This window comes from Poecile atricapillus, chromosome 24 (genome assembly GCF_030490865.1).
Source record: "Poecile atricapillus isolate bPoeAtr1 chromosome 24, bPoeAtr1.hap1, whole genome shotgun sequence".
NCBI lineage: Eukaryota > Metazoa > Chordata > Aves > Passeriformes > Paridae > Poecile > Poecile atricapillus.
This window is the reverse complement of record NC_081272.1, coordinates 37885-174526: the sequence shown is the minus strand read 5'-3', so window position 1 is coordinate 174526 and position 136642 is coordinate 37885. Positions and strand designations below refer to the sequence as shown.

Genomic DNA, 136642 nt, shown 5'->3' with positions numbered 1-136642 from the left:
ACTCTGGGATCTTGCACTGCTATGATCAGGGTGGAGAGGGAAGCATCCAATGGGGCAGACCCCTCACAGCTCTGCTATCACCCCAAGAGGGCAGCAGCCGAGTTGGAAATAGCCTTGAGGGCAGCAGGGAGGGGGACACACACCTGGAACAGGTCACAAAATGTATCATGTTATGGCTCTGTTTGCACTTGTCAGATCCCATCCAGCCCTCACTTGTGAAACAGCTTCCTTGGATATTGTGTCTGTTAGCAATCACAGTAGGAAAACTTCTCCAGCTGTTCTGACTGTTGCTCTGATTTTAGGTCATGTGGGGTCAGAAGGTGCCGACTTCTTTGTACAGCTGTGTCACCAACACAGCGCTTGTGGGACTGGGATTGGGCTAAACATTTCCTCAAAGTCATGGAATATCCCAAGTCAGGAGGGATCCACAAGGATCATGGAGTCCAGCCCCCAACCCTGCACAGACCCCCCAACAATCCCACCCTGTGCCTGAGAGCTGTCCAAACACTCCTGGAGCTCTGGCAGCCTCGGGGCCGTGCCCATTCCCTGGGGAGCCTGGGCAGTGCCAGCACCTCTGGGGGAAGAACCTTTTCTTAATATCCATCTAAACCACTCCCGAAACAGCTCCAGCCATTGCCTCAGGTCGTCCCAAGGGGTGAGTCCTTCCAGAGTCTCCCTGCTCAGCAGGAATCAGCATCATTCTCCTGGATAACTCCTAGCACAAAGTATTTTGGAAACGCCTCTCCAGCCTGCAGCCCAGCTGCGCCCAGCCGACTGTCCTGGAGCCACTCACCAGGACCTGGCATGTCCCAGGAATCAATTCCCAATTGCTGAAGTGCATTAAAAGAACTAAAAATACAGAAATCTTCCACACTTTTTTCCATGTAGGCAGCTGCTGGAACTGCCAAGGAATGTGTTACTCAGCCCCAGATGAGTTGAGGGGGGTATGTGAGATCACACAAGAGACAAAGCATTCCTAACATGGGATCTATATTAAGATGTAATCCTTGCACTTAAGAAAAAATAATGGTAACAAGCATTTTCCAATGCAGTGTCAGCCACAGGCCATAGAAAGAAACACTCCCAAAATAGCTCTCCCCTTGAAATCCAAACCAAAACAAGCTCTTCTGGGATAAGAGAATGCAACAGCTTTAAACCCAACAGAGTTGTCTCATCCCTGGCAGTGTCCAAGACCAGGTTAGACAGGGCTTGGAGCAACCTGGTCTAGTGGAGGGTGTCCCTGCCCATGACAGGGGGATGGAATTGGATGGTGTTCAAGATCCCTTCCAACCCTGACCATTCCATGATTCTACAATTCTGTGTGATTTCTTTTCCACCCTCATTAATCATTGCTGTCACTAGTTATTTCCTTAATAACTTATTTCCTTATTTCCTTAATAACTCACACACATAAACCAGCCCACCTGGTTTTACCTTCTGTTCACAGCAGCTTCATTTCCTAACTGTATCACAGCTGCTTTTCAGCAGGAGAGCATCTGGGTTCAGATCTGCTAGATCTGGGTGACCCTGCACCCACCTATGCTGTACCTCAGCTCCCCCAGCCATCAGCTCAAAAGCCCAGTTTATCATGATTTTCAGGACCCTTCTAAATACTCCCAGATGCTCCCAGCAGTCAGCTCAAATGTGTCTCACTCCATTGCCCAGGCGGTGCTGGGGCTCCTGTTTGCTGGTTTTATTGCCAAGCAAAGTCAGCCCAAGCTATTTATAATTCCTGTTGCTCTCCTAGGCCTGGTAGAGGAGGGAATGAGCTGGAATAGTGTTTGGTTCACACACAGCCAACAGCCAGAGCACTGAAAAGATGGCTGGCCAGGGAGGCTCTCAGGTTGGGAATAGCTGGGGAAAAGTCAATCTTGAACTGACTTCCTTGAGCCCTTTATTACTGAATTTTCTTTCAGAGAGGCTGAATAGTGGATTAAATTGCTTTTGCATATAATCCACTTTGCACCTTTCACTCTGCATTCTTTCCGAGGGCTGCTTCTTGTTCTTCTGCCCAAAGAACTGTCCTAAAACTGCCTCAAAGAACTCCACAAACTGTTCCCAAGAACGGGCAGGATTGGAATTCAGGGTTGCAGACTCAAAGGTACACAAAACCCAACACTTCCACATAACATGCCACTGACCTGGGTCTAGAGGGATTCAACTCAGAGAACATTTCATTTTCTTCCCTCTGCAGAAAGGGCTGCACCAAAACAGACTTCTACCTTCACTGGGCATGCTTCTGACTTCAAGTTCACTACAACCTTGACCTGCCTTCTGTTGAGGTTTGCAGAGCATTTCTGTGAACTCTGAGAGCAGCAGAACAGAACCAGTGTCAGAGATCAAGGCCATGGATTTAAGAAGGTTCTAAAGCCTGGAAGGCTGGCTCACCCTGCTCCTGGCTTTGCTGACAGCTCTTGCATCCATCACAAACACTGTGTGTGAAGCTGTGGGACTCCCAGGAACCCTGAGTGATGGCCAAGTCATCCCAGAAGTGCCAACACTCTGACCAGAGGATTCCCCTTCTCTGCCCCATTGTGTTCTCTGCCTCTGACTCCCCAAAATCGTCTGCTCAGCTGACAAGCCAGAACAGGCTGCCTCCCAACTGCCAGCACCAAACCCAGTCACCTGCAAGTAAGAAAAACTGAGAATGTTCCTCCTGTTTCATATTTACAGAAAACCTCTTCCCCTGCACCCTCAGGAGGGTATAAGGACTGCAACATGAGCTCCCACCACTGCAGCAGGTCCGTAGCACTGTCTGGATTTCTCATTCCTAACCAATGTCCACAGGAACCCAGGGAACCAGCTAAGGGAGCCAAACCAAAGAGGCTGCTTTAAAATGCGTTTGGGCTCATGACTGCACTCAGAGGACAGGGAAAGATGAGTTTTGAGCTCAGCTGGGTGTTTGCAAAGAGCTTTGGGACCCAGGGGTTAATGCTGCAAGGTAGAGGTGATACAATAAACACCCAGCTGGTCTTTTTTAGTGCTTCAAGACTAAGCAGCCAAAACAGAGCTATTAATCCTTCCAACTCCAAATGACTGTGGATAACCTCTGCTCTCTCTCCATCCAGGCTCTCAAGGGGCCTTCCTACGGCTGCTGCAGCACATTGCACAACAGCTCCTTTGGAGAGACAAGAACCAGTGACCCCCTTTGTCACCCTGAAAACTCAGCTTCTGAGCTTGCTGACATGGTTTTCTAAAGACTTTCCCAGGACAGTAACTATAAACATAGATATGTGTACATTCTTTCTGTTACACGTCTTGTGATGGACATCTCTCATGGCCAGTGCAGTGAGAAAGTGTTATCCTGACCATCCAACCCCTGGCCGTGGTCAGAAACCTATAAATCCTGGGAGGAAAAATAAACTCTGCTTTTCACCACACCTTGACCTGTGTCCGTGTGATCTATTCATCTTCAGCGGTAACACCCCTTCACAGACAGAACATGGGAATACGGAGACCTGCCCAGGATGAGCCTAAACATAACTCCCAGTAATCGTGGAGCTACTCCCACCTCTGAACAACACAGGAGAGAGATTCAGGAGTAACAGCTCTCTTTCCTGCCTCAATCCACAAAGCATCACAGAGTCATAAAGGTCACTGAATCCAACCTAATGCTTAAAGAAAGTCAAAAGTCACATTTCTAAGGCATTTGGCATGTTTAGGGAAATCACCGGTCTCAGAGTGGTAGCCAAGGGTCGCAGTGGTGGGATTGCTTGTTATTGTTTATATGAGCCACACGGTGCTGCCAAAGCTGAACCAGAGCAAGAATCAAGACACCCACCCCAAATGGCAGCAGATTCCCTTAGACTGCAGCCCAGTTCATGTTCTTGGCATGAAAGGGGCTGGCACACACTACGTACTGCCAGGAGCAATCCAACAAACCTCACCAACCAGGAGCTGATTGCCTTGCTCACCAGAACAAGCCCTGCAAGGGACTCCATGAACCCAATTTCACTGAGCCAAAAAGCACTTACAGCAATTTAATGATGGCAGTGATGTGCCTGATACTGCTGGCATAAGAACAGCACACAAATGTCCGAAGAAGAATCAGCTGCTCTCTCAAGAACTTGTATTAACAGGAAAACAGGCACAAATCCTGCTCTGGAAAGGCTGCAGTCTAATTTCCCCCTCAGGATCGCTGCTTTTGGGAGCACACGGGTGGATTCAGTGACAGCTGGGGAAGGATGGTGATGGTAAAGAATTGGGATATGAGACTGTTACTCTTTGCAATGACATAATGACATAAATAAATGACTGACTTCCCCTCTCTCTGCTCTCTTCTCCCGCCTCTAGACCAGGGCCGATTTCTGGCTTCCAGGAGAGGGAGGAAACAAAATCCATTCCCACGTGCCAGGAGCTGAGACCCGAGTATGACACAAGTTACAGACCCCAGCACGCTTTACTTACCCAGCACATTCGCATCACTCTGCTCCCAGCCCAACCTCCCCCGCACGCTCGGGAGCAGGCGGCGGCAGGGAAGAGTCTCTTAGCCCAAAACCTTCGCATGCATCGAAGCAAGAAGCTGCAGCGGCAGGCGGAGCTGCTGCAGGGCCGTACGTACCCAGCCAGGGGCGAGGAGGAGCAGGAGCAGGGTCCGGGTCACTGTCCCTGACTCGCCAGGCATCCCGAGCACTGGCAAGAGCGAGGACCCAGGCTGCCAGCGACTCTCCGCCACTCCCTCCGAGTCTCCCGTCTCTTTGGAACAAGTTGTACATCAGCTTCTCTCTAAATATCCTCTGGAAGAGGCGGGCCCCGCGCTGAGTGACAGCCTGGAACCGAGCCCAAAAGGGTGCAACAAAAAATGCCCAAATTCCAGGGAACACGAGTGGATTCCTGCGGCTCTGGCGGTACGGGGCTGCCACCGCTCCCTGCAGCTTCGTTACTTTCCAGGTGGGAAAATCAAACCCCGGTAAAAGCAGGATTATTATTTTTTAAATGTTCCTCCTTCTATCTCCAGATATGAAGTCTGGCACAGCTTTCCTGACACAGACCTTTCTCTACCTTTCCCTACCTACAACAGGTCCTCTTTGGCTGCAAGAGCTGAGAAGTGATTAAACAGACATTTGTGGTGTTCAGAGTCTGAGGAGGAGGGAGGGATGGATAGTTCGGTGCTGTCAGGTACCACGTCTGGCTGTGCATAATCTGTCAGCTCTGGGGAATGAAAGTTTCATTACTAGAACTCCTGCATAAGGAGCTGCGTATTTTACAAGGCAATGAAAAGCTCCTGGATGAAGGTTTTTCATAAAGGACATCAGTTCCCCAAAGTGCTTTCGGATGGATGCAGGATCTCACATATCTTTATCTCAGGTTATGATCCTTTCCATTTGCTGCTGAAATACAGCACCAGGCTTGTGCACAGCCAGCATGTCAGACCTTTAGAACATGAAAGAGTTGTTTTGTGTGTTAAAGAGTCGTTTTGTTTATTCCCGAGGAGCAAGTGAAGCGCTGCCGTGGAAGGAGGAGGAGTGCAGCAGAGGGCACTCTTAGTCCTCGCTGGCCAGGGTGGGACAGAGCGGTTGGGTTCTGGACAGGAGCCTCTGTACGGACAGAATGACTTGAGAAAGATCGAGCTGTTCCTGAGGGTCAGGGAGCTTTCCCGGGGAGAAGTGGTGCAAGGGATGGTACCTTCTTTGGGCCAATACAAAGCAATGCAATACAGGCGCTGTGCAATGCAGCCCCAGCATGTCCTCGTCCCAGCTGAGTGCTGGGAAACAAGACAGAAGATGAAAAAACACACAGGAGTTGTGTAGTGGGATATTTAAATTCAGTCTCCTTCCTTCCTGCCTCCAAGGTAGGGAAGTTTAGCTGGGAATCAATCAATTCATATCAGAATTGATATCAGGCCGTATCAGATTTCCAAACTCAACCAGCCTAGGAGTAAAACAAGTGTCTGTATGGGGCAGGGATGAGTTGGATTCAGACCCAAGCAGGGACCTCAGCCAGTCATGTTCAATCTAGAAAGCAGACATATCAGTGGTCAAGGAGCTGGGCAGTGCTGAAACCTCAGCCAATGAATTCTCTAGACCCAAGAGTTTTGAATGGACTATATAAGTGTTTTCTGAACCATAAACGAGGTTGTTTGTCTGATGAGCAAGAGGACTCGAGTTGTGGATTTCTGTCTCCCCACCCACGACTGGCACATAACATCAGGGCAGTAAAGCATACCAAGTTCAGTCCTATTCATCCTTCAAGTCACCTCTTAGATTATAGGAGCAGGATGTGAAGAAGCTGGATATCCCTTGATTTTGGGAGCTCACTCTATCCATGGTCCAAGATTTCCATAGAGCAACCAAAACTGGGACAACCAAAACTACCCCTCATGCTAGAACTGAGCTGCTAACCCTATTGGACATGCCAAGAGATAAAAGAACATGATGGTTGAGTGACTCAGAATGATCAAAGGCAAGAAACACCCAAGTTAGCACCAATTTTTATCTCTTCCTTTTACCTGAGCTTCCTCAAGTGAAGGGATAAGGATGTCAACCCTGCTTAAAATCTCCCCCAAGCAAAGAATAGTGTGTGTTTAATACACCTTGTTATATTCTTCACCATGCCCAACCAGCAGCTTCTCTGGATTTATAGTTACTTGAAAAGCAGACATTTAAATAATTGCTAAAAATCATATCAGGCGAAAGAATAAAATGAAGGCAAGCACACACACAGTTTTTTGGCTCAGTAGGGTCTCTCCCCATGGCCCTCTGCCTGTAGAAGCCAAATTAAAAGCTGCTACAAGCAGCATAGTGCAGAGAATTGTGCTCACCCAGTCCTCAGTGGCTTCAGAATTGTCCCATCTCAAACCTGCTTGGTCCCTCCCAGAACACGCTGGTGGCCTCTGGAGTGTTGCAGCAGGTTTGTGTTCTCACAGCTTGTCAGTCCTGGAAAAAGTTACCTCTGGAGTGGATGACAGGCCCTCATTCCCATTTGGGACTCCTTCAACCTGATGATATCAAACTCTTTTAATTTGATGACACCAAACATGAACTTGGCCCAGCAGAGATGGTGAGATCCATCCAGCTCAATGGTTGGAAGCACAGTGGTTCCATTTCCTTGGTCATTACCCAACCACTGCTTGATGCATCCTACTCCCACACTCAGGCTAGTCACAAATGCCAGATTCAGGGCCATGGAGGAGTCCTTTCCCTGCTTTTTGTTCCAGTCTGAGGATACAATGCAATTCTTAAGTGGGCTGGGTCCTTTCACTTCTCCCCTGCTGGTACACGGCTTCAGGACTCAAGTGTCACCGGTGGTTTCTCCATCTATGGAGAAACCTTACTACTCATAAGTAAGAAACTCGTAAGAAACCTTATTACTCGTAACAGATCCAAACCCACCAATGTCTCTCAAGGCTCTGTGTTTGCTGCAAGGCTGGAAAGGAGTTCAGCTGGTCCATGTGCCTCAGGGTAAGACAAATAAACAGCCCTGGATATTTTGGGGGCTCAATATGGTTCTCAGAGAATTAACAGCCGAGAAGGGCTCTTCCAGACCTGAGTTTGAGTTCAAGCTCAGCGCTAATTCAGTGTGTCTAGAGGGACATTTAGGGTCAGATTCACGCTGTCTAATTGATGGACAATTAATTAAGGCATCTCCATTTGTAGCCTAATCTCTCTAGGCTCCCTTTAATAGGTGGAGAAGAGCTGGAGCTCCTGAACAGCCTTCTGAGGTTGCTGGCTCTGTTGTCCAAGTGCTTCAGCTGTTGCACTATGTTAGTGGCTGTAAATTGTCAAAAGAATGTGTTACAGAAATGCATCACCAGAGCTCAGCAAAGGCTCAATGCTTCACCTGGTCTAACTCCAGGAGTCTAACTGGGTGCAAAGGCTTCCCTTCCCTAAGGATGGAAAGGGCAGGAAAACAACCCCCTCTTCACTCCAGCACAGCCCTGGGATAAGATGCTGACTGCAGGGAAACACATGCTGGCTCCAGCAGAGCTGGGATTCCCTCTGCCTGGCTTGCCAGATACTCAGTCTGAGACCACACTGCTGTGCCCACAGCATAGGGGATGTCTGACGGGGCAAATTTTGTCCGTGATTGCGGAGTTGACTTGTGAAATCCACAGTTATGTTAGTTCTGGGAGGAACAGTTGTATTTAAGGATTTATTGTGACATTGAAGTTTATCAAGGGATATGACATTTGGGATGGTGAGGTGGCTGCTGATGTCATTGTAAATATAATGTATATATACAAAAACAATCTTAACATGGTAACTTCAGAAAGAAATGATGCTCTGAGAGAGCTGGCCAGCAAAAGCACATGTTCTCTTCTAGGAAAAAAATAAATGCCACCCTGAAGCCTGATCTTGGCAGGATGCAAATCTCAGGTCTGCAGTACCAGAGTTACAGCCCAGAGCACCCAGGGGAAAGACACCAAACCCTAGCTATCAAAGCATGGGAACCTTGTTTCAGAACAGGTGAACAATGAGAAACTCAGCACTTCCGAGGATACCCGTGCAACAAGACTGCAGTATGAGAGCAGGTGATCCCCTGAGACCCTTAACAACTGCAAAATTTGGATGTTTAGATACAAGTGTGAGTCACCATCATGGAGAAGCCTTTGTGCCAAGGCACGGGCTTGCACAGAACTGCAGAACAAGCCCTGGGAGGAAACAACTGTGCCCACCTGTGAAACATATGCTTCCTCAAGTTTTTCCACTTCTTAACTTACTGAGTGCTTAATTATCCCGAAGGAAAACTGCAGGGAGGGAGGGCATATTTAAGGTGGACTTGGACAGGATTATTTAAGGAGGCTGTCAGTGACAGGACTCCTGTGGAGCACAGCTCTGGTGTCTGTGACCACTCTGTACCTTGAGGGGGGTTTGGACCTCAACACCTGCACAGGCAAGGCACAGCAGGATGTGCTGGAGGTAATGTGGCTTGGAAAAGAGAAGGAAAAAAGGGACATCTCTCTAGTTATGGGCTATGAAATAACATTACTAATTCTGCCTACAGATTTTCTCATCCCATTTTATGGACACTGGGATCTGCCACCTCCTGAAGAAGCTGCAGCTCTGCCACAAGGACCAGGAGCCTCCTCTAGTGCCTGTGTCTACACAGCTCAATCCAAAAGGGTGCAAAGGGGAATTCTCTGGATCCCATCCCTCCAAGGACCTCTAGCCTCATCTAAGATCTCAGCCCTAAAATCCAGGACTCAGACAAAACAGCTCTAACATAGTTCCATAATTCACACCAGCTGCACATCTCAGGAGCCTCAACAGGCAGCAACAGGTCCCTGAGCTCTGGCAGTCTAGGAGGACCTGGAGGGGTGGGTGGCTTCCCAGGACTTCTGTGTAGCTTTCATTAGGGGTTTGAGATTCCAACAGAAGCCTGCCCACACCTTTCCCATTCAGGTTTTGGAAGGATTCCAGCTCATTACATGGAATCAGTGAATAATGTAAGTTGGAAGGACCCTCAGGTCATCTGGTCCTCCTGCAGCCCAACCCAGCCCTGCAGACAGAGAATAAGGGTAGATTTCTGAGACCAGTAGAGATGAGCAGGTCAGTGGTGTCCCCAGCTCAGCCAGCTGCTGCTCTGTCAGCCTTTCCTGCACACAGGAATCTCAGAACAGGAATCCTTGATTAGCTTCCAGCCCACCTGAATCAAAGGGATGGAACCTTTGGAGTGGCAGGGACTTCTCCTAGCTGAAAGGATTGTTAACCTTGGAATGTAAAACAGACACCTCCAAAATCAGCTGCAAAACTGCTGATTAAAGAGCAGCATCTTCCTCCAAGAGTGTACAAACTGAGTTACAAACCTTAAAAATTGTTTGGGAAATGTTAAGTGTGAGACTTTCACTTGCCTGTTCTTGACTCTTTTTGTTGTTGTGGTTACAGACATCTATGAGGTTAGTCTTTTTTATTTTTTTTTATTTGTTTCCTTATTAATAGGTATTTAGATATTTTGAAGTCTCAAATCACACATGTTTAAGAAAATACAAGTCCCAAGCTCCATAAAGAGCCTTGTTATAGCAATGATTGAATTTTACACACATTGATAAGGAGCTTATCTGTGGCTGGAGCCATCACTGCCTTCAGACAGACCAAACTCACACAAGCTGAGTTTGGCTCTTCTCCAGAGAGGACTCTCCCTACACAATTCCCCTGGGTCACTTCCCCAGAACCATGTGTGGTGGTAGAAACCCCCTTGATATATTTAGAGATGACAATTTTATTAGTAATTGTGGAAAGTTATTACAAATGCTGCGTTTTTTTCATATCATTTTATGTAAAACAGTGTTACTGTTACAAACCTGCTTAAAACACTTCAAGTTCAGAACGTCTGTTTTACAGTTTGGGCCATTTGACTTCAGATATGAAATAATAGACATTTTCAAATCAGCTTTCCAAAGCTTTAGTCTGTTATTTTTGCCATTTTAAGGAAGTTATTTGAACCAATAATTTGCATCTCTGTATTTTAAATTGTTTCCCCCCCTCAGAAACATGATGTCATCTTGCAACAGAGGTACATGAGATGGGTTTGAAGGCAGACTTTAGGTGAATAACAGTCACTTGGGTTTTTTCCAACCTAATCCCTGCAAAATGGCCATGAGTCATGTAAAAGAAAAGCTGTAGCTCATTCCATTTCTTGGCCAAGCAAATAATTCCAAATCACCTTTACTGCAAAGCATCTTCATGCACAGTCATTTCACAATGTTCTCTCTGGTGTATTAGAGTGGAAGTTGATGACCTGCTTGGCAGAGAGAGACCAGTCTGCAAGGTCAAGATGCTTTCTTTAAAAAGGAAGTTTTGGGGGATTTTCAGATTTTTACAAAGCTGAGCCCGAGATGACCAAACCTCACAAAATGGGATGGGGGAGATGAAAACTGTGGGGCCAGGCTCTGTTTCAAGGACATTAGGCAAACAGGGTTTTCCTGCCAGGGCAGCTGTTGGTCACTTGGTGCTCAGCACCTTCAGAACCCACAGAAATGTTCCTGGCTCTGACATTAATTTCTAGGGCTCTGTGTGTGTTCCCTGAAACATTTCTGCCTGGACAGCAAAGCTACTGTTTAAGCTGTAGTGGAAAAGCTGGTAATCTCCTGGCAGGATCTGGGCTTTCCCCAGGTCATGGGAGGGAGGGTGAACACTTTTCTCTTGCCCTTTCCTTGAAGAATGAAGAGGCAGTCAGGATCTGCCCCTGCTATTTCAGTCCCAAGTAAGTGAAATAATCTTAAAAATGTGTGTATGAGACATGAGTGGATGTGAAGGAGAGTTAGGGCTCTACAGTGGTTGCATCATCCTTCCACATCCTTTTCAGGAAGACGTTCACTCCATAAATACCCTGCATTGTGACTGAGCCTGGAGTTCATGCGGAGTTTAAGACTGTGCTCAGTGAGCAGTATGTATGGGGATGTGCCCTTTCCTCTCCCTTCCCAGAGGGAAGATGCTCTTCATTCTCCAGAGTCAGGGAGCTCCATGGCTCTCCAGGGGCTAAATCACCATTTTAAAACAGTGCTGGTGTGTTTCAGGAGGAAGAGAAGACAAAATCATCCATTATCAGGGCATCTGAAGTTTCTTTGTGGTCTCTACAGGAGCCTGAGGTCAGGAGAGAGCTAAAAAACCTGGATCAGAGGTAGGTCCCAGGAGGGCCACACCAGTTTATAGCAGTTGAACATCTGACCTCGATTCCCTTTTGGCACTCAGAGTGATTTTGGAAAGAATTCTTGGCATATGTCTGCACTGCAGATCCCCAGCTACCTCCAGCTCAGCACTGGATCTAGATTCCTTCTGGCAGTTGAGCTTGTTTTGATCAAGGTCCTGCTCTGCCTGAGGGCTCTGAGCCAGCATTCCCAAAGCTCAGCCCTCTCATATTAGAGCATCCATGTCCCCGTGAGATGCACATGGAGATGCTGTGCCTGTGGCAGGATGAATCCTCAGTTACACCACAACAGGAACTGTCCCTCAGCCATCCTTGTGGTATTAATCCACACACTCCCTCCAAGGGTTTCTTCTTTGTTTGCAAACTAAAGAAAAACAAATTCTTGCATTACTGAGAATTTCTGCTCAGCTCTGGGTCAAATTTTAAGAATCCTATGTTTTTCTTTCCAAGAAACAAATGTTTGTTTTGCTGAAGAAAAGGGGAGTGAACCTGTTCCACTCAAATGTGTATAAATTTGGAGTAATTCCACTGAATCCCAAAGGCCAGGAGTAGGGAAAATCCAGCATGAAGAGTATCTTGTCCATTTCCATGTGCATATGAAATTCACATTTATCATTGCTTCTTTTACCCCCCCATTGCTTTTGTTCTTTTCCCACCCTTGCCCAGTCTCCCAACTAGAAGGAATGTCATGACCAGGATGTCAGAGCAGTTATTATTGGATATTTGGGTGTTTTAGTAAATTATGTTCTCCAGATGCTAAAGATCTGAGAAGGCTTCAAATGCTTGCCTCTGCTCTCATTCACACAACTATAAATTCCTAGTCACTCCACTTCCTTCACCAGACTCATGCCAGATGCAAGCAGAGGAACCAGATGAGAATCCAGCCTGGAGCTACTAAAAGCAAACTGGCCAATGGCATTTCTTAGGGGAAGACTCTTCCAGTGATTAATGATAGACAAACAAAAAATAGGGGGGCCTTGAGACACATTTCTCAAAGTCACTGCATTTTTCACTTAATCAACTGTGAAGTTTTTAGCCCAAAACAAGAGAAAATATTATTTACTGTGTTCAGCTTCTCCAGTTTATTTGTTTTTCTCTTTAAGAAGCCGCCTTACTGGGAATATGAATGGAAAGATCCTTTTCACAACTTGGGTTTGACTTTGTGTGAACTAAGTCACTTGGGTTTAAGTCAACATGAGTCAGGAGAAAAGAATGGTTCCCACAGTCCCAGATTAGGAATTTAAGGATTCAGGATGTCCTTTAATACAACTGCTGCTGCTCTTGGGGGTTCCAGAAGCGTAGGGAGAGTCAGAGGGGCTTTTCTAAACCAGGATCAGGTGTGGCTTTGAGATCCACCTGATGACATGAGAGTTTTTGTTGTTGTGTACAGTGAGGTGCAACTGCATTTTACTTCAGTTTCAGTGGGCCATTTGTAACCCTGGTGGGAGTCTGGGGTCTGATGAGCATCAATGGGAAAATGTCTTGCAGGAAAGGCCTTGTGTGAGAAACGACATTCACTTTTAAAATTTCAAAGATTTATTAAACCTTAACAAAATACAACAAAAGACTGAATAAGGAAAAATTACAGTGCTGGGAGCGTGAGACTAAACTGCCATGTGCTAACTCACAAAATGGTTGCTCCACCTTTTATACCTTCTGTGTTGCATCGGGTAACCCTAGTCCCTCCCAAAGTCTGCCAGTTCTTCACCATCCCTTGGTGGAGACTGCTGTCTTGCAGTGTGGTTGGCGGACAGGTGTTGGATGCTGTGCTCCCTAGTAACAGGCCTGCCTTCCCCCCAGATGCCCTGTCGAGGCCATCCAGTGGCAACAATACAAGGAGGAGGGGAAAGAGGACTATAGGGAGCACATATCACAATAACATAATTATACATCAATAAAACTTCTCTTAACCTACACATAATATTCATCCCTTAATTGTGAGAGCCAACCATCACATTACCCATCTGTAACACTTGTGATCCTCCCAAAGGAGAGCTGAGAAGCAGATTTCCATGAAGAATGTTTGTCTTTGCACACTGTCCCAGGTTCTCACAATTGAGAAATGGCTGCCCAACGCTCTCAGGCACATGGTGGTGTTGTTGCAGTTGTCCTGTGGAGAGCCAGGAGTTAGATCCATCCAACTCAGGACGTTCTATGATTCCATGAACTGCAAGATTGCTTGCACATTTATCATGACTAACTTAGGTTTGACACACAGTTCAGTCTTCTGTTTATGTCACTTCTGAAGTGAATTATAGATACTTGTGTTGATCCAAATTTACGGACAAAGTTATTTGATTCCTCAAATAGTTTTTTAGATCCTGTTTATAAATGCTTGGATACTTTAGATCAGATGTGTCAGCAGGAGCCAGGACACATTTCCTTTTTCTGGTAGTGCAAAGCAGCCATAAACCCAGTTTAGCTGGCCAGTTAAAGTGGATTTACTGGTGCTTTGGACTTGAAGCTGCCCAGAGAGGCAGAAGGTATCAGTGAATACTTGTCTGCATGTGGTACATTTCAGATGGCTCCTTACAAAAATGCATACTTTCCTCAGAGAGAGGTTTTTGACACTGTATGGTCTCTTCATTCCATAAACATAGCTCATTTTATTGAAAACAGCTGCATTTGCACCAATATCACAGAGATGATGGTCTGTGCTGGTCTTAAAAGACTGTTTCATTGGAAGGTATAGATTAGATGTGGGAAAGCCCCGGCATTTTAGACGCACATTCAGTCTCTTATATCAGAGTGTCTGGGCATGTTAAAATCTTTTTCACATGGCTTAGTGTTTCCTGGTGGACAGCCCCAGTGCAGCTGTTGGGCTCGTTAGCTCTCACACATGGAGAATATTTGTGCTGGGAACAGTACTTATAACCTTCAGAGGCAGACCAGAGACAAGAGATTCCAAAACAATTTGTACTGGACTGATAACTCTACTCCCAGATATCCCACTGCAATCTAACCAGTTACTGGGATTACCAAGACAGCAAGGAATGCAAAGAAGCAAGTGTATTCTAGACTTTGTAGGCCAATCTTGCTTTTGGTAAGAGTAAAGAAAGAGTTACTTCTTTGAAGTGACAGATCTGTGGTGTTTCCTGGCCAAAGCAAGATAAAAGAGTTCCCATTCCTTTTCAATGAGGAGGAAGTTTGTGCAGAGAGAGAGTGAGGATGAGCTGTTTCTAGTGCACTCTTTTATGGAAAAAGTTTAGGGAAGGTCCATGTGTGGGTTTCTAAAATGTTTAAATGCTACAGGGTTTCAGAGAATCATAGAATGTCCCAACTTGGAAGGGACCCCCAGGGATCATTGAGTCCAACACCTGACCCTGCACAGCTGCCCCAACAATCCCACCCTGTGCCTGAGAGCATTGTCCAAACACTCCTGGACCTCTGGCAGCCTCACGTCAGCAGCAATATCAGCGGTCAAGGAAACCTTGTTAGGGGCTGAGTTTGGTCCCAAGAGGGAGGTGGAATAATTTTTACTCTCTCAGGCAAAAAGAGGGATCCAGCCTGATCACAAGGAAAGAATGTCTCTGATGTCCCCTTCCCAAGTGCTATGATCCCACACAAAGAGAGGGAGGGTGAGCAAAGCCAGAGCACAGCCCAGGCACCCCATCGAGGGCACTGGGGGTTCCAGACCAAGAGAGCAGCCCCAAGTTTATTCACATCCTTCAGGGATACCCTGACTCTGCAGTGAAAATCAGAGGACTTTATTTTCAGAGCGGCCATTCCGAGCTTGTGCTCTGCTGTGGCTGTTGTTCTGCACGACAAACACAAAGCCCACAGTAAGTGAAATTACATGTTGGGCTTGTTTTTTAAAGCATTAATGTTTATGGGAAACTAGGAACTCATACCAGTTTGGGCTAAATCTGAACAACAGAGAGAATAAATCAGACCGGGCTTTGTGCACACACTTTTCTATGAAGAATGTTGTCTACAGTACATATTACACTCCAGAATAAATCTAGGATAAACAAAGTTGAACTTTTAATCATCTCAGTCCCTCTTCCTGTGAAAAGAAACCTTTTCAAGAGAGAACCAGCCCACCATCTATTCACTCCTCCTTGCTTAACTCCTGGTGAGGATCAGTGCAGATATCATGGAGGACAGAATGCTCCCCATCCTGCGTGTTACTTGGCTGCATGAATGTTTCTCAACACCCCTTCCCTTGCTTTGCTAGGCAAAATAACACCTTTCTCCAAAGGAGAAAACAGCTTGCCTGTGTGCCAGCTCCAGATCCCTTCTGTCAGGCACCAAGCACCAGCAACTCCAGCAGGAAGAAGGAGAAGATGGAATCATTAGTTTGCAGGAAGGACTTAGCACTTTTAAAACCAGAACTTCTCTTCCCTGTGTCTGAATCCTTGTACTGCAGAGGTTTTATGAGAGCACCTTTTTAAGGTCCCCAGTAGCCACCAAAATGTCACTTGTTGGACCATCAGATATATCTGATATTCCACCCTGAATAATGACCAGTTCCTTTCCTAAATTAGCACACAGAGAGGTGCCATTTAAAGAAAGGTCACACACCAATTTTTGAACTTGCAGGACTTAGAAAGTCATGCTCCTGAAATGTAGGGAAACCAGTGTTTTCCAATCCCTACATCACCATTTTTTTTACCTGCAAACCCAGAGCCAGCCTGGGAGCTTGCTGGCCATGGCAGAGCTTTTATACCAAACAAACATCAGCACTTTCTGGTTTCAGTGACCAAACACCAAAGACACAAACTGTTTCCCTTGACACAAACACCAAAGCACACACATGTACCTTGCAGCCAAGACTCACTTTGAGGTCCTTGTGACTCAAAGAGGAGCACAAAGGAGCTCCATTTGGTCTGGCTCAGCCTCCAGTCACAGAAACTCCTGTATTTCCACTCCTTGTCACCTTTTCACTGTCTCCACAACTTTTTTTCTGCAGCTGAAATATGGATTAGGGAACTGCCCTGAAATAAAAATAACCTAACAGGATGAAAAAAACAAAAACAAAGGGAATTTTGTCCTGGTTTTCTTTTGGAATTGAGGTAATTCCAAAAGCTAGGCCATCACATAGCCATGCAAATGGTACAACAAGATGAGAGAGGGGAACAGTGGTGATGCAGAAGGGATCAGTCACAGAAAGGAGAACATGACTGGGGTTCTGGAAATGCACTGCTGCTGTAAAGAAATATTTGTGAAACCCAATCCTGCCCAGAATTGGAACTATTTGTTTTTGACCGGAGACTTGAGAGCCTGTCCACTACTGACTGAGAGCTTGCCACACAGACAAATCCCTCTTGGCTGCCCATTAGCGACAAGGGATCATTATCCTGCAGGACCACAACATTCTTGGGTCTGTCTCTGGTACTTTGAATAAAAACAACCTGAAAATCTCAATTGAATAACTTGGTTGACAGAAGAAGAAAAACACAAACCTGTTAATGCAACCAGTGCTATAAATAACCTTTAAAGACCCAGGCTGAAAGCTGGGTAAGGCCCACAGGAAGGAGAGAGATGAGCTCCAGGTCTTTGTGGTTCAGGAGAATTTCCTGTCTTGTCAGCGCATGTTTCCTCTGATCCAGGGAGGGAGGGATGGTGTCCAAGGCCATTCCTTTCACTCACCAACCATGACATCGGCTGGAGGAAGGGGTGGCTGAGCAGTTTTAATGCTGACGGATGGTGACTTAGGAATTGAATGGCAGAGAGAGATAATCCAAGTTGGTTTCAGAGCCTCAGGGATACTGGGGTAACTCCAGTGAGGATGTGCAGATTAACTCTGCTCCTTTCCTGAGGGAGCTGTTCCAGCAGGACCTGTCTGCACCCACCCACCATTCATTGCATGAACGGCCTGGGCTGACCATTCCCCACCTGTCCCCGGAGAGCTGCAGTGGAGACTGCAAGGGTCACACCTCACTGCTGGAAGTGGGGAAATCCTGTGGAATGGGCTAAGGCAAATGGCAGGATCCCAGTGGGAGGGAGCCCTGTGATTCTTCTGTTTTCGTAGTCCAGGGAGAAAACACTCCCCATCATGTTCTTTTCACCAGCAGGCAGACTTCTGGAAATTAGACCCTTTCCAATCAGATGACCACACATGGATTTAGGAATCTGGGCAATCAGGTTGGTAAATGTTTAGTGCAGGGTTTTTCAAAAACAGTTCACGTATGTCCTTGTTGAAAATCCCTCCTCCAGAAGTAACAAATTCAAGGTGCTGTGGCAGTGTTCTTTAATTAGTGTGTGCACTTTGTGAGGTGGGATTCTTTTCTTAGCTCCATTTTATGGCTGGGAAAGCCAAGGTACAAATGAGGCAGCATTTCCCAAGGCTCCATTGCGTGCTAGTGCCCAAGCCAGAAACAGACCCTACTGCTTCTGACTCCCAGTTCCTGCTCTAATTACCAGAAAATTTCTCTCCTCTATGGCACAGCCAACTGGTTCCAATAATAAATCCAAGCTGTTGCAAAGATCAAGTCCATTTTTTGGCTGCTTAACCCAAAAAAACATTTAATTTTCAAAACACAGGTTTGGCTTTTCACCAGAGAAAAGATTTGGTTTTCATTATTCATCTGTTCTATGATTTTTTTTTTTCTTTCTCTCTTTTTAAAAGCCAAACATTCAATCACTCTGTTCAATATAGGGTTCCTAGGGCAGGAGCACTGCAACTATCATTACCATAGAAATCATTATTCTTACTATAAATACACCTCTGTATTTTTCATTTTGTTATTTTTGTGACTAAAAATGGAACCTTTAGCAAACCTCAAAATGCTGTCCAGAATTAAGAACTCTGAATCAAATCCTGTAGTCCTGACTTCTGAAAATAAACTTTTTTTAAAAAATTGTAGCATTCCTTGGTTTATGTCCAAAGCAATAACACTGACCTATAGCTTTCCAACACTGCTTTAGTTATGCCAGTCTGTGGTGGTAAAGATAATACTGTTTTACTTAGACACAATCAGATTGTCATAACGGTATCTTATGTTACCTATTCTGTATGGGAATATGCCAAATCAGGATAAATATATATATATATTTAAAATGTGCCCACTCAAGCTATGTCAGAACAAAAGATTTGTGAAGGAACTTTAATGTATTGCTTTTTACTGTATTTAATGCTTTAATGTATTACTATTTACTGTATTCTAACACATACAGTAATCACTGCTGGGCTAAAAATTAATACAAATGCACACAGAAATTACATTTGTCCTTCTATAAAAGTAGCAGAATATTATTTCTAGCTTTTCTTTTTATAAATTTGTTTTCCTAACCTGGAAATTCAGATTCTGTGGAGGCTGGAAGATTCTCAGACAAATAGAAAACAGTTGAAAATAGTTTTATCAGCAAGTTTATGAGTGTAAAGACTGATCTGTTGAAAGGAGAAGCAAATGCTAATTAGATCCTTGAATTCTGTTTTTCATTCCTCAATCAGCACAAATGAGTAACTAACTTGGTGGAGAAAGGATGCTTTTGTTGAAGAACTGAATCACACCAGATTCTCATTAAATCCCACCTTGTCCAAGAACCAGTAACTCATTATAAACAGGAGAAATGGGGATTAAAGTGACTGAATCCATCTGGGATCTTTTATCTCTGCTCCCCTCTTGAACTTCATCCCATCAGACGGGATTGGACACAAGTAATTTTTTCAGTACAACAGGCAACAAGGGAAGCAGGAACATTAAACTAGGTGTTTTTATGCGTGTTTCTGTTGTGTTTCCTCATGTCCAGAGCCCTGTGCTGAGCAGGCAGGTGTAATTCTGAAAGCAACACCACTACATGGAACATCCAGGACCTTTGGGGCTTCCAAACAATCAAAAGCAGTCAGGGAGATCAAAGTTCTTCACCCTGGGCCAGCTGCAGCACTGGTGGCCCCATTAACCTCCCTGCCACACAAAAGAAGCATTATTCTTTTTTCTGGATGCCTTTGATATGGACACTAACTCTCTTCCATCAAAGCCAAAGAATACCTGGAAAACCACTTCAGAGGATTTGAAATTACCTCAATACATCTTCAATACAAAGAACACTGAAATAGGGGGAAATAGGTAGAAATTTAAAAATCAAAAAACCCACAAAACCTCTGTTGAAAAGCCCAAGCCTCTGAAAACCTGAGCTTTTAGCCTGAAAAAAAGAGAATGAGCCACAGCTTTGTGGGCTCTGCGAAGAGCTTCATGTTAACCAGTGGATAAATTGCCATGTTGAGAAAACAAAACCATTCTGGAAGCTGACATCTGAAAGGCAGACACAGCGGGGGCTTCAAAGGGGGTGAAGAGATAAGATTGCCAGTGAAACCAAGGCACAAAAATTGCAACTTCACAACCCAAGGTCTTCATTCAGCTGAGTTATCAGCTGTAGGTCTTGCTGCCTTTCTGATTTCATGCTAGATTTTACATTTTAGTGAGGAACTTGGACAAAAATGACCTGAGAGTGCTCTAGGGATTCAGAAGTCAGTAAACACACAAAATATGTTAATCTCATGTCTTGCATCCCCCAAGACTTGATATTCTAGAGCAGCCTATACTTCAGCATGATGAGAGATGTAGATCCTGCTCAGAATGAGGACGAAGGGTTCTCACAGCATCCTGCAGGAATATAGGAAGGATCAAACGTTCCCTGCTTTGTCCGCCGGGAAAAATAGAGCAAAGAATTCTCCATTCTCCTCCCGGTGGGTTCCAGGCACTAATTATGGAAGAGGGATATTGCGGGGCAAGATTTGAGTGGACGCTGACACGTCCCTTCGGAAGGAGATCCAGAATTGGCACCATCACGCGAAGCTGCCGAATGCCAGTACCGGAAAACCTCCACCCGAAACCGGCGGGCTCTTGCTGCCCTCTCCCGGGATAGGACGGGCCCGCCTCGTCCGGAGCCCGAATCACCTCGGCGAGAATACCGCGGAGGCTCTGGGGTGTCCCTGTCTCCGGGAGCTGATTTATGGCGTGCGGCAGCGCCTGCACAGCACAGCCAGGGATTCAGCCCGTGCTTGGCGTTCCGTAACAGGGCACAGGGCTCGCCCGTGACGAAAGATGCCGAAATTCCAGCCGGCTCTCAGGATGCCGAAAATACCAACCAGCTCTCGGGCGCGCTCGTCTCTGCTCCGTCCGTACGAGGGGGCTCGTCTTCTCCAGGAATTGCCACCCTCGCTCTCGAAGGCCTGCGGAAGTAAACGAGAGAAGAGGATCACACCGTACCCAATCCAACCCCACGTTCGGGGCTGATGACCCCGAACATGGGTCTCCTATCTGTATGAAGAGGCAGGGGTCTAAGCTCAGAGACCCAGTTTGGCTGGGATTCGAAGCTTCTGATGCAGCTGCTGCCCTGGTGGGTGGAGCGGAGCCGGGTTCATGGCCTCTCAAAAACCTCTCTACCACAAAAAAACCCCACATCAAGTCTTTGGCCTTTCAACATTGTCAAAAACTGTCCAACTTTGTGCCAGCTCTGACAGCAGCGGTGCCTTGAAGAGATGACCAAAGTGCTTGTCACAGCATGGAGTGGTGTCGTGGGAGGGTTAGGTTGGATATCGGGAAAAGGTTCTTCCTCCAGAAGGGGGAAAAGGTCTCCCCCCGGCTCCCCAGGGAATGGTCATAACCTCAAGGCTGCCAGAGCTCCAGGAGCATTTGGACAATACTCTCAGGCACAGGGTGGGATTGTTCGAATGTCCTGTGCAGGACTAAGAGCTGGTCTCGATGACTCCTGTGGGTCCTTCCCAACTCAGCATATTCTATGGTTTTTTTCCTAATATCTGTATCTTCTGTCTCAGCTAAAGGCCATTTCCTCTTGCCCTCTCACTGCAGGCACTGTAGAAGAGACCGGTCCCCAGCTCACTACAGTCCGCTCCCAGGCAGTTGTAGCTGTCCCAAAGCCTCCCCAAGCTGCCCCCAACCCGCGCCCTCTCCCCCCGGCTCCCTCCCGCGGCTATCGCTCCTCCTACCGCCAGGGGGCGCTGCGGCGGCGGGGGCGCCGCTCTCTCCGCCCGCCGGGGCCCCGGAGGAGGCGGCGGGGCCGGCCCGGGTGGCAACGGGAGGGACCGGGGGAGGGACCGTGGGACCGGGGCACCGGGGGAGGGACGGAGGGAGGGGCGGCGGCGGCGGGGCGCGGCGGGGCCGGGCCGGGCCGGGCCGGGCCGGGAGGTGGAGCGCGCGGCCCCGCTGAACCCGCCGCGGGGCCTGCGGGAGCAGTATGGCCGCCAGCCTGTGGATGGGGGACGTGAGTGTCCGGCCGGGACCGCGCGGTTTTGTGACGGGGGCGGGGGGCGGCGGGGGGAAGCGGCCGGGCCGGGGGGAATGGGGGGGCGGGACGAGGCGCGGACCGGCTGATACCGTCACTGACCGGCACCCTCCCACGGACCGGCACCCTCACACTGACTGACTGACACTCTCTCTGGCACCCACACAACAACCGACAGGCTGACGTCTCCACAGTTCTGACACCCTCACTCTAATTGACGCCTGACACCAGCTGACCGTCTCCCTCAATGACTGACCCCCTCGCACCACTAACACCCCAACACTGACACAGCCTTACGGCCCCTCACATATTCAGACGCACCTAAACTCCCCAAGTGACACTCACCTCATATACTCCTGTGCATGCTGACATTCTCACACAAGGCAACATACACACTCAGACATAAACCCCAGCCTGACAGACATGTTTGTGAGCAATTACACTCACGCACACATACATACACACCCACCCCAGAGTGACCCTCGTTGTCTGCCTGCAGCCAGGTCACAGCCACACTTACACCAGTGTCCTGGTGGGCAGATACATGCATGGGCACCAACAAGTCTCCCATACTCACAGTGTGCACACTTGCATGCTTCAAGGATTTATCTGCTGTTTTACCTGCTCAGCTGCTATAGGCATTTACACACTCATACTGTGCAAGGCTCAATACACTCATGGTTGTGCTACTAATTGTGCTCACACTTGTAGGCACTCACATTTGTATGTACCTCTTCAAGATTATTCTCACAACCTGCCCCCTACATGCACACCTGTGGATGCACCTTCATAGGGATTTTGACTCTCCTACATGCATGCACATTCATAAGCACTTACACACCCTGCTAGGTCCCTCATTCTTGCCTGTGTGTCTACCTGGCAGGAAGAGCACCTGTGAGAAACACACTCAGCGGTGCTTCTACACCCAAGAGTGTCTTGCTGCCTGCTGGGTGCACTCACAGTGATGCACAGCCTACAGCATCCCTTGTGTGCCCCTCACACGCCCTTACCCTTGTGCCCCTGTGTCCTTCACCACTCACTGCTGAGTACACACATGTGTGTACTCACCCCAGTGTGTTGTGATCTGCCACCCAGCCACACAGCATGTGTGTGTGTGTGCTCAGTGTATCGTGGTGCCTGCATTGCTTCCACTGTGGTACACTGTGACATGCACATGCGGTCCCACTGCTGTGTGTAATGTCTTTGCTGTCTGTCACGTATTTGTACACACCTGTGTGCACTCCACTATGTGTGTACAGTCACACTAGCATCTCACAACTTCCCTGCCACCCGTTTCTTGGATGCGCATCTTCCTTCGGCCCCTTTCTTGCAGCTCACAGCAGCACAGTCCTGCTTGCACATAGTGTTCCTCATCTCTCGTGTGTGTGTGTGTACACAGAGCCCAACACATCCCTGAGAATCGCACTGGGTACTTCTCTCCCACACACACACTCAGCACACCCAGTTTGCCACGGTATCAGGGAGTCCTCTACTGCCTCTGCTCATGCACAGAGGCTCTGTGGAGTCTCTTCACCCTTTTCCTCACACAGAGGGTTATCTGCTGCCTCTGTACCATGAAGTCCATCTTCTTTTTCATCACTACTCTCACAAGCAGGCCACACAGACTGCTCTCCATCACCACTCTCTTTGAGCCACACAGACATATCCAAGCAACCAGTTGTCTTTACAAATCCAGCTTTCCTGTACACACACCCCCACAGGATCACCCTGCGTGGCACATCTGTGCAGAGTGGTGCTGCCTCTGTTTCTGGGACAAGTCAGTTCTGCTTCACATTCACTTCCACAGGGCATCTGCTGCCTTTTACACATGCAAATGCAGTATGGTCACCTTCTTTCACGTTCTGTCACATACACTAGTGGTGAAGCCACCTGGTACCTGACAGACACGCAAGCACTTCAGGGCTATAGGTTATCATGGGCCACCTGTCTTACACAGGTAAATACATGAAGCTGTATATATTTTGTACATATATTTTTCAGCTCCATGTTACCTGTCACACACACTGCTCCCCATTTTTTAATTTTGGTTAGTTTCCTCCTCTAGTTTCTGTTGTACACAGAAGTGCCCTGTTCATTCAGGCTCTTCATAGTATATTTGATTCAAATTCCAGCACCATTTCCTACTTGTTAGTTCCTTACACCACACAGACACCTGCTCTCCAGCATGTTCACATACACTCTTACCTGCACAGTACCATCCTCCCCTGTGACATGAACATGGTCAGTGGTCCCATGGGCAGGACAGAGCCTAGAGCCACTGTTGGACACGATTCCAGGTCTTCCTCTGAGTGCTGCCCTGGTATCTCCAGGGTTGTGCAAGGCAGATGCAGCTCTGCAGACCCCTACTGCAGCACCACAGGGCATTGTCACCTGCCACATGCCACCCGGGGTTGTGCCACGCCTATGTACCCACAGCGCTGGCCCAGCCTTCGCTTGCACCTGGAGAAGGAGCCTGCCACCTTCTCCCCTGCTCCCTATAGCAAATGCTCAGTTTGTTGCTGTATGTTTCTGAGTGGCTTTTGTCCTTCTGTGAAGCTCCCTGTTCTCTGAAATTCATGCTGTCTCTTGGGTTCCACTTTGCAGACTGTTGAGCCTGGTTCATGCATGCCTGCTGGTTTTGAGTGGCATCGACCTCTTAAATGCATCTTCTTTTTGAAGTGTAAGGGTAAAATCCTTCTCAATAATGTTTTAACTGCTTAGGGGGACATTGAGACGTGTATTCTCCTTTTTGTAGATGCCCTGATCTAACTTTCTTTTTTTCTTTTTTTTTTTTTTGCTTTTTTTTTTTTTTTTTTTTTTTTTTGCTTTTATAGCTGGAGCCCTATATGGATGAAACCTTTGTTTCAAGAGCCTTTGCCACCATGGGAGAGCTTGTACTGAGTGTAAAAATCATTCGAAACAGGTTGACAGGGTAACTGTTTCCATTTGTTCTCCGAGTGCATTTGGACTGAAGTGTCGCTGTGGTCCTTCCCTGTCAGAGTGAATTTTCCCCTTGAGTTTCTCACCATTGCTGCCACCAATATGGGAATATTTATGAGTGCAATGGAGAGGGCACTGCTGGCTCTTCAGCCTCCCCTCAACAAACAAGGTTTGGCCCTCATCCTGCAGTGCTCCAGCACTCAGTCAGAGAAGTGTATGTATCTCATTCCATCTCTCTGGGAATTATACCTCCCCAGGCTTTGGTCACTAGTCTGTAGTGCAGCTATGTGATGCTGACAGAGGTGGGAAGTCTGACTCAGAGCAATAAGAGAATGTCTAGAGTTCATTTGAAATAAAGTGAGTGATTAATGCAGAATAAAGTAGTGTCATTCTTATTCATTATTCTTTTAAGCTTTGTAATTTTGGTTTTTAGTAGTTCAAACTTGAGTGGGCAAATTGATGGTCAATGAAAGTAGGAAGTAAACTGTAAACTAAACAGTTTTCTATCTGCTCATGTTGACTTGACTTATGGTAAGTAGGGGCTATCCCTTGAGATCCAGCTTCTCTTTGGTAGCTAATCTTTATACTTTAAAAATAAATCGTTTTATGTGTTGCAAGTAATTCCTACTAATTAAGATAAGTTATCTAAAATACAACTTTCCTCCTCAAATGTGTTTTTAATTTATAACCTTTGTCTCTTCTGTGTTGTATGTTCAGAATTCCAGCAGGCTATTGCTTTGTGGAATTTGCAGATCTCGCTACTGCAGAGAAATGTTTACACAAAATCAATGGAAAACCACTTCCTGGTGCTACACCGGTAAGCAAATGGGATCAGCCAGTTGCGAAGCAAAACTTGGAAGGAGAAAAAACACTGATTTCTTTGTGACTGTCTAGATAAAATCCAGGTGTAGAAGTGTTGCGGGGTGTGAGGTTTTTTATATCTGAACATTTCTGCTGTTACCAAAGTTGGACTAATCAGAAACCTGAGAAGACCGAGGAAGAAATTAGACTGAGTATAGTGTATGTCTGCCACAATTCTTCCATCTCTCTCCTTTTGTATAATCATGGAGTCACAGAGGGGTTTGGGTTGGAAGGGACCTTAAAGCTAATCATATTTAATTCCCTACCGTGGGCAGGGATGCTTTCCACTAGACCAAGTTGCTCCAAGCCCCATCCAGCCAGGCTTTGAACACTTTCAGGGATGAGGCAAACTGAGAATTTAGCTGTGTGTGTTGTTACATGTGTACAGGATCAACTTGCAAGTTCACACTGTCTTTTGAGTAACATTGATTTGCAAGAGAAACATGCATGACATTTAATCTGGCATTGTTCTTGGCCCTTAGCAAACAGAAGTTACTTGAACCTCTTTATAGTGGAGAAGGAGCCAGACTACTGAATAATTGCAGTGCATAACTAATGTCTCCTCTACATAAAAGCTGGGTAGTTAGGAAGAAGAGGAGGAATAGTCAGAGAAGTTAATTTTAGGATGTTGACTCGAATATGTGGTAGATTAAAATGGGACAGCTGACACAGGGGTGACTGATTCATAATGCAGCTCTAGAATCACCTCAGTTATGGTGTGATATACAAAGTAAATGGATTCCTATTTCAGAGTAGTTAATACCCAGAGTAGGAAACCGGGAAGTTCAGATTGAGCTATTTAGTCAACATTCCTGAGAGAGTGACGTGCCCCGTTAAAAGGAGTCGATGAGAGGCCTGGAGATATCTGTTTCACGTGTTTGCTCATGATTAAGGCAAGCTGATCGTCCTGGATGCCTTCTGTAGTCACTGGAGAGACCAAGAGAGCAGCTCTTGCAAGGAGTAAGATAATAATGGAAGTTTGGTTTTGGGAATACCCATCTTACTTCACAGTTTTGTTCAAAACACAGTGCTGTGTGGAAGGATGATTTGCATAACACATGGAGAGAATTACAGATGTCAAGCAGAGATCCAAAGCAGCCCAAATCAGTGCACTCAGCAGGCAACTGCCCAGCTCATCCTTTGCATTTAGAAACTTTTGCTTACAGAAGTGAATACTTTTATTTATTTTTAAGTACTGATTAAGCCTAAGGAATAACAGAGAGCCGTGGTGCTGGTGCTGTCTCTCTTCCAAGCACTGGTGTTCCCAGTTCCCATCTGAGTGAAATTATTCTCAGGTGTCTCATTGATTTTAAACCCAGAATATTGCAGTGAAGAGCAAGATCTAAGAAAAAAATTCAAAATGGAATCTGAATTTTGTGTTAGCTTGTAAATGATCCACAGAACGTTGTGTAGTACTGTGCTCCAGAGAATGCAAACATGCAAGGAACAGGATTAGAGCCTAGAGTTAAGTCTGTGCTCTTTTTCCCAAGAATTATTTACCTGTCTTTGTGGTAAGCACATCCATCATACAAGGTCTGGGAACACACTGGGCTCTTCACTGTACTGAACAAGTACCCTGATCTCTAGGTCATTTCTGATTGTGATGTGAAATTCTCATTTCTGATCCTGAGATTACTCCCTGATCTCTCAGAGCTGATCCGAAGATCTTGGTCTCCTTAGATCTTGGTCTAAACTTACATGTAAGTTGTTGCTTGGGTACAAGTTGCTGGAGTCTGGTAGGTTGGGGACAAAGAGTTCCAGATGGGCACAAATCTGGGCTGCTGTGAAACTTCTTTCAAAAATAAATTCAGATGCAAAATTTAAAGAGGCCTTCAGTGGCCAGTGTAGTTCTTTCAGAACCCTTTCATTTTGGATCTTATTAATGTCCAGAGCCAAGTATTTAGCCACGCTTCCAGACTCAGGTTGAATCCATTTTCCAGTGTGGTGGATTCTGGTCTGCTAGTGTTTGTGTTAAATCACAGAAGTCCAGTAGTAGTGTTGTCATTTCATTTTAAGACCTTTAAATTGGAAGAAATTTAACATTTGTTATTACTATCTCTGTTCAGGTTTTTATTTTCATTATTATATCTATATTGACACTAAATAAAAATGTGCTTGTTACCTTAACTGTCTGGCCTGAAGGCATTGAACATGTGTCAGCATTAAGAAAGTTGTATTAAATCAGCTTATTGTATTTTTCCCTAATTGCTTAAATCACATGACAACATTTGAATGTATGGATTAATTTTTGCCTTGTTTCAGGCGAAGCGATTTAAATTGAATTATGCAACATATGGAAAACAGCCTGATAGCAGGTAAGAGCTCAATATTTAAATACTAATTTTACCGACTTAATGTCTCTTTATTAATTGCCTTGCAAAAAGTATTCAAAATATGCAAACCCAAAGTTCATCACTGCCAGTCTTCAGTAGGGTGAGGAGATCTTAGACTGACAGTTTTGTGCTTTGTCCTTTGTGTGGCACAGCAGATTTATCCAGTGTCCTTTTCAAGTATTTAAACTTTGTAGCATCAAAGCATCTAATTCACATATTATAATTTAAGATCTAGGTATTGGAAGTAGCATATCTATAAATGAGATATTGTTTTCTTGCTGTTTTAGGTGTCGGAGATACCCTGTGAGTAATAAGCAGTGAAATAATCTTTAAATAAAAAGCAGCATTAAGTTGGTTGGTTGTGCTGCTTGAATTAACTTGAAAAAGCAGTGTCAATGAAAATTTTAGTTAAGCAGCTTAACTGGTGACACTTTAAAGTCTCCACTAAATGGTCTTTTAATATCACTCTTCTCTGAATTAAAATATTTAGGCTAAATGGTAACTGTCACTCAGCATGTCCCTTCCTTTTTTTTTTTTTTTTTTAATTATTGTATTTAAGAAGTTTTCTTCTGATTTTTTTTAGTCCAGAATATTCCCTTTTTGTGGGAGATCTGACTCCCGATGTGGATGATGGGATGTTATATGAATTTTTTGTTAAAGTTTATCCATCGTGTAGAGGTGGAAAAGTTGTTTTGGACCAGGCAGGAGTATCCAAGTAAGTTGTCTTTTATTCACCTTTTTTTCACTTCACATGTGGCAACAGGAAAGATAGAAAGCAGCAAGGGGAAAAAAAAAATATTTTTGCTTAGATTTTATTAATCTTATAATATAGTGTTCTTGGCCATTCATTCTGAAGTTTGCTTGAGTTTTGATAGTCACCATGGGTATTCTGACTTCTCTGTCAGTGTGAGGCCCTTTGTGTATTATTGCACTTCTTAAAATGCTGAAAAATGTCTTAAGTAATCTTGAAACACTTTCTTCCTGGACTCTCGGGTGTAATTGTGCTTTACAAACTTCAGGCTATTGAGTGTATATTCCTGTGAGAGCTGTACAGTTTTTTTTTTCAGACAGGGTAGGGCACACAGAGGTATGATTCACTGTCAGGTTCTCAGTAGCTGCCTTGTTTGTATTTCCTGAAAATGTCTTGCCAAAAACAGGTATCAAAAAGTTGAATTTCTTAACATAATTAAAACATTTTCTAAGTAGCACAAAATTAAACTGTATTTTCAGAGGAAGGAGGAGTTGGAGAACACCCTTGTTTTCAAAGCAGAGCGTGGCTTCATTGAAGCACAATTTTCTGATATTTTTTGAAAATTGAAAATTGAAGCACAATTTTTCTGACCTGTGAGAATGTTGGGATAAGATGTAGGCTTATGGCTGTAGGTCCCCCCACTTTCTCATATGCGGTTTCTCAGTCTTAGACAGGCTGGTTTGAAGGAATCTCTGGAGGCCACTGGTCCAACTCCTAACAGGACTGCAAACAGCACTAGATCATACCATCCATAAACTGTGTGGCCTGGAAAACCTCCCAGGTTGGAGATAATTCAATCTGTCTGGACAGCCTGTTCCAGAGCTGCACTCCTCCCCGGTCATGAAGGTCCTATTCAAGTGCAACCTGAACCCGTTGCAGAGCTACTTAGTCTGTCTGACCGTTGGGTCCTCGTGCTGTCATTGCCATCTCACCTGGGACTGACACTGCTGGGTTGGGTTCTGTGTGCTTTCTGCTCCTCAGTTCCTGTTGTGCTGCACCTGCTTCAGTCTCTGTCTATAGAACAGGTGTTGATGCTGCAGGTTGGGTATTGGGAACTGTACATAGGTGCAGACCTCAAGGAAAGGGAATCCGTGGTAGCTTGGGAAGTGGGAAAGGAGCAGGGACTTAGAGTCCTGTTTCTGGGAAGAGCAAAGCTGTCTGTCTCCCCTGGCAGTGCCAGAGTGTTGGTGCCAGGGGCTTTGTTGGGACTTGTGCAATTGCTGAAAGCTGAGGCAACTGCAGGTGTCAGTATGATGTGAGAGAGGAGCTTAGGGCTTGTGGACATGCCCAGTGAAGCCCTGGCCCTTCCAGCCAGGGCTGGTGGATCAGGAAGGCCTCCTTCCAGCACCTCTTATCCAGACAGGAGAGGAACTTGGAGCATGGTGCTGTGCTTGCTTCTTTCTGCTGAGGGTGCAGGTGCTGGGATTTTCCAAACTTCTGGGTCAGGACAGAAGGTCTGCAGGGAGGTCCTGGCCAAGAAGAAAGTATTTCTTTCCATACCAATGGTTTAGCCATTGGTGTGGAAAAGCAAAATATCTGGAAGAGTTGGAAGAATCACTGTCCTGTTTCACTTGCGGCATCCATCATCTTCTCCTGTACACTGCATCTGTCTCTATCTGTCTCTGTTTTGGAACTGCCAATCTTCCCAGTTTATCTTATGCACTCCTGGTCCCATCTGAAAATCTTCTGAGTCTTTCGGCAGCTTAGAAACTTAGTTGGGTTTGTGTGTGAACACCTTAAACTGACTTATAAGTTGACTTGCACTGTATTAATTTACCATAGTTCTTTGGCAGAGGGCAAGTTAGGGTCTGTGTAGAGTTTTGCTTGTGCTTAATAATCTAGTTTGTATGTAGATAAGTCTAAGTTTTGATCTGGTCTTTTTGTGGGGAGGATACATCCATACTTGTGTGTATACATATATATAAATAAGATATTTGGACTTGTGTGTGGAGCTTGCTGTGCAAGGTACTGAATTTTCTGGGCATGAGTAGCTCTGAAATAGGTGTGGGGACTTCCCAGGAGTAGTAGGTGATGCTGCTTTCAAAATAGCACATTATTTGGTGTTTAGCAGTTCCCACAGAATAGATAATGCACTGTAAATTTACACCCTTGCTTACGGCTTGTTCTTTTCCCCAGGTAGACAAGCCCTTCCCTCCCAAACTTCTTCCTTTGGTTAGATGGATTTCTCTTTCCCTCCCACACCTAAGTCTTTGATCTTTCTGCTGTGTGAGGCAGCCCATCCCATGATGGGATCCTGGCACTGCCCTCTTGGATGCTGTTGCATTTCTTCTGACTCACTTCAGCATCAAAATCCCACGCAAAGGACTGTTGGGGTTGGAGGGAGTCAAAGTTTTCTGTCTGGCTGACGTGCAGTGCTGCCACACCACAGTGAAGGGTTGTTGCAGAGTCCTGGGGTTCTGGATGTGCTGTCCCAGTTCCAGTTGTGCTCTCAGAGCAGGTTTTACCTACTTGATGTCGAGAGCTCATTTTCAGGTCCACTGTTGGAAATGCTGTTTTTGGGAATGGCAGAAAGCTGATTTGTACATATTCCTGTTGAAAAGCAAACTTGATTGGAAAGCATATCCTAGGAAAAAGTAGTATTTTCCATCACAGTGGGGCAGTTTTGGATAAAAGCAGGGTCTGTCTTGTCAATCCTGTGCTGACTTGCAACTCTTGAGATTATCAGTATCCTCCCAGCAGAGATTTGAGGTTTTACCATGTGTCAGTTCACGCATTTCAATATGGCTTGTGTCAGCTCACTTCCAGTTCCCTGGAATCCACTGGCACAAGAACTACTTTACATTGACAAGCCCTTGAAAGTGCTGCCAGAGGTTGGACGTGTGGCTTCAGGCATTCTGGAAAAGCAACTGGAAGGCAGAATAATTTCATGTCTCCCAAAAGCAGGGACAACAACCCTAATGAACATTTTCATTCACTGTCTTTCCCAAACCAATTCAAATTTCACTGTAACTAATTTTTATAACGGGGCATGGCTCTTTGGGGTTGGTTTTATCTGAGTTATTCTATGTCTTTGCAGAGGTTACGGGTTTGTGAAATTCACGGATGAGCTGGAACAGAAAAGAGCACTGACAGAGTGTCAGGGAGCTGTGGGGTTGGGCTCTAAACCTGTACGCTTGAGTGTGGCTATACCAAAAGCGTGAGTAGAACAGCCAGACATTTATATGAAAAATCACATCTGGTTTTAAATGCCTTTTAGTGCTTTGGGTACATGTCCTAGATGTCTCCATCACAAAATGAAGGCATACCCATGAATATGGGGAGTATCAGAATGCCCAGAAGTTCAAAGAAATTATAACATTAGCTCAAGATTGAGAATTTTACACTGTTTTGAATTGTATACATAATTAAATCCATACACATGCGCACACACTGTAGTTAAATATGATTGTTTTAAAAGTATATGTTCCTTTGCATTAAATTGAAATAGTTTAAATCAGCTTAATGATGTCTGGATAGCAAAGCTCTACTACCTTGCTAATTATATTATGATGTCTACTACATATAAGAATTTTGGGGCAGGGATTAACTTTTTTTTCTGTGTTTGTTCAGAACCTGATACAATGAGATCCTGGTCTGACTTGGTGCTCGTAGCACTAGGGTAATACAAATCATAGTAATTGCTCCCTATTTGAATAATATTTAGATTTGCAGTGACCTCATAAGTCTTGGGGGAAAAAAGGAAGAGAAAAACAGAAAAAAGGGGTGTATCATGGTGAGAAGTTTGATGTTTCCTTCTTCCTACTTCTCACTAATTTCGTCATTGGTAGAAATAGCCATTTCCAAACAGTATTTGTCATCTCATTATTTCAAATCTTGATAGTTAGAATCCTATTTCCTTGGGAATGGTGACACTTTATGGCAAGGAATAGGAATTTTAGTCGGTTCTCAGGGTATTTTTTTTTTTTCATTACTAGTAGTTCTTATTTCATGAACTTTTTCAAGTCTGTGCATTGAATATCACCCAGTTCAGAGAGAAAGGGGATGAGTCCTTGCTTAGGTTTCTGTATGACCATGGCATACAGAAGAAGAGAGTTTTTTCCATTCTTACAAAAGAAAACTTGAGGTTTTTTTGCAAGGCTTTAAGTCTGTAACTCTTCATGTAAAGCAAGACTCAGTACCTTCTCTCAGAAAGCTGCAGATCACTTAACTTCATAGTCTTTATCAGAAGGAAAAAGGGACTCCTGTATCTGGATTGTGGTTCAGGATTGTTCTAAACTGAAGCTCATAGTCCTGAACTCTTCCCTTCCCAAAGCCAGGAAATAACACCCAATTAGCTCATAAAGAATGAAAGCAATGTTTATTAATAAGAGGAGTATGAATACAGGAAAGGGTATTAAATTTAAACTGCTTCTTTCTTTATGTAAATATATGGAAATAATAAAGATTGCTGCAGTAAATAGTGAATATATTTTAAAGTTTGAAATTTGCATGTTAGACTAAGCCTTGTCTCTTTACCACATTGTATCTTAAGCTATTTCACTGCTTTTTTCATACTTGTTCTGCACTATTCTATTGCAACTTACTCCTGCTTTATTTTTTTAAGTAATCGTGTGAAACCAATGGAATACAATCAGATGTACAACTATAATTACAGCCAGTATTACCAACAGTATCACAACTACTACGCTCAGTGGGGGTACGACCAGAACACGGGCAGTTACAGCTACAGCTATCCCCAGTATGGCTACACGCAGAGCACCATGCAGGTAGGGCAGCACAGAAAGACCACAGAGCTTGAAAGGTGGGATGGGAGCATCTTATCTTCAGCTCTGAGAATCACAGAATGTCCTGAGCTGGAAGGGACTCACAGGAATCGTTGAGTCCAGCTTCTGGCCCTTCCCAGGACACCCCAACAATCCCACCCTGTGCCTGAGAGCATTGTTCAAATGCTCCTGGAGCTGGGGCAGCCTTGGGGCCGTGACCATTCCCTAGGGAGCCTGTTCAGTGCCCAAGCACCCGCTGGGGGAATAATCTTTTCCTGATATCCAGCCTGACAGAGCTTCAGCCATTCCTTCAGGTCCTGGACCTGGTCATGCAGAGCAGAGATCAGAGCTGTCCCTCGGGAGGAGCTGCAGACCCTAATGAGCTCTGCCCTCAGTCTGCTCTGCACCAGACTGAACACACCAAGAGATCTTAGTACAAACCTCTTAATAATGAAGTCTTAATATAGCTACTATATAGTGTTTAGCCCCTGGTGTGTCCTGTTGCCTTATGGAGAGTATATTGCTGAGGTAAAAAAAGGTCTGGAGGACACAAAGGGTCTCTTAATACAGTTGTCATGGTAGTAGAGTTCTCTTGGTACAGGCAATGCTCAGAGTGCCTTTGGGATCCTTCATAAACTTTCTTATAAAGGATAGAACACATCAGAACAGTCACCCCACTTCAACCCTGAAATTTCAAGAACTGCCTCTGTTAGAGGTTTAGTGTAGGATCTTGCCCACGGTCTGTTGGGAATAGAACACAGGCTTATGTGTGAAGAATTCTGTTGTAATAACTCTAGTATAAAAGTCAGTCTCTCACAGCACTAATCAACAAGTGATGCTTGCAAAAGAAAAGATAATTATTCACTGTCCTAAGGGGTTTGTTTTTCCTTGCAGACATATGAAGAAGTTGGTGAGGATGCATTGGAAGGTATGTTTCTCAAATTCTGTATTGAAGTTATCTGTATGTTCTGCACTGCTTAGAAATAGAGTTTCTCAATTTGGCCCTAATTTCAATTCATAATATATCTTTATCTTTGAGTAAATCTGGGAACATCTGTGCATTGCTATCACCTAGAACAGTTACATCCTGGTTTTACGGTTGACGAGGACTGAAACTGTTTGACTTCCCCAGCACTGAGATTTCAATCTTCTGCAGTACTGAAATTTTTATCCTTTTTTTACTAGGGTGGGTTTTTTTTTCTGATATGCTACCAAGAAAAAAGTAGATATTCTGTTTTTCTATAAAATCTTGACATTTAGAGCCCAGAATACTTCATTGTGCTTTTAGTTTAAAAGTAAAAGGGAATAATATTAGTCACCACACTGACAATATATTTCAAGCAGTCATTGCTTGAAATGGGTCACTAAACCAGATTGGGGTTTTAGATACCTGTACAAGTAGCTTTCATTTATTGATGCAAGAAACTATCATTTCATGTCAGCCATTCCAGATTTCTGTCTTGAGTGGAATATGCACTATGCAGTATATGTTACTTTTCTCTTAAAAAAAAAATAAATACACGGTAACAGATTTACACAGTCCACTGGTATGAGTGATGATGTGTGTGGAAGCTCTCAATGGCTCGTAAAAGCGTTCCAGGAGAGCTTTCCTTTTGCTGAACCAAACATCCCAGGACTATAGTTGGGATATCCCTGGATATCTCTTTTTATGGTTGATTAAATGCAAGATTCCTACATTTGTAGGAAACTGAATCCACATATTGCCACTGAATCATTCCTTTTCCTTAAATCTCTTCTCCTGTAATGATGTAGCTAAAACCAAACATAGAATCCTAGAATGGTTTGGGTGGGAAGGAACTTCAAAAGCCATCTTTATCCACCCGCTGCTATGGGCAGGAACACCTTCCGCTATCCCAGGTTGCTCCAAACCCTGTCCAGCCTGGCCTTGGATACTTCCAGAAATGGGGCAGCCACAGCTTCCCTGGGTAACCTGTGCCAGGGCCTCACCTCCCTCACATGGAAGTCACATGTTTATAAACATTTTATTCCTGATGTGTTTTAGAATATTTCCATTCATTCAGCTTTATACTGAGAGTTATTCACTGACCTGTGTGATTGTGCTACTCTGATAAACTGAGATTTGGGTTGCCGCTGTTGTCAGGTGACCTTTATACCTTACAAGAGTTTGGAGAGTCCATCACTGTGCAGTGGAAGCAGCAGGATTGGACCTGCTGGCTTGTTGTCCAGCTCCATCCAAAATGCTGTCCAAACATTTCTTCCACATGTGAAATAGGGCTATGCTCATACGTAATGCTGTAGTGCCACTAGCACTGCGTTCATTCCTAACTGTGGCTCCCACTTTGAGCTGCTGGAGGCTTTGGTAGACAGGCTCTGGTGACTGCTTGCAGCAGCACAGGGTACTCCCATCCATCTGTCTGTCCATCATTTGTGAGCTCACAGTGGAGGGAGCAGAGGGGAATGGGTGCCTCTGCCTCTGCTCCTGCCCTTTCCATCAGGCCAAACTCCTTCTGGCAGTGCAGGTGGCTGTGCTGGGCTGTGAGGTGCAGGTGTGCGTTCCCTCCACTGGCTCTACTGTGGGGCAATCACCACTGTAAAAAGGGATGTGCTTGAATGTAGTTATTCCTTAACACATAGCAGAGAGATTGAGTAGGGCTGATCTGGTTAGGTTTGTGATTGGGCAAGTGCTGGGAATGTTTGGTGAATCACAGAATACTTGGGGTTGGAAGGACCTCTGGAAATCATCCAGTCCAATCCCCTGCTAATGCAGCCTTACCTATAGTATGGGACACAGGAACACATACAGGTGGGTTTGGAATGTCTCCAGAGAGGGAGACTTCACATCCTCCCTGGGGCAGCTCTTCCAGTGCTCCATGAAAACAACTTCTTGTTCATGTTGAGGTGGTTGCTTCTTGTAATGTCAGTGGACACCACTGAACAGTCTGGCACTATCCTCTGACATCTGCCCTGGAGATATTGAGACTCCCCCCCGTGTTTGTTTTTATATACCAACTTGTTTACAGGGAGGGTTTTTCCTGAGCACCTTTGATGTGCGACCTATTTGTCTGTCTTTCCTCCTGTAGATCCTACGCCTCAGTTAGATGTCCATGAAGCAAACAAGCAGTTTATGGAACAGAGCGAAGAGCTCTACGATGCCTTGATGGACTGTCATTGGCAGCCTTTGGACACTGTCTCATCAGAGATCCCAGCCGTGTTATAGCCTCGTTGCTGAGGCATTGTGTCTGAGACATCCTGCCAGTGTGCTCTGGACTGTTACACTGCCCCTGGATCCTGCAATAGTGAGGGGTGGCCCTTTCCCCACCCAGGTCTGGTACTCGGAGTACAGGAGGACTGTGGCCTTTCCTGTAGAGAATAAGTATTGTAGGAACATCACGGTAACCTTTATTCATGGTGAAAATTAGAGCTGCGACAGTTTTATTCCCTTTGTCTTGAAATGAACTCTTAATACTTACTGGAAATTGTAATTTATAAACTTTCAACAAGATGACACAGGGGAGAGACTCCATCAAACAATAAAAGAGTTGGTCTTTTAAGTAAAATTACACTTTGCATTTTGGTTCCTGCCCATCTTTCTGTTTTGCTGCCTATTCAACTGTCTTAAGTCATTTAACCCAACGCTCATGAATGTGTTATTTCAAAAAAGATCCATGTTGGACACCACTAAAATGTCTCAAAATCTTTCCAGTGACTGAGTAGAGTTGCTGTAACTTGAGCATGGGATGAAATCTTATGTTGTGGTTAACTTTAGCTGTGATCTTGAGCTTGCAAGTTTGATGTTCTTAAGCAGTCAACCCAAAGAGCACTTTGGAGAGCAAAGACAGAAAGGAGTGTTACAAAGCTACAGATTGATGCCTTTTACCTGGTGATCTCTTGCACACCTGGCCTGCTTCTCCACCGTGTATGAGGAAATGATTCCCCATCAACCAGCAGCTTAAAACACTTTTTCCAGCAGCCATATTTAAATGCTATTTTGTGTATCATGCCTTTATTTCTTTTTTATTGTGGACACACCTTGATGATCTCATTGAGATGTTGAGATTTTGTAGTGTCTTCCACTGTCCAGTCAGAGTGAAACTGAAGCTCTTGCAGCAAAAACGGGTCAGAGAAATTGCACTGCTGTATTGTGCAACAAATGGTTGTTAACTTGGAAAGTGGTTTTCTACTGGATGTTGTATAAGCTGGATGGACAAGCAATATATTTAAGCTGATATGTTGCATTAGAGGTGAAAGCGAAAATAATAGCACTTACATACATGTTATAAGCCCTTATTCAGGCTTTTGTGCCTTAAACTTTTGGGGAAATAGGAACAGAGAAACTACCTGTAATAAATGTCTATCCAAGGAATAGTTTGGTAACTGAAATTGCTACTGCAGAGCATTTCGTTGCCTCCCTGCCCATGTTGATGCAGAGATTTGCCACAAAATTTAAATACTTCGATAAAGCTACTTCTATTACACCTTTGTTTGTGTCCATAATTATGACCTATTTGTCTGTCTGTGGTCTTTTTTATCGACTGGAAGTGGTATATGAGGGGAATGGTGATGTGACTGGAGTTATGTTATTCCTAACAAACGGAGCTAGAGGACTGCTGGACTCCTGCGTTCTTATCTACTGTGTATTTTCCTTGTGCTGTGCCCCTGAGTGTGCTGCTGTCTCACCTTCAGCTGCTCTGAATGTAAGGAAGGGAATGTTCCCTGTGCATGCCAGGAGTTTCAGAAGCAGCAGAAGTGGAAGAGAGCAGAGCTTTATATCCTCTGTTGTGGCCTCTCAGCTCAGCCCACCCCCTCTCCTTGGGAAGTTCAGCAGAGTGGCATTGCAGAAGTGATGTAAAGAAGGGCATTTAAAACACTTTCTAGATCATTCTGTTACTATGTTACCCCGTGTGCCTGCCCTTCTCTTTTGGAGCTGCCTTTTCCTACCCCCTAGTAAAAATTTTAGTTTTTACAATGTGGCCATCCCAGTTTGCTCCCGGGGGTAAAGCCACGCTTATTCATCAATATGAATTTATTCTGCTGTTCTCATCTGCCCAGCGTTGTTGTCTGTGGAGTATTCCCTAAGGCCTGGATAAACTATCTCCATACAGGTCTGTCTCTAGAGGAGCGAAGAGCAGTTTATTAGGGATCAGACAGCAACCCTGCGGGAAAATCCTTTTTTTTTGCTCTCTGCTTTTGTTTTGTGCTGGAAAGAAAAATGGTAAATACTAATCCAACCCATCCTAACCCCTAATTTCTGGGAGAGCTGAGCACATACAGACCCTTGTGAGGAATAATTTGGAATTGCAGAGGCCAGCAGAGATGACCTGCTGACTCCTGTTTACTGGTGCTCCAGAGCTTAAAATAGCTCCACTTTTGTTTCAGGAGAGAGGCTGATGCGAGGCTCTGGACCTCATTCCCTGGAGGTATGAGCCAGGCTTTTGGGGTTGTTTGGGAGAACCTCAACCAAGAGTCCGTGGAGCTGTTAAATCTCTGCATTGTTTTTTGGGTTTTTTTTTTTATAATACTTACTCATCTTAATGTTCATTTTCAGCTCCCAGCCATTACTGCAGTGTGTGAAGCACAGGAGAGACTTTTATATGAAGCTACAAGACAGCCACCTCCTGGGATTTGTAGGGTTTGCCTTTTGGAATCCCAGTTAAACAGAGTGTGGGATTTTGTTTCTCCTGGGTGGCTATAGGAAAGTCCCAGATTAATTACCATTTAGTGTCACAGAGGATGAAAGACAAGGAGTCCACGTAGTAAGGTAAGTTCTGCTTTTATGTCTACATGCTAAAGGCAAGAAGTCCAAGGCAGATGATATCACAGCTCCCTGGGATTGTGTAATTCCTGAAAATTGTATTTATATCAGCAACAGAGATCATGAAGCACTCTGCCTTTAAGCAGGCAGGGTTTATAGCAATTCCAAAAACAACTCAAACGCTCTTATTGTCTTCTTTATTGAATATGCGGTCATCCAATTTAGATGAAATTGTAGGGACTCCGATTCCCATTTTGAGTTACACTGACTGGGTATGTTCAGCAGAGGTGGAGGTACATGGGCGTTCTCAGGCACATAGTGGTGATTTCCGAAGGCTGAGCTCCCAGGCTGCGGGGTGGTCCCTTGCCATTAGCCTGTGTTTAATTAAAAGCTTGACAATGCACATTGGGGTGGCCTGGGGGCAATCCTGACCCGCTTCCAAATAGATGAGGAGTCTGGAAGCATTTCTTCAGCAAATGTATGGATAAGAGGGCTGAAAGGGGCTGAAGGTAATTTTTTTTTTTTTTCCCGTGTGAGTCTGACTAGAGAAAATTCCAGTTACTTGGATCAGTTTCTGGAGACGGATTCATATCCCACACACTGAGACATACACAACACCCTTGGGAATTTCTCTGAATCCCTTTTGAGAACAGAGATAAATATTTGACTCTAATCTTCCTGTACTTGGTTTCTCATTACTGGCTTGTTAATCTTCAGCTTTTGCTAAACAAGATCTGAGAAGAATTTTTACCTTCCAGCCTTCTCCCAGTGATCTTGTGAACATACTGGATAAACCCATTTCTGGATTTAACCTGGGATTTGCTTAACCATGAAACTAATTCTGTGGCAGGATGGTATGAATTTAAAATGCAGTAGCAGAAACTGACAGAGCTGCTTCAGGAAATGTCAATTACAGAGCTCACTTTCCCTCTTCTCCTGGTTAGAGCATTTCTTCAGAAAATATCTCCTTTTTTTCTTCCTTAGAAGTTATTCCAAGTCAAAATGGCTTTGCCAAGTACATTTTTTTAGGAAGCAGCTTGGGGTCCTGCTCGGCACATACTCATTTTTCCCAGGCATGTGGTGGGATTCTTGGGGTGTTCTGTGCAGGACTGTTGGACTTTATGATCCTTGTGGGCCCCTTCCAAATCAGGATGTCCCATGATTCTATAATTCAAAGATCATACTGCTCTGCTGTAAAATTTCCAGGGAAAAAGCAATGTTGGATAACACAGTTGACAGAGATTGAGAGCTGATGATGGCTAGGACTTGCCTTGTCCCCTTGAGGTGTCCCAGGGAGCCACAGGCACAACACCTGGATCAGTAATGCACACCTGCTTTTCCTTACTGATAGTTTTCAGATCCCTGTACTGTCTTGTCTGTACAAGACAGGTGTATTTTCTGCTCCCATTGTCAGGTGCTGGGAACTGCAGCCTCTTCCAGCATATGCTCCCTGTCTTGTGCTGTGGAAGAGGCTGGTGAAAGATTCCCAGGGGGTTTGATCCGGGCTTCACTGACCATGGACATGCAGTGGGGTTTTCTCTGCCCCTCTTGGATCTGCATCCGTCTTGTCATGTCAGTCTGAGGTCTGCTGGGCATGCAGTGCTTTTCATTGCTGCTCCCAGTTTCATGGATTCTCCCAGTTCAGCATTTGGAAGAATCTGTTTCCAAGCAATGTTCACCAAGGTTTGAATTTTTGGGGAAGGTTGTTGGCTTTTTTTCCTACAGTAATCTCCCAGATTCTGCCCTGCCCTAAGATTTTACATGATTTCTAGGCTCATGTTGTATGTGCCAAGGAGACTCCAGGGATTGCCTCGTGACTTGGCAGAGCTGCTGTGAGATCCACAGAGGAGGAAAATGGGAGTAGTTGCTTGTACCTGGTACCTGACAGCTTTGGCAAGAGTTGTCTTGGGGAGGGTTTGGCCACACAAAGTTTGAGGCTTATTCCCAGACTTGGCCTTAAACGGCTGAGGGTTTATTTTATTGCTGATCTACCATGTTTGGAGGAATTTACCAGCTCAAAAGACCATTACTGAACGCTGGGAATTTTCTCATCTGTTCACTTGCTCAGAACAGATTAAAACATGACCATCCTTTTTGCCCTTTCTCCAGGGCTTGGGCAGGAAGCAGTCTCAGGCTTTTCCGGCTGATTTCCCACGATGGGTGTGCCTTCAGAATCAGCACCAGCAGCTGTTCCAGCACTCCTTTCCAGCCCGTTGGCAGGTGCACCCATTTTAAATCCTTTCCACGGATTATAAATCATGACCCAGGAGCCTTACAGAGGTACTGTGTTGGCAAACAGACTTCTGTTTCCAAGATCCTTTCCTTCTATTCCCCGAGGGTGGAGTGCTCCCCCCCGTTCCAAAAGGGAGGAAGGAATAGGGGAAACATAGCTACTGGCTTCAGTTTTTCAGAGAGTAACCCCTGGTGTGGACCTTGCATGCGGAAGGAGAGAGAAACTGTATTTGTCCCACCTGAACTGGAGAGTCATTTAGATGGGGTGGGGGTGTGCAGCTGCTCCCAGTGCTAGTAGGGGTTGTGAATCATGGGATCATGAAATAGTTGGGCTTGGCAGGGGACTCAAAGCTCATCTCATTCTACCTGCTGCCATGGGCAAGAACACTTGCTACTAGAGCAGGTTGTTCGGGGGCCTCCTTTATCCTTTGGGACGGGGGGGAGTGGGCGGCTGGAAGGGGGAAGGCAGGAAGGACGGGGAGGGCTGTGGGCAGTGCGAACTACAACTCCCAGAACCCTCCGCGGGAGGGCCCGGCACCAGCAGCCAATCGGAGCCCACACTGCCGCGGTATAAAAAATGGCCACGGAGGAACTTCCTCCTCTTTCGGCTATGGCGGCGAGTGGGGTGGTCTGCGCGGCCTTCATCAGGGGCCATCATCAGGGGCCATCCACTGCCATCCACTGCCATCCTCCTTCGCTGGGGCTCTCCCGCCGCATCGAAGCCTCGTGGGCATCGCTCCCGGCGGCAGCGCTTCGGTGCGCTCCGAAGGCTGCGAAGGGCAGCGCGACCTTACCCCCGCCTTCCTCTTCAGGCTGGGGCCGGCCCCAGGTGAGTGGGGGACCCCCGAGGCTGAACTAATCCCCTGTCCCAGGACAGGCAGCTGCGGGAAGAAGAGCCCCCCGGACCCGCCCGGCCCTATCGAAGCTGTGTCTGTCGGTGCTATGGTAGATGCAGTCAAAAAGGAGCCGAGAGCAAAGGGACTTTCCTCGACGGTCGCCGCTCAGTTGGAGCTTTTGTAACTGTTCGGCAACATTTCGGGAAAGTACACGGCCCGACATGGGTTAGGGGGTTACTGGTGCTGGAAGTAGGCAGCTGCCGCAAATCCGTGCCCCTGGGGTCTAAATTGATGCACCGGTTGGAGGGAGGGGTGTATCCCGTCTTTCTGTAGTTTTGTTTTAACTTATTATTCTTGTAATTTACTTAAACCTCAAGACTCTTCTTTCCCAGCAGCATCCTGGCATGGAAGGTGATCCCAGGGCATGGGATGGCTCGTGATGGCCTCAGCTTTGGTCAGGTAAGATGGGTGGTCCGGGTTCTGGAGTCCTCCATTGTGCTGAGCATTTGGTTGATTTTGTGGCTTCCCTGGGCCACAGTAAGAACCAGCAGCATTTCCTGCCCCTCTGCTATCAGACAGTGCCAGCATGTGCTGTCCCAAGGCTGTGCATCCTCAGGGCTTGTTCTTGGGGCTGGGCCCTGCAGACTCCCTTCGTTCTTGCTCCGTCTGGAACACGTATGGGTGAGATAAGGGCAATTCCTCTCTCAGGGGCTCCCTAGAGGCAGAACTGGGAATCATCCCTGATCCAGAGCCAGTTGACTGCTCTGTTATAGACTTCACCGTTTAAGCTCCATGTTTACCTGCATGTTTATCCAAGAGCTGTGGCTCCACGCAGTAGCTGCAGGTCTCCAGCAACATGCCAGAGCAATGGGAAGGTCTTTGACTGCTGGGCCTCTTTTGTCCATGACTGTCACTCACCCCTCCAATACATTTTTGGGAATTGGGCTGTTCTTTGCATGTGGTTTTGGGGTAGAATGAGTCTACAAGAGTCTGCAGCCCACTGCTGATGTTGGGGGTATGTTACAATGTCTTCCAGGGCTCCTGGGTGTTCCAGAGCTCACCCATCTGATGGATAAACCCAGGTGAGAAGGTAGTACCCTTGTTGGATCTCCACAGCACATCCCTCCAAATCCCTTTCCCATTAGATCTGAATACCGATCTTGTGGTCGAAAAAGGAGGAAGAGTAAAATTCATGCTGGTCTTGGGCTCTCTGCAGGTGTGTCATATGCTGAGAGGGGCCACTGGGAAGACAGATTGTGTCGGCCTTACTGTTTTGGGAAGTCTGGTTGGGAAGGAAAGTCCTGGTCAGGAGAAGGGATAAACACTGGGCACAGGGGGCAGAGGTGCTGTGAGAATCCGAGGGTTGGGATTTGTTGGGAGTATCTGAGCCATGGATTTACAGTGACCCGTCAGCTTCAGGCACTAAACTCTCTCTCTCTGTTTTTTTAGCAGTTAATCTGTGGAAAAGGGTGAGAACTTGTTAGCCCTGTCCCAAGGGCTTCAGCTTGCTTCCCACAGGACCTGAGTTGCTGTGTGGAGCATGTGAGTGTCCCATAGGGAACAGTAAGTTTAAACTAGATACTGGGAGGAAACTCTTGGCTGTGAGGATGAGGAAGCCCTGGTTACCCAGAGAAGCTGTGGCTGCCTCATCCCTGAAGTATCCAGGGCCAGGCTGGATGTGGCTTAGGCCATCCTGGTCTGGTGGAAGGTGTCCCTGCCCATGGCATGAACAGGGTGGAGCTTTTAAGGTGCCTTCTAACCCAAACCATTCTGGGATTTCATGATCTGGAATGGGGTCTGAAGGACAGGGTCCAGTTCAAGCTGACTGCCTGTGCTGGATGTGGCCAGTTTTTCACCTGGAACTGTGCAGGTGGGAATTATCAACCTCGTTTCAGAGGCTTTTAATTAACCAGAGTTGTGATCTGTGATGCAAGGTGTGAGTGAAATCAGTGGCAGTGCAGCCTGGTCCATGATGATTCCTGAGTCTGGAGACTGTTGAATGAGTCCTGCGGATATGGGGCTGAGGCCAGGCACGAGTGGGTAGGGAAAAACCAGAAATTCTGGAATGTGAATGGAATCTTGACACAGCGCTGAGCCCAACTGCTTATCACTCAGCTGGATTATGTTTTATCCCTTTTTTCAGGCCTAAGCACAGGGTGAGCCATCCTTGAGGGACTTGGTGCTGCAGTGTCAGACTGTTTTTTCCCAGCTCTCTCCTCCAGAAGTGGGAGCTCTGCAGAGCCAGATCCTGGCTCCTTCCCAAGCATTGAGCTCCACCGAGTGGGATCACCCCAATTTCTGGGCTCCACTCACCCGCCGTGGAGGGAGATGGAATTGGTTTGGCTTCAAGTGTTGCCCAAGCTCCAGATCAGATGCTCCACATGGAAGAACAGTCTGTTCCATGGAGTTTTCTCAGGAGGGGGTCTGCATGTCAAACACTTGGTTAGAGCAGGGAGCCAGTAATGCCAAGGTGGTGGGTTTGATTCCTGTACAGGCCATTCACTTAAAAGCTGGACTTGGGGATCCCTGTGAGTTCCTTCCAGCTTAGCATATTCTCTGTGTGTGATACAAGTTGGAATAAATGCAATTACTTCAAATCCTTGTGGTGTCTCCTGTGTTTTGAGTTGCATTGGGATGGGGTGAGGCTGGGTTGGCTCTGAGCCAGGGAGCCTGAGCATCCCCTTGTAAGGTGCAGGTCGTGGGTGGGGAGACAGAAACCCACGACTCATGCTCCAGGTGCTCATGAGACAAACAATTTATTATTCAGAACTCACTTAAATACTCAATTAAAATTTCCTGGGCTAGATGGCCTTGGCTGATACGTCTCTCCCTGCCCAGCTTCCTGGCCATTTGTGTGCTCTCTTCTCAGCTTGGATGGGGCTGGCTGAGGGTCCCCTATAATTTATCCCAGGACATGTTCAGACATGAACTAGGCTAGCTGAATTGGATTTGTGTTATGGTCAGATTTACCTTGGCCAGCCCAAGCCAGCTGTACTGTGACAACACTGACATCCCCTTCCAGTGGAGCTCACCTGTGCTCAGAGGTGAGTCTCTGCTTGCTGCACGGTGGGGTGTGACTCCCCCCAGCACTCAGCAGAGGTCTGTGGAGTGCAGAAGCACCTGGCCCTTCATGGTGGTGCTAGAGCAGCTCCTGCAACCTTGGGGTGCTCCAACACCCTCAGCTGAAGCCTTGGTGATTCCGGTTGCCTGTTTTCCCACCATAGAGAAAAATGGGTGGTGGGGGGCCACAGTCTCTCAGTTGGAGCTGCTCTCTTACTTCTGTCTCTGGGTGGCTGGACAGTGGCGAAGTCCCTGCACCTGAGGTAATGTGGGTGCCAAGAGTGCTTTGTCCTGGAATATTGAGCTGGTGCCTCTGACCCCTCTGGTCTCTTACTGGCAGGTCTTGAGAGCCCCTTCCCTGTGGAGTGTCTCCCAGCTCTTCCAGAATCCTGTCTTCTGGGGAACACCAGTGAGTGTGCACTCACTGCCTGGCTGTCCCTGTTGTCACCAAAGCTAGGCAGCAGAGAGAGCTGGTGTGTGGCAACACTAAACAGCATCCTGGCAGCAACAAAGACTAAATGCTAGAATGTGCAAGGAAATGATTAGTGTGAACTTGTGTTGCTGCTGAAGTTTGAAATGTTGGGCTGTTACTAGGGTGTGTGTTTTGGAGTTTGGTGGTTGGGAAGCAGGCAAATGGGAAAAAAATAGTTTTAAAAACAGGGGAATTTAAAAAATCACTTATTTCAGTGCTTTTCCTAGGTGGTTATAACCATGCAGCAGCTCGAAACTTTTTTTTTTTTTTTTTGGTATGTAAACCTGGGAAGACGTAACCCTCTTTCCTCAGTGTTACCGGGAAGGATGAGGACTGAGCTGGCAGCTGAGACAGTTCTCCCTGGGACAGTTTGTTTGCCTGCCCAGGTGACTTCGGGGCCAGAGCCATCCCTGTCCCCAGGTGGGGTGGGGACAAGGGTGGAGACCTGTCCTGTTGCTGCTAGCTCAGCAGGAATGCAGTGGGTCAGGATCCAGCCAGCTCAGCCATGGAGACAGTGACAGATCCCCACCAGGATCTCGACCCTGAGGGACACTTCCAGTTCCGCATCATCGTGCTAGGGGACGCGGCCGTGGGCAAGTCCTCGCTGCTGCGCTGCTTCGCTGACAGGCCGAGTGGGGGCCCTGGTGGGGTAGCCGCCCCTGGCCCAACCATCGGGGTCGAGTTCTACAGCCGGACTATCCTGATGTCGCCCACCGTCAAGGCCAAGCTGCAGCTCTGGGATACGGCTGGCCAGGAGAGGTTCAGGTGAGGTGGGTATGTGGACCCCAGCACCCCACTGAGTCATCCTCCCAGCCTGGGGTGTTTGTAAATCCCCGGCCAGGTGTGCACAGACAGGCAGCGATAGCTCTCGGGGATGGTGATGCTTTAGGGGCCAGTGACACCTTGTGTTGAGCTTGCAGTGACACTGGAGCTGTTCAGGGGCCGGGTGCTGGTTGAGGTGTGCTGGTGGGTTGGGGCAGGGTGGTTTCTTTCCTGATTACATCAGGCCAATCAACTCCCAGGAGCACCTGGGAGTGTAAGAGAGGCTCAAATGGGGCACGAAGAGCTGAAGAGCAAAGTGATGTGGCTGGAGCTGGGCTCCCAGGCCCTCCCCATCCCTGGGAACCTTTTGGGAACCCCAAGGTTCGTCCTGGTGGTGCCCTGTTTCTGTCCAGTGCTGCCCTATCCCCACTACACCCGGGGGCTGTTGGGGGGATAATGGTACCACAGAGTCCCTGAAAACCCTACAGGTCTCCTCTGGAGCCCCCTCAGTCTCAGGGGAGGGATGCTGAACAGAAAAAAGGGCTGTAAATGGCCAAGACAGGTCTCCTGTTCCCACTCCCGAGGTCTGATCTATCACCCAAAAATCTCCCAAGCCCCGTCCTAGGGTTGTCAGTGTGAGAGCTTCCCAGTACCCATTGAAACCCTGCTGGGTATACCCAGATCCATCACCAGGTCCTTCTACCGGAGTGCAGTAGGGGTGCTGCTAGTCTTCGACCTCACCAATCGAGCATCTTTCGAGCATGTCTCTGAGTGGTATCGTGAGGCTGCAGGGGACCAGCTGCCTGTCTTTGTCCTGGTGGGACACAAGTGTGACCTGGTGGCCGAGCGAGCCGTGTCAGCAGAGGAAGCCGGACACCTCGCCACCACCCTGGGCATGGCCTTTGTGGAGACCTCGGCCTGCAGCAACATCAACGTGGAGTTGGCCTTCCAGACACTGGCTGGGGGTATCCAGCAGGTACTGGGCCAGGGGATCCTTGCCCCACACCAGGAATGTGATGGCATCAGGCTCATCCCCAGTCAGAGTCGCCACCAGCCCCCAGCAGGGAGAGAGCCCCAGGAGCACTGCCAGTGCTGATGGGGACAGGGGGATGTGGGACCCCAACTCGTGAGGATGCTTCTCTCTCCACGCAGCACCTGCAGCCCCAGATTATGAGGTTGGGTCTTCCACCTGAGCTTGGGATTATTTCAAACCTTAATTTGGGGGCTCTGAAAAAATAATACTCTGCTGTAGGAGTGTTTTTAATAAACCTGAGGCTTTTCCACACTAAATAAAGGCTGTGCCAAGCTCTGCATCCCAGACAGAGGCACAGCACTCATACCATGGCATGGGGGATCCTCTGCTTTGGGGGGCATTGCTGGTGGGACAACAGCTCCCCTTGTCTGAGACACTTTTCAGGGTGTCCTGTCCATGGGAAAATGGAAGCAAGCACCCCTGAGTTCTTCCAGCTGGATGGAGCCAAAATAAAGGGGACAAAGGGACTCCAAAGGGGCCATGCAGCACCAGTGGTGCTGGGAACGCCTCCTGGGTGGAGGAGCTCTCTGCCTGCCTGAACACGCTCCCGGTGCGGGGGTGGCAGGTCCTGGCAGCCAGCAGAGGCACAGATGGAGCCACGGTGGCAGTACCAGTTCCGGGTGATCATGCTGGGGGACTCAACAGTGGGGAAATCTTCCCTGCTGCAGTGCTACACCGAAGGTGTCTTCCTAGACACTGTCAACCAGACAGTGGGGGTGGACTTCTACGTCCAATTCGTGGAGCTGGAGCCAGGGCTGCAAGTGAAGCTGCAGTTCTGGGACACAGCCGGGCAGGAGAGATTCAGGTGGGTCCATGGGGTGGTGAAGGTGGATGTCCCCCTCCAGATTTGGGGTGGAGTGTGATTACAAGCCCAAGGAGGTCCTTGGTGTGGCTGTGTTCCCACTTGTCCCTTTGTGTGAGGAAACACCATGCCAAAAGCCAAAGCTAAGGGAAAGGAGCCCTTGGGACTGCCTTGTAAGTCCTTGCTCCAGCTTGGGGATACAGTACTGCCCCAAGAACCCCCCTGCCACACTAGGTGCAGAGGGGCTGGGGAACAGCTGGGAGCCTACTGGGTGCTGGGTGAAACATCTTCCTCAGCTCAGCTGCTAGGAACCTTCACACCTCACTGTGGGGCTGTCTCCACCAGCCAGGCAGCTCCTGGGGACAAGAAAGCTTGGGAGATGTGGCTACAGGGGATGGGAGAGTGGAAAATCTGGGTTTGCAGGAATGGGAGGGTTGTTTGCAGGAATGAGAGAGGACGGTTGCAGCAGAGATGGGAAAGTACTGGGGACATGGCAGCAGGGACAGAAGAGTTCCAGGACCGCGACAGCAGGGATGGTGGAGCCCTGTGGACATGGCTGCAGACACAGGGGCACTTGGGGGCTGTGACTGCAGGAGACAGATGAGCTTTGGTGGTTGAGCAGAAACTCTGGAACTCTTACACAGCAAAAGGCTGATTCTCATTCATGGTGGTTTGAACACAAGGTGCTGCTTGCAGGAGCAGGTCCTAGCCAGGACCACTCTGCAGGCAGGGAACATGCTGTCTGAGGTGGCACAGGGTTGGCCACTCACACTCCCTGCTCTTGGCACCCCAGGTCCGTGACTCGCTCCTACTACCGCAACTCGGCTGGGGGGATGCTGCTTTTCGACCTCACTAACCGCGCGTCCTTTGAGAGCATCCGGCGATGGCACCGGGAGGTGACTGACACAATCCAGCCTTTCCGTATGGTCTTCCTGCTGGTGGGACACAAGAGTGACCTGTCTGGGCAGCGCCGGGTGGGCCAGAGAGAGGCGGAAAAGTTGGCGGCCTCACTGGGTGTCCAGTACGTGGAGACCTCAGCCAAAGATGCTTCCAATGTGGTCCAGGCTTTCCAGATGCTGACAGTGGCCATTTATCAAGCACTGCAGACGGGGCAGTTGGTGGCCACCGAGGCATGGAACGGGGTGAAGAGCAGCGTCCCACTGCCAGTGCTGCCCAAGGCTCAGGCACTGGAGAAGGAGAAGCAGAAGAAATGCTCGTGCTAGAGCTGGGGACACTGGCAAGGCAGGCACACGCTGGGCTCAAGAGGGGAAGTGGATATGGAGCAGCCAGGCACAGGCAGGAGTGGCATGGCCACATTAAATACCTCTGGTCACCCTCTGCCTGCCTGTGTTTTCCTGGGAAAGAGGAAGCGTGTTGGAAGGGTGAAGTCCTCCAGTGAGACTTCACAGGCCTGCAGAAGTCAATGTCACCCTTTCTCCTATTCTCTCTTGTACTGACTGAGATCCTAATCATAAAGCCCTGAATTCTTTAAGTCTTCCCAAATAGAATTAAAAGTGACAAATTTATCATGGAACTCAGATAATGTATCTGCCATTCTGGCTGAGTACATGCCTAGTTGAGCCCAAACGAAAAAGAATGACATACCAGTCTGAAGAAATGCCTGCTTTCCCTTTTAGATTGATCTTCATACAGTGTAATTTGCAAAAAAACCCCCCATACAAGGCTGCAGAAAGGAGCTCACCAGGCTCCTCATCCCACAGTGACATGAGGAGTGAGCCTGGGATGGTCCTAGAATCACTTCACGCACCCTCGTTTCCCCTACAGGTACCAGGAGCCTCCAGAAAGCTGGACAGGGAGGATAAGCCCAGCTCTGCCTAGGGCTGCAGGAGCCTTCCTGTCATGGAGGGGCATTTGCAGTGCTGTCAACTCCCTCATCCCCATAACAGCCCCTGGAGCTTCCCTGAGCAGAACAGCAGGAACAGGCAGGGGCATGTGGCCTTTTTAATGTCCAGGCACAGACAGAACCAGGGGACCTTGACTTCAGGAACATCATGTCACAACATCCCCCTCCCAACAGTCCAAATATCCCAACAATTGGGAAGGGACTCACTCTGAGCTGGAGGTCAGGAGGGAAGTGACCTGGCCATCCTTGAGTGGCAAGTGAGGGACTGGCCAAATCCTTGTGATCTAGAAGGGTCTGGAGGGGAAACCTCTGGAAGAGCAGCTGAAGGCACTTGGTTTGCTCACCCTGGAGGAAACATGAGACTCACCAGTGTCTGCGGCTCCTCCCAAGGGACACCTCTGATCTCTGCTTCCAGTGACTAGGGACAGGACCCAGGAAACAGCTGAAGCTGTGTAATTTGATAACTGCAATTGCAATTGAAATAATTGCATATTAGGAAACAGTTCTTACCCCAGAGGGTGCTTGGCAATGCACAGCTGCCACAGCTCCAGAGAGCATTGGACAATGCTCTCAGGCATAGGGTGGGATTCGTGAGGTGTCCTGGGCAGGCCAGGAGCTGGACTCAATAATCCTTGGGGATCTTTTCCAGCTCAGAATATTCCATATTTCTGCTCTCAGATCTCTCACAGAGCAGCACCACACACAGAGCTGAGGTGACAGGGCCCCTGCCATCCCTGTGCAACGCTGCCTAAAGAGCACAAGCCTATGCCAGCAGCTTAGAATAATTTCTTTATTCATGAAAAACAAACGCAAGTATTTATATAAACACTGACATTACAAAGTACTGGACCAGATACGGGCAGGAAGGAGGAAACAAAAACCTCTACAGATGCTTCTAATACTGTCCCACACATGATCAAATGCTCTGTCCCTTGGATAATCACTTGTACGATAAACCACTTTCAAGTCACAAATAAAAGTCTCTGTTTGAGATATGTCGCACTCTGAGGAGGATCGAAGAACAGGGCATAGAATGTTTTTGGCAGGTCTCCTCATCAAGTCAAGATATTGCTGCACCATTAATAAAAAATAGATGCTTTTCTGTAAAGCATTAAAAAAGTATCCTACAGGTGACATCATGGAGGCTTCAGTGGAGAGACAGGTGTCCTGGTGTCTCTGCCTCTGCTCAGGAGCTATTTCTTGGTAGTTTTGCGGATCAGTGCCATTCTCTGCAACAAGAGAGGGTTTTCCATGAGAAGCAGCTCAGAGCAGGTGACTGCACAACCACCCACAGCAGGAACAAGGCATCCCAGGTGCTCCAGGACGCTGCCTGACTTGTTTCCCACACAGGTCTTTCAGGTCTATTTGAATCTTAATAGGGTCCCAGGCTGAAGTCAGAGAAGGGAGTGTGTGTGCTACTCCACTTGGCACCCTGGGGCTGTGAAATCAAAGCCCACCTCAAGGTCCTTCTCTCTGCCCAGTGGGAGCTGCAGCATCACTCGTGAACCCACTGCAGGGCAGCTCCTTCTAGGCTCTGACGATGGCTTAAAAAGCAATGGCCCAATGCAGTTTTAAAGCAAAATTAAGGGTGTTTTCAGTCCCTTTGCATAGAGATGGAGTTGCCAGGGGCAGTTGAGAAGTGCTTGTGTGCAGCTCAGGGTTTTAACCCTCCCAAACACCAAGAGCTGCTGCTTCTCTCTGAGCAAAGGCAACATAGCTGAGAAGACACAACAACCTCAACCCCCCGCACAAACAGGTCAGGAGACTCTGGAAGTCATTTCCAGTCTGAAACACTTGGAAGAGGACACAAATTCACAGTGCCAGGAGGCCATGACCACCATCCCCATATCAGCCTTCCTTGTGATTCCTGGTCTTGTGAGGGCTTCTTACCTGTTTGTGAGCTTCTGTAGTGCAGGCTTTTTTGTAGGGCCTGATTTCTTCAGAACCAAAGCCTGGGATCCACATGTTCCACTGGCGCTCTGCAATTCACAGAATGGTTTCAGTTGGAAGAGACATTAAAGCTCATCCAGTTCCAGCCCTTTGCCATGGGCAGGGATGCATTATCTACTCACAGGTTTCCACCACAGCACTGCAGCTGTGCCCTGACTCCAGGAGGAGCTGAGATCTGGGGCTAGAGGGGAAAGAAACAGATAAAAGTCACTCACCGAGGTGCAACTGGACATCTTTCACTTCCAGGGTGTTGGACTTGCGATGCCGCGCAAGCTGGCAGGCAGCTGTCACCACACTCTCAATGAAGTCATCAGCAATCTGTAGCAGCATCTGTGGTGGAACAAGGGCAACAACCAGTCTGGTCAGCACTGAGCAGTTGAAATTACGTGAGAAGATGAAAACAAGCTCTCAGAAGCTGGTATTTAGAATTACAGAATGTCCTGAATTTGAAGGATCATCCAGACCAACTCTGGGCCCTACACAGGACACCCCAGCAATCCTCACCCCGTGCCTGAGAGTGTTCTCCAAATGCTCCGTGAGTCTGGATGCCTGGGGAGCTGGCATTGCCTGGGGAGCCTGTTCACCGCCCAATCACCCTCCGGGAGAAGAACCTTACCCTGATCTCCAGCCATTCCCTGGGTCTTGTTCTTGGTCACAGAGAACAGAGATCGGTGCTACCTCTCAGGAGAAGCTGCAGCCCCCACTGAGCTCTGCCCTCAGTCTACTCTGCTCCAGCTGAACACATGAAGTGCCCTCAGCCACTCCTCTTGTTGTCCCTCCTGATCCTTCCCCACCTTCAGCCTCCTTTGAGTGCCCTGTAATAGTTCTAGATCTTTCTTATATTGTGGTGTCCAAAATTCCACTCAAAGGAGTGGATTTCATAGGTGTTTTAAAACAGCAATTGCTGTTTTAAAAGCCTTTTTGGGACTGGGATGCACAAAAACAGGGATGGCTGAAGGCTGCACGGGAAAACAAGTGTTAAACGAACCAATGCTCTCTCCTTGGACAAAGGGCCACTGATCTGTGACAAATCCCAAATTAACTCTTTCTGCAGTCCCTTCCACGGGTTGGAACCTACTTCTTCCACATCTTCATCCAGCTGCTCGTTCGGATCCACCTCACGCACTAGGTCCTGCAATTTCTTCTTGGTTAAAACCTGAGCGTGTGGGAGGAGAGAAGGATTTACTGCCCTGCTCCAGCTAAGAGGCTGCCCATGGAGTGCAGCTACAACCACCTCCTCCCCCCTGCCCCCAGGGCCGAGTCACGCTGTTGACAGTCTATCAGCTCAGGAATGGCAGAGATAAGAAATATCAGGCGTTAAGGACTAATTTTCAATCACCAGTGGTTGCTCTGGTCAACAACTGGAGTGCAGCTGCAAGGATAAATGTTTCCAGCACTAAAATACTGTTGGCAAGGAGTGGAAAGGCAAAACTACAACTGTTAAGATGCAGACAGCAAGTGCAATCAGCACTTGATTTGAACAGTGATTAAAGTTGTGCTCAGGGCACAAGGGAAGTATTTCCATGGCTCTAGCACTTATCAGCTTTAGTGCTTCACATGGAAAACAGAGTTATGGGAGTGCTGGGTCATTCCAGGGCAATCAGACGTGGCAGGAGCAGAAACCACACATCTGTGTCACACATCCTGAAGAACAGGATGCTGAGTCTTAAAAGATACGGATGGAAGTTGTCAGCCTGGTCAGGTCAACCAGACATGGATGGGAAATTCCTGCCCTTCCTCATTCCTTCACTGCTGTGGCTGTTTTGTGCTGGGGTCTAGCACACTTCCAAAGAGTCCTGGTGCCAGCAAAGCCACTGGGAAGCAATGCCAGGGCATTCCCTGGGCAGCAGTTTGTTTTATGTGCATCAAAGGCTCCATGACAGGTTGAGTTAGAAGGGACCTTAAAGTCTGTGTCATCCCACCCCCTGCCATGGGCAGGGACACCTTCCACTATCTCAGGCTGCTCCAAACCCCATCCAACCTGGCCTTGGACACTCTCAGGGATGGGGCAGCCACAGCTTCTCTGGGCAACCTGCATCTTCATCACCCATTTCTCCCCATATTTCTCCCATCTAAACCCCATTTAAAAGTAACTTCCCCTGTCACACCCCAATATACACTTTCCTAAGACTGGAAAAATCTCTACACCTCCCGCATCCAAACCCCATCCAGCCAGGAAGCACCTGGGAGAGCAGAACTCTGTGAGGAAGTTTTGCTCACTCAGTAACTGACAACTTAATAAACATTATATTTCTGCTGGTGATATATGGTGAAGGCGAATGAAGCCACAGGCAAGTCTGTGATGCTTGTGATGTCTGAGCATCATCTCTGTTGTCCCAAAGTCAGGGATGGAATTACCTGGTTGCTTTCAGGACTGAGCCGCCCTCCTCCACAGGGTGTTCCTGGCATCTTTGCCACAGTGGTGCTGTTGGCCATGGAGCTCTGGGGGGGGGTGCTGGCTGGTTCTGGCTTAATTGAGGAGAAGTTGGAGAGGTTGATCAAGGTAGAAGTGCCAAACTGGTTCATAATCTGTTGGGCTTTAGCTTTTAGATCATAAAGTTTGTCTAGGTCCTGCTTCTTCTTGGGGTTGTGGGGATCCAAAGCAGTCAACTGGAAAGGGAGAGGAAAGCCATGGCTAGCAAATAGAATTCAGCAGGGTGAACAAGTGTTTGTCCAGGGAAAAGTGCAGTGCTCTGACAGCAATCTCTGCTCATAGCATGAGGGGAGAAGTGATGATTAGTAGCAGAGAAAACCTTCCCTGGTGTACAGAAAATTAAGTTTTCCAGCAGCACTGACCCACCACCCATTCACCTCTTGAGCTGAACACTCCCACATCCACCCCAACACAGTCTTCCTGAAGCCATTTCCCACAAAGAACAGACCATTCAAAGCAGATTTAACTGCAGGACATGGCTTGTTCCTGCTGCAGCAGCATGGAATTCCCCATGCCCACAATCCGGAGTCCCAGAGAGAAGGCAGGACCCTGCCTCCCTGGGGTCTCCACGGAGCGGGGGGGGTCTTGCTTTTGGCAGCATCACACTCACAGCCCAGCGTTCAGTGACCCCTCCATGTGGGATTGAGAACATTGGTTCATTTTGGGTTCTGAGAGCACAATCTGGTGCTCAGAGGGGGAGGAACACGTGTGTGCCCACACCTGCCCCTGTTCTTCCCTCACTGGGCAACTGACAGCCACAGGAAATAGAGTGGGATTTATGGAGCTCCCAGTGGTGAACCACAAGTGGATTGTGTGGTTACACAGATCCTCCAGGTGCTGAAGTTACTTAGATTGTTGGTCATGAGGAAAACACTGACTGGCACCTCCTCTGTTTCTGCTCGCTCTAAGCCCCAGGCTCAATGAAGTTTTGCTCTGTCTTCACTGCTCTGTGACAGGAAATTCACCCAAACCCTGCACCCTCCACTGTCACAAGCACAGCAACTGCTGTGAGCCCAGTGAGCGGAGAAGCCACAGCCCACACCCCTCCCAGAACATCACCAGTCAGCATTACCTACTCTGGCATCCTCCTCTTCCACACAACTCTCATTCCTACAAAAACATTCGATATTTTTTGTATCACCTATTCTGTGTAAGATGGTTACAGGAAACACTTTCACAAGTTGTCCTCACTACAGTGCCACAGATTTCTTTGTCAAGAAAGATTACACAGTCGCTGCTGCAGAGGACAAGCATCCAGCAGGATTCTGAAGAAAAATATGACCAATTTGCCTTTTTCTGCCAGGAAACAGAGCATTCTAGTACCCGCTGATGTGCAGGCAAGCCCAGACCTTCACAGCAGCAGCTCCCTCCAGGGCAGGAGGAGGTTTGGGTGCTGCGATCAGCACAGCTTGTTCAGCTCTGCGACAGCACAGCAATAGAGCCATAACTAAATTCCATATTCATGACAAACAGCACATTCCCTGGAGTGCTCAGGGGGATCCCACTTCCATTAACCACAACCAAGTATCTAAATACAATCATAGAATCTCAGTATGGTTTGGGTGGGAAGAAACCTTAAGGTCATCTCATTCCAACCCCTGCCATGGGCAGGAACACTTTCCACTGTCCCACTTGGCTACAAGCCCCTCAAACCTGGCCTTGGGCATTTCCAGGTATGAAGGAGCATCATGCCCAGCTTCTCTGGGCAACCTGTGCCAGGGCCCCGCCAGCCTCAGGGGGAGGAACTCCTGCCCAGTATCCCATCCATCCCTGCCCTCTGGCAGTGGGAAGCCATTCCCTGTGTCCTGGTCCTCCGTGCCTTGTCCCCAGTCCCTCTCCAGCTCCCCTGGAGGCCCTCTAGGCACTGAAAGGGGCTCTGAGCGCTCCCTGGAGCCTTCTCTGCTCCAGGCTGAACATTCCCAGCTTAACGGGCTCACCAGCACCACGGAGACGGCCGGGATGGGAACGAATCCCTCTCCCAGTGCAGAACGTCTCCGCTGGGAGTCGTGGGGCAAAGCGAAGGTCACCGACCGCCACCGGGACCAACTCGGCGCCCACTCTTGTGCTCCCTCCCGGATTTGGTGTGGAATCCCCAGGTGCTCCGCGCAGCTCCCTCGAGCTCCCCGTACCTCCCCATGACCCGCGGGAACACCGAAGCCCCGCCGCCACTGCCGCGCTCCCTCCGCCGCCCGCCGACACACAGCAGCGCTTCCGCTTCCGCCCGTGGCCGCCGCCAATCAGAAGCGAGTCTGCCTGCGCGCGCGTGCGTGCCGTGGCCCTCTCGCCAAAGGCGCTCCTCCTCTCCGCGCTGCCTCAGGGAAGAAGCATGCCCAGCATGCCCCGCGCGATTTGCATAACCCCGGCCGGCTAAAAAGCGGGGAAAACGGCAATTTTGAGGGAAAATCAGCAGAAATGGCCAGGAGAAATAATCTGGATGAGAAAGGATAAAACAACAGACGCACCGGACAGGGTGTATGGCAGCCTCAGCGTTCCTCGCCCTGTCCTAGCCAGTCCGCCGGCGCTTTCCCAAGGTGGGTAGGGCCGGGGAAGAGCTCTAAAAAGGGCTTCTGCCGTGCGTGGCACGGGGGGGCCGCGCGCCACCCCCGCGGAATCGACATCAAGAGATTTCGGAAGCACAATTTTTGTGGGAGAGGGCTGCCGGTAACCGCTCGTTCCGGCACCCCGGCATCGGTGAAAGGCAGAAAGCGGCCGAGTGAGTTAAGGGTGCGTTTGTTTTTGCAGGGGGGGGTTTGAATCTACAGCGGCGGGAAAGGTGGGGGGCGCTGCGTTCCACAGTTGTCTTTCTATATGTAATATATTTACAGGATTATTTTAACAAAGCCCCGTGCTACCGCGGGGAAAGTCCTCCTTTACATGCCTTCCCCCACACCCAATATCATGCTGCTGTGCTCCCCTTCTCAGAAGGCTTCATGGTACACGTGTGCGAGGGGACAGCGCCCAGGCCACGCACAGGACCCCTCAGAACAGGGGCTGCCAGTCTCCTCCACCCCAGCTGGCAGCTCTCCGGGCCGCAGGGCAGGTGTCTGGTACTGCACCAGGGAGCACCCGGCAGGCCCTGCGATGCTGCAGGTGCTGCGGTGCATCCCAATGGGCTCCGGCTCACTAAACGGCATGGCGTACTCAGGCTCTGGTGGCAGCGGCTCCGCGTACTCATGGTGCTTTCCTGGGATGTCATAGTGGCTCAGGACCAGCGGCAGAGTGTAGCCTTCTTCTAGGAGTGGCTTGAAGGTGCAGGGACCTGTCTGACTGCTGAGGCTCACCTGCACCAGGTCTGGCTCAGCATACTCTGAAACAGGGAGGTTGCTGTGTCAGGAGGGTCATGGTGCTGTGGCAGAGGTGGGTGAGGTGGGTTGAAAAACTGAGCGTGTTTGGACTTTCAGGGATAGGAAAACTGCCAAAACCCACCCAGGGCAGGGCACCTACCCATGGAGACCACACATTCCTCTGCCACACCACAGAGAGGAGCCCTTGCTGTCCCCAGCAATTTTCCAGTGGCAACAACTGTCATCAAGGTGGACTTCTACTACTAAATAATGTGTGGTGTTTTTACAAGAAATTATAATAATTAATAATAATAATTAAATGGGCACGTCTAATTTATCAGGGCCTCCCTGTTGCACAGGACCACGATGCAGGGGAGGGGTCAGACCAGAATAGGGAGGGAGGTGCAAACAGGAAGATTTGGCCCCAGCTCTGGGATGAGGGACCAGTTCATACCCTGATGTCCCTGTTACCTGGTAAATGGGTCTGGCTGAGGTCCCCTGGTGTGGGGGCCATGGGGAAGGAGGACAGGCTAGGGGCTGGCAGGCTCTGCAGGGAGCAAACCTGGCTCGACTCCAGCTTGGGGTACCCTGCGGGGGGAGAGGAAACCCTCGGTTGTCACAGGCTGTCACCTGGACGTGCACGTGCCCCTGGGGGGTGGGACAATTCTGAGCTTGGCAGCAGCACCAGATAAACCAGCTGCACCCCACGGCACACAGATCCCCGATTTTGGGGAGGAGTTGTGGACCCTTTTACCTTTTGTGATCTCACAGTTCAGCTCCGCTGCTGACTTCCTGCCAAGGGGAGAGGCAAGATGGGGCAAGAAGTCCCAGCTACCCTGTGCCCACCATCCCCCATCTCCTCACACCCGTTACATAAGCGGCTGCTCCCCTTGGGATCTGGTGAGCAGCTGGATGAAGCTGCTGCAATTCGGGGAGGTGATGCTGAGTCCCCCAGGGCAAAGTAGGGGACAAGACAGGACCAACCTCTTCTTGTAGCAGAGGAAAGCCAGGAGCAGGAGGCAGGAGCAGAGGAGCACAAAGCCACCAATGAGCAGCATTGCCAACAATGTGGAGCCTGGGGAGGGAGGGCGGTGTCAGCCCCCTGGGTCCCCATCCCACCTCTTTGCACCCATGCATGCCAGGAGCCCACTTGGGGTCACTAGAGGAAAATCAATGTGTTCCCACAGGGGGATGAAGCCCCAGTGGCACCTGAAACACCAAAAGACAATGCTGCACCCCAAGGACAGCCCCCCATGGCACCCACCTGCCTTCTCTGGGTCCAGAGCGATGCCAGAGATGGGGGTGCAGCTGGCTGGGTGGCTGGTGGGTTCAAGGACCTCCTTGGAGACACTGGGCACTATGGGGCAGAGTAGCAATGGAGACTGTGATTGTGGGACCACCACTGTGTGCACAGGGAGGTGAAGGTCCCAGGAGGATGTTCTGGACATGGGAGTTTGAGCTCCTGTGGAGGGGCTTACCATTGGGACGGGGTGCACGGACCCGTGCCAGCTGGCAGCCCACCAGGGCCACCTTCAGGGCCACACTCTGGTGCCAGCTCTGTGGTGTGACACGGATGTAGCGGGCGACAATGGGGGGGATAAAGGCATTGGAGACCTCCCCCTGGCTGTCAGCATTTCCTTCAAACACCTACCGGAGCGGGTGAAGAGACACCAATGGCCATATATCCATGGGCAGGGAGTCTCAGCCCTGTGATGTTCTCCCCATGCCCACCTTGTCCTCCTGGCCACTACTGCCTCTGTAGGGTCTCCAATTCTTCCTGTCGCGGCTAGAGGAGACATGGTAGGATGTCACGTAGTAGTTGTGCTGCTCGGAGGAGCCCTTTGTGATGATGCCTATGAATGCAGGAGGGGGGTCCCTGCTGTCAGTCAGGGGTTGTGGGGCTGGGGAAGGGCAGCCCTCTACCCCACTGGCTTCTTCTCCCAGCTGGAATAATCCCCATCTCTGGGATACTCAAGACCCAGCCGGGAAAGGACTAGGAGGGCAGGACGTGTCAACTGGCAGAGGGGGTTTCTGACCCTGGGAGGAGTTTTGGGTGGCAGATTCCAGTGTAGGACACTCTGGCCTGCCCCCAGGAACCAATAACCTCCAGCCCTGGCTGCCAGCCCTGCATTTCTCCCTCCTCCAGCCTCCAGCCAGACAATGTCCCTATTTTCATCGCTGTGGTTGCCAGCTGCTGGTGCACAAAGCCCCTGCTTTTAGCAGGCTCAGGCCAGACAAAAGATGCTTACTGGCACCAGATACAAGAGCATATTAACTTGTTCATCCCAGAAGTGACTGCAGATGAGGGGGGCAAAGGGACAACAGGAGGACAGGAGCAGCTGTGGGGGGCTCATGCACTCTGCATCCCAGTTTGTACCGGTAAAACCACAGCACAATGAACTACAGTGCATCCTGGGAGTTATGGGGGTGCAACTGCCCTGGCCAGTTTTGTGGGGATCAGTGACACTGGCACAGTGGGAGGACAGTGGTCAGGGTGGCATGGGGGGACACAGGCAGCTGTTGTCCCCCTCCGATGGCCAACTCTCACCTGTGACATTCTTTCGGGTGCCCAGATCCAGCTCCAGCCAGGCAGCCTTGGTGCCAGGTTCGGCTGCCCAGGAGTGGCCAGTGGTGCTGAGTGCTGCCCGTTCAGCCACCCAGGCTCGGTCCTGGCCCAGCATGTCCACCTCGTGCCACCAGGATGAGGCATTGAAGGCAACTATCTCCAGGACATCATCACAGGCTGGGGACAGGAGACAGCAGACTGGGAACCCAAAAACTCCAACTGGGCACATGGGGGCGGCACCAGGTCTGTCAGCTAAAATCATGCCTTAATTTCAGGGGAAATAGGAAAAAAATACCTTTGTGGAATACGAGTCGCTTCTCGGAGAGAGATCCCCTGTGTGGAAGAATGCAGGGGGAGCATCAGATGTGGTGAACAAACCCTGGGGTCTCTGAAACTGAGGGGTGGCAGTTTCCCAGTGTCAGCACAGGTGAGTCCTGCAGCTCCATGTGGGGTGCAGCCCCAGCCACTCCTCACCCACCTTTTGGAGCGGAGCCCGTTGGCAAAGGCTGACTCATAGAGCGTGATCCCCTTCTCCCGGGACAGGGTGACCTGCCCGCCCAGCTCATCTGCAATCACCCCAGCGTGCACGGCTGCCTTGCACAGCACCGATGTCTGCAGGGAGTGGGGAGTAAGGGCAGCCCCCCAGAGTTGGCCCAAGCACCCCGTGGGGCACCCCAAGGCCATACTCATCACCTCTGGGTTGCTGGGGGTGACAAGCAGTGGCCACACGTGCTGTGGGGACCATCCCTGGCAGGTGCACCATGGTGCCCACACTTACGTCCCGGTAGCCCTGGCTCGGGTTGCCCCAGATGTCCCCATGGATGTCCTTGCAGCCTGCAGGGCAGTACACACTGAAACACATGGTAAGGGGTAGGTGAGGGCTCCCTTCCATCCAAACCCCCTTTGCATACCCACTCTGCTCCCCATCCTACCAGAGGTGTACTTCAGGAGAGGGACAGGGATGAAACCAGGGCTGATTGGGACCACTGTGGCAGGAGCCACCAAAATGGGACCATTCCCCACTCACCTGATGTGCTCCTGGGTGTAGTGGGTGCCTCGAACCAGGCAGGAGACCAAGTCTGCAAGGAAGGGACACCCCAGGGTGAGGGACTCCCACCTGCCCCACAGCACACACCCACTTATGCCCCAGGGCATCCCATTCCCCTTCCCAACCGAATTCTGCTCCTCATCTGGATTCTGCCCTTCATGCTCCCATGTCTGGAGGGGCAGGAAGGGATGGCTCCCTGCAGCCATTGGCCCCATAATCTATGGTGCCTCTGGCACTGTCTGATATTGGGGTGCCACCTGACTTGAGGGTTCAAGGTTCTCAAAGGGGTCCCAGCTGGCTGTATGGCCTGGGGGCTCCCATGGAGAACATGGATGTTCAGGGAGCTCAGGGCAATGGGAGCTCATCCTGGGGTCAGCAAGGAGTTCCCTTCACGCCCCTGCATGGGCCAGGACACATCCCAGGGGTGTCTCTGTGTCCCAGAGGATGCTGCTCCCATACCTGGGTGCTGCGAGGTGGCATAGGACAGGAGGATGCCTCGTCCCGAGCGGTGGCTGGTGGTGTTGAACAGGACGGTCACAGTGCTGGAGTTTGTCACCAGGAGTGGAGCAGAAGGGATGGAGTTCCTACAGTAGGGCCCTGCCAGCAGGGATGGCACCATGGAGAGGATTTGGCATCCCTGGGGATGCACTTGGGCACCTGGACTCCAGGACTTCACCTCCCCTAGCTTAGTCCTTGCCAAGGCCAGGGGGCTCAGGCATTTGGACTCTGCTCAGGGTGGTCCCAGAGTTGTTTCACATCCAGGGTGGCCCATCCTCAAGGTAGTCTGAGCACCAGGGTGCTGAAGGGTGGTCCCATGCAGCGAGGCCCCATGCCAGGCTGGTCCCATCCTGAGAATGGTCCCATGTTCCAGGATGGTCCTATATCCAGGGTGGTCCCATGCCAGGGCAACCTCATGACAGGGTGGTCCCAGCCCCACGGTGGCACCATTGCCCTCACTAGGCACCTGCCACCACATACCCCACTGCAGAAACTGGTATATGCAGCATTACCCCACAGGACCCCAAAATGGGAGCTGTGTCCTTGTCTCCTCCCATGTCCCCTTTCACAGGTGCTGCTGAAGCTGCTTCCTAAACTGCCTCCTCCCCCCATTTAACCCACATTAATTTGCAATTCCATCTCCCTGATTAAAACTTCAGCTTAGCAGGCAGGCAGATTCCTTAGGGACATCTCTTCTGTCCCAGCTAGGGACAGAAGGTGGATCCAATCCCTGAACTGCCACCACCCCCTGTCCCCCACATTGCTCTGCTCTGTATCATGCCCACCACTGGGACCTCTGGGTACCCAGAAATGTATTGAGAAAATGCCCCTGTTGTCCTGGGGACAGGGAACTGTGTCCCTGTGTTCCCCTGGGGCTACCAGTGACACCTCCCCCTGTGCCTCAGTTTCCCTACCCTGACCCACACCCTCATCCTGCCTTGGTCATATTGAACCAGGAGGTCGAGCCCAGGAAACATGGGACACGTGCACGCGGAGATGTCACATAAGTGACAGAACTGAAGTTTGCACAATATGCAGATGAGATGCAGAGGACCCACATGAAGATTTCCCTTCCACCTGTTGCCAGATGCCAGCACTGCCCTGGGTCAGTGGTGCCACCTCTGTATGGATCTCAGTGATACCCTGGGAGCTGGGAATCCCTTGGCTGCCACCCCCATGGGGACCCTGCCTGCCACACCCCAACAGAGTCAGGCCAGGGGCCAGACACCGGCTCTGAGTCAGCAGGACGGAACCCACAGCCTCCGCCTGCTCCAGCCGCTTCCTGAAAAACATCTGGGACTTCTCAAGGACCGGCGTCAGCCACAGGAGAGGGAGTGTAACCCAAGCTCTGTGTCATGCTGGCATAGCCCTGAGGCACCCAAAGGGGCTGCAGGTGCCCAGCCACCTCCCCCAGGCCCTCAAGAGCATAATCTGGGGGTCCCCCCCCTTCCCACATTGCTGTGTCTCAGCCTGGATGAGATGGATGTCTCTTAGCTTTGGGGACAATGACATCCCTGAGGCCACAGAGGAGGGGATGGGACCTTGCATGATGTCATTCTTCTGGGGACCAGCCCAGGAAGGGTGAAAGCCCTGAAGAACAGGGAAAACTCCCAGTCTCATGATCCAAGATGGCTCCTTTCCATCCCACATTTCCCATTGCATCTCCTGTCCAGTCTCTGCCCCTCACCAGGACTGCTCCTCCATCCCACCCCATCACTTGATGCTTTTCCCCACGCCTAGATGTTTTCCTCAGCGTTTGTCATGTTCCCAGTGCTGCCAAATCCCTCCAAGACCATTAAATCTGTCTGGGAAATTACTGGAAGCGTTTGGGCAGCAGCTGGACCGACACATTAATTATTCAGTGGCTGCATCTGGTCCCAGCTGGGCAGTTCCCCACCCAAGCTTGGCAATAATCATCTCCTTGGGTACCCACCTCCTCAGATATATCCCCATTTGCAAATATTACTCTCCTTTGACATCCTCCATCCATCCCCTCCATTTGGGTACCTCCACTCCTCAGGTATCCCCACCCTTCGATGTTTCTCTTCTTTGGATAACCCACTCATCAGATACTGGGTACCCCTCATCCTCCAATATTCCCCTCCTTGGATATCCCCTCCTCAAATACCCCCTTCCTTGGATACTACCCCAGTTGGATACCCCACTCCTTAGATATCCTCCCTCCCCATGATGAAATCAGCTAAAACCCCAGATTTTCCTGCTATTCTCCCTATACACAAAATTGTATCACCCCTGCCTCAGTTCTTCCAGGACCCCCCTTACCATAGGCAGTGCCAGTCTGGGTGTCAGTGAGCAGCAAGGAGCTGTGGGCACAGTGCTCCGAGGGCTCCAGATCCACATCCCCGAATGCCAGGAGTAGGGAGGTGCCCACAGGGGCTTGGAGCCGCCAGCAGCACATGGTATGGTTGGGATATGTGCCCGGGTAGTTCTTGGAGCTCAGGGTGCCACTGTGGGGTGTCAGCAGCGTGTGGCCACAGCCATTTCCTGCAGAGACACCGGGGAGAGGGCTCAGACAGGCTGTTCCCTGCCTCAGTTTTCCCCCTAGTAAGACCCCCCCCCCCCAGAACAACCCCATGGCACCTGCAGCCTCTTCAAATGTTTTCCTCATCCAAAGCATCATTTTCTGGTGGCTTTTCTGGATGCCATTGGTACTGGGAACTGTCCACAGCAGGATCCAGGGATGAAGCTACCATAGTCTCCCCCACAGCCACCCAGCACACCCCTCTACCTTCAGCTCCTCTACATCTCCCAGTCCAGGAGAACCCCAATTTGGAGGGATATAAAAGGATTCAGGGAGAGAATACTGCCACTCCATGGCGCTGTACAGCACTGGGCAGCCCCCAGGACCCTCTGACTGCAGCCTTGACCTTGAGAATAACCTTGGGCAGCTGCATCCTCATTGCCTCCTTCCCAGGTTGATGCCAAACACCACCACAAAAGGGGCTTTTCTCTGGGCTCACTGCCTCTGAGCATGAGGGAATATCCTGGAAATAAGCGGAAAGCACCTGGCGTTGAGACCTGGCTGGAATTTCTGGGCAGGATTGGGGTGCAGGGAAAGGGGGTAGGCACCACTCAGCCCCGCTGTGTGGGCCGGGTGTTTGTAGGAGTCCAGTGCTCAACACCTCCTCCCCACATCCCCCAAAAGCTGTTGCTCCTGCCAAGCATCATCCTGGCACAGCCAGACAGAAAAGAGATGGGTGGGCATAGATTTGCCCAGCGTTGGCTCCCCTCACTGTCGCTGGGAGACGACACAAAGTGCTAGAAAGGGAAAACCCTGCAGGGATAAAAAAAGGGGGGCTGGAGGTGAAAGCTGCCAGCACCCCCACAGAGCCCCCTCCTCCCCAGCCTGTGGGAAGGGCTGGCATCCAAACTGGGGGCTTATGCTGTGGGACTGGGAAAAATCACCAACTTTATCCCCTTCTAGGCAGCATTAGAGCAGAGCTGGAAAGGATCAGGCCCTCTAATCCTGGGCTGGGGGCTGGGGGGGGGGCAGTGGGGACCCCAGAGCTGCCAGGACAATAGCTCCCAGAAGGGGTGCTCTGGTGGGGAAGAGAAATTTGGGGTATTTAGGGGGAGTTTCTAGCACAGAAATTTGAAGCCATTGGGATCTACATGGAAAATCCTCTACGGCCAAGACAGCTGGACACATGAGCCCAACTGTGGGTGTCTTGGATGGATCCTCCCCAGCTCCATATCCATAGTGATGGTACAGAGGAGCTGTGGGGACCCATTCCGGGAAAAACCCATCCAAGGAAAGGAAATCTTTGTTAAAAACATCATAGTGTCACCAGTGCGTGCCGGGAGGGAATGCCAGAGATAAACTGAGAACTGCAGACACTCCTGGGAATTTGGCTCCAAAGATGCTACCAAGGGGCCAGGAATAGCCAAGACAGAGCCACAGAGGACTTGCCCCCCAGCCATGGAAACTTTACTCCCCTCCAAAAAATGCAAAAACTGGATTTCTGCTGGGTGAGGGTGAACTCATGGCCAGACCCCGCTGGGGTCATTCCTGCCAAGGATTTGTTTGTTTTCTTAAAGGATGCAATAAAGACACAACAGGGCGATGCTCTGATAAAAGCTTGTCGTGCTGCCAGCCCCGGGAAAGCTCCCCCACGTCCACCAGTGGGTTTGGGATCCGGTGGAAACCCGTTGCATGATGTGCCCCAAATCACACTTGGGGGACGTAGCGGGATTCTGCCTCCAGTGATCCCAGCCTGTCCCCGTGCCTCAGTTTCCCCTCGGGGAGAATAATGCTTTGGATGCTCTGTCGTTTCCTCGCTCTTGGATGAGTTAGGGACGAGGGAAACACGAACTTTGGGATCACGTTTGGGTGAATATTCCCTCAGGGTCGTCCTGGACCCCTCGGCTACAAATCCCCCCAGGAGCGACGCTGCCGGGCTCCGCGGCATCCCCGGGATGGAGCCCATTGCCCGGCTCTCCCGGTTCTGCATATAAACACCAGCGATCCTCTTAACCCGTGGATTAGGGGTTCCCTGGGAAAGCCCTGCAGGCGGGATGGAGACGAACGCGGGACTCTTGGGAACCCCGGGGTACTCGCCACCGGAGGCAGGGACAGAGAGAGCTGGAGGGGCTGCGGGGAAAATGGGGGGTGCAGGACCGGCGTGATGCGGGGGTGGTGGGGACAGGGACAGAGCTCGTCCCGTCCGGTACCGGAGCAGAGAGAACCTGGGGACTCCGTCCTGGACCAGTACCAGGACAGACGGACGGCGAGGACCCCATCCAGTCCGGTACCCGAACAGAGGGATGGCGGGGATCCCGTTTCGGATCGGTACCGGAGCAAAGGGATGGCAGGGACCCTGTCCCGGATCGGTAACGGGACAGAGGGATGGCAGAGATCCTGTTCCGGAAAGGAAGCGGAGCAGGCGAACCACGACGATCCTGTCCCGGTGTGATCCGGTCTGGACACAGCGGGGAACCGTTCCCGGTAGCCCATCCTGGTTCGATCCCGTTCCAGACACAGCGAAGAGCCCCTCCCGGCCAGTCCTGGGGCAGAGGCGAGCCCGTCCGGCCCCCCTTCCCAGTTCCCATCCCGCACCAAGTTCCAGTCCCATCCTGGCGAGGGAAGCAGAAGCTCCGGGCTGGTGGGAGTGCGGCTCCTAGTGCCGCGTCCCGGTGTGGGATGTCCCGCCGCCAGTGCTCCGCAATCAGCACTCACCGTCCTGTGCGCCGGCTGAGCGCAGCCCCAGAGGGCCGAGCAGGAGGCAGCGGCGGACCAGGACCGGCGCCAGCGCCCCCGAGGTCGCCCCGCTGCCCACCCGCATCATCATCATCATCATCACCACCATCACCATCATCCTCCGCCGCCGCTGCCCCGGCCCCGCCGCGGCTCCGCAGCGATCTCGCCCCGACCCCGCCCCGCTCCGCATTGCCGCACCCATTGGTTGTCGCCGTCCGACCCCGCATCACCATTGGTCTGCCTCGTTGTCAGTCGATCGGCCCGCGCGGCGGGGGCAGTGTGGAATTCGGCGGGCCGGCCTTGGGAGGTGCCGGTGGTCCGGCCGGGGCTGGCTTGGGGCGGGAGATACCCGGTAGCGCGTTCCACGACTCGCTTCTGAGACCAGGGGGGAGCGAACCCTGCCGTGACACCCCCACCAGCAACTCGTGTCCTGGGCTGGCGAGTGACGCCACGAAGGCGATACTGCCGGCGGCCACCAGGGAGCAGCACAGTGCCGCGTGCTTCACCGGTCGGCCCCTTTAAGGCAGGCGGTGGCCGGAAGTGCTGGCGACCGAGGCCGCGGCGGGCACTGCGCATGCGTTGCTGCTGCCCGGCCCACCTTCCCCCCCCATCCCCCCGTTCCCCCGTCCCACAGCCCCCGGTCTCGGCCGCTCGCCGACGGTAAGGCCCAGCCGGCGCCGCGCTACGGGGGCCGGGAGGGACCATGCGCCGCGAAGGGGCGGGGCGGGAGGGGGCCTGGCCCCGCCGAGAGGGGAGGGAGGGGTCGCCGCCGTACGTGCCGGCGCCGCTGCCGCGAGGGCGGACGACGCGCGCGCGCCGCTCGGGGGGGGGGGTAGCGGGGGGGTAGCCAGCGCCGTGGGGAGGGGGGGCGAGGCCACGCCCCCTCCCCCGGGCGGGCCACGCCCCTTCGCCGCCGTGCGCGCCGCGGGGTGGCCGCGCGGATCCCCTCTCACGTGACCTCTCGACCCCAGCTCGGCGGAGGCGGCGACCCTCGGACCGCAGCCCGGAGACCCCGCGGGGGCCGGGGGGTTCCCCTGTGCAGCCCCCTCCTCCTCACTTAAGGCCTCGGCGCGATCGCCCCCGCGATTTGTCCGTGTCATATTGACCCCCCCCCTGCGCCAGATATCCTGGGGAAGCCCCGCAGTCTCTCGCGGGGTCCCGGGTGGGTCTGTCTTTCCCCTCGGAGCGGGATGTGGTGCGGGAACCCGCGGAAGTGCCACGCCTGGAGCCGCGTGGGCGCGTGGCCCCTGTGCCAGCGGCTCCCCAGGTGTGTCCTGGTGTATCCCGACCAGGCCCCCAGTCACCCGCCAGGAGATCCTGTTATGAAAAGAAGCTGTGGCTGCCCCATCCCTGGAAGTGTCCAAGGCCAGGCTGCATGGGGCTTGGAGCAGCCTGGTCCAGTGGAAAGTGTCCCTGCCTATGGCTGGGGGTATGACGAGATGAGCTTTCAGGATCCTTCTCACCTGAACCATTGCACGATTCTGAGATTGGCTTTCCCAGCAGCTGGTAGACCCCAGGCTTGCAGGGATGACCTCCAGCCCCACACTATAGCAAAACCACCTCTATGCCTTGTGCACAACCATAGGCACATCCCCTGGGAGTGCAGCTTCTCCAAGACCCTTGTCCGGTCCTCCTGCAGTAGCATCACACCTTGACACCAGCTTCTACTGGGAAGGATCATCCACAGGCATGCTTCTGGTAGTGAGGTATCAGCGCATGCTGGGGTGGACCAGAGTATCCCACAAGGGTGGCTGGAAGCACTGCTGGCCAGGACCAGCAGGAGAAGCTTTGTTTTGGAAACACATTCTTGCCAAAAGCCATCCATGTGGGTTTGTTCCTTGGTGCCAGGTTGGGGGGTTCAGAGCTGGAGAGAGCTGCTGGCTCAGGAAGTTATGAGTGGGATGACACTGGTGGGATCTGCCTCTGGGATCTGTTCTGAGCTCTCATGATCCACAGGGAGGAGAAAACCTCACTGGGCTCATGTGAGAGATGGCGAATGCCGAGGTGAGCGTCCCTGTGGGTGATGTGGTGGTTGTACCAAGTGACGGGAATGAAGGGGAGAACCCGGAGGATACCAAAACCCAAGTGATCTTGCAGCTCCAGCCAGTGCAGCAAGGGTGAGTAGGATGGTAGTGGTGTGACTGGGGGGTGCGAGGTGGGATGGGGGGGAGCCCTGTGGGATTTTGTGGTGTAGGGACAGAGTGTCACTGTGTTTTCCAGGTCTGCGTTGGTTTTGTGCCACGCAGGGGAGAGAGAAAATACAACAGATTAAATCTTTTTGTGTGTGTGGCTGTCACAGGGCCACCAAGGGCTGAAATTCTCCTGCGAAGCTGTGTTGATGCAGTGCTCCCTGATCATGGGGGCAGTGTCCCAGTCCTTCTCTTCCTTCTCCAGTCCCAGGGTTGGTTTTTGTCACACTGCAGCTGCTGGCTGCGGTGGTCTGTGTGTTCAGACCTTCAGGTGCCTCTGTGCCAGCTCTCCCCTAAAATAATCCTCTTCTAAAGTAAAGTGGGGCTGGGATGTGGAGGGGACTTTGTAGCTCCTTCGCAGCTGCTGCAGAGAGTAGCTTCATCTTCACTCTGGATCAATCAGGATGGAAAAAAAATGGCTCTAGATTGATACTTGCAGGGCAGGGTGGCTGTGAGCCTGACAGTTACCTCCCTTTGTGGTCACCTGTGCTGGGTTGTCACACAGGGCTGGAATGGAAATCCTGGGACACATGGCTCTGCTTTCTGCCATGTCTTTCCACCCTCTTTCGAGGGTGACAGAAAGCAGACGAAAAGGCACAGGGAAGCCTGCAGAGCTGCCTCAGTGGCATTGGCAGAGTGCGGGGTGGGATGACAGCACTGGGAATGCCTCTGCATGTGTCAGCCCTTGGGATTGCTAGTGTTTTGTTTTATTAGTGTTCGCAGAAAATTCCAGGTAATTGAAACTGTATCAGACAAAATTAATGACCCTTGAGGACTGGCCAAAAGAAATTTACTGATTTTTTTTAACCCCGTGCTGTGAATTCTAATTTCCCGTGATTTATATAGTTTGTTTATGGATGGCCACTTTCACCACAGGATTTACCAAGAGGGCTCCGAGGCCAGCGCCGCTGTGGTGGCTGTGGAAACGCACACCATCCACAAGCTGGAAGAAGGGATTGGTGAGTTCCCACTTGGCATGGATGAATCCCCTCCTGTGCAGGGCTGGTGTCTCCAGTTTGCTGGGCTTCCTTCTGGCTCTGCCCCTGCAGATGCTGATTCCATGATATCCATGATATGCATGGATATAGGTACAGGGGCTGGGCATATTCTGGAATAAGAGTCTGCTGTTACTGCTTGGTCTCAAAGTAACAGAAGCAACATCCTGGCTCTCCTGCAGTGAATGATAAGTGCTCCCATGGGGTCCAGGGGAGCGAGGATGTCACCCTAGTCCTGGTGTGCAGACACTGGCAGCAGGAATGATAGTGATGAGGACATGGTGGCTGAAGCATCAGGCTCTGGTTGTGAGGTCTTTGCTGAACCAACTGTCCAATGGTTTGGATTGGATGTTCACAAGAACCGAGCAGGTTGGCTCCAAATGTTCTCTGCCATCCTGAGCAGTGTGGAGGAAAAGGATCCTGTCACCAGGTGCTATCACTAGATCTTGACTATAGTTCTGCTTCCTGTGTGGGTATGAATCTTTTGGCAGGATTAGCAGAAACTCTGCACATGAAGAGAATATCTTATCAGTAAATATCTGATATTGTTGCTAAAGAGGTACCAGAGCTGCAAGAATCGGAGAGATATCTGTGCTTCAAATTTTAAACCATTTTGTTGCCACTTAAATTGTTCTCATTTACACCTCCCCCCATAGAGATGTGTTGGATTTCTGATTTCATGTTTCCTTATAGATGAGCTTCATTTGGAGCATTGTTATACCAAAAAAGCAGATGCCAGTTGCTGTTAGAGTTAATCTGAACTAATTCTGAGAAGATGAAGAGAGGACTGATCCTGAACTGGGATCTGCCCTTTTTTTTTGGTTTCCCAAGTGCAGGTCTCACAACCTATGAGCTTCCAGCTCCTGCCTTGTAGGATTGGAGCCTCTTGGGTGGAAAGTTTCATTTTGAGCTGTTCCTCCCTCAGACCCCAGCACCCTTGAAACGAGTGAGGAAATCGAGATTGCCTATCCCATCACTTGTGGGGAGAGCAAAGCCATCCTTCTCTGGAAGAAGTTTGTCTGTCCAGGAATTAATGTCAAGTGTGTGAAGGTAAGGGAGAAACTCAGAGTGAATTCCTCCTCCGCTCTTCAGCTGTGCTATTGGCCTCCACAGGAATTCCTGGGAAGTTTTTGTGTTTCATCCTGAGTCCTTTGATTGTTGGTGCTGAAGTTGTTTTTTGATGGGGAGAAGCACGGAAAGAGTGTATTAAGGAGGGAAGGATATTACCCACTTTGTATTTCAGTTGTGTTGGCCCTTGAGGAGGGACTGAAGGCAGGCAGGAGATGTGTGTTGACATCTGGCAGAGCTTTGCCTCCTCCCTTTTCCTTGGTGTCCTGGTACTCCACTCCTGTCACTTCCCGGGCAAGCAGGTTGCATTGAGAAGGGGAATCTTGGTGTTACCTTTTCCCACCTGAGAGCATAGCAGTGTGACAGCAAAGTCCCTTGTGCTTCTGCCCTCAGCAGGAACTACTCGAGTCACTGGAGTAGGGCAGAACTGATGTGTCAGCTGGATGCTGCTGGGCCATTTGATGTAACAGAAACTTCCTGTAATGATCTCCAGAATGACTATACGTGTTCATAGGAGATGATTTGGTTCATATAAAGCCTTCAGGGCTGTTCTTGGTTAGGGCTGTGAATGCCTATGGCTGGCAGGGCATCTCTACAGACATGCTTCCTGGAGCTGTGAGCATTGCTGTGCCCAGGCGATCAAAGCTGGGGGGATCTGAGAAGCAGCTTCTCTCTGGGTGAAAGCGGGAGCTCAGGTGAGCTGTGTTGGATGTCCCAATCCTCCCAAGTGATATTACCCTGTTTGTTGAGCCTTTGCTTGTCTTGTTGCCAGTTCAATGACCAACTGATTAGCCCAAAGCACTTTGTTCACCTGGCTGGGAAGTCTACCCTGAAGGACTGGAAGAGAGCCATTCGCCTTGGAGGAATCATGCTAAGGTATTTGACCCTGTCCTGCTTCAGGGCTCCACCCCTGCAGCTGCAGGACCCCCAGCAGGCATTTTGTCTGCTTTGCAGTCCCCAGGAGGCCTCTTGGAGGCCCACAGTACCTGGCCAGCAGCCTGTAGAGATCCTGACCCCATGATGTGAGAGTCAGGATCCCTCACCCTGGATAGAAGTGTCATCGCCTGGGGAACCTGGGGTGGAACGGGACTGAAACTGTATATGTAGCTGGGGATCACTTGTGTTTGCCATTTGTAAGCCTTGCAGGAGATTTTTTGGGTGCAGAGTGGCCAAGAAGGGGATGTCCCTTTCTCTTTGCTTCCCATGGCCATAGCATTCCCAGGTGGAATACTCCCTTTTGTGTCTAGGCTGAGATTTGAGCTTAGCCTTATTCTATCCCCACTCCCTGCACAGGAAGATGATGGATTCAGGGCAGATTGACTTCTACCAACACGACAAAGTTTGCACCAACACCTGTCGAAGCACGAAGTTTGATCTCCTGATCAGCAGTGCAAGAGCACCAGTGCCAGGGCAGCAGAGCGTGGTGCAGACTCCAGCCTCAGCTGATGGTACGAAACCAGTTACCAGTGCCATGGGAACTTTCCTCTGATGCTTCTCTCCCTCCTACACAAGCTTTACACCTTCTCCCTGGGCACATCAGGGAAGTCGCACCAGGAGATTGCTCTAGTTTCTGGGAAGGAAAATGCTTCTTGTGTCTGTTTGGAGAAGTCTTGGCAGCATCTGTCAGGGAGCTCTGCTCTGTGGGACTGGGAAGGCTGGAAAACTGCTGGCATCAAGCAGCTGCTTTCCAGAGAGGCAGCCTTCATAGCCAGAAGGATTGAGAGCCTTGCAGGGATCAAACACCTGTGAGACCTCGCACAGCATTTTCTGATAAATTTTCCATTTGGGAGTCTGTTTTAAAGGCATGAGTTGGTCTCAGGAGTGAATTTAGAAATGTTGTCCTCCTTCAGAACATCCATGAACAGGATATGGTGGGTGGATGTGATTTGATTGTCATTCCAACTGCAAGTTCTCAGTGATCCTGTGCTCCAGAGTAGAAACTGATCTCTTTGCTGAGGTTAAGGGAGAAGACTATTCCCAACTGTACCATATCATTAAGCTGGATGGGTTACATTTCTCTGAGCCCCTGGGTGGATGACATGGCAGAGTTGTCCTTAGGGTAAGGAGAATCTCTTGGAAAGCACCATAGCCAACTTACAGTGGCTGCATGTTGGTTTAGTCCCAAATTTGATCCAGAAACTTAAAATTGCATCAGATCAGTTTCTCTTCTGTAAACCAGCTGAGACCCCAGATCCATTTTGTGGGGGATTGGGGGTGCAGAGCTTCCTGTGAATGATACAAGGGGAGAAGGGTGGCTGGGCTGAGCCTTATTTGTTCCCTTCTTTATTCTGATCCCTTTCTGCTCCCTTGAGCCAGGACTCCACTGTGCAAGGCACATGGTTTTCCCTTCAGAAGTCCCAGTGCTTTACACAGTCACAGTTACAATGAGAAGCAGCAATATTTGCTTTTTAACTGGTTTGGTTGAAAGAAGCCAAGCACAAACCTGGCCCAAAGAGTGAAAGAGAGCCTGGGGAGAGCTGAGGGTTTGGGAAACAAAGCAGGGATTCAGGCTGTCGGACAGAGCTGATGGAGGCTTTCTGGCAGGGAGCATCACCCAGATAGCACTGTCGGAGGAGAGTATGGATGAGGGGATCGAGTGGAACTCTGCTCTGACAGCTGCTGTCACCATGGCCACTGAGGAAGGCATGAAAAAGGACACGGATGAGATCTCAGGTAAGTTCAGGCTGCTTGTTGGGTGTTTTCTTCCCCTCTCCTCCCCTGTTACATTTTGGAAACCCAAATCTTGCAAATAATTAAATTTTGGGCAATGACAAAGCTGTCCCCCAGCCCCTTGGATCTCCAGCATTACCCAGGCATCTAGGCTTTCTACAAATGGAGCTCCTCACCACTGTAGGACTTTGGCCCTGGCCTCGTGGCTGATGGATGATCCCTCAGATCAGATGTTACTGGTTACAGTGAGGAGCTTTTCTGTTTTATTCCAAGGATGTGAAACACATCTGCCAGCCTGGAGGCAGGCTGGAACCAACAAAGAGCAGAGTCGTGTTTGTTCCCTGTCAACTCTCTGCTCTGTCTCTCTCTGGCCTTGCATTCCCTTGTTGTATCAGTATGGAAGTTGAGCTAGAATTTCCTCAAATAATGATTTTAAGCTCTGCACCTTGCAAAAATGTGAAATGTTGCCTTGGAAGTCATGGACTTGCCTAAAAACCTGTTCCTGATTTGCTGCCTGAGTCCATTTTGCTTGATTTTGGGTTGGTTATTTTTTTCACATGTCCTGTCCACCCCAGTAGCCAAATTACCTTGCGAAGGTAGTCACCTTGAAAAGATACACTTGCCTGAGAAGTTTAAGGTGGCCCTGTGGGAAAAATGCCTAATGCTTGCACATGTTGACTTCTTTTCCTCCTCTTTTGTGCCAGAGGACACGCTGATGTTCTGGAAAGGAATAGCTGATGTGGGGCTGATGGAAGAGGTGGTGTGCAACATCCAGAAGGAGATAGAAGAAGTCCTAAGAGGTGTGCAGCAGCGGTTGGGTCAGTCTCCCTTCCAGATGACAGGTAGGTTGTGAGGAAGAAACCTCAAAAGGACAGTTGCGGGCAAAAAGAAAACAAACAACTGTGCTAAGGGTCCATTCCACCATGTGAAGCTGGTGAGTCAGGATGGGGAGCGAGTTCCCACTCATTTAGCTGAGTTGTGGGAGCACAGTCTGTGTTCTCAGCCTGCCCAGCTGTGAAGTACCTTTGCTTCAAAGCACAAGGACACAACATTCCGTGCTGTTCCCTGAGCAAAGTGACCCTGGCAGCTTGCTGGGAACATCAGATGACTGCCCACAGCTCCCAGCCCTCATGGAAGCTTTCCCAGAGTCACTTATACTGGAGTTACTCAAACACTTCCCTGTCACACTGCAGGCTTAAACAGGTCCTGCGCCCTCACTTTTCATTCTGCTTTCATTGGTGCCAGAAAACCTGTTCTGGGGGCTGAACCAGAAATAATGAGGGAAATTATATATTATGTTAAAAATAATTCCCCTCCCCTTTTTAGGGTTATTTTTAACTTGGATCTGACACATGCCCCTGTGAACGCTTCTTGTGTTCATGCTCTTCCTGAAAGAATATCCATGTAGCCACAAACTTCATTTTACCCAGAGTATTTTTTTTTTTTTAAATTTTCTAATTTAACTTTGGACTGGCACATCTTTGAGTCTGGTAGGTGTCAGGTTTTGGGAACTGTGAGTGATTGAAGTCAGTGGATTATAATAGACATTTTGTACAGCTTTCAGTGGAGCTTGGCACATTAATGACACTGTCAGCAGCATGGGGTGATGATTTGTAGGTGGAGAGCTCGTTTGTATTTCTGTGATTACAAATTGCACTTTAATTTGCAGAAGCTAGGAGGAGCTGCTTGAGTGCCACAACTCTGTCCAATTTGTTTTATCATGTGAATGGAATTATTTAATCCAGGGATGTCAGAAGATTGAGGGAGTTTGGTTTCCCTTTTTCAGCTAACTCTTGTGAAAGAACAGAGAGAGTTTTAAAGAGCAGTAGAAAAATTTTGGTGAAACAGGAGCATCTTTTGAGTGCCCAAGTTGTAACATCCCTGTGCCCTTTCCTTGGAGATGCTGCAGTCCTGAACAACGTTGCCCATACATTTGGCTTAATGGACACAGTCAAGAAGGTACTGGACAACAGGAAAAACCAGACAGAGCAAGGAGAGGAGCAGTTTCTTTACACACTGGCAGGTAAAGTGCCTACTAACGGTTCACATCCTGCTGCTACTCTTGGGAATGGACATGACTTTCCTTCCACACAACCCCAATGAATTAGGGTTAGTGTTCAGTACAGGCTGCTCCAAAACAAGTGCATCCCAATCCAACCCTAACCCTTTTCTGTCCTAGGGCTTGCATAGAATTTCCTCTCTCCCCAGCCTCACAGAGAGCAGTTACTTGGGACATTGGACAGCCCAAAGTCTGTGCCCTTTGCTGCAGCTGGGGTGCTGTGGGCATGTGTCCAATTTCCCTCAGGATTTCAGGGATAGAACCTGCCAGCTCAGTGCTGTGCCATGGTCACCTGAGCCTTGGACAGTGTTGTGCTGTACCCAAACTAATAAGCTTCTCGGAGTATAGGGTGCTGAGCTTCTCCTTGTCTTGGCTATCAGGGCTATCTGCTTGTCTTGTGGTGCTATTGGGCATCCTGCTCACTTCCCCTGAAGTGAAGCCACTGACTGACCTGGGATCCCCAGAACTGCTCACTGGATGTGCCTTCCTCCTCACTACGTCCTGTAGGATCTGTTGTTATCTGAGATGTCCTAGTCCCCTCCTGCCCTGGATAAATTAGGTCATTGTGCTACTTCTGGCACCCAGTGTTCCCACTGCCAAGGGTTGAGGGGAATGTTTCATTCACCCAGGCATCCTGCTGGCTGTCCCCAGTATAGGTGCTTGGCTCCTGGGGAGGTGACCCAGCCAAGCTCAAGAAGCAATTCCAGCTGCGGGGGGGTTTATCCATTCTCCCTTGCAGGTGGGTTTAGCTTTGTGGGGAGCAGAAATGTCCATCTCCTTGTCAGTAGCAGTTGCCAACAAGTATGGAATATTACCTGTGTCTTCCCCAGGTGCTGGCAGCTGGAACATTGACCAGGTTTATGTGGGTGGCAGGAGAACCTCCCCTTTTCCTTTGGTGCCATTTGATCTCGAGGGAGAAGCCAAGATCAGGCTCACTGGGTGGTTGGGTGACCTCCTGTGACAAACCTGGGAATGATGGTTCTGGAGCCCCAGGAGCTCCTACTTACCTTGGTGTGATGTGTTGCTCAACCATTACCTTTGCAGACCTGGAGCGGCGGCTCGAAGAACAGAAGAAACTTGCCAGGGACCAGAAGGCCAAGTCCCAAACCATCCAGAATGTGGTGCTGATGCCCATGAGTGCTCCCAAGCCTCCCAAGAGACCCCGTCTGCAGCGCCCAGCCTCTGCAACCATCCTCAGCCCCTCCACCCCCATCCAGCAGCCTCAGTTCACTGTCATCTCCCCCATTGCCATCGCACCTGTTGGACAACAGTTCTCTGTGGGCAACATCCCAGTGGCAACCCTCAACCAAGGCTCCAGCCCAGTGACTGTTCATACCTTGCCGTCTGGCTCCCAGCTCTTTCGATATGCCACTGTGGTTTCATCCTCCAAGACCAATTCTTCGGACACCGTCACCCTGCACCCGTCCTCCAGCCTGGCACTGCTGAGCTCAGCAGCCATGCAGGACAGTGGGGCCCTGGCCAATGTGGCAGCCATGGTCAACCCCGTGGAACTGGTGGCCATGGAGTCTGGCATCACTTCCACCATCCAAGCTGTGGAAGGCACCTCGGACGATGGCCAGACCATCATAGAGATCGACCCAGCGCCAGATCCTGAGGCGGACACCGATGAATCAGAGGGCAAAGCTGTGATCCTGGAGACAGAGCTGAGGACTGAGGAGAAGGTGGTGGGAGATGTGGAAGACCATCAGCACCAGGTCCATAATGTGGAGATTGTGGTCTTGGAAGACTAGTGGGGAAGGCACACATCAGTTAGGGGAAGAGTTGGGAATTTGTTTTATTTCAGGCTTTTTTGTTAAGCATCTTTTCCAGTCACCCCATTTGTTACCATGGATATTTTCATTGTACTGTGTATATATATATGTATATATACATATATATATGTGTGTGTATGTGTAAAATGTTGTTTTTTAAAACAAAGCTGACGATACACGTGAGACATCGACAAGGCTCTGTCTCCGTGGAGCACTGAACAACACCACCTGTGGCGGGGTGAAGGAGAGACTGGATCTTTGCTGGACAACCCAACCCGGAGGATATAGCCATGCCTCGGTGCTTCTGCTCCAGGGCCGCCCTGGCCCAGAGACTTTATTTGAGAGATAATAACGCTTGCGTGTGGATGTGGCTATGAAAAGGGGTGACAGATTTGGGGTGGAACAGGTACCTCATTTGTATTTTTATTTTCCCCAGGGAAGGGAATTCTGTCAGACCCTTCACTGTCACCTCAAATGGGATTTTTTATTATTTTTCTTGCTTTGGGGAGGCCAACAGTACAATGAATTTACTGTCCGTGTTCTCCTCCACACAAACTGTTTTTATATCTATTTTTTGTATTTGTTTGCTCTCTCCCTTCCCTTGTCCAGGTTTCTCAGCTGCAAAGCCCTGGGACCTTTTCTCAGGGTCCCTGTATCCCTATCCCTCCTCTTCCCATGGCACTTTTCCCACATCCCTTTCCCTGCCTGGCAAGGCTGGGTGCTGCAAACACCGCTTGAAGACTCCGAGATCACTTCAGCCTTCTGTATAAGGCAAAAAATATCAGCTCAAGCTCAAACCCAGGTCCTTCCCCTTGGCTGCTCAGTGCCGCAGGGACCTTTCAGGGTGTACAAAGCATGTTGTGCTGTTGCTTTCTGGGAGAGCCAGATTTTGGATCGGGACAGCTTCTGTTTACACTGTGTGCTGAGGCTGCTCCATGCTTGTCGCTACTCGTTTGGTGGTTTTATTTTTGTATTATTTCTTCTTCTTTCTTCCTATAATCTCTTGGCAGGGTTAGAACTGGCACGTTGCTGAAATACTGTGCACCCCGCTGTTTTCCCTCTTTCCCTCATTTTTTTTGGTGGTTGGAGATGCATTTGGGGTTTGCCACACTGGGAAAATGGAAGGGGGGGAAGCACCGGGTGGCTTTAGAGCCGTGGAGGTTTGGGAGGGCTGGGAGGGTGGGAGCTGCTTGGCTGGAAATATTAAGCAAAACAACAGCAAAGAAAACACCTGGGGAGGGTGAGGGAGGGTAGGAAGATGTGTTTGGCTATTTTTTTGCATTAAAAGGAAAAGTGGAATTAAGCTCCAATGGATTTTTTTCATTGGAGAGGTGAAAGGCTCTGCCTCCCATAGCCCTGGGGACAGCAGGGGATGGGCAGGGATTCCTGAATCCCAGTTTGTGAGGGGTGGTTGCTGCTGCTCTGATCTTGGCCCCTGGGAAGTGTTTCCTGGCTTGGGGTGGAGGTGGAAACAGCTCCCATGCTCAGCCTGGAGAAGAGAAAGCTCCAGAGAGACCTCAGAGGCCTTTCCAATGCCTAAAGGGGCTCCGGGAGAGCTGGAGAGGAACTTTGGAAAAGGGCCTGGAGGAGCAGGTCAAGGAGGAATTGCTTCCCCACTGCCAGAGGACAGGGCTAGATGGAATTATGGAAAGAATTGTTCCCTGTGAGGGTGGGAAGACCCTGGCAGAGGTTGCCCAGAGAAGCTGTGGCTACCCTGTCTGTGGAAGTGTCCAAGGCCAGGTTGGACAGGGCCTGGAGCAGCCTGGGATAGTGGGAGGTGTCCTGCCCATGGCAGGGAGTAGAATAAGGTGAGCTTTCAGCTCTCTTCCAACCCAAACCAGTCTGGGATTCTGTGGTTTTGGATCAGGGATCTACCTCCTTCTATATGCAGCTACCTTCCCTCCATTCTCCTCTGGTTTGCTTCCTTGCTTCCCTTGATTGAAGGGGAATGGGGACCTTTTGGGGCTTCCCTTCCCCATTCCAGGCATACAGCAGTTCCTGTCAGGTCCCTGTTGGAGCTGTTCCCGTCTCTTGGCCGGGAAGAGGGGGTGAATCTGGGCTCCCTGCTCACTGTACACCCAACCAACACCCAGGTAGCCCCCTTGACCTGGGTCGGGGTCCCATAGGACTGTCATGTCCCCTGAGTCCTCTGCACCCTGGAGTGCTGGACTGGGCACGGGAGGAGATAAAATATCGTGGCGCGACAGGATGAGGTTGGGCTGAGCCCGCAACCGGATCCCGAATTTGCCGTTTCTTGCCTTAAAACCTCAGTGGCGCCGCCTGGCCCTTTAAGAGATCTCCCACTTCCAGCCGAATGGGGGCGCTGTTTCCCCTCGCTCCGGTCCTCCGCCGTCCCGGCATGCACTGCGCCCCCTTTCATTTCCCGCCATTGTGCCTGGGCGCGCGCGGTGCCGCGTGACCGGGCGGGGGGAGCTCCAGGCGGCGGGCCCGGGCCATAGAGACGCGCGGCCTGGGGGTGGGGTGGGGATGGTGGCATAGAGCGTTCCCCCGCCCCGCTCCGCCGGCGGCCGCCCCGACTCCGCCAGGGCTACCGTCTGGCCCGGACAAAGCGCCGCCGCCTCCCGCCCCGCCCCGCCCCGCCTGCAGCCCCGCCGCGGAGCCATGTCGGCTAGCAGCCTCCTGGAGCAGGTAGGAGTCCCCCGCGCCGACACCGGGACGGCCCTGCCGGGCGAGGCCGCGGCTCTGGGCCTAACGAAGGTTGCGCCCCGGGTCGGGCCGGGCGGCGGCTGCAGCCTTACTCCTCTCCCGTCGCTGAGCTGCGCTCCATTGTGATGCGGCCGGGCCGGGCCTGTCCCCGTAGGGCTCGACCCCGCCGGGCCGGATCTCTCCCCTCGCCGGGCCAGGTCTATCCGTGCCGGGCCTTGGCTTCCCCAACCGCAACGGGTCTGTTTACCACGCTGGCTCTGTCCCCCCCCCCGTCACCGGCCCGGGCCTGTGTCCCCACCCGAGGCGGGTCTGTCCCTCTGACTCACCGGTTTCCCTCTTTTTCTCCCCACGTCGCCGCTGTCGCGCCAGAGACCCAAAGGCCAAGGCAACAAAGGTGAGATCCCGGGGGGCCGGGCGGGCCCGCCTGGGAGCGGGAGGATCCCGCCGCCGGGAGAGGGAGGGTGTCCCTAAAACCTGCCGGGAGGGACATAAACCCTGCGACTGGGCCTGGCTGCTGGGCTGGGGATAGTTTGCAGGTGATGTCTGTGCGGTGGGGATGTGTCTGTGTGCTGTGGGCTAAGTGTTAGAATTGGCAGAAATTCGTTATATTGTAGGGTTTGGCTTTAAATACTTTAACCTGATAATAATGGGAGCTTATTACGTAGGTTTTTCTAACGTGACACGTCTCTTCTCAGTGCAAAACGGCTCTTTGCACCAGAAGGATGGGTTGAATGATGATGACTTTGAGCCCTACCTGAGTCCCCAGGCCCGCCCGGTGAGTACCTGCTGCAGGCAGGAACACCAAGAGCAGCAAGGTTTCCTGCTGCTCCAAGTGTGTGGCCTCCTTGTATGTTCCCCATCTCCACTGGTTGTATTTTGAAGTTTGCCAGCTGCCTTAAGTTACGTTCTATGCTACACCTGTATTTCTGCCGGTAGAAAGCATTGACTACCCTTAGGTTGTGGTAGGTGAGGAAGGAAGGTTTTTAGCAACTTTTTAAGGCTGTGAGAACTTCCTAGAGTTGTTGTCCAGTTCTTTGGTTTTTTTAAAATGTGACTGTCTCAAAGTCACCATTTCTTCTCTTAAGGTTTTAGTGTTGTGCTTGTGTTAGTTTCACCAGAGAAATACACTGAGTTGGGTTGTGAAGTTGCTTCACATGAGGCTGCTGCACTTTCGGAGGATCAGATCAGCCTTCTTACCTCTACACCACATCAACTGATGATGCCTGTCAGGGGGATTTCTCTGTTTTTCACGAAAAAAACCCAAAAAACAGCTACAGAGCCCTTGTGATACAAGTGTTGAGACTTTCTGAGAACTTTGGTTACAAGTTGAGACAGAGAGTTTTGGAATTTTGTGACCAGATCCTGGAAGTCAAACTTACAGCTACTTTTCCTCTTCACTTTCTCTTAGAGTAACACCACTGTTAACTGGTGTTTGTTTGTTTTCCCTAATGAGCTGCAGGGGAGTGACACAGAACAGATGGAGTTGAGCTGATTAGATGTACAAATGAGTGCTATAGATAAACATCTGTAATAGCACAAGAGCAGCCAGTTTATTCCCTTGGCTTCTATTTCTGGTTGCGATCAATGAAAATAAGCTGGTTTGGTTTCTCCTTGCTGTATTTTTCTATATTTTTACTAGTCAGTACATTATTTTTTTCATGTAAATGTGATGCATGTTTTTTTGAAACACAGGAACACATTTCTGTCTCAGTTAAATTTTCAACAAGTACTTTCCTAGTTTGTGCTAAAGATCTGAGGATATGTATTCTTTGTCTGTCAGCTGTTCATAATCTTCAGAATTCAGCCTGTCCATCAAGACAACTCATTGCATTCAGCCCTCTGAAAAGTTACAAGCCTAAATTCAGCCTTCATAGGGTGAGAGAACATTATTGCTTTCTCAAGTCTGGAATAAAAGCAGCTACTTTCCTGGTAGCTGTCATTTAATGCTGTTTTATTCTATCTCAGCTGTCAACGTCCCTAATTCCCACCTTCTTTCTGAATATGGATGTATTTCCTACAAACTGCAGTTTATTTAAGTTTCCTAAAGACAATTAGGGTTACTATTATTTTGAAGCAACACGGTATTTTACTCTGTTTTACATGTTTTGGTGAAGTATTTCTGGATCTTTAATTTTTGTGGGTGTGTTTCAGGCTGGTAAAAATAAATTTTAAAAAGAAAGAAATGATTGGATGTGCCCCGGGAGGTAGAAACTGAGCTGGAGCAAGGTGAAACCACCAAGTTAACTTTGAGTGGAACCTTTGAGTGACTCTCGGTTCCTTGTTGCGCTGTGTTGTTGGTCTGTATTCTATAATATAGAGTCCAAAACCTCCAGAGCTTGGTCTGGACGGAGGCAAAAATACACAGGTATCCAAGGGTGCACCTCTTTGCTGGAGATGGGAAAGGGAATTAGAGAAAGTGTTCTGAATAATTGAATTAAATGAGTTTTGGGGTTGCTTTGTGAGCTCTCCACGCACCTGTGAGGTACCCATGATGCAAAATTTCACTGCTCCTTATTCCCTACCTGCTCTTTCAGGTATGACTGTTGTCAGTTCCCATGAGGTTACTGTGTATTTTGAAGCTCAGATACACAGTAAATGATTCTTCAGCCCTTTAAAAACCAAAAGCTCCAACAGCAAGGCTCACTCAGAATCCTGGTTCTGGTCTGGGGTGAAGTGGAACAGTGAATTTGAGGAAATAACTTCATGAAGAGTCTTAGTCACAGAGAGAATGAGAAGCTGGTGGAAATTTATTTGCATGGTAATCAGCAAGTGTGTCAGTTTCGCGAGGGCAGGGGAGCAGAGCGGGATGCTGTGTTTGATAACAAAGCAGTATTGGGGACTTTCAGGTGGAGAACAGCAGTGGCTGTGTCCCAAATCTGCTCTGAGCTGCCTGTGCTCAGCTCTTGAACTGCTCTGCTCCCTCCTTACTGCCTGTATGTAGCTACTTAGTACTTCACAGGTCATAGCTTAATGTGTTAGATATCTCAGAGTTGAACTTAATTGACAAGTGGGAAAATAGTTTGAGGTGACAAGAGGAAAGATTTTTATTTGATGTACTTATGTGCTTCGAGTGCTCCTGTGGAGAGAAAATGGCTCTGCCTCGGGTTTAGGGATGGTCTGGCACATTCCTGTTTCTTTAAAACTGAGCTCAGGAGAGAAAATGTTACCCTTACCATTGAGGCTATTAACTTAAGGAGTGACTTTGCTGGCTCAAAATAATAATAGGAAGTTCTAAGTTCTTTGTCTTAAACTTTGGACATACTGAGTCCTGAGTGTAGTAGGATTGAGTTCTTCAGTTAGTAAAACCCCTGAATGAGAGTTTTTTTTACTCATTTGCTTTTGGGAGACCTTTGTGAAAACAAAGATTGAAGAGAGCATCTCTGAGTTTTCAGGCAGTACCACAGCCCTGAACACGATGTTAAATAATTCCAGGTAATTTCTGGAACTAATTTAAGTTGAGGCTTGGTTAGCCCCAAACCTGTTGCTCTCCTGTAAGTAGAAGGTAGAGTGGCAAACCAGCTATGTCTGGAGGGTGCCAGAGCCATCCTGAAAGACTCCCTGGATTTCAGCCTGTCATGAAGTCCTCTGGGAGCTGTGCTTGGCACGTGAATACAAGATTCAGTGAGAAACAGAGCAGAGCCTGCTGCAAGCCGAGCTTTTAGCTGGGAGCTGAACATGCCTTTGATCTCATCTGCACTGGGATGGTGTGTTAGGGGCTGGGCAGCACCAGGCTGCTGCTCACAGGTTTGAATTACTCAGGATGATGTCCCATTAGCAGGACTGAAACCATTCCCCGGAGAGGACCTGGGTTTGAATGGGAAATGACAGATGTTTTTCATGTAAGCAAATCTTGAGGATGTCTGAAACTTCCCTTATTGTCAAATTAGACATTTGTTTTCTGTAACCTAAAGGCTACCTGGATGTTAAAAGAGAGATCAAGGCATGGAGCTGGGTTTTTTTTTTCTCTCTCTGGATTTGAAACCTGCTGGTGCTGTCACTGTGCTGTAAAAGGCTTCTATTGATTACTTCCCATTTTCAAGTAATTTTCAGTGTGGGCCAACAGCACTGCAGACGTTCATGTTTTGAGGAATAGGCCCTAAATCCCTGTTCGTTTCCATTTTCTTGGAATAGTGTGAAGTGTGGAACTTTGAATTGTAGGAATAAAGCTGTTTTCATGGCTAGTAAGTTTAAGGAAAACAGATAGGGACACTTGTGATTTTTGTAGTGTGTTTCCACTGGATCCTTTTCTTTCTTATTCCCCTTCTCTCTGCATTCTTTCCCCAAATCCTCCCTGGACCATCCTAGAAAGGGTATATTACATGGGCAGGAATAATCTTTGTTGGAATTACCTACTAGTAGAAGATGATATTTGGATGCAAGATACTGGATTTTAAAGCCTGAGCAGAAGCTCTGGGGCTTCCCAGTGTCCAATCCCACACCATGCGTCAGGAACACCACACACTCCCCTCTCGGCATGGGAAGTTACATTTTTAATCTTTCTTAGCCTTTGTCTTTAACCTTTCCGGCAATGGAACAGATTTTAGAGCCCTTGTTACAAAGGAGTTCAAGGCTGGGCCTGTTTATCTGCCCAGCCTTACGGTAGGGAGGAGTGGGGAATGGGAAGTCTAAGCTGCCTTTATTCCTGGTCCCTTAAAATTGGTCCAGCTCCTCCTAACTATTCAGTGCTTATGTTTTTGTGGTTTTCTTTCAGAATAATGCATACACTGCAATGTCTGATTCCTACTTACCAAGCTACTTCAGTCCCTCCATTGGATTCTCCTACTCCTTAGGTGAAGCTGCCTGGTCCACAGGGGGAGACCCCCCCATGCCCTACCTGACGTCATATGGACAGCTGAGCAATGGGGAACCACACTTCCTCCCTGATGCCATGTTCGGGCAGCCAGGGGCCCTTGGCAGCACTCCATTCCTCGGGCAGCACGGTTTTAACTTCTTTCCAAGCGGGATTGACTTTTCGGCTTGGGGGAATAACAGTTCTCAGGGACAATCCACTCAAAGCTCTGGTTACAGCAGCAACTATGCCTACGCTCCCAGCTCCCTAGGAGGGGCCATGATCGATGGGCAGTCGGCCTTTGCCAACGAGACTCTGAACAAGGCTCCTGGCATGAACACCATTGATCAGGGCATGGCAGCCCTCAAGCTGGGCAGCACAGACCTGGTGAGCAGTGTCCCAAAAGTTGTCGGCTCAGCCGTGGGGAGTGGATCTATCACCAGTAATATTGTGACGTCGAACAGTTTGCCTCCTGCAACGATTGCACCACCAAAGCCAACTTCGTGGGCTGACATTGCCAGCAAACCCGCCAAGCAGCAGCCCAAGCTGAAGACCAAGAATGGCATTGCAGGGTCAAGTCTTCCGCCGCCTCCCATAAAACATAACATGGATATCGGGACTTGGGATAACAAAGGTCCAATGGCAAAAGCGCCGTCACAGGCCTTGGTCCAGAATCTTGCTCAGCAGCCAGCGCAGGTGTCTCCACAGCCCATGGGCCAGCAGATCAATAGTAGCCCACCGGTGACCCAGGCTCCAGGTGGGCAACAGCCACAGGCGCTTCCACCGCCAGCCCCGCTGCCTGTGCCACCAGCACAGCCCACCCGCTGGGTTGCCCCTCGGAATCGTGGCAATGGCTTCAGCCAGAACGGAGCGGACGGTAACGGAGTGGGACAAGCTCAGGCCAGTTCTGGTTCTCCTTCAGAGCCACACCCAGTCTTGGAGAAGTTGAGATCTGTCAACAACTACAACCCCAAGGATTTTGACTGGAACCCAAAGCATGGACGAGTTTTCATCATTAAGAGTTACTCTGAGGACGATATCCACCGTTCCATTAAATACAACATCTGGTGTAGTACGGAGCATGGCAACAAGAGACTGGATGCAGCCTATCGCTCCACGAATGGGAAGGGCCCCGTATACTTACTGTTCAGTGTCAATGGTAGTGGTCACTTCTGCGGCGTAGCAGAAATGAAATCTGCTGTGGACTATAACACCTGTGCAGGGGTGTGGTCCCAGGACAAATGGAAGGGACGTTTTGATGTCAGGTGGATTTTTGTGAAGGACGTTCCCAACAGCCAGCTGCGACACATCCGCCTAGAGAACAACGAGAATAAACCAGTGACCAACTCCAGGGACACTCAGGAGGTGCCTCTGGAAAAAGCTAAGCAGGTGTTGAAAATCATTGCCACCTACAAGCACACCACCTCCATCTTTGATGACTTCTCACACTATGAGAAACGCCAAGAGGAGGAGGAAAATGTTAAAAAGGTAACACGTTTGTGTGTCTTGTCTTAGTTCTGCGAGGCAAGAGTTAGCGGGGGCTGCCTTGCACTGGGCAAACTCTGGGGTGTGAAAGGGTGGACTTGTGGGCATTAGCCTGCCTTTGGCTATCTGTCTCCTATCTGGAACCTGCGCCCAAATAGTAGTCCCTCCTTGGGTGGGAGTATGTCCAGAGAAGCCATCAAGGTGGTTAGAGGGATGGAGCACCTCTCCTGTGAGGAAAGGATGAGAGAAATGGGATTGTTCAGCCAGGAGAAGAGAAGGCTTTGGGGTGACCTAGTTGTGGCTGCCTAGTGCCTGACAGGAGCCAACAGGAAAGATGGGGGGAGACTATTTACAAGGGCCTGGAGACACAGGACAAGGGGGAATGGCTTTAAATGGAGAGAATAGGTTGCTTGGATTGGATATTAGGAAAAAAGTGTTCCCTGTGAGGGTGGTGAGGCCCTGGCACAGGTTGCCTAGAGAAGTTGTGGCTTCCCCATCCTTGGAAGTGTCCAAGGCCAGGTTGGATGGGGCTTGGAGCTGCCTGGTCTAGCAGAAGGTGTCCCTGCCCGTGGCAGGGAGTTAGAATTAGATGATCTTTTAACATCCCTTCCAATCCAAACCAGTCTATAATTCTATGAAATGAGTGCCAGCACTTGGCAGAGCAGGGTGAGGAGCCTTACACAGGCCCTGCCCTTGATTGACTGTGTGTTGGTTATGCTGAATCTCAGCCTTTGCTGAGTGTTGTGATGTAAACAAAATAAATTTCTGTGCCATTACCAGCTCCTGAATCAGAGCAGTTTGAAGTCAGAGACCAGCAGGGGGCATTTGGGAAGGTGTTAGAAACCAGAGCTGGGTTATTAGAACGGCTGCTAATCTACCCCCTGGCCACAGTGGGGTCAGCATGACAGATGTCTTCCTCCACTTGTAAAACCTCCAGGAACAGGAGCAGTTCCTGTCCCTCCCCAGGCAATCTATGCCTCTCCTTAATTATCCTTCCTGTAAGGAGGCTTTATCTAATGCCCAACCTAAATCTCCCTCGCTGCGATTGAAGTCCATGACTGCTTGTCCTGTGGACGTGGTTGTTGCTCTGTTTGGGGCCACGGTGGGCTGTCACCCGCATTGCACTGCCAGCAGTGTGGCGCATGAGCTGAGCTCACAACTTGCCTTGCAGCTGCTCTCAAATCCTCCTGTCATCATCTACTCCCTAACGATGCATTAATTGAAAATCCTGCTCCAAATTAAGGAATCAGTGGGCTTTGAATCTTACTTGGCTTCAGCTGTAGTAGTCACCTGGGGCTGCCCTTACCCTCAGTGTGGGTCTGGCTTATGTTTGATCAAAATGATAATTCTAAAAATCAGCATTATCACAGCTGTCTGGGAGTTTGCCAAGTTTCCTGATGATCTCTTTAGTTTGAGCAATGGGGAATTTTTCACCCAAGACTTGAAGAGCAGAATCAGGAGCTGCAGCTGATCACTGTGACAGTGAATGCAGTTTTTAATTTTTTATATATATTTTACATGAAGTATCATATAAATAATAACACTTAGGCACAAAGGTGGTCACTTGCAGTGCTTGGAGAAAGTCTATAAGGGAGGAATAATAAATGGCAAGGTGTGAAGGTGTAAACTGGTATTTTGTGAGGACCTGATTGTTTTGTGTCATTTCAGCTCCTAGAATAGTTTCACTTGCTATCCAGCCTTTATCTTCCCTGTGAGGGTGGTGAGGCTCTGTCACAGGTTGGCCCAGAGAAGCTGTGGCTGCCCCTTTTATGGAAGTGTTCAAGGCCAGGTTGGATGGGGCTTGGAGCAGCCTCATCTAGTGGAAGATGTTCCTGTCCATGTCAGGGGGTGGAGCAGGATTATCTGTAAGGTGCTTTCCAACCTAAATCATTATGGGATTCGGTGATACCCTCCAGACCTGACTTCAGGGAGCAACAGTTACCATTGTTAGAGTCAGACCTTGGCACAGTGGGAGAATGCAGGGGAAGGGGAAAAATGTTCCTTAGGGACAGGTGATGGATGGACATACGGACGGAAAGAAAGAGTTAATACGAAGTACGGGAAAGCAGAAGGAAGAGGAGGAAAAGAGAGGAGAAGGCTTTGGGAAAAGCAGACAGAACGATGGGCTCTTCTTCTGGAAAGCTGCTGTGTTTGCTGTGTAAAGTCTGAAAATCAGGAATATACTAGAAATGAGGCCTAGCAGTTTTCTTAAAGCTGTAAAGCGTATATTCATCATCCCAGTTGCATTTTAAAGTCTCCTCCCCTTGCTTGCTTCTTTAGACTTGCTCGTGTGGAGAGTTGAAAGCAGCGATAATCTGAGTGCCAGCGCTTCCTTTCTGAACCATGTTCTAGTGGATGCAGCAGCAGTTGATTAGGAAAGTGCTCTTTCTCTCCGATGGAACTTAGTCACAGGTCTTTGGAATTCACAGAGGAGAAGGGAGTTGTGTAAACACAGTCAGTGTTTGCTCTTTTCTATTTACTCACCCTGTGTTTCATGCTCTGGGCCCCTGTAACATCCGGCACGGAGGATGTGACTCTCTGGGCCTTGGTCATTCTTACAGCAACAGTTTGACCTCCTCTGTCACTCACTGACACAGCCTGAAATGTAGATAAGGTTTCTGTAACTTCTCTTTCATGGTTTCATTGGAGACCAGTTATTTTTTGCTGAAGGAGAGTTTTCTCTTTCCTTGAGGTGATTCCTACCATGGGACTAGAAGTGCCAAAAACCCCAAACTGTGCTCTAGCTGCTTGAAGCATCTCAAGTAATTGCCTGAATTAAAAAAATAAATGAGGAACCAGAGTTGAAGCACTGGAAAGTTAAAATGCTGCTCTGTCAGCAGCTCCCTGCTTTTTGTGCTGCTTTGTGCTAGGGAAATCCCATTGCTCCCAGCTCTTTTATCTCTCCCACAGTGTGAGGTGTTGATGCTCTGCAGTTGTGTTCCTTGAAGCTTAAATGTTTCAAGGTTTGGCTTGTTTCAGCTTCTCCTGAGCTGAAATTGTTTCACTCGGCAGATAGATTCCTGCTTGCTGCCTGAGCAGATGGATGATCTCTTGTGAAAGTCTGGAACTCTTGAATATTCTTTTATACTTCTCACTGTTAGTCATTTCTTCAGAATGCCCTAAAGCAGGTCCAAGAAATTAAGTGAAAAATGTAGTGTTTATGCTGTTTCCATTGTCCAGTGAAGGGAGAGGGGTGGGTAGTTAGTTCAGTGTTGAAAACACTGAAATAATCCTCTTTCCTTTCCTATTGCCTATGCCCATCCTGTTCCTCTAAAGCTAATCCCCGTTCCTTTTCTGTGTGTTGCTTTGCTCTACTAATCCAGTTTTTTAGACGGTTTGAATATTCTCCTGACCCAAAATGGTGGAGCCAACTCACAGTGCAGTTCTGCCTGGTGCAAAGCTGAAACCCAGAATAACTGATTTTATGGTAGAGATTGTCGCTGACTTCTTCCATGCAAGAATTATTTTATCTTTGTTGTAAACAACCGAAACAGCAATACAAATCCCTGCCTCAAGGTCATGCACTTGTATTTCTAGGAATGCTGCAGTGACCTTGGTGTAAAGATCTGCCATAATGGTCTGCTTGGTGTGAAAGGTTAGATGGCTTGTGTTTTGTGGGAACTCTTAAGTGAAGTTTATTTTGGTTCTTTCTGCCTGCCCAGGCTTGATATTTGACTACTCACAGGTTCGAGGGATTTTTAGGAAGGCTATCTCATGAAAACCAGTCCTGTGTAGAGTGCTTAGTGATCAGGTTTGTAGCTGAGAAGAGATACTTGGCGCTGGGACTTGGAGTATTGAATCAGGCTGAGCTGTGCAGGATGGGGAGGGCTTTGGTGGGGTTTGTCATGCTGAGGATCAGCCTCAAAGCACAAAGGTGGGATTGGCCAGATTGGATCTGTTATTTCTGGAATTGTGCTGCTTTGTGCCTCAGCAGATGCTGTCTGCTGGATAAAAGAGTATTAATAGTGGCAAGAGTCACTGCCTCCTTGGAACACATGATTTAAAGGAAAACTGAGGGGTGTTGTAAGAGCCTGTTTGAAATGGGTAGGCTATTTCACAGTCGCTGGAATACATGAATGCTTTCTGATGGATTTTACAAAGCTCTTTTTTTTCTTCCCAATTTGTAATCTCGGAGGGGAGGAGAAGAGAATATTCCCTATAGGGTGGACCAGCACACTTTCCTCCTGCTGTTAGAGTTGTCCTGGAGAACGCTACATTTGCTTTTGCTGTACCATATTCCACAGGACAGTATTTCTGACTAGAAGATTAATTTCCTGGATATTCTATATCCAGGCAAAGCCAACTGTTCTCTGTGGCAGCAAGGGAACACTCCCTCCACTCACACAGTTCCTTTCATTTGGTGATGGCAGGGCTATTTGCTGTTTTCTGCTCCAGATCCGGGCCATAAGTGAAATTATTTGATTGATGCACCGAGACAGAATTTTCGCTGTGCTGTTCAGCAGTGCACATGGTTTCAGTTTATTTCCTGTCTGTTCAAATCCTGTAGGTCTGTGTCCATGCTTGTGTATTTGCCCAAGAATGGAGGAAACAAACTATCCCGCTTATTCCAGTGGCTTGGCACTGTCTGTTTGTAAGGAATACTTTGTGCTTATGATATTTTTAAGCCAGCACATAACAACACTCAGATTTTTATTTTTGCTTGTGTTCTAGCTGTGTCTAAATACAGGAGAAGACTGGAGGGAAGACTTAGATCTGTCTGATGCTCTAATCTGTGTTTTCTGCTATGAGACAGGGAGCTGTGTTTCCTCGTCCCTAAAACAGGAGCAGCTGGGAGGTTTGCTACTGCAACTGAAGTGGAATCAGAGCAGTGGAAGAGCAAACCACTTGTACTTGCCTTGTAGTCCTGTCTCCCACTATTAGTATTGTGTTAGAAGTCTGTAATATTTTAATGTAATGTTTGTTAATATTATAAAATAATTAAAGTTGACTTTTTTGATGTTGGTTTAAAGGCCTGTTGAGATGCACTGTTTAATTTTTTTTCAATTGTTTTATCCCTGTCCATGGCAGAGGATTGGAACTAGAAGATTTATAAGGTCCTTTCCAACCCAAGCTGTTCTAGGATTCAAGGACTGGGATTGGTGTTGGGCAGGCCAGAGAATGCAGGCCATCTGCAATGGGGTTTCACACCTCTTAGAGGTATGGCCTCAAGCAGGGGAAGTTTAATTCCACACCCTGTTCTTGTGAACCTGGTTTCCAACCTACTTCTTGCCTTCTCACTGTGGGCAAAGCTTCATGTCCCCCCACTCCAGGTTATCTCAGCTGGATGATTTCAGCTCTGAGCGGCAGAATACCCTGAACTAATTGTTCTTATAAATGTGTTCATTGAATTGATTATGAACATATTAATGACTTCAAATGAATGACTTAAAATTTAAAAAACCCAATTTTTTTTGCCTTTCAGCAGATGAAGTAAAATGATGGAATGACCTTGAACTGAAGTAGGGTAGATTTAGATTAGCTATTAGGGAGAAAATAATTTCTGCAAGGGTGTTGAGGTCCTGGCAGGGGTTGTCCAGAGAGGCTGTGGCTGCCTCTGGATCCCTGGAAGTGTCCAAGGCCAGGCTAGACAAGGCTCAGAGCTGCGTGACCACGTGTAGTGGAAGGTGTCCCTGTCCATAGCAGGGAGTGGAAAGGGCTGGGCTTTCACATCCCTTCCAATCCAAACTAGTCTGTGATTCTGTGATAAATTGCCTTTATATGGCTGGCAGATTCACTAGAAACACTGTGGAGGGCTTGGAATGAAGAAGGGAATGTGGAAGGTGTCAACAGCAGGGGTTGTTTTGGTTTTTTTCTCCTCTTATTTTTTCCTCCAAGAGTTCTGGATAACTTGCTGGCACTGAGGTTAAGAGCTACTGACACACAGTATGTGTTTCAGATTATTTTATTAACAGCTGTTGTGCCAGAAAAAGTACTTATCTTCCAAGCAAAACTCTTTGCTGGCTGTTTCATTCAGTCAAACCCCCAGGGCATGATCTGGTTCAGTTCCTTGGATTTTTCCCTAGTGCAGAAGTACAGTGGGTCATAAGACATTGCTGAAAGCTGATTAGGATCCCAATAAAACAGTTGAAGGGCATTGTTCTGTGTGCAGTCCATCAAGGCACAGTTGTTCCTTCCTTGTTCTTACTGAAACTGTAATTCTGCACCAGCTTTTTGCCTGAAAGGAGCTGCTTTCTTCTTTTCTGTCTCTGGTTCATGAAGCTCCTTGTTTTGAGCTGTGTTCTTTCTCATCGCAATTAGTCCTCTCATTTTCCTGCATGTTCTGGTTTGTAATTGTAGTGTCTTATGGCTTTGTGAGTTAATAACTAATTCCTTAGTGGTGCAAACCACTGGAGGCTTGGCAGCCAGAACAGTGCCAACATCCTGCTCTCGACCACAGCAGTTCCTAGAGAAGTCCCTGTTAAACAAGGATGGTAATATTATCCAGACTGATGGTTGGGATAGAGGGTTGTTTGTAGCTCCTTCCAGTGACTAGTGCCCAGTATGAGCCTTTTTAATTGACATGTAAGTCATATAACTGTTTTTGAGTAGTTAATAATGAACCATTAGGGGTTTGTGCAAGAACTTTGAAATTTCTGGTTCTTTATAATTGGATTGTTTTTTGGTCGTAAAAGCACAATGCTAAGCTGCTTTTTTGTGTGGTTAACTGCAGAGCTATTGTAATATCATTCCAGTTTGGAAGACTTAGATGAAATCTACCTAAAACTCTTGTCTTTTGTTTCTAATCTTGGGGGGAAAGGAAACCACACTCCTGAGTTTCCTTCTTTGTATCTGTGAAGAATGGGAGAAGGCTCTGCTCTCTCCATCTCAGCTCTGTTATTTGTGGTACCATCCGTAAAATACCTTCAGAGAATTTCTGATCATCATCTCAAAATTAAGAAAATTGAGAAGCCCTGGTCATCAGTCTTTTGGCTGTTGCAGCCTGATTTGGAGTTAAGCTGATTCCAGAGCCATGTTCTTGATACACTTAGAGGAGGGAAAAAAAAATAAAATATGAAATACAAAACTGTTCCAGTGAATGTGGCTTTGTGTTCCCTTTCGAGTGGCTGTAAAATGACGGGACATGCTATAGGGAGTGTTGGCTCTTTTACTTGAGCTTGTGAATTCAGCTCTTCATGGCTGACAGAAGCAGGCTAACAGATCTCCTCTTGTCCTCTCATAATACAGAATATTGTGGTGTGTTTTTCTTGTAGCATGAAGTGTCTATTCTATCTTATTTGGGATGGAGATGATGTTTAAGCCTCAAATACCAGGACAGCTGCAGTGGGTCAGATCAAAGTCTGTGTTAGTGCCTCTCACGTGGCAGCAGGAGATAATGCATGTCTGCTGGGCACAGAGAAAGAAATTGCTTGGGTATCGCTGCTTTCTGTTTCCATTTAGAAAGTCCTGTGTGCAGCTGGCAATAACACGGTTGAGAGCAAACACCTGTGAGGACGGTACAGGCATGTATCCCTCTCAGAAGGTTTTCCTTCTCTTGAAGAATAGGTGGCTTTGGAATTTACGTAACCCCAAGGATGTATCTTTGTCTTTATCAGTTCATAATTTTTCTATCCCATTTGTTGATGCACTCCTTGAGCATCCACTGGATTTCCAGTTCTTCAGCTAAACTGTGTATTGTGTGGGGAAATGTCCTTTTGGTTTGCTTTGAGTCTGCCTCATGATTCCTCCTTGTTCTTATATGAGAAAAGGTAGTGACCAATTATTTCACTTCTCTGTGCCTATTCTGCCTTTCCAGTTATCTGTCTTCCAGGTCAGAGAGTTAGAGCACAGTGGCTCTGCAGATGGAAATGCTTCTGTCCCTTGCTCATCCCTGTTTGTCTTTGACCCTTTTCCAGTTCTGCTCCGTGCCTGTGGAGGTGGAGAGGAGCGGAGCTGCACTCTGCTCAGGATAGATTCTGTCTGGGTTTGTATAACAGCACAGTGGTATGTTTTGTTCAGGGGTGATGCTTGCTTTTCTTCAGGGTAGGCAGTTTCCTGGAGTGACAGATCATGTTTCTGATGGTTAACTGTCAATTTGGAACTCATAATCTTGGGATTAGGGGTAGGGATTTTCTGCACATGCGTCATTTAATTTTTCTCAACCAGGTAGACCACGTGTCCAGCTGTAAAGTTCGGCAGGTTTTTCTCAGAAAGTCATCCATTTAGTCAACTGCTATTTTTATTACCCTGAATAGCTTATTATCATCCGTAAACTTGGCCACTATTATTCATTCCTCTCTAATGTTTTATGAGTATATGGAGCCACAAATTCCACTGAAGTTCTGTGGGTTTTCAGTCCTTATCATTACACCTGCATGGTGTGACAGATGGTACTGCCAAGGCTTTAGCTCTACATCAGTGAAGATTCTGAAACATTAAAGTGGAGTTCCTTCCTTTTCTAAAGAGTTTTGTGGCACTCACGGTAAGACTTTTTGCCTGAGCGATGGCTTAAGATAACCAAAGTAATGAAGTGCATTTCCCGTGTAGTGATGAGGTAGAATAAAAAACCCCCTGGTCGTTGAAGACCAGGAGAATTTTCTTTCTTCCTAATGACTGGGAAGGACTTGGCTTATTTTGCTTGTCCTCCTAAGTCAGCCTGTCCAGTTCCAGGCTGTGTTGTGAGCCCATTTGTCCTCCTGTGGAATGCCACTGGGAATCCTTCCAGTCTCTGCTGTGTCTCTTTTGCTCTAAATATGTTTAGAAAAAAACCACACGTTCTCAGCTTTTCACCATTCTGTTTCCTGCCCTGTGGGACAAGAGACCTATGGAAAGTAATTATAAATGGGAATTGAGCTGCTTTATTCAGGCGATTGAATGTGATGTTTCAGCAAGAAGAGGTTTGTTCTTTGCAGTTGATTGCATTGGTTTTAAAAGGTGCTTGGAAAGATTCTGGGGAACAGCAGTGTGCCTGAAGGTATCTGATAGCTTGGACCACCTTGTGTAAACACTCCATTAGAGGAAAAGCCTTGGCAAGTCTTCATGCCCTTCTTGTACCAGGCTGGTTGCTCTGACATGGAAATTAGATGTCCAAGGCCATATGTCTCTTCTTGACTCCTGCTTGTTCAATGATGTGAGTTTGCCCTGTTTAGGGTTCTGTGGATATTTGGGTTTGCTCTGTAGATTAGAAAAAGCCTGTCCTATGATGAAGACACACTTTTATTTGCATTATCACCTGTCTTCCTTGGTGCTGAGTCCCATTAAGTGAATGGGAGGTAGGATGAAGGTGTCAGGCTATAACCAGATCACTATCTGATTTTTTTAATCCCTTCTAGACTAGGACGTAGCTTTTTTTGTAACTCTAATGGCTTTCTAATGCTGACACCAGGAAAAGTTACATTTGGTTTGTAAATACTGCTTGTGGAGTATAATATACAAGTGATACATCATCCATCATTTGTGCTGTGTCTGTTTCTTGAGCAGATTCAGCCATGGGCTGCAGTAACTCCTGATTTCTAGGGCAGTGATCTAAGATGTCTGCCACGCAGGCACGGGCATATGGAAATCCCACTGGGTTGCTTGGGTGGGATTGCGTCAAACAGCGAAGTGCAGCACCACAGGCTGAGTGGGGCTGTTGAGGTGCTTGATCTGTGTGTGTGTGTGTGTGTGTGTGTATGTATACCAAGGCCAGGGCTTGATTACTGGCTCTCCAGGGAATGGTCTGGCAGCCTTGGCTGCCAGAGATCCAGAAACCTTTGGACAGTGCTCTCTGATACAGGATGGAATTGTTGGGGTGTCCTGTGCAGGGCCAGGAGTTGGACGTGATGATCCTTGTGGGTCCAGCTCAGGATTTTCTGACTGGGTGTCTCAGCCTTTTGGGGAATGATACTGGGAGTTCCAATGCTCCAGTGAAGGAATCTCCTGCTGTTTCCTCTGTGGGCAGGCACTGAGCACGTGATGCCTTTTGCTTGGAGGACCTTCTCAGGCTAAACTGAAACTGTGCCTGGCCTGGCCTGCCCAAGGGCTTTGGGCTGTGCTGCAGCTTAGGCAGGTGCCAACAAACTAGGGTTTGTGTGCTGCACAGCTGGGAGCTGTGCCCTGCCTTCTTCTTCAGGTGCTCCTTTGGCTTAGTCTGCTATTTCTTTATCTGCGGTGTGGTGATAAAATCCTTATGTTTACCAGGAGTGTTGATGCAGAACCTTGGTTGTCTCTCATTGTCATCTTGTCAGGTACAAACACTTGAGCCTTTTGTTGCTGGCTCCCCTGCGGCATGAATATATAAGGTGATCTCTCATTGCTCAGTTGCTGTTATCAGGACCTGGTTTGTGACATGGCTGCAGCCCCTGGGGACAGCAGTGACAGTTCAGCTGGGGACTAAAGTTTCTTTGAGTGATATGATCAGAAAGGGCTCCTGTTTGCATACTTGCCCTGTGTGAGCTTGGTGTCAGCACAGGATTTGAGCCATGGCACATGTCAGCTATTCCCATGCCATTTTTCTCTTGCCCTTCCTGTTCCTGAGGGGTTTGATGGATGGGGATGAGTCTGAGCAGGTGTCTTTCTTGCTTCTCCCATATGGATCAATCAGATGCGGCCCAAGTTTAATGAAAGTGCAGCCAAAGGGCATAAAACACTTCCTGATGGAACCCTTTTCCTCTCCAGGGATTGTATCCCAGAGCAAAGCGCAGCATGTGTTTGCGCAGACGCTGCTTTTCCTTCTCGGGCCGTCGCGTAGCTGGGTGGGCTGTGACTTAGACTGTTCCATAGCCTGCGGATTTGGATTTGGATGAGCCGGGAAGGACAGATGTTTGCAACGTGGTTGAGCCTTCCTGTGTGTTCTGGTAGATCTGACTGGTAGTTGAAAGCTCACTGTGACACCTCAAGGACCAAAATGTCTTGGGATCCTTCTGCTCCACTCAGGTGAGACTTTACATGCAGTGCTGCATCCAGCTCAGGGGATTCTAGCATCAGAAATATGTGAAGCTGCTGGAGCAAGTCCAGAGGAGGCCACAGAGATGCTCCAAAGGCTAGACCCAGCTGGGAGAGAAGTTGACCTCGAGAAGGCTCTAGGGGGACCTCAGAGGCCCTTCTAATGCCTAAAGGGGGCCCATGAGAGCTGGAGAGAGACTTTGGACAAGGGTCTGGAGGGACAGGACAAGGAGGAACAGCTTCCCACTGCTAGAGGGCAGGGTTAGATGGGATATTGGGAAGGGATTGTTCCCTGTGAGGGTGGTGTGGCTCTGGCACAGGTTGCCCAGAGAAACTGTGGTTGCCCAATCCCTGGAATTGTTCAAGGCCAGGTTGGAGAGAGCCTGGAAGAACCTGGTCTAGTGGAAAGTGTGCCTGCCCATGGCAAGATGGGATTTCAGCTCTCTTCCAACCCAAACCGGTTGGATTCGGTGATTTTGGATCAGGGATCCACCTCCTTCCATATCTGGCCACCTTTCCTCCATTCCCCTCTGGCTTGCTCCTTGAGGCAGCCCCTTGACTGAAGGGGAATGGGGACCTTTTGGGGACCACCTTCTCCAATCCCGGTTTACAGCAGGTCTGAAGTGAAGATGTTCACTTTGGTCCCCTCTCCAGCTTGGCAACATGGGGGACATCTGTTCTAGCCTCTGTTCCGACGCATTGGTATTTAAGGGGGGGGGATTTTCCCTGGAGTTGGCTCCTTATTAGCTGTACTCAGGCCTTGGGAGCAGCATCACCTTCTCACTGGGAAGATATGATTGATTGGGGTCCAGCTGCTCAGCTAGCAGGGTGATGTGTGTGCAGCAGGACCCTAGGCCACTGTCCTGGCCCAGGACTCTGGCCCTGGAGATGCACAGGGGATTATTGAACATGGCAGCCAGTTTATCCCACGTCTGCCTTTGGGAAGTGGTGGCATTAGCTCACGTAGTTGCAGCTGCTTCCCAGAGGGATGCATGACATTGCCATCTGTCCCGGTTTAACATAACATGCTGGCTGCTGAGCCAGAAACAGAGCTTGCACCTTTCTTTGGATTTGTGACTCTCCCTGCAGTGCTTGTTGTGCTCTGTGTTCAGGCCTGTCTCTGCTTCCCACCCCAGCAGTTGGATTTTGCTATGGTGCAGTGGTTTTTCTGGCAATGAAAGCACCTGCAATCGACTTGGACAGAGTTACAGGAAAACAGGAGAATTAAATTGACTTATGTTGGGTAAGTGTTCTTAATGAGAACGTGTGCTTTTGTCTAATCCCTGTCCCCAGAAGACAGCAGAGGATCATGCTGGCCTTGCTTTGCATCCTACAGAGGAATTGGAGATGAAGCCTCTTTGGGTCTGTGGCTGACAGGCCAAAGCCAGTGGTGGTGGTGTTCTGAGCCTGGGGGCCAGGCCTCAGTTTTTGGGAAGGTTTCTAAGGATAGATGGCTGCACATGCTGTTGTCCCAGAATTGAAGCTGTTTGGGGATGGGCTCTCCCTGGATTTAGCAGTTGAAAAGGATGGGGTTTCCTGTAGCGGCCTGTGTGCTTGTGGCAGAGGTTGTGTGAGCTGCGAAGATGGGACGCTGCCTCCCAACACTAGATTAGCATAGGGCCATGGGAAGCAGGCAGGGGACTCTGTTGCCGCCCTTATTTCAGGGGATACAACTCCAGGCAGAGCAGCTGACACGCAGGGAAACATCCTGAGCTGAAAGCACCAGAGCCCTGACAGCATCTCCTCTCCGAGTGAAGCGGGAAAACCTGCTGTACCCGTGGGTACCTGCTGCAGGTATGGCTTTGCTGTGAAAGTGGGATGGACTTGGCACCTCTCAGACCAGCTGGGTGGTGACGGACTCACTCCAGAGGAGCCGGAGCCCCACAGTGCATGTTGTACCCAGACTACAGGGACCTGCCTGTTCTCAAGGAAGAGACAGAGCGAGGGAGAAGCATCAGCTCAGGGCCCTCTGGCTGCTGACAGGTTTAATTTCTGAGGTGGTGTCTCATGATCTGGGAATGACACTTTTAGCACCTCATAACCCTTCAGGGAAGCCTGGAACTGCTTCTGTGAGAGCTACTCTGTTAAACCCAAGCAAAACCCAGAAGAGATGGGCACAGGTTGCCGAGAACAGCAGAGGGGGTGGCAGCCTTTGGTGTCTCTGGGTATTTGGTGCTGCGCTTTCCTTGTTCCGGTGCAAGTATTTGGACAGGGTGGAGGAATACCCAGGGGTGATAGCAGCAGTGTGAAATTCCTGTGAAGTCCTTGGTTTTCGAGTGAGATGCCATCAAGTAGTGTCAGGGGTATCACGGAGGCTTTCTGCTGGGTGCTGGGACTGTTTCAGTCCCTGCAGACCAAGGCTGATGTCAGTGCTCCCTGTCGGTTGAGCTCCAGCCTGCTTTGATGCCTACATGGGAGTTCAGGTGGAGTGTTTTTCATAGAATCATGGAATGATTTAGGTTGGAAGGGGCCTTAAAGACCATCTCATTCCAATGCGGATACACCTTCCCCTAGACCAGGCTGCTCCAAGTCCTGTCCAGCCTGGCCTTGGATGGATAAGATATCCATCCTTAGATGGATAAGGCAGCCACAGCTTCTCTGGGCAATCTGTGCTAGAGCCACACCACCCTCACAGGGAATAATTTCTTACAAAGATCCCACCTAACCCTGCCCTCTGGCAGTGCGAAGCTGTTCCTCCTTGTCCTGTCCCTCCAGGCCCTTGTCCAAAGTCCTTCTCCAGCTCTCCTGGAGCCCCTTTAGGCACCACAGAGGGCCTCAGAGGTCTCCCTGGATGAACACCCCCAGCTCTCCCAGCCTATCCCCAGAGCAGGGGGGCTCCAGCCTTCAGAGCTTTCCTGTGGCCTCCTCTGGACTTGCTCCAGCAGCTCCACTTCCTTCTGATGTTGGAATCCACAGAGCTGAATGCAGCTCTGCAGGTGGTGAATCACCCACCTAAGAAGAGAAAAAAATGGAGAATGAGTTGTTTGACCTCAGCAATGTCACATCTCTGCAATGACTGGATGCAGTAGCAGCACTTCTTTTGACAAAAACTATGCTCTTTTCCTGGCTTTGCTGGCTGTGGGATAGGCTCCGTGGGAGAGCCATGTCTTGGAATGCTGATGTGTAATAGTGGTGAATAAAACTGCTTTCAGCTAATATGATCTCTTGTTACTTGTTTTGCAGGAACGCCAAGGCCGTGTCAAGTAAAAGGTCATTCCTTCACCACAGATTGCAGCAGAGATTGCATCCCAGCTGTCTTTCAGAAAGAGAAAGGAGCAAGAGTATCCCAGAGAGAATTAGGGCTTCTTTTTCTTAATTTCTTTGACTTCAAAAAGACTTTTACAAACTTCCACTTTAAAAAAAAAAAAAAAAAAAGTATTGGAATATCACAAGACATAGGACTAAAAAACAAAGACAACAACAACAGAAAATCCCTTTTAGGTAGAGTAGAGGTAAAACCTGTCCCCTTTCTTTTGGCTTTGGTTGTGATTTCCAGAGCATACACTTTGTTTTTTGTCTCTTTACTATGGGTTTTGGATTTTCAAGTCCATAAGTGGCCTATGCCTTTTTTTTTTTCTATAATTTTGAAATGCCACCGTTTCCCTTTCATCCACCCTGTTACGCCTCCTTCCCTGGTTTTGACATTTGCACTTGGAACACTGAATTGTAACATCTGCCATGCAAAGTGGAGTTACCTTTAGTTTTCTTTCTGTCCCTGGACTGGAAGAGGAGGAATTCCATGAGGAAGTCGGAGTGTTTGCCTCAGAAGACTTGAACAGAAAATTGCCCACAAGGTTATGTCTTAAAGGGGGTTCATTTTTCTCTGACCCTTTGTTACACAAAAGTACTAGGAGTCCTAAGAAATTTTCTGTTCTTGTGCATTATATGGATTTAAAGATTAGGTCTGGATTAATTTGATTTTTTGAAAGCTGAGAACAGTGGTAAAAACTTTTCTTGTTTACAGGAACAATAATTTTGGACAATAAAAAGCCCAAAACAAACCAAGGAAGGAATACTGTAAAATGTGTAGTCACTATGTTTCAGTTTCTTGTTAAGCCAGTGAGGAATGGGCGTTGCCTTTCTTTTCACCATTAATCACTTCTCAATAATAAATGTGAGATCCTGTTGAGCATCACTGTTGTCTCCTGCTCCCTTCCCCATGCTGTCAGCTCCTTGGATTCCAACTATTGGAAAAATACCTGCAAAGGAGTGGAGAGGTGATTTCTCCTCAGGTTTGAAGTAGGGTGCTCTCACCTTGGCATCCCCAGCTAAATCCTGGGGTTGTTCCAAGCCCTTTGGGATATTTGTGGCTCCCAGTGTGGCCTGACTCCAGGTGTGACGGGCAGTGCGAGCCCATTGCTTCTGGGGCTGACCAGTGTGAAAAGTGCTGCTCCAGAAACACCATCAGGTGGCCTGGAGCCACAGCCGGTGTCAGGGCCCCTAAGTGCCAGAAGACTTGCTGAAGGAACTTGCTACAATAAACTTTTCCTGGCTGCCTTTCCCCTTTCTTTGCACTGGGGCAGGAGATGGGGGAGCCCTGGGTAGGAGGTGATGCAGAGATGGTGTAATCTGGGACAGCCCAATGTCACTGGGAGAGTGAAGATGCAGTGGAGGAGAAGGTGAGTAGGTTATAAGAGGGGTTAGGTGGGGTCCTCTCAAAAAAGGAAGGTTACAGCCCAAAAATGCTTGGAAATTTAGGAGGCGCGTTTGTGCAAAAAATACAAAAAACCTGTAGCATTTCTTATCTTGTTATATATACATAAATAATTTTAGTGAAAATTTATTTCAGAATACAACCCTGTATTGTATACAGGATCTTGGCATATAAGAAATTCTAAATGTAGATATATAGGGTTTAAAAATGAAAATACAACTTTTGTATATATAAATTTAAAGAGCTTGGAAATGGAAGAAAATACCTATATGAAGGCAAATGAAGTAGCTCTGACTATTCAGTTTTTTTCCGTCTCAGCATAACACAGTCTGAGATCTTGGCTGGGACTAAAATCGTTGCTGCCACCCGGTGATAAGTACCATGTACTGCAGCCACGCGGTGAGGAAATGCCACACTCAAAATGGCATTTAAATTTTAATTTAAATTGGAGACCCCGGAAAAGCAAAGGTGTGATGGGATTACCTGGACCCCCAGGGGACCGAGGTGAAGGGAATGAAGTAGCAGACAGCAAACAGATTCCACTGCTTCTCACTCCGCCAAGAGGAACATCCCTGGAATTTCATATCCAGTGTCTCTTCCAAGCCTCACAGGTGAACAAACAGGTACCTCAAGACTGCTCTCCTTAGTACTTGTAGCAGTGCAGAGCCAGTGGAAGGACCCGCGATCCAATAACACGTCAGCAACTGTCTTCCCACTTGCCGCTCTCTCCACGTTTTCCCTTTCCAGTGGGATGCAGGACGCACTCCCCAGAGGCAGGAAAACTGCCCTGCAGTCCAGTACAAAACCTGTCTGGCAAGCCCAGGATGCCAGGAGCCAGCAGCCGTTTCTCTTGGATTTCCTGCTTACAGGTATTTTAAGCTTGCTTTGCCTCACAGGTGCTTTTCTGTCAAGGGAATTCCCATCTTTTTTTTTAGCCCAATTCAACTTCTGGAGAGCTGAGTTTCATGAGAGTTTGTTCATATTTTGATTGTGACAGTTGGGAGCATCCACGTTCCCTCACTCTTCCATTCAGGAGAAAAACACAACACAAGCCTTTGTGCCTGGTGTGTAATCCCATCAAGGGAAAAGCGCCTCACTTTGGGAAGAATTTAATGCCCAATTTTTGCCAAGACCGAAAAAAAATCACAATGCTGGAAACATTTCCAGGCATGGAGCTTCCCAGCTCCAAAAACGCAGCGCACAGGCTTCTTCCCGTGGAAGCTGCAAAAATGCCCCTGACTGGGCTCAAGGAGAAAATCTTGCCTGTTCCACCAGCCTGGCATGGAGCATATTCCATGGACACCCTGACCATGACAGGGGGTTGGAATGTGATGATCTATAAAGTCCTTTCCAACGCAGACCATTCCAGGAATTTAAGGCAGATTTGAGCTACTTTTCAGCTCACAATTCCTTCCCAAGCCTCATCCTCTGGCCTGTCTTTCCCATACCTTGCTGGAAAGGGAAGCAGTGGCTCCTCTCCCTAATCGTGCCTGCTGCAAATTGCTGGGCCCTGCCCAAAACCCACCGGGTAACATCAGTGATCGATCCACTGTTTTACCTGTTTTCCATAATCCAGCACTTCAGTGACTTCAGAGTCAAACTATCACAGTTCTCTGCGCTCTGGAGTCTGGTCTGGCCAGGTGGCATGGCTACAAAAATGGGACGGGTGCGATGGAGTGCCTGAGATAGATATTAATGTTCTCCGAGAGACCACACGGTCTGAGGGCCAGCTTCCAAATACCCAGGGTCGTGGTGGGTTTAACAATACATAGGGTTACCTGAGGGCAGGTATCCAATCATGGCTGCAGGACAGGGGTTCTGACCTTACAAGTCTAAGGTGGGATGACTCTTTCAGCATCTCTGTAGCACCCTATCCCCAAGGCTTCAGTTTATTCCCTTTATGCTAGGAACCCTTTCCAGGGTATGATCTTTCCCGTCTAATTAGGTTCCCACATAAGCCCTACTTTTCAAAATAAAAGGACAAGAAACCCTTAATAGACAGCTTAAAAAACAGGGCAGCAACATAAACACAACACCAGCAACTACAAAAATCAGTAAACCAAAGATAGAGTCCGACTAGATGAGTTCCATTTTCTGAATGGTGCATTAAACCAGTCACTGTCATCTTCGCTGGATAATTCTGTGTATGGACTCATACTGTGGTCTGAAAGATTCATGCGACACATGCCTTCAAAGTCCTTGCAGCTGTGTCCATGTGCTAATAGTACAAAGTCTACTGCCACTCTTCTGCAGTGTGGCATGCCTGACAGTGTCTACATCTAAGAGTAAGCCACTTGATGTGAGGGAGGTAGCGTTGGTTTGCTTACTTAGGAAACACCTGAGTTGGTTTATCTGGCCTAAAGCTTTTGCTGCAGCCACCCAAGGTAGTAAAATGGAGAGAGCTATTCTCTTGTTTCTACACCACAATGTGACATCATCGTTACAGTCCGATTAAAAATAATGCCTAGATCTTTTTGCTCTACTTCTTTGGCTATGAATTATTTTTATGTCAGGTGCCAGCAAAGTATGCCAGGTTATGCTCTGTCCTCCACAAATGAGAAATGTCCCAGCTGGTAATTGCAGTGGGGAATCACTGGACCTCAGCGAGGAGTATGGCATGGACCAGGATGGGTACAGCAAGCAGGATTCCTATAGGACTCATGTCCTGGTGGGATAACCTGTGAATAGGACTTAAAAATTCATAATTCTTAGAGAGCTAAAAAGCTGGTGGTATTATACTGCATACCAGTGTTGACTAAGGCTTTATGATTTTGTCATTCTAATGTGTTAGGTTAATGAATTTCTATAGTTTAAAATAGAAACCAATACAAATTTTAAAAAGCATAAAAATAGAAAGAGAAATAGATAAATACATAATAAATAAATAAATGTAAAAATAGGATATATAAATGGAAAATTTATGATATAAATTATGTTAAAAACATACCCATATAAAATATAAATTATATGTATATTATTGTAATACATTATATGTCACATATAAGTGTATAGATAAAATATAAATAAAAATTATAAATGTAAATTTAATAAAATTATTTAAATACAGTTTAAAATAAAGGCTTGCTTGTTTTTACTTGGGTAGAGGCAGGGCTTTTAAATAAAATGTACAATATACAAATATGTATTAAATATATAAAGATATAAAAGTGCTATAAATAGATACAAATAGGTTTATATTTAATATGTATATTTAATATTTAATAATATATGTATAATTGTTAATAGAAATATCTTTTAATATAGGATACCTTGTGTGTTATACCTAGTTCAATATAGTATATAAATATGAATATAAATTTGATTAAAATAGACATTAAAAATATTTAAATAACCATTTAAGGTGAAGGGGCTTTTTGTTTTTTATTTGGTTAGAGGCAGGGCTTTTAAACAAATAATATAGAAATGAAAATATAGGAATCTATAATAAAGAAATAAATATAGGCAGATAACTTATATATAGGCATAAATAAATAAATACAAGTAATATAAATCTGCCTAGGGAATGAGCAATGTGTTCCTTCTGCCCCTGCCCTCGGTCTTGGGGTGACAGCAGCCCCAGGTGTGAGCAGTGAGGATGATGAGGGGTCAGAGCAGCCCCAGGTGTGAGCTGTGAAGATGATGAGGGGACAGAGTGGCCCCAGGTGGGAGCAGTGAGGATGATGAGGGGACAGAGCAGCCCCAGGTGTGAGCTGTGAAGATGATGAGGGGACAGAGCAGCCCCAGGTGTGAGCAGTGATGAGGATGAGGACGGGGTGGGTCCTGCTGGGCACTGTTTCAGGGGGACGATTTCCCTCATCTCATTTGGGCATGGAGCAAACAGAGGAAAGGGTGTTTATGGCCGGGTCCCTGGGGTGTCTCATAGAATGATGGTGAGGGGATCTCGCAGGGCCTGGGGGAACACCTGGATGCACTCAGATGTGGAGCATTGCTTAAAGGAGGTGCTGAGCGACAAACCTTTGTGTCATGGAGCAGCAGCTGAACAGGTGAGCCAGTGTGGGTTTGCAGGGGGGACTTAGTTCTCTTTCCCCTTTTGATTTTATTTTGCCATTCACTGCCTTGTTCTCCCAGAAAAAATATAGGGGTTATGAGGACAAAAGGAGTTAAAACTGAGGGGAGAAAATCCTCGTCCGTTGTTGTCTGTGTTTAAACTGGAGGGAATCCCTTTGACTTGTGATTTTGAGGGTACCGATAGGAGGAAAACCAGCCTTTTCCAGGGTGTTAGGTATATCGGTTGACAGGGAATCCTTGCGTTCTATTTTAACCGGAATGGGAAGAATATTGTTGCCGTATCATGTGTTTGATTTGAGGGTACCTCACCCATTTGCATTATCCTGAGGTTTATCCTTTTGCCCCCTTACACCCCTGCATGGGAGCACTCCTGGCATTCCCCGGGGAATTGCTGAGATGCAAGGGGAATTTGGCGGCTGAGCAGCCCCCAGGGAGAGACAGAGCCGTGCGGAGGCGAGGTGAGCTCTGCCGGGCCGGCAGGCGGGAGCCGCGGCGCGGAGCTGTGTCCGTCCGGCCGCTCCGCCCGCTCCGGGCGCGGGGCTCGGGCACCGCCGGGGTCCCTTCGGGCCAGTCCCGGTGCCCTTGGGCTAGTTCAATATAGTATATGAATATAAATTTGATAAAAATAAGCATTAAAAATATTTAAATAACCATTTAAGGTGAAGGTTTTTTGTTTTTTGTTTTTTTTTTTTTAATTTGGTTACAGGCATGACTTTTAAATAAATAATATAGAAATGAAAATATAGAAACCTATAATAAAGATATAAATATGAGGTCAAGGGCAAAAGCTCAGGGGTCAGTGGTTAAAGTGAAAAGTCAGGGATTCAAACTTCAAGGGTCACATGTGAATAGTCAGGGTTCAAAGATCAAGAGTAAAGGGTCCAAGGTCCAATGTTACGGGTTAATTTTCCAAGGTTGTGTGGTCCAAGGTCAATTATCAGGGAATCAAACTTCAAAGAGCAGAAGTCAAGAGTCAAAGGTCAAAATTCAGAGGTTAAGAGTAAAAGGTCAATGGGAGGTTGCCAGGGAGTTGCAGGGAAGAGGAGTATTTATAAACTTTATCCCTACTTCCCTGTAATTCTGGGTGTTTGGATTTCCTTTGTGCTCGTCAGGATAAGCCATAAACGAGCCCCTGAACTCTGCATCGATGTGTCAAACACTTCCACAGAAAGGCAAGTCAGCAGTGATTCTAGAGGAAAAATTAGAGGTGATGGCTTGTGATCCATGGGGAATTACATTGGGAATTATGAAACTCAAACACATGGAATTGTAGAGGCGGAATTCCATTTTCAGCCTTGGGCACCTGGAGGAGGAGAGGTGTCCTCATCCATAGCAAGGAAAGCCTGGTGCCCCCGTGTGTCAGGTGCAGACAATGAGCTGTCCAGGGAATGAGCAACAAGTTCCTTCTGCCACTGCCCTCACCCGTAGGATGGCAACAGCACAAACTGAACTGTGGGGATGACCAGGGCTCAGAGCAGCTCCAGGTGTGAGCAGTGAGGTTGATGAGGGGACAGAGCAGCCCCAGGTGTGAGCAGTGAGGTTGATGAGGGGACAGAGCAGCCCCAGGTGTGAGCAGTGAGGTTGATGAGGGGACAGAGCAGCCCCAGGTGTGAGCAGTGAGGTTGATGAGGAGCGGGTGGGTCCTGCCCGGGGCTGTTTTAGGGGGAGGGTTTCCCTCAGTTCACTTGGGAACGGAGCAGTTGGAGAAGAGGGGTTTATGGTGGGCTCCCCGGGGGTGTCTCATAGAACGATACCAGGAGCATCTCATAGGGTCTGGGAGAACAGCTGGATGCACTTGGACATGGAGCATTGCTTAAAGGAGGTGCCGAGGGACAAACCTTTGTGTCTGGAAGCAGCATCTGAGCAGGTGAGCCAGTGCGGGTTTGCAGGGGAGACTTTTCTCCTTTTCCTTTTTGATTTCCTCTTGCCGGGGAGTGACAGAGCCGTGCGGAGGCCAGGTGAGCTCTGCCGGGACGGCAGGCGGGAGCTGCGGCGCGGAGCTGTGTCCGTCCCGGCCGCTCCGCCCGCTCCGGGCGCGGGGCTCGGGCACCGCCGGGGTCCCTTCGGGCCGGTCCCGGTGCCGCTGGGCGGGCCGGGCTGTCCCGGGGCCGGGGCCGCCCCCGCCCGCCGGAGGAGCCGCTTTCCTGCCGGGAGCCCCGGTCCGTCCGGGGCCGGGAGCGCGGGGCCGCCCCTGGGTGCCGAGTGCCGCCGCTGCCGGGGCTCGCGTGGCTCCCCCGGTCCCCCCGCACCTGGAGCGGCCCCAGCCCGGGAGCGAGTCCCGGCGAGGGCCGCTGGGGCACACTTGTGGCTTATCAGCTTCAGAGTGCCCTGGCCAAAGCCGCTAGGAGGAGGGGAGGGGGAAAAGCCCGACCTTCCGGCCTTTTTGTCTGGGGGCCTTTGTCGGTTTTGCTCTTTAGCCAAGCCGCGCCTTTAAATAACGATGTGACGCTTTCTAGAAACTGTGTCCAATACCTTTTGCACCCTGACGTGAGGGCTTCGAGCTCAGGTTTTTCCATTGCCGAGTTAACTGCAGGTCCAAGCTGACAGCGTCCCGTGTATCTGGTGTGCATGAATCTGTTTGTGATGTTCATTTCCTCTGGATGCAGAGTTGGGCTTTTTGGGCAGACCGTATTTCTCAAGCCTCGGGGTTTGTTTAAGCCGATCTTCTGGAGATGCGGGCTGGGGGAGAACTTTATCTTGCTGCTGTACTAGGGAATGGAATGCAGGGGGTCCCCGCAATATCCCCGTGGAAGCTGGAATGTCTGAGGAAATGGATGCGACAATTCTCGGGGCTGAACCTGGCTCCCAGCGCTCTGCAGCGTAGGACGCGAGAGAGCAGGGCCGAGGGACAGCGGGGTAGGAGCGGCGAGGTGCTTCGTGCTCTGGGTTTGGTGTCGCTGATGTTTCCAGAGCCAGAGCAGGTTGATTTGGTTCTGGTGCACTGGAACGGGATCCAAACCTTAGAAAGGTCAGAGACCAATTAGGAGGAAATGTTTTAAAGTGAATGTGTTTCTTAATAGAGGGAAGGTTTCAGTCCGTTTTTTAATTGATTTTAAAGGAATTTTTTTTTGAGGAAAAGTAAAAAAAAATATTTATTTTAATACGTAGGGCGTAGGTAAGAGGAAAAAAAAGATGAATAACGTTAGATATTTTTTTTGTTGTGGAGAAAAGAGCAGGAGATTTAGAAGGGTTTTTCTGCACGTGTGGTTTGGATGTTTTTGGAGTTGGGCTGTGGCGTGGATCTTTTTGAGCCGTGGAGTGTTTTGGTGGTAGCCTGGGTTTTTGGATCGGAGTAAAGTTGAATAGTTTTAGAAGAAGTTGTTACGGTTCTGGCAATTATTTTGTATTCACTAATCAATGAGAAGTTATTTTAAAAAAGTAAAAAATGGATTTTTTTTTGTGTTAAACAATAGAGTTGAGAGAGAACTTGGGTGAGGCTGTGTTAGTACTGTATATAGATTGTATGTTCAAAGAATTTTTTCTTTTTTAGTTTTAAAGTCATAGAAGTTATGTTTGGGCATAAAGCAGATGATGGGGATATAATATAATTTTAGAACTTTTTTTTTTGTGTATCTTTGGATTAATGGTCAAATTAATGATTTTTAATTTTAGATACGCTTTTATACAGATACAGGTAAATATAAATAGTGGTAGTAATATTTAGTAAGTAGAGACATTTATATGTGGTTTTTATTCAATATTAGATTTTTTTGGTGGTACACAGTATGTTGTTTCATTTTTTTGTGTTGCATACTAAGTGAAATTTGGTTTTTGAATAAAGATGATTTTATGAATGGGTTTGTTTGTATTTTAGGTAGAATGAATTAAAATAGATTTTGATATCGATTAGTGTGTTTTGTTTATTCTATGTAGGGGTTCAGATTGGGTAGGGTTTGTTTGGTTAGCTGAGTTTTGGGTGTTAATTAGGTGGCTTTTGTTAGATGCAGTTTTCAATTTTTGAAAGTTTTTTATTGAGTGGTTTTAAGGTGATTTTTAGTAGTTGATGGTAGAATTTTATTTTGTTTGTAGTTGGTGTATAATAATGTGTATGTTCTATTTATTTAATGTGCTTTTTGGTTTAGGTGTTGATGATAAGTTTGGATTTCTTTCGGTTGTGGTGTTTCTTAGTTTCATTTCTGGGGACACAGGCATTTATATGGTGGATTTTTATAGGTATATTTTTGGGGGGGATGTTTTTTAATTTTTTAGTAGCTTAGATTGTTTTTTTTATGTTTTCAATTAGCTATTACTTTTTTTATAGAGTATTGGTGAGTATGTATTACTATAAATGTAGAGCTTTGGGGTTTTTTAACTAATGTTTAGGGTTAGTTGAATGGTTTTGAGTTCAGTGTGTTGATCTGATTATTTTTGAATAGTTGGTGTGATTTGTTGTGTGGAGTTCAGTAGGGTTGCTTTTTATTTACATTTAACTTTGCTGATGTGATAAGAACTGTTAATGACAGAGCATAGCATCTTTTTTTGCTGGTAGTTGGTTGTACAGTGTTGGTTTTGTGTTACCTGTTTTGGATTGTTTTCTTTTTTTGTTAGTGAGATTAAAGTTTTTATTTTGGGGTTAATTTGTGATTATTTAAAAGATTTTAGGGCAATTTGGGTTTTTGATTCGGGGGTGCTGTGATGAGAGTACTTTATTTGTTTTATGTGGTATTGGTGGTGTGCATAGAGGGAATATTTGTTTTGAAAATTTATTTTAGTATTGTTAGTTGAAGTGTTAGGATGAGTTGTGTTTCAGTGTTGAATCTTTTTGAGGGGGTTCGGATTTTTTCTAGGTTAAGGTTTTTTTCCCTTGGTTGGTGGAGGTATTGTGATTTTATTGATGATATTGGTGGGAACTTGATGCTGTTTGTTTTTTGGTTATTTTGTTTTTAGGAATGTGATTTTTGTAGTAAGCCTGGAAGAATTCACTTTATTTCAAAACATACTAGTTTAATGATGTAAAGGTTTCCGTATTAACTCCGCGCTGTCTTAGATTTTTTTTTCTCATTTAGGTTTTCCAGAATTTACTGTTAATTTAGCAATCAAACAAGGATGGCACCCCGGTCTTGAAAAGATGGCTATGGAAAAATCTGTGTCTAACAACACGTACCTGACGGAGGGCAACAATTTTGCTGTTATTACAGGGCCAAATACAAGTGGCAAAACAACATTGGCATGGATCTGCTGGAGGAGAGGAGTTTCTGGTGGGCTCCCAGTGGCATCTGATGGAATGATGGTGAGAGCATCTCATAGGGTCTGGGGGAGCACCTGGATGCACTTGGACCCGGAGCACCGCTTAAAGGAGGTGGTGACGGACAAAGCTTTTTGCCAGGAAGCAGCACCTGAACAGCTGAGCCACTGTGGATTTGCAGGGGTGATCTTTCTCCTTTTCCCATTTGATTTCACTTTGGCAGTCCCTCCCCGGTGCCCTCAATCTGTCACAAGAATTCCAAGAAAAAAAAAAGGCTGAGCAAACAGTGAAAAGAAGGGGTATAGGTAAGGTGGAGTTCAGGTGTACCCCACCCCAAACCCTAAACAGCAGCCCTAACAGCGCTCCCGTTTCAGTAAGGCAGCTGCAGGCAGGAACTCTAAAGCAGCAGAGTGTCAGAACCCCTGGTACTGCAGACAGTACCCCTGGTGCTAGGGTCAGCCAGGAGATAGTGGGGGGACGATCCGTAGGGTTGGGGAAACAGGGGGTTTCCCGCCCCGCCCCACCCTGGGCTCTCGGTCCCTCCGCAGCCGGGGATTGCTCCCACCCCTCCTCGAGGCGGCGGTTGGCAGGGCTTCGTGCCTAGCCTCCGCAAAGAGTTCGGCTCTGTCAGCCTCTGCCCTGTCTCAGGGCCAAACTTAGGTAGGGTAGGGAGCAACTGTGGATTGCCTGGTCCGGGCTAATGGACGTCTCTTGGGGCCTATGGATAAGGAGCATCCCCGGTTGCAAGCGTAGGGTTCTAACTAAGTTTGTAGGGTTCAGCGGGGGAGCTTGGCAGTGACACAGAGAGGTTGAGGGAGGGCTTCAGAGGTCGAGGGCTGGAGACAAACAGTGAAAATAAAAGGGGTACAGGTTGGGATATAAGGTAGAGTACAGGACTATTCAAACCCTAAACAGCAGCCCTAACAACACTCCCGTTTCCCTGAGACAGCTGCAGGCAGGAACCCTAAAGCAGCAGAGTACCAGAACCCCTGGTACTGCAGACAGTACCCCTGGTGCTAGGGTCAGCCAGGAGATAGTGGGGGGACGATCCGTAGGGTTGGGGAAACAGGGGGTTTCCCGCCCCGCCCCACCCTGGGCTCTCGGTCCCTCCGCAGCCGGGGATTGCTCCCACCCCTCCTCGAGGCGGCGGTTGGCAGGGCTTCGTGCCTAGCCTCCGCAAAGAGTTCGGCTCTGTCAGCCTCTGCCCTGTCTCAGGGCCAAACTTAGGTAGGGTAGGGAGCAACTGTGGATTGCCTGGTCCGGGCTAATGGACATCTCTTGGGGCCTATGGATAAGGAGCATCCCCGGTTGCAAGCGTAGGGTTCTAACTAAGTTTGTAGGGTTCAGTGGGAGAGCTTGGCAGTGACACAGAGAGGTTGAGGGAGGGCTTCAGAGGTCGAGGGCTCGAGGGCTGGAGACAAACAGTGAAAATAAAAAGGGTACAGGTTTCGATATAAGGTAGAGTACAGGACTATTCAAACCCTAAACAGCAGCCCTAACAACACTCCCGTTTCCCTGAGACAGCTGCAGGCAGGAACCCCAAAGCAGCAGAGTGCCAGAACCCCCGAGAGCTGCAGGCAGTACCCCTGGTGCTAGGGCCAGCCAGGAAGAGATAGTGGGTGCTAGGGCCTACTGCTGTCATATAAGATGGGGTTTCCATCCTTGGGGTACCCTGGGTTCCCTGTCCCTCACTGACTGGAGAGTCTTCCTCCCCTCCTTGAGGTGGTGGTAATTTGGCTGTCAGCCAATACTGCTGTGAAGCAAGCCTCTGCCTCCCTGTGGGGTGAAGTGTGCAGCCCATGAACCTGGGCATTCTCTAGAGAAGGTAAGTGCTGGGTTTTCACAGATATGCCGCTAAGATCCTGCATTGATATTTGGTCTTCTAGATTGTAGCTGATGAGGAGACGACATCCTGGCGATGGCAGGAACTTCCCGGATAGCGCGACGGCCTTCCTTGGTGCTCCATCTGGATCCCCCACACCGGGCATCCGAGAGCTGAGTCAAAGGCTACAAATTGCAGAGGGGCTGAAAGCGGGGTGCCGGGTCGGGACTTGTGACCTGGGATTATGGAGTCAGCTTTGGGGACGGGGAGGTCCAGGCTGTGGCCCCTTAGGCCATACGGTGGGAGAGCCTCACTTTTGTTCACAGTGCTGAGGTGTGCAGGACAGAGCAGTCCCAGGGTGTGTCGTATCACTTGTCCGTCGTGCCTTCTGTGTCTTTTGTGCCTCTCGTGTTGTACGTGCCTCGCCTTATCTCTTCTGGGGGCTTACCAGAAACCCCGGTGTCACTCGTAGCATCTCTGATCTCTGGGCTCCTCAGCCCGACACCATCGAAGCTTTGCCTCTGGAGCTCTCAGAGGTCTTGGAATCGTGTCTCTCTTGAAAAGCATCCGATCGGATGTCTTTTAGAGGTCTTGTTCCGAGCTGTGTCGACAGACGTGTTCCACGAGGATCCATTGCTGCGGCTTAGGTCTTGAAGAAACGCAGAGATAGGTAGGGGACTGTGGCCCTCAGATTCTTGGGCATCCGTCTTGGCAGTTGCTGGAGTTTGTCATTCCATCAGCATCTTCTTCCTCCCGGGTTCTGCGAGCTTCATCAGCTCGCCTTCATTCTCACCCGGCTCATCTTGTTCCGCATTCTCTCGGTCCTTGCGGCCGTTCTTGTGGCCCAGAGTTTTGTCTCCCCATTGTGTCCCCTCGTCTGTTGTCTTGTGTGTCACGGGTGTCTGGGTGTAGTTGTCCCGGAGCTGCTCTGTCCTGCTGCCCAGCCTGGGTGTAGGTGTAAAAGGCCGAGTCCTAGGCCCCTGTAATTTGAAATTTGTGATGTAGGGTGTAGTTGGAGTGTAGCGGGTGTTCCTAGATTGACATAAGATGTCTGGAGCTGTGAAGTTACTCTGCAGCACTTTGACTTTTGTCTCAGCTTTCTTTCAGATGCGGACGGATGAAATCGGTGGCAGAGCGCCCCATCCAGGGTAAGGGGGTTCCCGCGAGAAGGTAAGTCAATGTTTGTCTTTGCAGGGCAACTGGAACCGGTCACTGTGTTACAGGTCTCCTCTTTGTGTTTAGTTTTAGGAAGTAGAGCCAGCTGGCAGCAGCCAAGGCGAAGTGGGCAAGGTGAGCATTGACCAGTAAAGGGAAGCTGTTGTTATCGCTGGGCTCTCAGTTTCTGCTGCAATGCTAAGCCTCCCATCTTGTTTGTGTGCTTTAGGCGGTCCAGTCGCGTTTCGCTGAGACGTCCTTGCCAACCGGCCGGCACAGCTGCTTCACTGCTCCCGTGAGCCCTGCGGAAGCGTTATGGAACCGTGTGACGGAGCCTTTTCCACGTAAAGGGGCCGTGTGGGTGGCCTTCAGGAACGGGCCGAGGGGTTGCCGTGAGTTGGGGATGTCGGGAGGAGGAGCGAGGGTCCCTTTGAGTTTCAGCAATGCCGCATCACTTTGTCTTCTCTTAACTCAGGCGCGCCCTGTGACGACGGCGTCCAGCTCCCAGTGTGGCCGAAGCGTGCGGCCTCAGGACGTGGCCGTTCACAGGAGACCGTGAGTAGCGGAATTGTTGGGTTTTGGCTGATGCCCTGCAAAGATCAGCCTCTGATTTTATGTTTTATTTATTGTAGCTGACCGAGAGACGGCAGCCTGGCGATGGCAGGAACTTCCCAGATGGCGAGGCGGCCTTCCTTGGCGCTCCATGTGGATCCTCCCCGCTGGGCATCCGAGAGCTGAGTCGGAGGCTGCGAATTGCAGAGGGGCTGAAATCGGGGTGCCGGGTCGGGACTCTGGACCTGGGGTTATGGAGTCAGCTTTGGGGACGGGGAGGTCCAGGCTGTGGCCTTTTAGGCCACGTGAAGGGAGAGCCTCACATTTGTTCACAGTGCTGAGGTGCGCAGGACAGAGCAGTCCCGGGGCGTGTCGTATCACTTGTCCGTCGTGCCTTCTGTGTCTTTTGTGCCTCTCGTGTTGTACGTGCCTCGCCTTATCTCTTCTGGGGGCTTACCAGAAACCCCGGCATCACTCGTAGCATCTCTGATCTCTGGGCTCCTCAGCCCGACACCATCGAAGCTTTGCCTCTGGAGCCCTCAGAGGCCTTGGAATCGCGTCTCTCTTTTAAAAGCATCCGATCGGATGTCTTTTAGAGGTCTTGTTCAGAGCTGTGTCAACAGCCGTGCGCCGCGAGGATCCATTGTTGCGGCTTAGGACTTGAAGAAACGCAGAGATAGGTAGGGGACTGTGGCCCTCAGATTCTCGGGCATCCGTCTTGGCACTTGCTGGAGTTTGTCATTCCATCAGCATCTTCTTCCTCCCGGGTTCTGCGAGCTTCATCAGCTCGCCTTCATTCTCACCCGGCTCATCTCGTTCCGCGTTCTCTCGGTCCTTGCGGCCGTTCTTGTGGCCCAGAGTTTTGTCTCCCCATTGTGTCCCCTCGTCTGTTGTCTTGTGTGTCACGGGTGTCTGGGTGTAGTTGTCCCGGAGCTGCTCTGTCCTGCTGCCCAGCCTGGGTGTAGGTGTAAAAGGCCACGTCCCAGGCCCCTGTAATTTGAAATTTGTCATGTAGGGTGTAGTTGGAGTCCAGAGGGTATTCCTAGATTGACACAAGATGTCTGGAGCTGTGAAGTTACTCTGCAGCACTTTGACTTTTGTCTCAGCTTTCTTTCAGATGCGGACGGATGAAATCGGTGGCAGAGCGCCCCATCCAGGGTAAGGGGGTTCCCGCGAGAAGGTAAGTCAATGTTTGTCTTTGCAGGGCAACTGGAACCGGTCACTGTGTTACAGGTCTCCTCTTTGTCTTTATTTTTAGGAAGTAGAGCCAGCTGGCAGCAGTCAAGGTGAAGTGGGCAAGGTGAGCGTTGACTGGTGGAGGGAAGCTGTTGTTATCGCTGGGCTCTCAGTTTCTGCTGCAATGCTAAGCCTCCCATCTTGTTTGTGTGCTTTAGGCGGTCCAGTCGCATTTCGCTAAGACGTCCTTGCTAACCGGCTGGCACAGCTGCTTCACCGCTCCCATGAGCCCTGCGGAAGCGTTATGGAACTGTGTGACGGAGCCTTTTCCACGTAAAGGGGCAGTGTGGGTGGCCTTCAGGAACGGGCCGAGGGGTTGCCGTGAGTTGGGGATGTCGGGAGGAGGAGCGAGGGTCACTTTGAGTTTCAGCAATGCCGCATCACTTTGTCTTCTCTTAACTCAGGCGCGCCCTGTGACGACGGCGTCCAGCTCCCAGTGTGGCCGAAGTGTGCGGCCTCAGGACGTGGCCATTCTCAGGAGACCGTGAGTAGCGGAATTGTTGGGTTTTGGCTGATGCCCTGCAAAGATCAGCCTCTGATTTTCTGTTTTATTTATTGTAGCTGACCGAGAGACGGCAGCCTGGCGATGGCAGGAACTTCCCGGATGGCGAGGCGGCCTTCCTTGGTGCTCCATGTTGATCCACCCTGCCGGGCATCCGAGAGCTAAGTCGAAGGCTATGAATTGCAGAGGGGATGAAAGCGTGACCTGGGATTATGGAGTCAGTTTTGTTGTTGGGGAGGTCCAGGCTGTGGCCCCTTAAGCCACGTGAAGGGAGAGCCTCACTTCTGTTCACAGTGCTGAGGTGCGCAGGACAGAGCAGTCCCGGGGCGTGTCGTATCACTTGTCCATCGTGCCTTCTGTGTCTTTTGTGCTTCTTGTGTTGTACGTGCCATGACTTATCTCTTCTGGGGGCTTACCAGAAACCCCGGCATCACTCGTAGCATCTCTGATCTCTGGGCTCCTCAGCCCGACACCATCGAAGCTTTGCCTCTGGAGCTCTCAGAGGTCTTGGAATCGCGTCTCTCTTTTAAAAGCATCCGATCGGATGTCTTTTAGAGGTCTTGTTCCGAGCTGTGTCGACAGACGTATGCCACGAGGATCCATTGCTGCGGCTTAGGTCTTGAAGAAACGCAGAGATAGGTAGGGGACTGTGGCCCTCAGATTCTTGGGCATCCGTCTTGGCAGTTGCTGGAGTTTGTCATTCCATCAGCATCTTCTTCCTCCCGGGTTCTGCGAGCTTCATCAGCTCGCCTTCATTCTCACCCGGCTCATCTCGTTCCGCATTCTCTCGGTCCTTGCGGCCGTTCTTGTGGCCCAGAGTTTTGTCTCCCCATTGTGTCCCCTCGTCTGTTGTCTTGTGTGTCACAGGTGTCTGGGTGTAGTTGTCCCGGAGCTGCTCTGTCCTGCTGCCCAGCCTGGGTGTAGGTGTAAAAGGCCAAGTCCCAGGCCCCTGTAATTTGAAATTTGTCATGTAGGGTGTAGTTGGAGTGTAGCGGGTGTTCCTAGATTGACATAAGATGTCTGGAGCTGTGAGGTTACTCTGCAGCACTTTGACTTTTGTCTCAGCTTTCTTTCAGATGCGGACGGATGAAATCGGTGGCAGAGCGCCCCATCCAGGGTAAGGGGGTTCCCGCGAGAAGGTAAGTCAATGTTTGTCTTTGCAGGGCAACTGGAACCGGTCACTGTGTGACAGGTCTCTTCTTTGTCTTTATTTTTAGGAAGTAGAGCCAGCTAGCAGCAGTCAAGGCGAAGTGGGCAAGGTGAGCGTTGACTGGTGGAGGGAAGCAGTTGTTCTTGCTGGGCTCTCAGTTTCTGCTGCCAATGCTAAGCCTCCCATCTTGTTTGTGTGCTTTAGGCGGTCCAGTCGCGTTTCGCTGAGACGTCCTTGCCAACCGGCCGGCACAGCTGCTTCACCGCTCCCATGAGCCCTGCGGAAGCGTTATGGAACCGTGTGACGGAGCCTTTTCCACGTAAAGGGGCAGTGTGGGTGGCCTTCAGGAACGGGCCGAGGGGTTGCCGTGAGTTGGGGATGTCGGGAGGAGGAGCGAGGGTCCCTTTGAGTTTCAGCAATGCCGCATCACTTTGTCTTTTCTTAACTCAGCCGCACCCTGTGACGACGGCGTCCGGCTCCCGGCGCGGCCGAAGCGTGCGGCCTCAGGACGTGGCCGTTCACAGGAGACCGTGAGTAGCGGAATTGTTGGGTTTTGGCTGATGCCCTGCAAAGATCAGCCTCTGATTTTGTGTTTTATTTATTGTAGCTGACCGAGAGACGGCAGCCTGGCGATGGCAAGAACTTCCCAGATGGCGAGGCCGCCTTCCTTGGCGCTCCATGTGGATCCTCCCCGCTGGGCATCCGAGAGCTGAGTCGGAGGCTGCGAATTGCAGAGGGGCTGAAATCGGGGTGCCGGGTCGGGACTCTGGACCTGGGGTTATGGAGTCAGCTTTGGGGACGGGGAGGTCCCGGCTGTGGCCCCTTAGGCCACGTGAAGGGAGAGCCTCACATTTGTTCACAGTTCTGAGGTGCGCAGGACAGAGCAGTCCCGGGGCGTGTTGTATCACTTGTCTGTCGTGCCTTCTGTGTCTTTTGTGCCTCTCGTGTTGTATGTGCCTCGCCTTATTTCTTCTGGGGGCTTACCAGAAACCCCGGTGTCACTCGTACCATCTCCGATCACTGGGCTCTTCAGCCCGACACCATCGAATCTTTCCCTCTGGAGCTCTCAGAGGTCTTGGAATCACGTTTCTCTTGAAAAGCATCCGATCGGATGTCTTTTAGAGGTCTTGTTCCGAGCTGTGTCGACAGCCGTGCGCCGCGAGGATCCATTGTTGCGGCTTAGGACTTGAAGAAACGCAGAGATAGGTAGGGGGCTGTGGCCCTCAGATTCTCGGGCATCCGTCTTGGCACTTGCTGGAGTTTGTCATTCCATCAGCATCTTCTTCCTCCCGGGTTCTGCGAGCTTCATCAGCTCGCCTTCATTCTCACCCGGCTCATCTCGTTCCGCGTTCTCTCGGTCCTTGCGGCCGTTCTTGTGGCCCAGAGTTTTGTCTCCCCATTGTGTCCCCTCGTCTGTTGTCTTGTGTGTCACAGGTGTCTGGGTGTAGTTGTCCCGGAGCTGCTCTGTCCTGCTGCCCAGCCTGGGTGTAGGTGTAAAAGGCCAAGTCCCAGGCCCCTGTAATTTGCAGTTTGTCATGTAGGGTGTAGTTGGAGTCTAGAGGGTATTCCTAGATTGACACAAGATGTCTGGAGCTGTGAAGTTACTCTGCAGCACTTTGACTTTTGTCTCAGCTTTCTTTCAGATGCGGACGGATGAAATCGGTGGCAGAGCGCCCCATCCAGGGTAAGGGGGTTCCCCCGAGGAGGTAAGTCAATGTTTGTCTTTGCAGGGCAACTGGAACCGATCACTGTGTGACAGGTCTCTTCTTTGTCTTTATTTTTAGGAAGTAGAGCCAGCTAGCAGCAGTCAAGGCGAAGTGGGCAAGGTGAGCATTGACCAGTAAAGGGAAGCTGTTGTTATTGCTGGGCTCTCAGTTTCTGCTGCAATGCTAAGCCTCCCATCTTGTTTGTGTGCTTTAGGCGGTCCAGTCGCGTTTCGCTGAGACGTCCTTGCCAACCGGCCGGCACAGCTGCTTCACTGCTCCCGTGAGCCCTGCGGAAGCGTTATGGAACCGTGTGACGGAGCCTTTTCCACGTAAAGGGGCCGTGTGGGTGGCCTTCAGGAACGGGCCGAGGGGTTGCCGTGAGTTGGGGATGTCGGGAGGAGGAGCGAGGGTCCCTTTGAGTTTCAGCAATGCCGCATCACTTTGTCTTCTCTTAACTCAGGCGCGCCCTGTGACGACGGCGTCCAGCTCCCAGTGTGGCCGAAGCGTGCGGCCTCAGGACGTGGCCGTTCACAGGAGACCGTGAGTAGCGGAATTGTTGGGTTTTGGCTGATGCCCTGCAAAGATCAGCCTCTGATTTTGTGTTTTATTTATTGTAGCTGACCGAGAGACGGCAGCCTGGCGATGGCAGGAACTTCCCAGATGGCGAGGCCGCCTTCCTTGGCGCTCCATGTGGATCCTCCCCGCTGGGCATCCGAGAGCTGAGTCGGAGGCTGCGAATTGCAGAGGGGCTGAAATCGGGGTGCCGGGTCGGGACTCTGGACCTGGGGTTATGGAGTCAGCTTTGGGGACGGGGAGGTCCAGGCTGTGGCCTTTTAGGCCACGTGAAGGGAGAGCCTCACATTTGTTCACAGTGCTGAGGTGCGCAGGACAGAGCAGTCCCGGGGCGTGTCGTATCACTTGTCCGTCGTGCCTTCTGTGTCTTTTGTGCCTCTCGTGTTGTACGTGCCTCGCCTTATCTCTTCTGGGGGCTTACCAGAAACCCCGGCGTCACTCGTAGCATCTCTGATCTCTGGGCTCCTCAGCCCGACACCATCGAAGCTTTGCCTCTGGAGCCCTCAGAGGCCTTGGAATCGCGTCTCTCTTTTAAAAGCATCCGATCGGATGTCTTTTAGAGGTCTTGTTCCGAGCTGTGTCGACAGCCGTGCGCCGCGAGGATCCATTGTTGCGGCTTAGGTCTTGAAGAAACGCAGAGATAGGTAGGGGGCTGTGGCCCTCAGATTCTCGGGTATCCGTCTTGGCAGTTGCTGGAGTTTGTCATTCCATCAGCATCTTCTTCCTCCCGGGTTCTGCGAGCTTCATCAGCTCGCCTTCATTCTCACCCGGCTCATCTCGTTCCGCGTTCTCTCGGTCCTTGCGGCCGTTCTTGTGGCCCAGAGTTTTGTCTCCCCATTGTGTCCCCTCGTCTGTTGTCTTGTGTGTCACGGGTGTCTGGGTGTAGTTGTCCCGGAGCTGCTCTGTCCTGCTGCCCAGCCTGGTTGTAGGTGTAAAAGGCCAAGTCCCAGGCCCCTGTAATTTGAAATTTGTCATGTAGGGTGTAGTTGGAGTCTAGCGGTTGTTCCTAGATCCTCACAAGATGTCTGGAGCTGTGAAGTTATCCTGCAGCACTTTGACTTTTGTCTTAGCTTTCTAAGCATTTCATTATTTGCTGCCCAATGTGGGGTTCAAAAGAGTAAGAAAAACCTATACTGATTACGTTATATTGGTACTTCTGTGTGTTGGGGTAAAGGACTTTGTAATGGTGTTCCTTAAGTTCACGTCTCTCAGGGTTGAGCCCATCATGTGGTTCTAGTCTCTGAGCTTTTTTTCAAGTTTTAATGCCTTTCTTGTCCCTAAGTTTATTTTTTTATCCAAAAATAACTCAAATATTGTCCCTAATACATAACTTTTACGAAGTAAAAGGGCACAGATTAAAATAGCTGTTATGCTCAGCTGAGTAATAATGATTGATAAAAACTTTATAAAAGTACTGAAGTTTGTACCAAGTAGCTTTAGTTTTTAGTTTCTTTGTCCTCCCCTACATACCAATCCCAGTAACATGTTTTAGAAGTGTATTAGTAATTATACCCAGTTTATTAGAAGAGCAGCAAACCCCACTGCACTCTTTTTACTAATAATTCACACCCCATCATAAAAGTAAAACAAAAGACAGAAAAATATATTAAACTTAACACAACCCAATCTACTTAAAAAAACTTAACAAGTTACTAAACTCAAAACCATTCAATGAGCCCTAAACATAACTAAAAAAAACCTAACCCAATTGCTACCTTCTAATTCATAAATAATAATCAATGCTCTATAAAAATAATGGAAGATCTCATTAACAATAAAAAAGATTAAACTACTAAAAAAATAAGAAATAACTACAAAAACAAACTCCCTGTAAAAATCCATCATATAAATATTCATATCCCCAAAAATACAAATAATAAAAACTGCCAAAGCAATAAACAGGTACATGCAACTACAAAAATAAAAAGATCAAAAACAAACTGCAATTAACCATACAAAACAAAATTGTTCCTAACTCAGTAATCTCATAATACCTCGAATCATCAAAATAAAAATACCATCTCCAAATAACCACAAAACCAAAAAATAAATTTAGCCATAAGCAATATTTCTCACATTATCCATAAGTTTAAAACATATACTTCAATCAAACCCCCTGTAACAATAATCCAAATAGAAATATAAAAAACCTAACAAATTAACTACATTACTGTACTCCAAACACACCAAAATAAACACTACATACTCACAATAATAAAAAACATCACTAAATAAATAAAAACCTACCCTATACCTCACAGTGCTACTCAAAATATCATCCTAAACCTTAAAAAACAAGTCCTTTAACAACATAATACCCCTAAAAAATTAAAGCAAACCATAAAACTCATTTCAAAAACAACCTTATCAACACCTAAACTAAAAAACATGATATTCAGTAAATAGACCGTATCCCCTACCGTGCACCAAGTACAAATAAAAAAATACAATAAAATATTAAAAACCATCTTAAAAACATTAAATAAAAAATCTTTCAAATATTAAAAAACATCTAGCAATAGCCACCTAATTCATTAACACCCCGACCTCCACCAAGCAAACTAACCCTACCCAATCTAAACCCTGACATATCATTAACAAAACCAAAATCCCAGTAACAAATATAAAAATGTATTTGCAAAAGCAATTAAAATCAATTCCACTTTAAATTGAAAAAATTCCATAAAATTGTCTTTACTCAAAAACCAAATGACACATAATAAATAATACAAAAAACTAACACAATATATATCTCAAAAAATATATACCTCAAAAAAATCTAATCATTAAATAAAAAATACATATAAACATCACTTTTTACTAAATATCACTACTCTTATCTGTGTATATATAACTAATTTCCAGAAGAACCAGATCACCCCACACAAGTTATTTTCAAAAACAACACTCATTCCCCCACATCCTTCTCCAAACGATATTACCTGCAACAAAACAAAAGTCTCCCTTATTTTGAATTAAGTTTCAACAAACTAAACCAAAAAAATTCTCCGAACTATATATATTTTTCCTTTCTCTTAAACCTATTCAAATGTACTCTAAACTAAAAACCCGAACACCAAAAACTCACACATCCAGCCCTCGGGGGTCTGGGCCTCAACACTTTCCAACACCAAAAAAACTAATATATAACTAAACAAACAAAACTACACTTCCCAACAAGAACTCTCTAAATTGACCATCTCTTCAAACAACAACAAATTTTATTATTTATTATTATTCATTTGTTTATACTTATAAATACTTTACTCATTAAATAAAAATTTTTTTTCAATTTTCCTCCAAAAAAATCTTTTCCCAAACCAATTAAACCAAACAAAAAAACACTTAAATTTACTTTCTTAAAAAACCCCATTCAAAACTTTTCTACCATCCACTAACCAACCCACACAACCATCCAAAAAAGCCACACCACACGTGCCTGCCAAAACACGCGTGGCACAGCATCCGAAAACCACACAAATGCACAGCGCCACATTTGACCAGAAATGCATGAGCACAACCATTTTTAACCACAAATAAATGCACATCACCATATTCAACCCAAAATGCGTCTGCAGACCCCCATATCAAACCAGACGTACACATGCACCACCATAGTTAACTAAAAATGAATTCACACCACCATATCTGAACCAGAAGAACACAACCACCACCATTTCAGGGGTCAGGGTTATGAATAAGGTCAGCGGGCCAAAGGTCAGGGGGGTCATGGATCAAAGGTCAGGGGTCAAAGGTCACAGAGGTCAAAGGCCAAAAGCCATGGGATCAAAGGTCACAGGGTCAAAAGGTCACAGGGTCAAAGGTCACGGAGTCAAAGCTCATGGGGGTCAAAGGTCACTGGGTCAAATGTCAAAGGTCACAGAGTCAAAGGTCATGGGGTCAAGTGTCAAAGGGTCACCAGTCACGAGGTCAAAGGTCACGAGGTTGAATGTCACAGGTCAAAGGTTGAAGTTCATGGGGTCAAAGGTCAAAGGTCTTGGAGTCAATGCTCACAGAGTCAAAGGTCACAGGGGTTCAAGGTCAAAGGTCAGGGTTCAAATGTAAAAGGTCAGGGTTTCAAAGGTCTAAGGTCAGGGCTCAAAGGTCATGAGGTCACATGTCAAAGGTCGGGGTCAAAGGTCAGGGTCAGGGGGTAAGGAGGTCATGGGTCTGGGGTCAAAAGGTCAGGGGTCAAAATTCCAGGAAGGTATTTCTGGCACCTGCCCCCCTTTTCTTGTTGCAGCAGAGCTCCTTTTTGGGAGGGGGTCTAGTCCTAGAAGGGCTTCCAATAAAGCAGGGTGCTGCTGTCCAGGGCAGTTGGAGTTGTTCTGTGCCTTCTTTGGGGGTGAGGAGCAAAGGCTGAGGGGGACGGGGTGGGCACTGGGGGGTTCCCGTGTCCCTTGGGGCACGCCGAGGTCCCCGGCAGAGGGAGGCAGGCGCTGCGCTGGAGGAGCAAGGTGAGCGGGGAATGGGGAGGGCTCGTGCCGGGTACCCTTGCCCAGAGGGGACCCCGAGCTGCCAGGAAATTCCCTGCGAGGGCTGGATGCAGAATCCAAAAACCTGTGGAGCTGTTCTGGTTTTTACGGTAGGCATTGGCAAGGAACAGGAATGGATCTCTCTAAATTCCCTTGGAAAGAAACCCCCTCTCTGTGCACGCCGTCTTTAGGGTTTTGTTATGTCAGGAATGGCTTAGGGTTAAGAAAGTGGCTTTTGTTTTTCCACCTCTTACTTCCCTGTAAAATGTGAGTGTATGAAACACATCTGTGCATCAATGAGGCATTAAAATGCACCAAGTGAAATTTCTGTGTCTCTAAGTTCCATAGAGATGAGTTCCATAGAGACGAGTGCGTTCTGCACTTGGGGTTGTCTAGGGCTTTATATTTTTGTTATTCTGATGTGTTCGGTGAATGAATTTATAGAGTTTAAAATTGAAAGAAATGCAAATTTCAAAAAGCAGAAAAATAGAAAGAGAAATAGATAAAGATATAAATGTAAAAATAGAAGGCCCTATAAATAGAATATATATAATAGAAATAATGTCCATAAATATGCGCATCTAAAAGATAAGTAATCTTATGTATGTTATTGTAATATGCTTTAACCTATATTCCACAGAATTAATACAGGAATATATACAAAATATAGCATAAATAAAAACTATAAATCTCAGTTGAAAATAATTATTTAAATCTAGTTTAAAATAAAGGCTTGCTTTTTTTTATTTGGGTAGAGGCAGGGCTTTTAAATAAAATGTACAATATAGAAATATATATATTAAATATATAAATATATATAAGGGTTATAAATACATACAAATAGGTTTCTATTTAATATATAATATGAATAATATAGATATAGTTGTTAATAGAGATATCTTTTAATATAGGATACCTTGTGTGTTATGCCTAGTTCAATATAGTATATAAACATGAATATAAATTTGATAAAAATAGGCATTAAAATATTTAAATAACCATTTAAGGTGAAGGGGCTTTTTGTTTTTTATTTGGTTAGAGGCAGGGATTTTAAATAAATAATATAGAAATTAAAATATACAAATCTATAATAAAGATATAAATATAGGCAGATAACTTATATATAGGCATAAATAAGAAATAAATACAAGTAATATAAATCTGTCTAGGGAATGAGCAATGGGTTCCTTCTGCCCCTGCCCTCGGTCTTGGGGTAACAGCAGCACAAACTGTGAGCTGTGAGGATGATGAGGGCTCAGAGCAGCCCCAGGTGTGAGCTGTGAGGATGGTGAGGGCTCAGAGCAGCCCCAGGTGTGAGCTGTGAGGATGATGAGGGCTCAGAGGGGCCCCAGGTGTGAGCAGTGAGGATGATGAGGGGACAGAGCAGTGCCAGGTGTGAGCTGTGAGGATGATGAGGGCTCAGAGCAGCCCCAGGTGGGAGCAGTGAGGATGATGAGGGCTCAGAGCAGCCCCAGGTGGGAGCAGTGAGGATGATGAGGGGACAGAGCAGCCCCAGGTGTGAGCTGTGAGGATGATGAGGGCTCAGAGCAGCCCCAGGTGTGAGCAGTGAGGATGATGAGGGGACAGAGCAGTGCCAGGTGTGAGCAGTGAGGATGATGAGGGCTCAGAGCAGCCCCAGGTGTGAGCAGTGAGGATGATGAGGGCTCAGAGCAGTCCCAGGTGTGAGCTGTGAGGATGATGAGGGCTCAGAGCAGCCCCAGGTGTGAGCTGTGAGGATGATGAGGGCTCAGAGGGGCCCCAGGTGTGAGCAGTGAGGATGATGAGGGCTCAGAGCAGTGCCAGGTGTGAGCTGTGAGGATGATGAGGGCTCAGAGCAGCCCCAGGTGTGAGCAGTGAGGATGATGAGGGGACAGAGCAGTGCCAGGTGTGAGCTGTGAGGATGATGAGGGCTCAGAGCAGCCCCAGGTGGGAGCAGTGAGGATGATGAGGGCTCAGAGCAGCCCCAGGTGGGAGCAGTGAGGATGATGAGGGGACAGAGCATCCCCGGGTGTGAGCTGTGAGGATGATGAGGGCTCAGATCAGCCCCAGGTGTGAGCAGTGAGGATGATGAGGGGACAGAGCAGTGCCAGGTGTGAGCAGTGAGGATGATGAGGGCTCAGAGCAGCCCCAGGTGTGAGCAGTGAGGATGATGAGGGCTCAGAGCAGTCCCAGGTGTGAGCTGTGAGGATGATGAGGGCTCAGAGCAGCCCCAGGTGTGAGCTGTGAGGATGATGAGGGGACAGAGCAGCCCCAGGTGTGAGCAGTGAGGATGATGAGGGCTCAGAGCAGCCCCAGGTGTGAGCAGTGAGGATGATGAGGGCTCAGAGGGGCCCCAGGTCTGAGCAGTGAGGATGATGAGGGCTCAGATCAGCCCCAGGTGTGAGCTATGAGCATGATGAGGGAACAGAGCAGCCCCAGGTGTGAGCAGTGATGAGGATGAGGACGGGGTGGGTCCTACTGGGCACTGTTTCAGGGGGATGGTTTCCCGCATCTCATTTGGGCAGGGAGCAACTGGAGGAGAGAGGTTTATGGCCGGGTCCCCCGGGTGTCTCATGGAATGATGGTGAGGGGATCTCGCAGGGCCTGGGGGAACACCTGGATGCACTCAGATGTGGAGCATTGCTTAAAGGAGGTGCTGAGGGACAAACCTTTGTGTCACGGAGCAGCAGCTGAACAGGTGAGCCAGTGTGGGTTTGCAGAGGGGACTTTTCTCTCTCCCCTTTTGATTTTATTTTGCCATTCACTGCCTTGTTCTCCCAGAAAAAAAAAAAAAAAAAAAAAAGAAAAAAAGAAAAAAAAAAAGGAGGGGGGGGTTATGAGGACAAAAGAAGTTAAAACTGAGGGAAGAAACTCCTCCTCCATTATTGTCTGTGTTTAAACTGGGAGGAGTTTCACCTATGTTTTTGAGGGTACCGATAGGAGGAAAACCTGCCTTTTCCAGGGTGTTAGGTATATCGGTTGACAGCGAATACTTGTGTTGTTTTAACACAAGGATTAAGGAAGGGGAAAAGTATTGTTGCCGTATCATGTGTTTCATTTGTGGGTACCTCCCCTTTTTTCGTTATTCTGAGGTTTAAATTGAGGGGGAAGCCCTGTTGTCTGCACTTTGTCACGGTCTGAACTGAGATGAAAATCCCCCTTTTCCCATCATTTGAGAGATTTTATTCGAGAAAAATCTTTTTCTGCTGCCGTAGGGGATTGAAATGAAGTGTCGAGCGCACATTTATTTGCCATTGTATTGGTTTAAGATTGCAGGAACATACCCTGTTGCCTCAGTTTCCGGGGTCCAATTGACGGGAACACCGGCTTTTCCAGCATTTGGCGGGGTCACGTGTGGCCGTGCTGCTGCATTTGAGGGCGCTTCTGCCCCCGGCACCAAATGTCTTACAGGGGAGCGCTCTTGGCATTCCCTGGGGAATTGCTGAAGTGCAACGGGAATTTGGCGGCTGAGCAGCCCCCAGGGAGAGACAGAGCCGTGCGGAGGCGAGGTGAGCTCTGCCGGGCCGGCAGGCGGGAGCCGCGGCGCGGAGCTGTGTCCGTCCGGCCGCTCCGCCCGCTCCGGGCGCGGGGCTCGGGCACCGCCGGGGTCCCTTCGGGCCGGTGCCGGTGCCGCTGGGCGGGCCGGGCTGTCCCGGGGCCGGGGCCGCCCCCGCCCGCCGGAGGAGCCGCTTTCCTGCCGGGAGCCCCGGTCCGTCCGGGGCCGGGAGCGCGGGGCCGCCCCTGGGTGCCGAGTGCCGCCGCTGCCGGGGCTCCCGTGAAAGCCGCTGAAAGGAGGGGAGGGAAAAAATCGAACCCCGATCCCCCAGGCTTTTTGTATGTGGGCTTTGTCGGTATTGCTCTTTAGCCGAGCCGCGCCTTTAAATAACGATGTGGCGCCTTCTAGAAACTGTGTCCAATACCTTTTGCACCTTCACGTGAGGGCTTCGAGCTCAGGTTTTTCCACTGCCGAGTTAATTGCAGGTCCAAGCTGGCAGCGTCCCGTGCATCTGGTGTGCATGAATCTGTTTGTGATGTTCATTTCCTCTGGATGCAGAGTTGGGCTTGTTGGGCAGACCGTGTTTCTCAAACCTCGGAGCTTGTTTAAGGCTTGTACACGATTTTCTGGAGACGCGGGCTGGGGGAGAACTTTGTCTTGCTGCTGTACTAGGGAATGGAATGCAGGGGGTCCCTGCAATATCCCCGTGGAAGCTGGAATGTCCGAGGAAATGGATGCGACAATTCTCGGGGGTGAACCTGGCTCCCAGCGCTCTGCAGCGTAGGACGCGAGAGAGCAGGGCCGAGGGACAGCGGGGTAGGAGCGGCGAGGTGCTTCGTGCTCTGGGTTTGGTGTCGCTGATGTTTCCAGAGCCAGAGCAGGTTGATTTGGTTCTGGTGCACTGGAACGGGATCCAAACCTCGGAAAGGTTTGAGACAAACTGGGAGGAAATGTTTTAAAACGAATGTGTTTCTTAATAGAAGGCAGGTTTCAGTCCATTTTTTAATTGATTTTAAAGGAAACTTTTTTTGAGGAAAAGTGAAAAAAAATGTTTATTTTAGTAAGTAGGGAGTAGGTAAGAGGGAAAAAAGGATGAATAACGTTAGATAATTTCTTTGTTGTGGAGAAAAGAGCAGGAGATTTAGAAGGGTTTTTCTGCACGTGTGGTTTGGATGTTTTTGGAGTTGGGCTGTGGCGTGGATCTTTTTGAGCCGTGGGGTGTTTTGGTGGTAGCTTGGGTTCTTGGATCGGAGTAAAGTTCAATAGTTTTAGAAGAAGTTGTTAGAGTTCTGGCAATCATTTTGTATTCGCTAATAAATGAGAAATTAGTTTGAAAAAGTAAAAAATGGATTTTTTGTTGTCTGTGTTAGGCAATAGATTTGAGAGAGAATTTGTGGTAGGCTGTATCAGTATTGCATGTGTGAAAAACGAAGTTTACATAATTTTTATAGAATTTAAAAGTTTAATAAAAAATATAATTAGGAGAAAAAAATAAACTATACAGATACGGCCGGGTGTCTCTGCATTCAGCCAAGAGTGCACACCTACTGACAAAGGATTGTCCCTTAAAAACAGAATCCTACTACATATCCATAAATTCTCATACATGTTTATACATTCTTCTTAGGATCTTTGGTGTTCTTCTGTTTAGTTTTCCCTTGCCCCCTTCCCAATAGATCAATCTTCTCGGTGCCATCGAGATTTACATTCACTGATACCAGAAATGTAATAAATTCCTCCCCCCAGAGTTCTGGACACTGCTGTCTTCATCTGGATAAGATAGTTTACAGATGCAGGAGTTCTCCAGCTATTTTTTTTTTTTTTTTTAAGTCTTTGGGTTATATAAACAAAAGCAGTTTTTATTTTAATACTATACCATAGCCTAACATATATGTATTATACTACTATTTCTCAGTTTCATCAATAACAGAAATGAAGGAAACTGTTAATACCACAGAATTTCCCATTCTTATACACATAACATTCATTTTAATATTTGCGAAATGTGGGTTTTCCAAGCAAGGCTAACACCCTAGTCCAGGAGCCAGCCCGTGGCCTCTCTCCCGGGCCACCCTGGCCAATCTACCCACAAGACATCAATATGATGGATGGCGAAGCAATGGCGCTTATTGCAGGGGAATTTGACAATTTATAACCTAGGGTCACTGTGTTACTCCCATCTACATACGTCACACCTAAGTGCTATTGGCTAATTGCAGGTTTTGCTATCCTAACAGAGAGGGGGTCTAGCAGCTTCTCGTTACATCCCGAATTCTTCCGCAGCGCAATGCCCTAGACTACAACATATTCCCCCCTCTCTATGAATAATTAATTTGCTAAAATATAAGGTATATTAGTCTTAAAAATTATAATGTTATTTTTTATATGTATTTCTAAACACTTTGTCTAACTTATCTATATTATAAAGTTTTAAAAATGGATAATATAAAATTGAGTAAAATATAAAATACTTAACTAAAAGGCTAAAAGCTTATAAAATGGATACTACAGTTTTCATTAGTAAATATGAGGCACAAGCGTTGACTAAGTATATTTTTAAAGCATCTGTTGCCTTTCTATAAACAAAATGTTAACTTTTTCTAGTCGGCTTTTAACAAAGGATACAAGCTTATTTAAAATATACGGTCCAAAGATTAGCACGAGTAAAATCATCACAACTGGTCCAATCAGGGTAGACACCAGGGTGGTTAGCCACGGAGATTGGTTGAACCAGGACTGGAACCAGTTTTGCTGAGCTTCTCTCTCTGCCTTCCGTTGAGACAGCCTGTCTCGTAGCTCTGCCATGGTGTCTCTCACTACTCCGGTGTGGTCAGCGTAGAAGCAGCATTCTTCGTTTAAGGCGATGCAGAGGCCTCCTTGCTGCATGAATAGAAGGTCGAGACCTCGCCTGTTCTGTAAAACAACTTCAGAGAGTGAGGAGACTGATTTTTCTAGAAAGGATATGGATTTCTCAATTCTCTGTAGATCTTCATCTACAGTCATCTGTAGCTGAGAGAGACTCTGACTCTGGGTTATCAGAGCGGAGACTCCCGTGGCTGCTCCAGTTGCTCCCAAGCCGAGCAGCATTGCTATTGACAGTCCTGTCAACAGCTCTCTTTTCTGAAGGCGGCCTGCTCGCTCAAGGTACTGGTCCACTTCTTCTTTGGAGTGGTATAGGACCCTGGGGATGATAACAGCTAATACACAAAAGTCAACCGAGGAATTAAAGCTTTGGGTATAAATGCAAGGGCTTGACTATTAGATCATGGGTTCTCAGCCTGTACCACAAGGTTGGGGCTCAATGCTTCAGGTGTTATAACTATAAACAGCGCAATTACTATAAGCAGTTTACCATGTAAATGACACCATGCTTACAAACTTACAGCTAAAACTTTTAACGTTAAATGAACCTTTAAAGATGCTTACACTACCTCTTAAAGGAAAATACTTATATTTTATACTAACATAACAATTATTACACAGGCTAAACACTTTATCTTAAACTATTATCTAACTACTTTAACATACATGCTCCATATATATGTAGTCTAAACGTAAAAACAATTTGCTAAAAGGATAAACACACAATTACAATTTGCTTTATATATAGTTAGATGGAGTCTCCACACCTCCCAAATCTTCTACAGAATTTCTCCAACACGATTCCGTCCTGGAATGTTCACTGCTCCCGTGATGTCAGCTGGCAGCTGATCAGTGACTGAGGGCTTTGATGTTCAAGTTGTTCTTTAGACCCTTCTAAATCTTAAACAAAGGATACCTGAAAAATTAATAGAAACACCACATCATAATAACAACATAAAATTTCTGTTGGCAACTGTCTGTGTATTGTTCAGACACAACTGTGTCCTGACAGGTCCACTTCTGATCCAAGTCTGGAGTACCAAGGCTGTGTGATGACTTCTCTGTTCACTGGATCTTGTGTGTTCAGAGGCAGACAGTCTGGTCAAATGGACAGGTGACTTTTCTGAACCTGCCAACAAAACACAGGCACTTCTCTCTTAAAGTTAATGAATTACACTAATCAAATTGCTTTTAGGGTATCAATTTCCCCCGTTTTCTTAAAAAATAAAAATGAGATGTATTTCTGTTCAACATTAACACAAAACCTTATATACAATTAATAAGAACCTATAGCAGTTAAAAATCAATCAATATAAAAATACTGTTAATTATTAAAACACTGCACCAGCATCTCATATTTAACAAACAAACAGAAACAAAAAATCAGTGAAGGATTGGATCATCACCTCCGGAAAATGATTCTCCAAGCCCACTTCACAATTGATCCAGCTGTTATATTAATAGGGTCAAATTGCAAAGTCAAAAAGTGACTCAAATACTGATTTAGGACAGAAAACATCTGGATCTGTTAGCATTCTGTCCAGGTAAAGTTAAGACTTGGCCAGGGCCTTAGACTTTAAACTGGAAAGATGCCTCTTAACTCATTTTTAAAACAAGGTTTTCAATAGCAACAGCTATGAGATGCTTACAGCACAGCAAACTGTTAAAATGGATTTGTACAAAGCAAATGATCAGAAGTCTTAGGTACCAGACTAATTAAATCATTCAGCAGTTGGTTTAATTTGAAGCTTTTTTTATGGCAGCTGATCTTCAGCAATGGTACATTTTAAAATTCTGAAAACACTGAAAAATAAAAAAGTTATAGCAAACGAAACTGCAAAAATTGCAACAACTGAATAGAACTCCCAATGAAGTCTAGGGTGTCACAGTCTGCATTCATTTCTGTCCACAAGCAGGTGTTCATCTGTGGTTTATCACAGTTGCTTCAGTTGTAGCTGTTTTCATATTTCTAGGAAAATAACTATACTTTGCAATTTAGACAAGTGTTTCCAATAAAACATAAAACAATTTAAATTAAACAACATTTAAACTTAACAATAATTCTTTATAACAAAAGGAAATAGCAAAACTTAATTTAAAAAAAAAAATCCAAGTTATACAGCTTAACTTAAAAACATTAAAGTCAATAGTAACATGGATTCACTATAAAATTATAAAAATGTAACAAATACATCACAATTCTATGTTATCTAGCTTTGAAAATAACCCACAATAACTACAAATGTTACCAAAAACAGTCATTCACAACAAGAATTTGCCTAATATATGCTCAAATTAGCTAAAATTCCAAAGTGCAGCCTCTCTAAAAAAAGCCACAACACAGGATTGAACAAGTTGTCATTTAGCTTTTGCAACACTTCTCAAAAACATCAAGTCCAATTTTTAAACTAAAATCCAAAATCCAAATTGGTATATATGCAGTTATATGTGTTTTATATAACAAAAAAATTTACATTAAAATTTCCTTATTAAAATTGTCAAAAACTCAGCAAATGGGTAATATATGATTAACATAACTTTGAAATTACTGAAACAAAGCAAGAATCTTTTAAGTTTCTTGGGATACAAAAATACAACATTTAAACCTTTTAATCTATTTTTAAAGGCACTTCATTCAATAAAAACTTATTTTTAAATCTCAATTTTAATTACAACAATTTGCTAATTTATAAACAATACAATTTACAAAACTTATAATTTTTTTAAATTGTCTAATTAAAGCTCTCTCTTTTTTTATCCCTCTTAAAAATGTCCAGGTTTCTGTTGTTTTTTGTTGTTTTATTGCTTTACTTTCCGCGGTTCCATTGAAGTCGCTGTTACTTGTTTCACCGGCGGTTGCCATGGCAACAGCGTTCTGCCGTGTGTTTTCCTGAACTCGGCCGTGCCGGGCTACTTTTTAAATCTAAGAAAAACTCTGAAAACTCCAATTGCATAAACTCGTAATTACTTAAAACACAAAATTAACTCCAAAAGGGTACATAAACACCTTTTAAAAACTCAAGAAATCATGACTTTGTAGCAAACTCGCTGTTGTCCCAGCGCTTCTTCCGGGGGGGGGGAGGGGGGGGTGCTGAACCGCTCGTGTCTCGGTTACAGTTAGAACTCAACTGGTCAGCTACTTCCTGCTTGCCGTGCCTTTTCCTTGGGCCCCGACTACCACCCCTGTGGGCAGGCCGTTCCCTCCCCCCTGGCTCCACTCCGCCTCCATCCCACCTTTCCCTTCGCCCTTCACTCCAGGCTCTAACCCGCCCTTTGCCACCCCTCCTTTCCATTGCCTCTGCATTCCAAGAATTCTGCACGCATCCTCTGCTTTCTTCTCTACATTTCTTATCTCTCTCAACTCCCCAACTGGGCCCATCTTCCAAGGCCAGCTTTTGTTCTTTGTTAAAGACATACTTTTCCTGCTCTGTAACATTTTTCTCAGCGCCATCTTTAAGTCCAAGGGGGGATGTGTCTCCCCTTACTTTCTTTGCTACATTTGCTACATTTGGGATACCTCAGGACAACGGCGGCTGCACCCCGATCATTTGGGCGGCCGAGCACAAACACATCGAGGTCATTCGGCGACCGCTGACCCGAGGGGCCGACGTCACCCTGACCGACAACGTGAGTGCACCTGGGGACACCTGGGGACACCTGGGGTGACCTGAGACACACCTGGGGACACCTGGACACACCTGGGGACAGCTGGGGACACACCTGGGGACACCTGGGGGGACCTGAGACACACCTGGGGACACCAAAACCACACCTGGGGACAGCTGAGATACACCTGGGGACACCTAGTGACACCAGGGGGCCACCTCGGGACAACTGGGGACACCTGGGGACAGCTGAGACACACCTGGGGACAGCTGAGGAACATCTGGGGAACATCTGAGATACCTGAGACACACCTGGGGACATCTGGGGACACCTGGGGACACACCTGGGGACACCTGGGGGGACCTGAGACACATCTGGGGACACCAAAACCACACCTGGGGACAGCTGAGATACACCTGGGGGCCACCTGGGGACAACTGGGGACAGCTGGGGAACATCTGAGATACCTGAGACACACCTGGGGACACCTGGAGAACATCTGGGAGACATTTGGGGACACCTGGGGGGACCTGGGGACACCTGGGGACAGCTGGGACACACCTGAGGACACACCTGGAACCCAGTCTAGAACCCAGTCCAGAACAGTCTAGAACTCAATCTAGAACCCAATCTAGAACAATCTAGAACGCTCTAGAACACAGTCTAGAACAATCTAGAACGTGGTCTAGAACGCTCTAGAACCCAGTATAGAACGCTCTAGAACCCAGTCTAGAACAATCTAGAACGTGGTCTAGAACGCTCTAGAACCCAGTCTAGAACAATCTAGAACGTGGTCTAGAACGCTCTAGAACCCAGTCTAGAACAATCTAGAACGTGGTCTAGAACGCTCTAGAACCCAGTCTAGAACAATCTAGAACCCAGTCTAGAACAATCTAGAACCCAGTCTAGAACAATCTAGAACGTGGTCTAGAACGCTCTAGAACCCAGTCTAGAACAATCTAGAACGTGATCTAGAACACTCTAGAAACAGTCTAGAACCCAGTCTAGAACCCGATCTAAAACAATCTAGAACACGTTCTAGAAACACACCTGGAACACACCTGGGGACAGCTGGGGACATCTGGGACACACCTGGGGACACCTGAGATACACCTGGGGACATCTGGGGACACACCTGGGGATACCTGGGGACACCTTGGGGACACACCTGGGGACACCTGGGGGCCCCTGAGATACACCTGGGACACACCTGGGGACACCTGAGATATACCTGGAGACACCTGGGCACACCTGGGGACACCTGAGATACACCTGGGGACACACCTGGGGACACACCTGGGGACACCTGGGGATAGAAGGAACACACCTGGCCACACCTGAGGGTACCTGGGGGGGGTACCTGGGAACATACCTGGGGACACCTGGGATAGAGAGGATACATCTGGGACACACCTGGGGACACCTGGGGACAGCTGGGGACACCTGGGACACACCTGGAATGGAGAGGATACATCTGGAACTCACCTGGGGGGACCTGGGGACATCTGGGGACACCTGGGCACACCTGGGATAGAAGGAACACACCTTATTGGGTTTTGTTTATTGGATGTAAGAGTTCAGATGGGGTAGGGTTGGTTTGTTTAGCTGAGTTTTGGGTGTTAATTAGGTGGCTTTTGTTAGATGCAGTTTTCAATTTTTGAAAGTTTTTTTATTGAGTGGTTTTAAGGTGATTTTTAGTAATTGATGGTATAATTTTATTTTGTTTGTAGTTGGTGTATAAAAACGTATATGTTCTATTTATTTAATGTTGTCTTTTTTAGTTTAGGTGTTGATGATAAGTTTGGATTTTTTTCTGTAGTGTGTTTCTTATTAGTTTTACTTCTGGGGACACAGGCATTTATATGGTGGATTTTTAGAGGTATATTTATGGGGGTGATTTTTTTAACATTTTAGTAGTTTAGATAGA

The 136642-nt window shown here is 48.5% G+C and overlaps 7 protein-coding genes, 3 long non-coding RNA genes and 4 other non-coding genes across 39 annotated transcripts in view; 11 read left to right on the top strand and 3 right to left on the bottom strand.

Annotated features, from left to right (window-relative positions):
- LOC131588095 (CCN family member 2-like) overlaps positions 1-4684 on the bottom strand; it is a 9560-nt gene extending 4876 nt beyond the window's left edge. Inside the window, exon 1 of the mRNA XM_058856667.1 lies at positions 4562-4684. Coding sequence (XP_058712650.1) covers positions 4562-4624 — 63 coding nt within the window. The 5' untranslated portion in view covers positions 4625-4684. The remainder of the gene's footprint in view (positions 1-4561) is intronic.
- Positions 4685-21595: 16911 nt separating this feature from the next.
- On the top strand, positions 21596-37843 carry TRNAU1AP (tRNA selenocysteine 1 associated protein 1). 5 transcript variants are annotated; one of them, XM_058856591.1, is made up of 10 exons: positions 21616-21756; positions 24382-24457; positions 24612-24709; positions 25435-25534; positions 27841-27893; positions 28495-28626; positions 31700-31819; positions 33227-33389; positions 34281-34314; positions 36449-37843. In XM_058856591.1, the coding sequence occupies exons 3-10, from the start codon at positions 24624-24626 to the stop codon at positions 36583-36585; spliced, it is 825 nt and encodes a 274-aa protein (XP_058712574.1). In that variant the 5' UTR covers positions 21616-21756; positions 24382-24457; positions 24612-24623; the 3' UTR covers positions 36586-37843. The 5 variants fall into 5 exon arrangements, with proteins under 5 accessions (XP_058712573.1, XP_058712577.1, XP_058712576.1 ...); XM_058856592.1 differs by having other exon boundaries at positions 24382-24463; XM_058856590.1 differs by lacking the exon at positions 24382-24457 and having other exon boundaries at positions 21596-21756.
- Positions 37844-41927: 4084 nt separating this feature from the next.
- On the top strand, positions 41928-44785 carry LOC131588065 (uncharacterized). Of its 4 annotated transcripts, XR_009279504.1 has the most exons (5): positions 41937-42181; positions 42584-42647; positions 43225-43270; positions 43638-43730; positions 44332-44785. It is a non-coding gene; the product is annotated as an uncharacterized LOC131588065 (long non-coding RNA). The 4 variants fall into 4 exon arrangements; XR_009279503.1 differs by having other exon boundaries at positions 41928-42181; positions 43225-43730; XR_009279502.1 differs by having other exon boundaries at positions 43638-44785.
- On the top strand, positions 42261-42403 carry LOC131588190 (small nucleolar RNA SNORA16B/SNORA16A family). Its single transcript, XR_009279534.1, has one exon. It is a non-coding gene; the product is annotated as a small nucleolar RNA SNORA16B/SNORA16A family (small nucleolar RNA).
- LOC131588191 (small nucleolar RNA SNORA44) lies at positions 42989-43119 on the top strand. The gene has a single exon (XR_009279535.1). It is a non-coding gene; the product is annotated as a small nucleolar RNA SNORA44 (small nucleolar RNA).
- Positions 44150-44220, top strand: LOC131588188 (small nucleolar RNA SNORD99). The gene has a single exon (XR_009279532.1). It is a non-coding gene; the product is annotated as a small nucleolar RNA SNORD99 (small nucleolar RNA).
- A 1219-nt stretch (positions 44786-46004) lies between the features above and the next one.
- On the top strand, positions 46005-50847 carry RAB42 (RAB42, member RAS oncogene family). Of its 5 annotated transcripts, none has more exons than XM_058856599.1 (3): positions 46005-46485; positions 47164-47458; positions 49111-49305. In XM_058856599.1, exons 1-3 carry the CDS (start codon positions 46226-46228, stop codon positions 49171-49173), a joined length of 618 nt encoding a protein of 205 aa, XP_058712582.1. In that variant the 5' UTR covers positions 46005-46225; the 3' UTR covers positions 49174-49305. The 5 variants fall into 5 exon arrangements, with proteins under 5 accessions (XP_058712582.1, XP_058712581.1, XP_058712578.1 ...); XM_058856598.1 differs by lacking the exon at positions 49111-49305 and adding an exon at positions 48209-48378; XM_058856597.1 differs by having other exon boundaries at positions 46360-46490; positions 49111-50847.
- Positions 50848-50957: 110 nt separating this feature from the next.
- On the bottom strand, positions 50958-56838 carry TAF12 (TATA-box binding protein associated factor 12). Of its 7 annotated transcripts, XM_058856603.1 has the most exons (7): positions 56695-56803; positions 55638-55675; positions 54490-54741; positions 53120-53287; positions 52347-52461; positions 52072-52160; positions 50958-51410 (listed from the first exon to the last, which is right to left on the bottom strand). In XM_058856603.1, the coding sequence occupies exons 3-7, from the start codon at positions 54655-54657 to the stop codon at positions 51375-51377; spliced, it is 576 nt and encodes a 191-aa protein (XP_058712586.1). In that variant the 5' UTR covers positions 54658-54741; positions 55638-55675; positions 56695-56803; the 3' UTR covers positions 50958-51374. The 7 variants fall into 7 exon arrangements, with proteins under 7 accessions (XP_058712586.1, XP_058712585.1, XP_058712588.1 ...); XM_058856602.1 differs by lacking the exon at positions 55638-55675 and having other exon boundaries at positions 56695-56838; XM_058856605.1 differs by lacking the exon at positions 55638-55675 and having other exon boundaries at positions 53210-53287; positions 56695-56838.
- A 283-nt stretch (positions 56839-57121) lies between these two features.
- LOC131588186 (U11 spliceosomal RNA) lies at positions 57122-57250 on the top strand. Its single transcript, XR_009279530.1, has one exon. It is a non-coding gene; the product is annotated as a U11 spliceosomal RNA (small nuclear RNA).
- A 68-nt stretch (positions 57251-57318) lies between these two features.
- LOC131588059 (discoidin, CUB and LCCL domain-containing protein 1-like) lies at positions 57319-67506 on the bottom strand. Of its 5 annotated transcripts, none has more exons than XM_058856583.1 (15): positions 67378-67506; positions 64245-64466; positions 61923-62060; positions 61443-61494; positions 61194-61266; positions 60894-61027; positions 60711-60748; positions 60398-60592; positions 59581-59702; positions 59328-59496; positions 59114-59206; positions 58834-58924; positions 58604-58641; positions 58321-58437; positions 57321-57872 (listed from the first exon to the last, which is right to left on the bottom strand). In XM_058856583.1, exons 1-15 carry the CDS (start codon positions 67379-67381, stop codon positions 57484-57486), a joined length of 1875 nt encoding a protein of 624 aa, XP_058712566.1. In that variant the 5' UTR covers positions 67382-67506; the 3' UTR covers positions 57321-57483. The 5 variants fall into 5 exon arrangements, with proteins under 5 accessions (XP_058712568.1, XP_058712567.1, XP_058712566.1 ...); XM_058856581.1 differs by lacking the exon at positions 67378-67506 and adding an exon at positions 67159-67350 and having other exon boundaries at positions 57323-57872; XM_058856582.1 differs by lacking the exons at positions 58321-58437; positions 67378-67506 and adding an exon at positions 67159-67350.
- A 270-nt stretch (positions 67507-67776) lies between these two features.
- Positions 67777-79093, top strand: GMEB1 (glucocorticoid modulatory element binding protein 1). 3 transcript variants are annotated; one of them, XM_058856588.1, is made up of 10 exons: positions 67777-67839; positions 69136-69296; positions 70215-70327; positions 71289-71413; positions 72204-72307; positions 72725-72879; positions 73976-74104; positions 74806-74943; positions 76002-76124; positions 77205-79093. In XM_058856588.1, the coding sequence occupies exons 2-10, from the start codon at positions 69169-69171 to the stop codon at positions 77909-77911; spliced, it is 1722 nt and encodes a 573-aa protein (XP_058712571.1). In that variant the 5' UTR covers positions 67777-67839; positions 69136-69168; the 3' UTR covers positions 77912-79093. The 3 variants fall into 3 exon arrangements, with proteins under 3 accessions (XP_058712571.1, XP_058712570.1, XP_058712572.1); XM_058856587.1 differs by lacking the exon at positions 67777-67839 and adding an exon at positions 68376-68885; XM_058856589.1 differs by lacking the exon at positions 67777-67839 and adding an exon at positions 68379-68885 and having other exon boundaries at positions 70245-70327.
- A 1231-nt stretch (positions 79094-80324) lies between these two features.
- Positions 80325-101868, top strand: YTHDF2 (YTH N6-methyladenosine RNA binding protein F2). 3 transcript variants are annotated; one of them, XM_058856464.1, is made up of 5 exons: positions 80325-80581; positions 80969-80993; positions 81265-81374; positions 85311-86876; positions 100917-101868. In XM_058856464.1, the coding sequence occupies exons 1-5, from the start codon at positions 80555-80557 to the stop codon at positions 100938-100940; spliced, it is 1752 nt and encodes a 583-aa protein (XP_058712447.1). In that variant the 5' UTR covers positions 80325-80554; the 3' UTR covers positions 100941-101868. The 3 variants fall into 3 exon arrangements, with proteins under 3 accessions (XP_058712447.1, XP_058712448.1, XP_058712449.1); XM_058856465.1 differs by having other exon boundaries at positions 80326-80581; positions 81295-81374; XM_058856466.1 differs by lacking the exon at positions 80969-80993 and having other exon boundaries at positions 80326-80581; positions 81295-81374.
- A 12982-nt stretch (positions 101869-114850) lies between these two features.
- On the top strand, positions 114851-115412 carry LOC131588030 (uncharacterized). Its single transcript, XR_009279496.1, has 3 exons — positions 114851-114970; positions 115054-115133; positions 115211-115412. It is a non-coding gene; the product is annotated as an uncharacterized LOC131588030 (long non-coding RNA).
- Positions 115413-119008: 3596 nt separating this feature from the next.
- LOC131588099 (uncharacterized) lies at positions 119009-120387 on the top strand. The gene is made up of 5 exons (XR_009279508.1): positions 119009-119724; positions 119803-119844; positions 119939-120101; positions 120185-120264; positions 120342-120387. It is a non-coding gene; the product is annotated as an uncharacterized LOC131588099 (long non-coding RNA).
- The last annotated feature ends 16255 nt before the right edge of the window (positions 120388-136642 follow it).

Excerpts from the sequence above, each read along its gene's own strand:
- TRNAU1AP (XM_058856590.1), top strand. The coding sequence starts at position 21,730 with ATGGCCGCCAGCCTGTGGATGGGGGAC. Across the intron at positions 21,757-24,611 it reads CCAGCCTGTGGATGGGGGAC|CTGGAGCCCTATATGGATGA; the intron begins GTGAGTGTCCGG and ends TTGCTTTTATAG. Across the intron at positions 24,710-25,434 it reads ATTCGAAACAGGTTGACAGG|AATTCCAGCAGGCTATTGCT; the intron begins GTAACTGTTTCC and ends TTGTATGTTCAG.
- RAB42 (XM_058856595.1), top strand. The coding sequence starts at position 46,226 with ATGGAGACAGTGACAGATCCCCACCAGGATCTCGACCCTGAGGGACAC. Across the intron at positions 46,486-49,110 it reads GCTGGCCAGGAGAGGTTCAG|GTCCGTGACTCGCTCCTACT; the intron begins GTGAGGTGGGTA and ends TTGGCACCCCAG.
- TAF12 (XM_058856602.1), bottom strand. The coding sequence starts at position 54,657 with ATGAACCAGTTTGGCACTTCTACCTTGATCAACCTCTCCAACTTCTCC. Across the intron at positions 53,288-54,489 it reads TCAGTCCTGAAAGCAACCAG|GTTTTAACCAAGAAGAAATT; the intron begins GTAATTCCATCC and ends CCACACGCTCAG. Across the intron at positions 52,161-52,346 it reads AGATGTCCAGTTGCACCTCG|AGCGCCAGTGGAACATGTGG; the intron begins GTGAGTGACTTT and ends TGTGAATTGCAG.
- LOC131588059 (XM_058856581.1), bottom strand. The coding sequence starts at position 67,297 with ATGATGGTGATGGTGGTGATGATGATGATGATGATGCGGGTGGGCAGC. Across the intron at positions 64,467-67,158 it reads CTCAGCCGGCGCACAGGACG|GAAATGGCTGTGGCCACACG; the intron begins GTGAGTGCTGAT and ends GTGTCTCTGCAG. Across the intron at positions 61,495-61,922 it reads TGCCACCTCGCAGCACCCAG|ACTTGGTCTCCTGCCTGGTT; the intron begins GTATGGGAGCAG and ends CCTTCCTTGCAG.
- GMEB1 (XM_058856588.1), top strand. The coding sequence starts at position 69,169 with ATGGCGAATGCCGAGGTGAGCGTCCCTGTGGGTGATGTGGTGGTTGTA. Across the intron at positions 72,308-72,724 it reads CTTGGAGGAATCATGCTAAG|GAAGATGATGGATTCAGGGC; the intron begins GTATTTGACCCT and ends CTCCCTGCACAG. Across the intron at positions 74,944-76,001 it reads GTCTCCCTTCCAGATGACAG|ATGCTGCAGTCCTGAACAAC; the intron begins GTAGGTTGTGAG and ends CTTTCCTTGGAG.
- YTHDF2 (XM_058856464.1), top strand. The coding sequence starts at position 80,555 with ATGTCGGCTAGCAGCCTCCTGGAGCAG. Across the intron at positions 81,375-85,310 it reads TGAGTCCCCAGGCCCGCCCG|AATAATGCATACACTGCAAT; the intron begins GTGAGTACCTGC and ends GTTTTCTTTCAG. Across the intron at positions 86,877-100,916 it reads AGGAGGAAAATGTTAAAAAG|GAACGCCAAGGCCGTGTCAA; the intron begins GTAACACGTTTG and ends CTTGTTTTGCAG.